This window comes from Chamaea fasciata, unplaced genomic scaffold (genome assembly GCF_029207755.1).
Source record: "Chamaea fasciata isolate MVZ Bird 193981 ecotype frontalis unplaced genomic scaffold, bChaFas1.0.hap1 SCAF_5, whole genome shotgun sequence".
In the NCBI taxonomy this organism is placed as follows: Eukaryota; Metazoa; Chordata; class Aves; order Passeriformes; family Sylviidae; genus Chamaea; species Chamaea fasciata.
Window position 1 is genome coordinate 79525 of NW_027094090.1, and position 121896 is coordinate 201420.

Sequence of the window (121896 nt, forward strand, 5' to 3'; positions counted from 1 at the left end):
GGACTATTGGGATATTGCCGCTTATGGATTGAAAACTACAGTAGTAAAGTTAAATTTTTATATGCCAAGCTCACCGAGTCTAATCGTATAAGCTGGGGAAAGACAGATGAAGAGCAACTCTGGGCATTAAGGAGAGAATTGGCAAATGCACCAGTTTTAAGTTTGCCAGACTTAAATCGACCATTTTATCTATTCGCCAACATAGAGAATGGGACAGCATATGGAGTATTAACCCAAGATTGGGCAGGGAAAAAGAAGCCCATAGGATACTTGTCTAAATTATTAGACCCTGTGAGTAGGGGCTGGCCCACATGTTTACAGGCCATTGTTGGATGTGCCTTAATGACAGAGGAGGCTCGAAAAATAACCTTCAATAGTACCATTAAGGTATTATCCCCCCACAATGTGAGGAGTGTTTTGCAGCAAAAAGCTGAAAAATGGATCTCTGATTCCAGATTATTAAAATATGAGGGAATCTTGCTGGAGGCCCCGAATTTAACATTAGAAACTACATCTTTACAAAACCCTGCTCAGTTTTTATTTGGGGAACCAAAACCATCAGAAGAACTGGCCCACGATTGCCTCCGAACTATTGAGGAACAGACTAAGATTAGGCCCGATTTAGAGGAGGAGGGGCTCTCAGAGGGAGAAGTAATTTTTGTGGATGGCTCATCCCGGATAGTGGATGGAAGACGTAGATCAGGGTATGCACTAGTAGCAGGGAAGGATTATGAGGTATTAGAAGCAGGACCCTTGAGTCCGTCATGGTCAGCCCAAGCATGTGAATTATACGCCATCTTGCGGGCTCTTAAAAAAAAAAAAAATTTCACTGAACTTCCCAAGGTGGGAAGATACAAGTATGTGTTAGTACTAATAGACCACCTCACCCACTTCGTAGAGGCATTTCCAACCGCAAGGGCCACTGCACACACGGTGGCCAAAGTGTTACTAGAACAAATTGTGCCCAGGTATGGAGTAGCTGAAAGTATAGACTCAGACCAAGGGCCACACTTTGTATCAAAAGTTATTAAGGCCTTGTCAGAAGCCCTTGGAATAAGATGGGAAGCACATACCCCGTGGCACCCTCAAAGTTCGGGGTTAGTAGAGAGAGTTAATGGAGAATTAAAGAAACAGCTAACCAAGTTAACTTTAGAAACCAAACTTAATTGGATTAAGTGTCTCCCCTTGGCCTTGTTAAATCTCAGAACTCTGCCCCGATCTGATGTGGGGATATCTCCTTTTGAAATGCTGTATGGGATGCCGTATGATGCAGGTATGCCTCGAGACCATCCCGGAATAATAGATAAGCAAATGAAAGCATTTATAACTGAGATGATGGCCTTTAGGAAGAAGTTATGGGAAAAAGGGCAGATATTGCAGAGACCACCCTTAAATATTACTCTACATCAGGTGCAACCGGGAGACTGGGTCTTAATCCGAACTCGGAAAGAAACTACTCTCCAGCCCCATTGGGATGGTCCATATCTGGTGCTCCTCACAACAAATACAGCAGTACGGACAGCAGAGCGGGGATGGACTCACGCCAGTCGTATAAAAGGACCAGTGCCCGAGCCTAGGTGGAAGGTCATCAGCCCAGCCGGAGACTTAAAGTTGAAACTCACTCGGGGAACTGCAACAGGAAATTAAGAAAGGACATTCTTGATGAATAGAAAATATTGGTATAAAACTTTTAGGATAGAATATCAACTAGAGCTTGAAAGAGATCATAAGGGAAATATATATGCTGATTGTGTTTGTATTAAATGTAATGATTCTTATTGTAATGGGAATTGTTACCCCTTTGTATGTTACCAATGTTTAGTTTGTGAAAACAGGTGGTGGACCCATTGTCACAGAGGCAGGCCCCCGAGAGGTGTTTGCTGCCTCTGTCTAGAAATTCAGCGGGAGCTTACTGATTTGGTATTGGCTCAGAAAGTAGCTCAAGGGGAATTACAAGTAGACTCTAAAGAGTGGTGGGACATATTTGCAGAAGGCATAAATCCCGAACTATATTGTTACCATTCCAATGAACCAGTCCTTTTTGTGGCACAAATAATAGCTGGAGTGTGTCGCCGTCGGGTAAAAGAAGTAAGGTGTGACGCTCCTCAGGTTAAAGACCACAACTGGAACACCTATATCCAGAGATCCTTAAAGAAAGGGCGAAAGTCCCCTCCTGAAGAATATCCCTGCTGCCGAGAAGATGGGTCTCCCCGTGGCTCGCAGCAACCGAGTCGACGGGCGAGGCAGAGGGAGAGAAAACTGTGGAGGAAGTCGCCCTGGGATAGGTGGAACCAGGAGGTCATGGAAAATGAAATGTCCAAGGACTGGGACTAAAATCAGGGAAGAAGAAAATGAGATGGGAACAAGCCACTGTTACAATGAAAAAGCCACCTGTAGACAACTGTTACTGTCACTACTATTATTATCCCTATGGGTAAGGCAGACAGGAGGTCAAACACACCAGCCTTTCAAATGGTCCTTGATTCGTATGAATGACTACAAAATTTTAGACTCCCTTGTGACCAGTCAGACCCCAGCCTTTAAGGCTGGGTTATGCAACATGACAAACATAGAATAGTGCGGGAGAGTTTTGAATTTAACTGGGTTTTATATGTGTCCGGCCTCAAATCCTGGAAAGAGCTACTGTAATTACCCAGGGGAGTATTACTGTGGGTATTGGGGCTGTGAGACTATTGCTTCCGATTGGACTCCAGGGGGAGGTGCAGATCAATTTATTAGAGCAGGATTTGGTCCCACAGGGTGTGCAAAGCATTGGTTAGGACCATCTGGAGAAATTTCTTACTTAGGAACTTGTGAATATGTGTATATAAATCCAGAGAGCCCTGACTGGGTATTAGGAAAATATTGGGGAATTAGACATTGGGAACCTGGGCGTGATAGAGGGAACCTAATAGTGATAAAGAAAGAACCCGCCCCAGCTGATACCTATGGTATGGGACCGAATAGAGTTTTAGAGGAGGATGAAGAGCTAACACCGGTTACAAATTACCCTGAGGCTACAGGCTCCCCACTAACCATATCCAGTCAGCAGAAAGCACCCTTGCATAACTAAGTCAGTACGCTCATTATCAGAAGTAGTTTTACAAAACAGACGGGGCCTGGATTTATTATTTTGGCAACAGGGAGGACTTTGTGTAGCCTTAAAAGAATAGTGTTGCACCTATATAGATCAAACGGGAATAGTCTTTGACACCCTAGGAGAACTAAGAAAACAACTAGAAAAAAAAAGGGAAAGAGAAAGAGAATCCCATCAGAGTTGGTATGAGAGTTGGTTCAATCATTCCCCATGGTTGACTACCTTACTGTCCACCATAGCTGGACCAATATTTTTACTAGTTCTTGTATTAACTTTTGGTCCCTGTATTTTTAACAAACTTATTACAATAGTAAAAGTGCGACTGGAAGCTGCCCACTTGCTGCTGGTACAAGCAAAATATGAGGACTTAGAAAATAGAAAGGGAGAAACGGGAGATGGATTGGAATGGAGCAGACAAGAGCTTAAGTGATTTAATGCACAACATAAATTAACCTAAAGACAAAGGGGGGATATTGTTACTGATATGTTTGTTCATTAAATCCAGGATATGGGTGACAAGTTAAGTGATAAAGGTAGTCTCGCATAATTTGCGGTTGTAAGCAATATTTTCCAGGAAGTCAGCGATTCTGAGTCTTGAAACGCGGCAGGGGAAGAGCAGACCCCAGCAACAGAGACGCACATGCGCAGAGTACTATTCAAGGAAGTCACGCACGCCGGAAACCGGACTGTATAAGAGGAAGAACTAAAACCCTGACTGGCGCGGCAGTGGCGGGACAATGGTCCCCCTGTCGCCCAGCGCTGCATTACCTTATTGTTACGCTTGCTGTAATTAATAAAATCCTTGATTGGGACAAGCAACGGTGTCAGACTATTCCGTGCAAAATTTCCTCTATAACAGTATCATCCATAGCGCCTTGTGAGAACTTACAGCATCCAAAACAAATTCAGAATTGGAAAAAACTATGGAACAGGCTTCTCTACAACGATTTTCAGCTTGTATCCATAGAAATAGAGGTTGGATTGGGAAAACTGCGCTCTGTTATTTTAAATAATCAAAATGTAGTGATTACTGTAAGGTATGTGCTTTGTTTTAAGTGGTCTGACACTCATTTCCATAGAAACAGAGAGAGGATAACAGCCCACTTGTTTGAACTGTCCTGTGGATTCTGTCTGTGTCAGAATGCAGGAATATAAAGCTTTTAAAAATGTGGGAAAGGCCTGGGGTTTTGTTCTTAATTATGGGGGGTTTTTTGGTTGTTTTTTTTTTTTTTTTTTTCTTTTCTTTGTTTTAATTCTCAAAAGCCAAAAAGAACATTAGGGAACTTCTTGTAAATTTTATTCTGGGCGAATAGAATGAAAATGACAAATACCAGCTCTTAAAAAATTACAGGGGAGAAAGCAGGAAGAAAAAGCAGTAGGATGGGGAGAAGTGTACACACACACACAGAGGAATGTGTGTGTGTGTGTGTGTGTAAAAGTATTTCTGAGATATTTTTCTGACAACTCTTGTTATTCTACATTAGATCTAGTGATTTTTTTTCACTAATAGAAGATTTTAGACCATCTAACTGAACTATTTTATTTCAAATTACTATTTTCACATTCACTTTCTTTATTTCACATTGTTTTCTTCTTAACTGACACACTAATTTTATCGGAATTTCCATACACTAAGCAATGATATGAGTTTTGAATTGGCAGTTTGGCTGAAATTCAGGGGAAAATGAATATCAAGGAGAAAAAGAAGTGAAGTGCTCAAATTTTGTCTTTGCTTTTTTAAAGCTTCCATGTAACAACACAATTCCTGCATTTCTGGCACAGTAAAATCATTCCTCCCCAAGTTCAAAAGAGAGAAACTCACTGAAGCAGATGTGATATCTTTCTTGGATTCTAACTTCTAGACTTTCAAGTGATTTTTTTCTTTGGGGAAAAAATGAATCCAATTCCTGTTGCTCGTGAGGGAAGGACAAGGCTGAGATTCTGGAATTCTACATGCTGAACATGTCTGGATTAGTTATATTGTCTTCCAGCAACTGAATATTGCCAGCTTGTAGAAGCAGCTTTCAAGGCTGTAGCAGAGAGGTGCATTCTGCACATCGTGATAAACACTTACTCCCTTCCTGCCTTTGTGTTTTATGCTACTGTCTCCAAGTTTTCTATTCACACACTACCCATCACGGGGGATAGCAGAGATTCGCAAAAATACTTTTTATATTTTAGGGTACTTGGTTTTTAGGTTAATGTTGAATAGCAAAGTAGCCCCCATGCAGCGGGAAAAGAAAAAGAAAGTGTATACATATATCTCAGTGCCATTCTACTGAAAGCATGTCTTCAGTTCCTGTCAGCCACAGTGTCCGTGAGTTTTCCTTCTCCACAGGAAGGCTTCCCTGGAAGATGTGTACAAGCCGGAGCACCCAGCTGCCTCTTGCGCTGTGCTGTCTTTCAGCCCTCCCCGCTTCACCTCCCTGGAGGTTACCTGCATTTCAAACCTCTCCCAGTTCAGTCATTCCACTTGGAAACTGCCTTTGCCTTCGGGTTATACTTGCACACTGCCAAAAGAATGCCAGGCTCATTCCTGCGCTTTGGGATGGTCTTTTGCTTACAGCATCACCAGGCTAGAAAAAGTTACGTTATCTCACTGGGAAGATTCACAAATACTCATCAGGCAACAGCCCTGGCAGACCTTCTGATTCAAAGCCTTTCAAGCACAAGAATGGGATACTTCCCAGTGATTTTGGATGCTGTCTATATTCTTCTGCATTGATTGCGCTTCAATGACCCCCCACAAAATTTGTTTGAATTTTAAAACCCCGCTGTGTTAAGAGAATCTTCCCCCACAAAACCGGGGGACAGACAGTAGAAAAGGTTTGACTGCAGCAATTTGCATTAAGTGTCCTTTGCAGGCTTTGACTATTTCCACCCACCCCTGAAAGAGCCTGGGAGACGGGCATTAACGGCCAATCATTAGGCAATGGCTTTTTGAGATAACAATCAGGCTTGCCTAGTATCAATGAGACCTGTTAAAATTAAGTCTTTGCCTTGCAGAGTCACTTTGTGTTGTCATGTGGGATGCTGAGATGTGACACAGCACGTCCTCTTCCCCTAAACAGGTTTAATCCCATCTTCTCATAATCTCAAAATTCTGTTTGTCCCTGCCATGGCATCCTGGTTATCAAACCAGCTGCCCAAGACTACGGAGGCATAGTCTGATATATGTGATACCCCGTTGTTTTTCTGGGTGTTAAAAGGGACAAGGTGAGGAATAAAAGTGGATTCAGATTCAAACACGAAGACCAAGTTGGTCAAAGTTCAGTGTAACCTCTGAAAAGAGGGGCCAGACTTTGGAAATTCAAATCTGGATGCATTCCAACTTCAGTTGGAACAGGAGGAGAGGAATAGTTTTAACACAATTAGTTTGGTCCTGTTAGAAATCTATATTATAGGGTTGGCTTTCCGCAAAATGTATGTTATATAAGTAATAATGTTGTAGTAAAAATATAAGTTTTTCTTTTATTTCTTCTATTAGTAAAGAAAACTAAGCATATTAATATTCGCTAATATAGTATGCTTAAACTGTCTATTTAGCCAAAATAACATCCAATAAACATATAAAAAAGACTCTGCTATTTGCTTAAACTGTCTGTTTGGTCAAAACAACATCCAGTAAACATACAAAAAAAACCCTCTACTATTAATATACCAACTATCAAACATCTACCATCTAAAAAAAGCACAAACCAAAGCCCAAATTAAAAGTAATAACAAAAACACAAACAAAAACCACATACTCTAAAAAAGCAACCCCCCAAAAAAGCCATACAAAACAATTCCTAAAATATAAAAACTAATTTATAAAAAAATGAATATTCAACAAACTAATGCAATAAAAAAGTATCTAAAGTATAACTTTAATATAGCAAAGTGTAGACTTAGCTGAGTGCCAAGTCACCCAACCAACCCTATTTTGCTTTTTTAATCTCCCTTATAACTTTATTAAATTTATTTTTAAATTTTACATTTTAAAAAAATCTCGTTTTTCACAGTTCCATCATCTTTCATCTACTCACTCATGGGGTTTTGTTGATTTTTTTTTTTTCAGGAGAAAGATCAGTGTGAACATGCATAGCAGGATGTAAACATTTGGATATTCATGTTTACCCACTTTACACCCCAGCACAGCCCCAGGAAGAAAAGATGCTTTCATTCCCCATTTCCAGAGTTGGTTCTAAGCTCTCTTTCCTGAGGACAGCTCTTACAGGAACTGGGAAATGAGTGTCCTGATTTATCCCCTTGAGTCCCTCATACCTTAAAAGAAGCACCAAATGACATTTGAAGGTAGTTTAGCAGGTAGTAATGACAATTTGTTGGAACTTCTCACCGGTTCACTTTTCTGTATCACAAAAGATTACAGGGAACAACTTGAACTCTCTCAAAGTAACTTCAAGATGTTTCCCCACTTTGCAGTGAAGGTTTTAAGCCAAGCCTACACACTTCAAATTCAAGACCCGCTGGAGTCGGAACGCTGCGGGGATGAGGCAAGGAGGTGCCACCGGTGTGAGGAAAGAGAGAAGGTCCTTTTGCAGCCTGGAAGAGTCAGTGCTGTTTGCCCACTGAAATCCCTCACCCAGAGATCCTGCCAGGCGTAGGTCCCAGCTGGGTCCCCTCAGAGACCCGTGAGCCGAGGTGTAAGGGCTGCAGCGGCAGACTTGGCAGGGTCGGGCACGAGGGTCGAGGGCGCCTGGAGCAGGCAAGGCAGGGAAGTTGGGCTGCGGGGGACGGGGAGTGATGGGGAGCACCTCGCACCTGCCTCGGGAAAAACACAAGCGGGGAAACGCGGTCACGAGTCGCGGTGTGTGCAAGTCCGTGACAGTCCTCCAACCATTGCCAGGCGAGAACGATGGGGGAGACGGTGAGATGGAGCCTCTAGAGCAGAGGGAGGCGCGAACTGCTCGGAGAGGGGTGGGGAGAGCCGGGGAGGGCGGGCGAGGTGCAGCCGGCTCTGAGTCAGCCCGGCCGCGCGATGTGCGCGGAGGGCAGCGCCCGGCACGGCGCCGCCGGGAGCCCGCGTCCCTTCCCGTCCCCTCCCCGCCGCCCCCGCGTCCCGAGCGCCCGCGCCCGCCGGACCCGCTCCCGCCGCGGCCGCTGGCAGGGATGCTCCGCCCTCGCCCTCCCTCTGCCCCTTCTCCTCCTCCGCCCGCGGGGCAAGGGCAGCCCCGAGGGCGCCAGTCGGGACCGGCCGCACCATGTGAGGCGGCGGGGCTGCCGCCCGCCCCGAGCCGCCCTCTCCCGCACCATGAGGGACGGGGATGCGGGGCAGCGCACGCCGCGCACAGGCAGAGCCCGAGCCGGTGCCGATGCTGGGGAACTGGGGCAGAGCCCGGGCCAGGGGAGTGGGGCCGGGCTGAATCCTACAGACCATACGTCAGCCCTAGAATTTCTCTGTCACGCTAAAAGTGTTTGAGCTCGAGCCCTGGAGCGTCCCCTTCCCAGGCCCAGTGATTTCAGCTCTTGACCCACAAGCTTTATTTCACGGCCAGCTCGCTTCTTCCAGCTCCACGTGCGCATTCCTCCGACTCTGGCAGCTGAAAACTCTGCACCGTCCACGGGGCAGGGTCTTCATCTTGGCCCCAGCTGAGCAGCCATTGAGCTCTGACCCCACCGTGTCTATGCCCACCCCACAGTCAACATCCCAGCCCCAGCCCTACAGTGGGTATCCCTGACACGGGCAATATCCCAGCAGCACCAGCATTTCAGGAGCAATCTTACAGCAATCCCTTTTCAGCTCTCCACCCTCTCTCCCATTTCTGGGCTGAGTACCCAGCTACAACATCAGTATCACAGGCCTACAGTCATTTCAGCGCACCAATCTCACAGTCAGTTCGTCAGCCCTAAAGTTCCTATGTTACTCTAAAAGTGATTTGAGCTCGAGCCCTGGAGAGTCCCCTTCCCTGCCCCAGTGATTTCAGCTCTTGACCCACAGGCTTTATTTCACTGCCAGCTCTTGTTTCACTTTTGTCTCCATGTCTTCCCAGCACTGGCACATAATAACGTTGCTTTTGGTTCTCAGAGTATGGTTGTTGTTTTAGGTCTAACTCTGTGTTGTTTCAGCACAGCTCTTGTACCCACATTCCAGCCCCAACCTACTAATCCTTACTGCAGCAACAGCTCTACCATCCCTATCCCCCCCTTACAGTGATTTCAGCTCCAGTCACGCAGTTCCCGTCCCGGCTCCATACTCCCTAGACCAGCCCCACAGGGGTTTCACCCCAAACCCTACCATCTTTGTGTCTCCTCCAGCTCTGCTGTCTCAGCTCCAGCTCCTCAGCGTCCCACTGCTTGCCGCTAAAAGCCGCTACTGCTTCTCCCTGCAGCTCAGGACTGTTGATAAGGCCACAAGTCAGTTATTATCATCGCTTCAATGTCCTTAGGAGCTCTACCACCCATCCTCCTGGGTTCCCAGCCCTGGGAACACTTGGCACCTGAAGCCCAACATCTGCCTTCCCCCTCTCGCTGGGTCTCAGCCCAGCACTTGCCCCAAGGCCCCCCTCACCTCCCCCAGGCAGCACCGGGGGCTGGGAAGAGCCACTGGGCCCCTGCTCCCCCATCCCAAAAAGTGCCCTTGTGTTGGTTCTCGGGCCCTGGTGCCCTCCGAACCCCCACACCCTCAGCCTCTGCTTGGTACCACAGGGCAAGGGCTGGCAACCCCCCAGGCATCTCCTGCAGGCCCTGAGCTGCAGCTCCATCCCCTTCTCCCGTGGCATTTATCCACTCCAGCCCCAGCATTCCCATTGCTCCTCATTGTTTTGGGCCGGCCTCTAGTGCCAAGATCCTTATTCCACACCCTGGGGCTTTATGCCTCCACTGGCCTCGCAACCGGTGTTTCAGCCCTAGCCCTACAACCTTTACTGAAGTAACAACAACTATCTAGCAAAAGAAAACAAAAATAAACCAAAATAATGTAATAAAGCGACGAAATTAATGAAACGAAGTAATAAAGAAAAAAATCATAATTATTTCGAATAAAACAAAATAAAACATTAAAACTGAAAAAAATGCAGCTTTATTTTTGATATCTTAAGCGTTACTTTGTATCCAGAAACCACGGAAGCACTTCTCCCCTGGTAGCCCCAGCCGGTCTCCCCGCGCCGCACCAAGCCCCGCACCAGCCTCCGGCCGTCCGAGTCACGCAGGGCGCGGCGGAAAGAACCGGGCACGGCCGGCAGCGCTGCCCCAGGACACCGCCAGTCCCCACACGCTAGCACAGACAGACGCGGGAGTCGCGTGCGGGCTCACCGGCGCTCCCCTGACCGGAAGCCGCAAAGATCCCGTCCTGGCGCAGCCGCGCTCCTCCGGCGGCGCTCCTCCGACCGCCCAGTCCCACCCGTCGCTCTCCGCGCCGCCGCCGAACTAGCGCCGAGACCCCTCAGGGCACGCTATTTATCCCCCAGGGCCGGGCCACCCCAGCCAATCACAACCTGAGGCAGCGGCGGCCGGGCCAGCCCAACCTATCACAGCGCAGTGTCGGCCCGCCAATCCCGGCCCGCCCGTTCCCGCCCCCCTCGGCTCCGCGACCCCCCGCTGTCCCCTCACGCCCCGCTCCCGCCATTCCGCCCGCTCCCCGCCGTCTCCCCGTTTCCCTGGGAGAACTCCCGGCCGGGACCTCAACGGGGAGCTCCCGCCGCCCTTCCCGGGTCCCGGCAGCACCTGCCGAGGCTGCGGCAGCGGAGGCACGGCTCCGCTCGTTCCCAAAGCCGGGGCGGCGGGAAGGACGCCTCAGGCGAACGGGGGACCGGGACCGGGCTGAGGGGCCGGGCCGCGACTGAGCGGGCTGATCTGGGCGGGACCGCGCCCGGATTGAAAGGGCGGCTGTGATTGGACGGGGCGGAGAAAGGCGGGCCGGGATTGGCGGGGCTTGGCAGCTGAGGCTGCAGCCAATGGGAGCGCGAGCGCTCAGGCGGGCGGAGCCAGGGGCGCTCGGGGGTCCGCGGTCGCCCGGGGTCCCGCTCCCGAGACCCCCGTCCCCTTCTCCCACCCTCCCTGTGCCCCGGTCCCGGCTGAAAGGCCCCTGCAGAGCCCCCACCGGAGCGCCCGTCGGCACTCGGGGCAGGGAGGGGCGTAGCCGGCAGCCCGGCCGGGAGCGGTTCCGAGTCGCCAAGGCGGACTCTGCGGTAGCAGCGCGGGCCAGGGAGCGGCGGCGACGTGGTGGGGAGGGGGGTCGGCGGCGGGGAGCGGGGGGGGCGTGCAGAGCCCGCTGCCGGCTGTGGGCGCCTCTTTCCCCGCAGCGGTTCCGCTTCTGCGGGGACTTGGGCCGCCCCGACTGGGTGCTGGCCGAGATCAGCGCTGGGAGGATCAGCACCCTGGCCAAGATACTCAAGTGCCCGCCCCCCGCCTGCTGCGGGCCCGCTGCTCACCGCGGTGGGGGCCAAGCGCTTCAACACTACAATGGCATAATCAGCAACATTATTTAATCTCGTGTTCTTCATGCAAGCCTCAGCGTTAAGAACACTACCGGCCTCTTCTAGTAGTAATAATATGCGTATATTATGCATATGTTATTAGTATTAATATTTAGGTAAGAATTGTTAGTGTTAACACTGATAGTGAGTGTGTTAGCTGGTGTTTACCGTGGTGCTCTGCTCTCCCACAGTATGACAAGATCCCGAAGCTGCCCTTAGATGCAAAGTTAGGTGAGCACTGCTGTCCTTACCACGATCCCCTGATGGAGCCATGCTCCAGGCATGGGCAGCAGTGTGTCTGGGGATGCCTTTCCAAGGTGACAGAGCTCACCCCCCCTCCCGTCTGCAGAGTCGGGGGATTTGAAGGCGACCATTGCTGTCCTCGGCTTCATCCTCTCCAGCGCGGCCAAGCACTGGGTAGATGGTGAGTCTCTGTCAGGTGACCTGCAGCAGCTGGGACTGCCCAAAGGTTCCTCAGGCGTGCTGGGATGTTGCTGACAGTTCCCAGCCTTGCCTTCACATCCAGATGGAGGGCAGGCTGGCTGCTGTGCTGTCCTCTGTCACCTCCCTTCTGTCCATCAGTCCCTGGGGCCTCCCCAGGTGCTTTGGTGGAGTTTGGCAGCTTCAGGTCTGGTGTGAGCAGAGGGGTTCTTCTCTTGTCTCCCCTCAAGAGCAGAGCATGCCAGCGCCTTGTGCCATTCCTTTGAGGAGAAGCAGAGCCCCTTCCAGGACTGGCTCAGTGCCTGCAGCCTGAGGTGTGAGCGGGGTGTTGGGTCTTAACAGGAGTGTGGGGGTCAGTGTAAATCACCATGCTGGAGTGAACCGGGGTGCTGACACCATCCCACTCCCCACCGTACTGACCCAGCTGGGCTCAGTGTGCTGGCACGTGGATTACACCCTCAGCTCCAGCGACTTGCAGGAGGTCAATGAGCCCGTGGTGCACCTGACCTTCAGTGTGCGGGACAGAGTGTGAGAAAATGACAGCTGTCCCTGCAATGCTCTCGGCCAACAAGTTCCAGGTGCTGCTGGCAGGTGAGGCGCCCGGAGGGGTGGCAGCAGGGAGGATTCTGCAGGGGAAGGTGCTGTGGGAGGCACGCTGGGAAGGGGATGCTGGAAGGGATGCTGCAATACCAGCAGCTCCCCCACATCTCCGTCCTCTCTCTGCAGTTCTGAAACAGCCCTGCCATTCCCTCCATCTGCCCCAGACCGCTCACCATTCATTTGCAGGCTTGGTTTGATAACCAGGATGCCATGGCAGGAACAAACAGAACTTTGAGATTACAGAAGATGGGATTAAACCTGTTTATGGGAAGAGGAGAGATTCAATCAACCCCCTACGAAAAAGATGCTGTAAAATGCATGAGCTGTTTGTATGATCTTTTAACCTAATTATTGTAGTAGAAACTATTAACCTTCCTGAAATGGTATACAAGCTTTTGGAAAACCTCAGTGAAACCAAATTCTGATCACTGAATCAGTCTTCCTGTGTCTCCTTCAATCGCCAGTAGCTGAAGGGCCAAGGAAGGGACGTGCTCGTGGGAGGAGGAAAGTGACTGCTGCTCCAGCCTTGCCTGAGGTGCCTCCAAGTGTCAGAAGAAGCTGCTGGACATCTGCTCGCAGGGCCAAAGGTGAGACTGGCAGTCCCTGTGGGGGCTGTGGGGAGCTCTCCCACAGCCCATGGGGCAGAGCCAGATATGCCCTCTGACTCCTCATTTCCCTCTTCCTTCTCCAGGTGCAGCCCCTGCCATGTGAGTGTCACCTGCTGCCACCTCCTGAGGGACATTTAAGGGGCCAAGAGGAGCTCAGGCAGGGCCTGGCCACAGACGGAGCTGCCCTGTACCTGTGCTCACGCTTCTTTGCTACGGTTGCACCCTGCCAGTGTGGGAGGGAGAAGCTGAGCCTGGTGGTGGGGCTTTTTATGGCCGGCCACAGGCATTTCAGGGGAAAAGGGTGAAAACCACATGCTGTGCTGGACTCTGACTCTTTCCTCTCCCTCTTCCCTTTCCGGCTGCTGATCCACTGCTTTTAGTTGACTAATAAAGTATTTTGTGTAGAAATCACCGTGCGTGCCTTTTCATGGGAAGGATAAATCCCTGTGCCCAGTCTCTTCCCCACAGGGGCTGAAGCAGACTTCCCCTCCACCTCATCCCCAAAAAATAAAGGTAAGCTCAGCCTCCCCAGTCCCAGGAGTGAGATACTGCTCAGAGGCAGACACTAAAAGAGCAACTACAACAAAGCCCCTGGGAGGAGGAAGGTCAGTGCAGTTACCTGGAAACAAGTTAAAAAAACAGGCTCCAGCTTGTTTTTACATAATCCTCTTGATTTTTTTGTGTTTCCTCTTCTGCAAGGGTGGTGCAAGGGACAGGCAGAGGGAGAAGGAAGGGAGTAGAGTGTGTTTCTACACTCACTGCTAGGCAAGATGAAGGCTGCAACACAGGAGTCACTGTGGAAGCTGCTGCTCCCCACACCTCTATGGCTGGAGCAGAACTTGTGCACACCAGCCTTTCTGCACCTTTGTCCACACTTAAAGAACTCAGAACTCGCTCAAGACCACCTACCCTGGCTGGGCAGTGGGCAGCTGTCCTCCTTCCCTGAGGAGCAGGGTTGTTCAAGCGCGTCTCTGCAACACTTGGGTGCAGGACATGGGGACACTGCTGTTCCCTGGAACTGCTGCCTTGCACAACGCTCGGGATGGGGAACAGCTCAGTCTGTGATTTGAGCTCACAGTGTTGGCCTGGGTGGTTGCAGGAGGACCAGGAGGTCAGAGAGCACACGAAGGCTGCAAAGGAAAGCCTCAGGCCCTGTGGCTCCAGCAGCAGGTGGCCCCACACAGCCAGATGCTCCAGGAGGTCACAGCTGGGGGACAAAGCACAGGGCTGAAGGGACTGATCTCCATCGCCACATGCCCCAGCCCTTCTGCAGGGACTCACAGCATCGCCTCCGTAACGGGGAGGGAGGCCTGGAGCCGGGCGGTGACTGTGCTGCCATGGGCCTCGTACAGCCAAACCACCAGAGCCTCAGCCCTGTCCTCGGCCTTTGGGGCAGCTCAGACAGACGAGACAGGCATCATCTCTCCAACACCAGTTGCTGTGCTCAGCTGAGCCTGGCCACCACTCGGTGTGGCTGAAAGAGCAAGCCCTGCCCAACAACAGCACCTCAGCCCCCCTGCCCTCCCCTCGTCCACCCCAGCACCTGCCTGACAGTCTCCAGCACGATGGCAGGTGAGCTGACAGAAAAGGCACTCCAGGATGGGCACTGGGCACAGCTGGCTGGACCACATGGAGGGGGCAATTCAAACTGTGGGCTTGCTGAATCACACCAGCCTCCTGAACGGAACCTGCAGCACAAGAACCTCCCTCCAGTCAGCCTCTGTACACTGATGGGCAGCACGACGGAGAGGGATTAAAAAAGAACAGGGACAGCAAACAGGACACAAGGATCCCATGGGAAACAGTGGCACGGGGAGCACCACAAAGCCACAGAGAATAAGCATGAACACGAGGCGTGGAGAAAGATGGAGAAAAAGAGAGAGTGCCAAACACATGGCAAGGACAGAGGGATACAGAGACAAAGAGGGAAACAAGGACCCAGAGAGGAAATGACCACAGCACACCAGTGGGGAAAGACAGGCAAGATGCTTCTCACTCCAGCCACTACACAAGTGCAGCTTCCCTGGAATTTCATGCTCAGCATCTCTTCCAAGCTCAACAGGTGAACAAACAGGTACCGCAAACACCTCCTTTCTTTGGACAAACCCATTGGGAGAACCTGGAATCCAAGGATGGATCTTAACATGGCAGTCCCACTTGCTACTCTCCACCTTTTCTCCAGCTTAGTCCTGGGCTGGAAAACAAAAAACAACAAACACTTAAAAACCAATCTAGAGGTGTCTTGAGGATGGCCAGGCCTGGGAGAAAGAGAGGTCCCACTACGACCCTCTTGGCCTTTTCCTACTCTGAGGACCTGTGGAAATGCCCATACAGTCCCTAGGTGGACAGCCTGGGATGTTTTCTGCACACCAAATGCCACAGCCCTAAGCACCAGAAACCGGAAGATGGTCGGGATTGCAATTCACAGCCTCAGTGAAACCTGTGTGGGACATCAGTGTGCAGAGGAATTAAAAGTCACCATTTTTAATAGTTAAAATATCCATGGAAGTTACTGGCTACTTAAAACAGTGTGCTTCATACAGCCTCCCATGCTTATGGATTTATCAAAAGAAGCAGCTTCAGGTTCCTTCCTTTTGGAGCCCAATTCCAAACAGGAAACTTCTCACATCTGCTCCTGAGAGAGACAAATGGAACTTCAGGAGCTCAGGAAAGCGACTCCCTCCCCTGAGTCACATCTCACCTGTCCGAGCACCCACAGAGCTTTTATACTACCTCTCTCTCAGCTTTCCACGTTCATTTAAATGTAAGAAGCCTGCAAGCTCTGCCCCAGCCGCATCTTCCCTGCGCCCCAGCACTGCCCCACCCGCTCAGGTGCTGCTCCCTTCTGCTGCGCTGCCCCTCGCCACGGGGCCGAGGTGGGAGAAACCGCAGGTTTTGCTTCCCAGGAAAGGCTCCGCCGGGCGGCCCCAGCCGGCCCCGCTGCTCCTCCCCGGCTCCGTGCCCGCGTCGGGACCGCCTTCGCCCCACGCAGCCCCGGCCGCCCGCTCCCGGCCCGGCTCCGCTCGGGGCCGCCCCCCGCGGCTGCCACCGCCGTCCTCGGGGCTTCTCCCGGGACCGGCCGTTCTCCGCTCCGCTTCAACCGCGCTGCGGCAGCTCCCGCCCTCCTCCATTGTCAGCACAGCCCTCACGGCCGCCACTGCCGCAGCCGGGGCCCGCGCCCGGCGCTCCCGAGCCGCTGCCGGCGGCCCCGCGGGGTGTGACCGGTCAGTCTCCCTTTCTTTACCTGAGTCCCAGCCAGGTTTTCCGGGCAGCTTTCAAGAAATGTGGCTGTAACTGCAGATCAAAAATGAAGTAATTGTGATAGCATAACTGGGGTGAGGAATGACTTTCTGGGTGTGAACAGAAAGCAGCCGCTGCTGCTGGTCGGGCCGGCCGCCGCCCGGCTCCAGCAGCGACAGCGAGTGCTCCCGCTCCGGGCACAGCGGCCCCCGACATCGCCTTCGAACCGCCGGCCGAGGAAGCGACAGGGAGGGCGGGCACCGGTCCGGGATCACCCCGAACTGCCCTCGGCTGAGTCCGGCTGCTGGCCGAAAGTCGGCGATTTTCGTCAAGCCTCGGCTACTTTCGGCTGCGCTCGGTTACAATAGGTTGCGAGCAGCGTGCCAGGACTTCCGCCCTTCCTCGCCGCCATACTCGTTGAGGCTGAAGCCACTTCCGGTCGAACCGTCATCTTCAGTGCGGGCACTCGCTGGGGTGCCCCCCCGCTGCTGGCACAGGCGCCTGGCTCAATGGACCGCCGGCAGCGGCGCGGTTGAGCCCCCATCCCGTGTCCGCACACCCGCAAACGCCGCGGAAAATCGCGCCCGGACGGCTCCGGGGTCCGGGTCGCGCGCGCAGGCAGCCGGCTGCCACGCGCCCGGGCTCCTTGCCTTTTTCCCTCCCTTTCGGCCCCGAGCTGCGGGCGAGCGGCAGCGCCGCCCCCGAGCTCACAGTGCGGGGCTGCCACGCGCGTCGGGGACGGGCGGGGGGGACAGCTGCACTACCGCTCTTTGGCCACAGGGTGGCAGCATTGCCGCACGGCTCCGGCGGGACGGGCACGGGGGACAGCTGCACTGCCGCTCTTTGCCCACAGGGTGGCAGCATTGCCGCACAGATCAGGCGGGACGGGCGGGGGGGGGACAGCTGCACTACCGCTCTTTGCCCACAGGGTGGCAGCATTGCCGCACAGATCAGGCGGGACGGGCGGGAGGGACAGCTGCACTACCGCTCTCTGCCCACAGGGTGGCAGCACTGCCGCGCGGCGGCGCGGAGCGGAGCCATAAACGAACGTGCCCAGGAATGCCCTTCCGAACAGCCTCCGGAATAAACGGCCCAAAAGACCCCCGAGCACACCTGCGAGAGCCCTGCCAGCAACCAGACCGAAACAAAAAAGCCTTTCGTTCAGGCTCTATTTCAATATTTTTTATCTTTGTGATTCTGATATTTACATTCATCATTACAATTCATCTTTTATATTATGTACATTATACATCATGTATTATGTTTATTATACTATTATATTTATTATAGATATTAAATATAGAAAGTTATATAAAAATAATTTATTATTTATTATGTAATGTTATAAATAATACATTTCATTTAAATATGATTATGTACATTATAGATGTTTATATTATGTATATTACATATATTTATAAAACGTGTAGTATGTAATAGTATATTGTGTATTTATTATTGATATTATTTTTCATATCCTATACTTTTTGTTATTTTTCTTTTTCATTATTTTTTAAATTCGTTTGTTTATATTTTAAACGGTATTTTACACTAGATGAATTCATGAACCTAACACATCAGAAACACAATTAATTTGAATTAAATGAGCCTGGTTTTCTAAGGGGTAAAGTTTTAATCTTTATTTAAATAACATGGGCATATTTTCTCTATCTGTATGGGGTTTTTTTGGTGGGTTGCGGGGGAGTTTATTTTGGGGGTTTTCTTTTTTTGTTCGCTTTGTTTTGGATTTCTTTGCTAATAAACAAGCAGGGTCGGAGAGTTACAAAATAAAACGTCTACTTTGTTTTTATTGCCCCCTCTGAAATACGCCTCGACAGCCTGGACAGCAGGCTGCTGCTGGTAACACTGTGCACGGGTAGGAGGAGACCTGGTCGGGGCTGGGAAGGAAAAAACGGCACCACGGTGGTCACAGCTTTCTCCCTTCAGGAGTTTTATGGAGCAGAAAATACAGAGCTTTTGCCAACTGCGCTCTCTATGACATCCCGACGTCCAGCGGGCACCGAGGTCATTTCTCATCTTTCTTGCCAACAGCCAAACCCCCAGGCGCCCGGGGGAAGAAAGAGTATGGGGAAAAAAAAAAAGGAACAAAGAAAACATGAAAAAATAAACCAAAACTATAGAAAATAATAAATAAAATTAAAATACCAAAAGAAAAAAATTTCAAAGTAACAAAAAAGTGGGAAAAAAATTTAAACAAAAAATTAAAATAAAAAACGAAAAGTAGTTTTAACAAGTAAATAAATAGCTAAAGAAAAAAAATAAAAATTAAAAAACTGAAGAAAAAGTCTTTGAAAAACCACAAAACGCAACATGAAAAACCACAACAAAAGAGCACAAAAATAACAAAAAATAAAATACAAAATTAAATAAATGCAGCTCTCACCTCCTGCCACTGCCTAAAAAAGCGCCATGGCTTTCCTCAATTATGCAGCAATAAGGGAAACAAACCCAGTGCCCCCCAGAACAGAAGGTTTTCTAGACAATTCCCACTTCTGCTTGGAAACAAATTCTATTGTAGTGGGAAGCTCATTTTGGACGAATATCCAAATGTGCCAAGGTAGGAAAGAACCAGCCCCTTGTGTCCAAGGAACAGCAGCTAGGCCTGGATTCAGGTTTTAATGGCATTTATGTAATTAAAAATGCAGTAAATTGAACTTTACAAAGAGACGAATCGTGGCAAATAAATACTTCAAAGTTTTCTTGGGAATTCACAGAATTTTGTGGAGATGGTGCTGGACAATTGCTGATTTACCAACAGTAATTGGGTAAATTTCCTTGGAAATGTGCTCTACAAGGTACAAAAATTCCAATTAGGATGGAAAATTGGAATAAATAAATATTCCCTTACTAAAATCAGAGAGAAAATCAGAGTTATTCCTTCAATTAAAAGGAAGGAATAACATCTAAATCCAAGCCTGCCTGGAAAACAAGCTCAGGAATTTCTAACATTGAAAACTTTTGCAAGAGTCATGAAGTTGGTGAAAGTTCATGGAATGATGATTAAAAATCTGCTTCCTCTGCTCTAATTTTAAAGGGAAGTGGGAATTCAACAGGTCCAGTTACTCCTATCCAAGAATGATCTGTGTTTTGTGGGAGTACCAATGCAAAGAAACTCCAATCTTACTTGGATTTGACATCTGAAACTCTCAGCAGAGTTGGCAAGTTTCAGTGGAACAAAAGAGCCACAATTCCTGTAATAACCAAAATTCACCTTGGCAAAAACAGGAGGAGGAGGAGGAGGAGGAGGAGAAGGAGGAGGAGGAGGAGGAGGACACCAGGAACACACTCCGGCTGACAGCAAGGATTTCTTGGAAAAGGCAGGAAATCAAACTGACAGTCTCTGTCCAGTTATGGCCAGGCAATTATCCAGGAGTCAGAGAGAAAAGTGGGAACCTTGGACTGGGATAAGGCCTTCCAGTGGCTTCACTTCCTACTGGCTCTCTCCTTTTTTTGCCAGCTACCTGGAAGAGGAAAAGCAACAGGAATAAAGTCTCAAACAGGATGGCCTTGGTCCAGGCAGACTGAAATGCAGCTCCCAGGGAGGGAGGCCAGGCTGTGCCTCGGGGAGCTCCGGGAATCTGGGATTGCCCGTGGGATTCAAGGGCTGGAAAAGCACACCCACCTGCCAGGTTCAGTGCTGGGACAGAGCAAGGCCGGGGCTCGGGGGCAGCAGTTAGAGCTGGGACTGCAGGAGAACACCCCAAACCCGGGTTAAACATCCGGCACGACACGCAGCATGCTCCGGGAGAAACTCGGGTGGGAGAAGCCCCGGGATGCTCCACGTTCCCTGCCCTTGGCAGCTGTGCCAGGGCCTCCCTCAGAATGCTGACCTCACCGTGCAGCTCCTACAAAACAGGAGAACTTATGGAAATCACCCAGCAATCCATGGACTTCCAGTTATTAAGAACCACAGCTGCAGCGAAAGGTGCCCAAACTCTACTGCAAACCAGCAGGGCTGAGGAGACGCAGGGATTTATTCCCGAGGGGACACAAGGATCCCTCAGCCAGCCAGGATTTCTGGGCAGAATTCCTGCAATAACCAAAATTCACCTTGGCAAACAGAGGAGGCGGAGGAGGAGGAGGAGGAGGAGGAGGAGGAGGAGGAGCAGGAGGAGGAGGAGGAGGAGGAGGAGACCAGGAACACACTCCGGCTGACAGCAAGGATTTCTTGGAAAAGGCAGGAAATCAAAGGGACAGTCTGTGTCCAGTTCTGGTCAGGTAATTACCCAGGAGTCAGAGAGAAAAGTGGGAACCTTGGACTGGGATGAGGCCTTCCAGGGGCTTCACTTCCTACTGGCTCTCTCCTCTTTTTGCCAACTACCTGCAAGAGGAAAAACAACAGGAGTCAAGTTCAAACACAGACAGGATGTGCTGGCTTCAGGCAGACTGCAGTGCACCTCGCAGAAATCACTGAAAGGCATGAAAGGAACCAAGGGAAATTAAAGAAGAGCTGCCACCTCCAAGGGCTCTCCAAGGCAGGCTCAGAACCCTTACCAACGATTGGCTTTAATAAAGCAACTCACACAAAGTCACCAACACCACACGGACACAGCACCGTTCTTTTGGAGTGGAGTTCTAGAGAAATGCGGAAGAACGGAAAAGCCTTCCTAAACCCGGAAACTCCTTGAAGAGATAGACAGGGCACAGCTGCTGACAGAGCCTTGGGATTCAGGGGGAAAACCCCAAGTTTTCAGTCTTTAGCATCTTCCACTCTGCCATCGTTGACAGCAAACACGGCTTCAGCCTCAGGGAGACGCGGAGAACTCCGTGATTTTGCAGATCCTGCTCTCACCTCTCGCCCCATATTTTTCCTTTCTTCCAAAACGATGACAACAAGAAAAGTCAACTATTGCAGTTTTGCTTGCTTGATGTGTTTTTTGGTTTTACTTACACGTGACTTTCAGATCCCCATCCACACTCAGAATCATTCAAACCTTTGAGCACAGAGCCTCCAGGCACCGCTTATTTCTTCTGAGATTTGATTCAAGAAGACCATTTTTCAGAACCTGACATGAGATTGGCAACTAAGTTTCATTTTACAGCTCTTCCCCTTTTTAAACTGTGTTTCCTCAAAGCTTCCCAATTGTGCTAAGCTTAGAATTCACCCCAAGGAAGACCTGAAAAATGCCTTGCCATTTCCTTTCCTCCTCCCTCAAGCTCCATCAGGCTGGCAGAAGGCATTAGTACTGTTTCCAGAGCAGTTGGCCTCACTTGTACTGTTGGTCTGTAATGGCTGCAACAAAATACGCCCTCCTGGAAGCAGTTCAGCACTTACTGATCACTTCTTTGTTTTGGCACTTCCCAGCCAGGGCCTGCGGGGCCTCCTGCAGATGCAGGTCTTCGCTGACAAGGCTCCACTTGTGCAGCAGCAGCAGGAGCAGGAGCAGCAGCAGCAGCAGCTCTCTGAAATTTTAGAAAACATTAGAAAAATACAGGCAAAAGCTCACCTCTGTCCTCCACTAAGGACATCCCCAGGACATCATCCCAGTTTTTCCCAGCTAGGAGCTGCAAGGAATTCAGGCAGGGGAAATGACATCAGGGAACAGCTTTGTAAAGTCAAAGGCAGAAAGAGAAGATCCACCAGCAAAGGGCAGGAAAGGGGAAAGGTTTCTGAAAACATTTCTGCAGTCTAATTAATAATTATTTCCGCTTCCCCAGCGAGAAGAACACAGACTCACAGCCATTCAGGCCTGACAGTCCCCTGCAGCCAGAGCTCAGCACACATCCACAGAAGCAAGTCCAGCATCTGAAAGAAAAAAAAAAAAAACCAAAAAACAAACACAACAATCAAACCAGTAGGAAAAGGTGATTTCTTTGGCTTCAAAGTTATTTCAAGTTCTTAAAGCCCAACACAGCTGATAGGAGAAACAGAGCCAGGGCTCCTGGCAGACAGAGGGTGTTTTCCCCCCGAGGGGATTGCAGAGGAATTGTCTGGGACTTGGACTGTCCCTCGGGGTGACACCAGTTGCTGTGACTTCTATCATTCCATATGTTTGACTCCCAAAACTTCCCAGCCCAGGGGCTTGAGCTGACAGGGCAGCACAAAGATTGTTCTCTGTGTGGTGCCCAGATTTGGGGTTCACTGTCACCTTTGCTAGTTTAGATGAATTATACCCACGGCCCCGAATTCCCTGCTCAGTTCCCGCTGCAATAACCTCACAGTGCCTCACGGAGCACGGATATTCCCACGCAGAGCTGCTGCTTGAATGCCAGACGTGTCAGGAACCAGCAGAGCTTCCAAGGAAGCTCAGCAGGATGGGGACAGGATAGGTTTCTATTCCATAGATTTGGTTAATTATAACCCTCACCCCCTGGGGGTCACCTGTCAGATTTCCCTGGAATTCAGCCACCCCCCTGAGCTCGGGCTCCAGGTGATGTTTCAGAGCAGGAGAAGGCACTGGCCGGCCTGTGCTGAGGCAGCCCCTGTGCCCTCGGGAGGACACAGCTCCCTGCAGGAGCTCAGCTCCTTTCCGAGCCCCAGCAGTGGCCTCTGCAAGTGCCTTTCCCTCAGGCAAGGGACGCCCATCCCTGCCTTCAGCACACCTCCAGTGGGACCCACCTGCAAAAGCTTTCCATCGCTTCTGCACTCCGGCCGGCTCCCTGGAAAAGTCCAGACTTCATCCAAACGAAACTCCATCCCACTCAAACCTTTGATTTTGAGGCATCTCCGAGGGCCGTTGCTCTGGATTTAATTTCTGTGAGGGAGGAGCGCCTTGGCTTTAATGCTGCCGACGGGTGATGTCCTCAGGCTGAAAGGGAGGGGATTTGGGGTGGCCAGGACATCCCTGGCAACTGTGTGGGAGCTCCGGGAGGTGGGAATTGCTGTCTGAGCCCCTCTGCAGACAGCCCGAGCCGCCGTTCCCGGGCAATGCCAGCTGTTCCCCGGGGAGCTCTTGGCCTGTGGGTGCCTCTGTCCGGGCTGCAGCATCTCCCCGTGCCCGGCGGGAGCAGCCCCTGGCCGAGGAGCCGCGGCAGCCCCGGGGCCGTGTCCGTGCCAGCCCCGAGCCCGGCCCCGGGCCCTGCGTTTGGCCGCCGCTGCCACGGGCGTGGCCCCGCAGGCACAGCTCCTCCCTGCACATCATCCCAGGGCTGCTGGCCCCGCTGGGGCTGCCGGCCTCCTTCCTCCCTGCGCCTCCGGGCACCCGGGACACCTGCAGGAAACCCCGAGGGACACTGCAGGCGGCACGGGGGGGCACCGAGGCCTCCGGCCAGAAAAGCAGCCCCGGCCTCAGCAGCTGCCATCAGTTTGGCCCGGCAACACTCACCTGCAGGAAACGCCCCTGTGCGGGTGGGACCGGCCCTGCCTCTCTGCAGAGCTTTGGCCGTGGAAGAAGGGAAGCCTCAGGACTTGTCCTGCTCCTTTCCGCCCGGAAAGAGACTTTGTGTGAGTACTTTTACGGCAGCTGCTGGGTAAATCCTGGAAAGGACAGGAAATCAGCGTCACTGGAAGAGCTTTGTGCTGTCGTGAGCTGCCAGCCACTTCTGCCCTCGAGCCATTCCAGGGGCTGGTGTGTGAAGCAGCTTTGGCAGAGAAGGCGGCACTGCACTTACCTTAGTGGGGCCAAGCGTTGCCATCCTATGGAGGTCCATCCCCATAATGCAGAGATTGGTTCAGCTGCTTGGAGCAGAGTCCGGGTAATGCCAAGGTGCTGAGTTCGATTCTCAAACGGTCCGTCCGCTTGAGAGTCAGATTTTAGGATCCCTCTCAGCCTCAGTATATCCTGTGACCTGGAAATAAGAGGAAAATTCTCGGCTGAGTTTTAATAAAACAGCTTTTGCCATTGCAGGGTGTGAGCTGCACTCGGCGATTTTCGGCCGCGACGAGCCCCACGAGCCTTCCGCCCTTCCTTGCCGCCATCTTGGTTGCGTCTGAGGCCACTTCCGGTTCCGCCGGCATCTTTTTTGCGGCACCGCTAAGGCCCCCGGCAGGTGTTTACACAGACGCCTGACTAAGTCCACGAATTTAAAAGCAAGCGCGGCGCGGCTGAGCACACGGCCCGTGTCCCCACACCTGGAGACGCCGCGGAAAATTGCGCCCGGGCGGCGCCGTAGTCGGGGTTTCGTGCAGGCGTCTGGCTAAACGCCTATAGGGTCCTTATTTTTTCCCGCCCTTTTGGCCGCCCTTTTTGGAAGGTCGGGCGCCTCGCGCCTGGGCGCCATTTTGTGAGGGGCGTCGCGTGACTTCCGCTTTTGCTCGCCGCCATCTTGGCTGCGGCTGAGGCCACTTCCGTCCCGGCCGCCATGTTCTTTGCGGCTCGGCATAGGCCTCCGCCAGGTGTTTACACAGACGCCTGACTAAATCCGCGAATCCGAACGCAAGCGCGGCGCGGCTGAGCACACGACCGGTGTCCCTACACCTGGAAACGCCGCGGAAAATTGCGCCCGGGCGGCGCCGTAGTCGGGGTTTTTGTGCAGGCGTCTGGCTAAACGCCTATAGGGTCCTTATTTTTTCCCGCCCTTTTGGCCGCCCTTTTTGGAAGGTCGGGCGCCTCGCGTCTCGCCGCCATCTTGGTAGTGGAACCCACTAAAATGCCCCCTCGGCTCCTCCCACAAGCGCCTGACTGAATGGACTGCAGCCCGCGGCGCCGCTGCGCCCCCATCCCGTGTCCGCACACCCGCAAACGCCGCGGAAAATCGCGCCCGGACGGCTCCGGGGTCCGGGTGGCGCGCGCAGGCAGCCGGCTGCCACGCGCCCGGGCTCCTTGCCTTTTTCCCTCCCTTTCGGCCCCGAGCTGCGGGCGGGCGGGCGGCAGCGCCGCCCCCGAGCTCACAGTGCGGGGCTGCCACGCGCGTCGGGGACGGGCGGGGGGGACAGCTGCACTACCGCTCTCTGCCCACAGGGTGGCAGCATTGCCGCACAGATCAGGCGGGACGGACGGGGGGGGGGGACAGCTGCAGTACCGCTGTATGCCCACAGGGTGGCAGCATTGCCTCACAGATCATGAGGGACGGGCACGGGGGACAGCTGCACTACCGCTGTTTGCCCACGCGGTGGCAGCATTGCCGCACAGATCAGGCGGGACGGGCGGGAGGGACAGCTGCACTACCGCTCTTTGCCCACGCGGTGGCAGCATTGCCTCACAGATCATGAGGGACGGGCACGGGGGACAGCTGCACTACCGCTCTCTGCCCACAGGGTGGCAGCACTGCCGCGCGGCGGCGCGGAGCGGAGCCATAAACGAACGTGCCCAGGAATGCCCTGGCGAACAGCCTCCGGAATAAATGGCCCAAAAGACCCCCGAGCACACCTGCGAGAGCCCTGCCAGCAACCAGACCGAACCAAAAAAGCCTTTCGTTCAGGCTCTATTTCAATATTTTTTATCTTTGTGATTCTGATATTTACATTCATCATTACAATTCATCTTTTATATTATGTACATTATACATCATGTATTATGTTTATTATACTATTATATTTATTATAGATATTAAATATAGAAAGTTATATATAAAATAATTTATTATTTATTATGTAATGTTATAAATAATAATACATTTCATTTAAATATGATTATGTACATTATAGATGTTTATATTATGTATATTAAATATATTTATAAAACGTGTAGTAAGTAATAATATATTGTGTATTTTTTATTGATATTATTTTTCATATCCTATACTTTTTGTTATTTTTCTTTTTCATTATTTTTTTAATTCGTTTGTTTATATTTTAAACGATATTTTACACTAGATGAATTCATTAACCTAACACATCAGAAACACAATTTATTTGAATTAAATGAGCCTGGTTTTCTAAGGGGTAAAGTTTTAATCTTTATTTAGATAATATGGGCATATTTTCTCTATCTGTATGGGGGTTTTTTGGTGGGTTGCGGGGGATTTTATTTTGGGGGTTTTCTTTTTTTGTTCGTTTGTTTTGGAGTTCTTTGCTAATAAACAAGCAGGGTCGGAGAGTTACAAAATAAAACGTCTACTTTGTTTTTATTGCTCCCTCTGAAATGCGCCTCGACAGCCTGGACAGCAGGCTGCTGCTGGTAACACTGTGCACGGGTAGGAGGAGACCTGGTCGGGGCTGGGAAGGAAAAAACGGCACCACGGTGGTCACAGCTTTCTCCCTTCAGGAGTTTTATGGAGCAGAAAATACAGAGCTTTTGCCAACTGCGCTCTCTATGACATCCCGACGTCCAGCGGGCACCGAGGTCATTTCTCATCTTTCTTGCCAACAGCCAAACCCCCAGGCGCCCGGGGGAAGAAAGAGTATGGGGAGAAAAAAAAAGGAACAAAGAAAACATGAAAAAATAAACCAAAACTATAGAAAATAATAAATAAAATTAAAATACCAAAAGAAAAAAATTTCAAAGTAACAAAAAAGTGGAAAAAAAATTTAAACAAAAAATTAAAATAAAAAACGAAAAGTAGTTTTAACAAGTAAATAAATAGCTAAAGAAAAAAAATAAAAATTAAAAAACTGAAGAAAAAGTCTTTGAAAAACCACAAAACGCAACATGAAAAACCACAACAAAAGAGCACAAAAATAACAAAAAATAAAATACAAAATTAAATAAATGCAGCTCTCACCTCCTGCCACTGCCTAAAAAAGCGCCATGGCTTTCCTCAATTATGCAGCAATAAGGGAAACAAACCCAGTGCCCCCCAGAACAGAAGGTTTTCTAGACAATTCCCACTTCTGCTTGGAAACAAATTCTATTGTAGTGGGAAGCTCATTTTGGACGAATATCCAAATGTGCCAAGGTAGGAAAGAACCAGCCCCTTGTGTCCAAGGAACAGCAGCTAGGCCTGGATTCAGGTTTTAATGGCATTTATGTAATTAAAAATGCAGTAAATTGAACTTTACAAAGAGACGAATCGTGGCAAATAAATACTTCAAAGTTTTCTTGGGAATTCACAGAATTTTGTGGAGATGGTGCTGGACAATTGCTGATTTACCAACATTAATTGGGTAAATTTCCTTAGAAATGTGCTCTACAAGGTACAAAAATTCCAGTTAGGATGGAAAATTGGAATAAATAAATATTCCCTTACTAAAATCAGAGAGAAAATCAGAGTTATTCCTTCAATTAAAAGGAAGGAATAACATCCAAATCCAAGCCTGCCTGGAAAACAAGCTCAGGAATTTCTAACATTGAAAACTTTTGCAAGAGTCATGAAGTTGGTGAAAGTTCATGGAATGATGATTTAAAATCTGCTTCCTCTGCACTGATTTAAAGGGAAGTGGGAATTCAACAGGTCCAGTTACTCCCATCCAACCTTGGACTGGGATAAGGCCTTCCAGTGGCTTCACTTCCTACTGGCTCTCTCCTTTTCGCCAACTACCTGCAAGAGGAAAAGCAACAGGAATAAAGTCTCAAACAGGATGGCCTTGGTCCAGGCAGACTGAAATGCAGCTCCCAGGGAGGGAGGCCAGGCTGTGCCTCGGGGAGCTCCGGGAATCTGGGATTGCCCGTGGGATTCAAGGGCTGGAAAAGCACACCCACCTGCCAGGTTCAGTGCTGGGACAGAGCAAGGCCGGGGCTCGGGGGCAGCAGTCAGAGCTGGGACTGCAGGAGAACACCCCAAACCCGGGTTAAACATCCGGCACGACACGCAGCACGCTCCGGGAGAAACTCGGGCGGGAGAAGCCCCGGGATGCTCCACGTTCCTTGCCCTTGGCAGCTGTGCCAGGGCCTCCCTCAGAATGCTGACCTCACCGTGCAGCTCCTACAAAACAGGAGAACTTATGGGAATCGCCCAGAATCCCTGGACTTCCAGTTATTAAGAACCACAGCTGCAGCGAAAGGTGCCCAAACTCTACTGCAAACCAGCAGGTCTGAGGAGACGCAGGGATTTATTCCCGAGGGGACACAAGGATCCCTCAGCCAGCCAGGATTTCTCCCAGGCTCTTCCCACTGCTCTCTAAGGACACAAACAGCAGTTTTTCCCTCGAGTTCCCCTTTCCATCAATGCCAAGACCCGTGTTCTCCTCCAACCCCAGGTTCAGGAAGGAAAGTAGGAATATTAGCACTGCACAGACTGTCCAGGAGGGTGTGACTGAGGCAGCAGCACCAGCTCCCACTCCACTGCTGCTCTGGATTCCTGAGCAGCTCCTTTCCATCCTGCCCTTCCCAGCACCATTCCCTGGGTGCCATGTCCACAGACACCTTCTCCATGCAGCTTAAAACCCACAGACACCAACAGAAAGGAGATCAAAAATCAATTCACATGTTGCTAGTCAGAGAGAATGGGAGAGGCCTAAAAATCTGCATTTATTTTAGAACACTAGAGCAATTTCTTCATGACCCTGACTATCAGTGATGGGCAGATAAACACCTTCTTTAACTTACTACCTGCAAAAACATCAAGTTTCAAGTTTAGTAAAGATAAAATTTTGCTGCAAAAATAAAAGAGGTGGGATGTTGGTGTTAGTGCTTTAACCTTCGGACATTAGCGGCTATTTGTAAAACAAATTCATTATTGAAGCAGCTAACTTGAAAATAAGGGGTTTTTACAATAAAGTTGACCAAAAAAGAGTCTCAAAATTAAGATATAGGCTGCACAAATATTTAAGAAAAAAAAAGTTGTCTTTCGTGCATATAACCTGCCAGCCTCTCATGTTTTCAGTCCTTACCATTTATTTTCACCAAGGTGATGATTAAAACCTTGTCAAAAGCTCAAAAAAAAAAATTCCAGGACAAGGCAGGTGTTTTCCCAAGTACCCTCAGTGTGGAGCTGTGTCAGCCACAAGTGTTTGCTCCCGCAGCCCAGCCCGGAGCAGGCTCCAGCTGCTGCCCAGGGGGGTTACCAAGGGACTCACCTGTTTGAAGCTGTAAACGCAGGTGGCCTGCACTGGAGTGCCAATAAATGTGAAATGTGTGACTCTCACCTTGAATAGCGATCGATCTTCTCAGGGGAGCCCCTCACCCAGGATGGGGGGCTCTGCCACGGATTTCATCTCTCCGCATCTGAAACAAAGTCAGGACAACAGTCAGAGTGCTGCAGGATACCTTGACAGCTCCACACATCTTGTGGCAATCTAGGAATACCCTCTACAGTCTAACCACACCCCACATCACAAATTTCAAGCCCCCAGGACTATTACCCTCGTACCCCTACACCCAGACTGAGCAGCAAGGCAGAGCAGCTCCCGGCCAAACACACACCAACACCCGTGACACAGCACAGGACAAACGAGGGGACGCAACAGGGACAGAAAACTCTGGGCAAGAAGAATGACCCTGAGGGTCCAGAGAACTCGGAATGAGATGACCGAGGTGAGACGGAAGGTGAGCTGGCCAGGCTCAGAGAACCCTGCAGGAACAAGATGCCATCGGGATGACTTATCCCAAGAAACGCAGAGATGGATGCCCGAGAATCCTACGGTCAGAATCCTCCACCTGTCTTTGCATTCTCACAAGACCTAACCCGCCGGAATGGATCAGGGCGGTGCACGGCTGTCAGTACAGCTCAGAACAAGACCTGAAAAGGCATCGGACTGGATGCTTGTGAAGAGAGATGGATTCTGATGAGTGTCCGAGCAGCTGAGACAAAGGCACCTGGCTGAGGAGCACAGAGATCAGAAATGCTAAGACTGATGCCAGGGGTTTGGACAGGCCCCTGAAAGGACTAAAGGAAAAGGCAAGACACCAAACAGACAGAGTGCACAACAGACAAGTGACACAACACACACCAGGACTGCTCTGCCCTGCACACCTCAGCACTGACATGAAAAATGAGACTTTCCCTTCATGTAGCCTAAGGGGTCACATCTTGGTGCCCCCAACTCCAAATCTGACTTAAAAAACCCCTCCCGGTGATCCCTGCCCTGGCATCCTGCTTTCATCCCCTCTGTGAGCCACAGCCCTCCACTTATCTCTCAGGCATCCAGGGAGGCAAATCCCTGCCAGGTCCAAAGAAGGCCGCCTCTGCCTCAGGAAAATTCCTGCTGTCGCCGGGCTGTCGTCTCTTAGTCAGCTACAACAAAAAAAACCAAACATGAATGCGTGATCTTAGCAGCCCATCACCCAAAACCCGACAATTCTGCTACTCACTGTCTCCTAAGCTTGCCCGTGTCCTCGGCCCCGCGCTTCAGCTGCGCTCAGAGGCCAACGCCGGCGTCGCAGGGTCTGCCTGGGTAAAGAGCAGACAAGGTGACGTGGCAGCGCTGGAACTTGAGGGGACCCTCCCTCCTCCTCCTTCTCCTCCCTGACTCACCTCAACTCCTCGGCCGTTATCCAAGCCTACCTGGATGGGGCCTTCCCAAGGAGAAGATCAAGGCTCCATCACAGACTCCTGGAATGCTCCCTGAGGGCTCACGGGTGAGGTGACCCGGGTCTGTCGTCCCGTTGGTGAGAGGGGAGCTCGGCCTCCTGCGAGTGGACTCCCTAAAACACACAAGAACGGAGGCTTAGAGTTGCACCAGCGAGTGAGGCTTGAACAATAGCAACGGCTTCTGTCCACCCGTCACTGCTCACCTCGCCCACGTCAGCTTGACTGCTGAGATCCGGCTTCACCACCTAAAAATAAAGACAAAGAACAGAGCTGTAACACAGCCATCATTTACACCTCCCCTGCAAACAGAAACAGGGACTGACCTTCTCAGGGGAGCCCCCTCACCCAGGATGGGGGGCTCTGCCACAGATTTCATCTCTCTGCATCTGAAACAGAGTTTGGACAAAAGTCAGAGTGCTGCAGGATACCTTGACAGCTCCAGACATCTTGTGGCAATCTAGGAATACCCTCTACAGTCTAACCACACCCCACATCACAAATTTCAAGCCCCCAGGACTATTACCCTCGTACCCCTACACCCAGACTGAGCAGCAAGGCAGAGCAGCTCCGGGCCAAACACACACCAACACCCGTGACACAGCACAGGACAAACGAGGGGACGCAACAGGGACAGAAAACTCTGGCAAGAAGAATGACCCTGAGGGTCCAGAGAACTCGGAATGAGATGACCGAGGTAAGATGGAAGGTGAGCTGGCCAGGCTCAGAGAACCCTGCAGGAACAAGATGCCATCGGGATGACTTATCCCAAGAGACGCAGAGATGGATGCCCGAGAATCCTACGGTCAGAATCCTCCACCTGTCTTTGCATTCTCACAAGACCTAACCCGCCGGAATGGATCAGGGCGGTGCACGGCTGTCAGTACAGCTCAGAACAAGACCTGAAAAGGCATCGGACTGGATGCTTGTGAAGAGAGATGGATTCTGATGAGTGTCCGAGCAGCTGAGACAAAGGCACCTGGCTGAGGAGCACAGAGATCAGAAATGCTAAGACTGATGCCAGGGGTTTGGACAGGCCCCTGAAAGGACTAAAGGAAAAGACAAGACACCAAACAGACAGAGTGCACAACAGACAAGTGACACAACACACACCAGGACTGCTCTGCCCTGCACACCTCAGCACTGACATGAAAAATGAGACTTTTCCTTCACGTAGCCTAAGGGGTCACATCTGGGACATCCCCAGCTCCAAACCCGACTCAAAAAAATCCCTCCCGCTGACCCCTGCCCTGGTACCCCGCTTTCATCCCCTCTGTGGCTCCAAGCCCTCCACTTATCTCTCAAATGTCTGGGGAGGTGAATCCACGCCGGGTGCCAAAGAAGGCCGCCTCTCCCTCAGAAAAATTCCTCCCGTCACTGGGCTGCTGTCTCCTAGTCAGCTACGATAAAGAAAACCAAATATCAAAGCATAATCTTAGCTGCACATCAGCCAAAACCCAGCAGCTCTGCTACTCACCGTCTCTTAAGCAGGACCGGGCCCTCGGGCCCCGTGCGTGCTTCAGCTGAGCTCGGAGGCCGACGCTCGCAGCGCCAAAGCCTTAGAGGCATTACTGGCACCGAGCCCACCCACCGTGGCCTCCATTAGGGCTGTGAGCATCCCCGGTTAGAGCAGGACAGGAACGCAGGGTGGACATCCCCGGTGAACCTCAACCCTGTGGACTCTGCCCCACCACTGTCACTTCCTGCCTGGCCCTAGCTTAGGGCTACTGCCTGCACCTCTCAGGACTTCTGGCCTTGTCTTGCATTAGGATTGCTGCCGGCACCTGCTCTCAGGGAAACGGTGTTGGCAGCAGCGCTGTGAGGGCCGGGATGCCTGTACTCTGACTTGTATCCTAGGCTGTACCCCTGATTTTCACTGTGTGTTCTCTAGTCCTTGAGTCCTTTACCTCAGCCTCTGTGTGTATCACTGTAACCTCCCCCCTTCTGAACCCTGCTTCTTTAGAGCCCTAGACCTTGCAGCCGGGGACGCTCTGCACCGTTAGGGTCCCAAGAGCTGTCCCGCACGCAGGACAGGTACATCCACAGTTGTTCCCTGCCTACCCTAAGAAACGTGGCCCTGAGACAGGGCAGAGGCTGACAGAGCCGAACTCTTTGCGGTGGCAAAAGGCACGAAGCCTTACCAACCGCCGCCTCGAGAGGGAATCAGGAGCACTTCCACCGGCTGCGGAGAGACAGGGAATCCCAGGGTGGGTGGGGCGGGAAACCCCCGTTATCCCCAGCCCTGTTGGATCCTGCTCCCCACTATCGCTTCCTGCCTGGCCCTAGCCTGACTGTGTCTGCACAGGTCAGAGCTTCTGGTGTGTTCCTGCACTAGGGCTGCTGCCTGCACCTGCTCTCAGGGGAAGTGTGCTGGTAGCAGTGCTGTGAGGGCCGCTACACCTGTACTCTGACTTGTATCCTAGCCTGCTCCCCTGAGTTTCACCGTGTGTCCTCTAGTCCTTGAGTCCTTTACCTCAGCCTCTGTGTGTGTGGCTACACCTCCCCCCTTCTAAACCCAACTTCTTTAGAGCCCTGCACCTCGCAGCCAGGCCTTCTGGCATTGTCCTGCATAAGGGCTCCTGCCTGTACCTGCACTCAGGGAAACGGGCATGTCTTTAGGGCTACTCCTTCGGGTCTGGGGTAGGGGTGGGGTCGGGCTGGTACACCTGTACTCTCAATTGGCACATCTTGGACATCCCTATCTCCACACCTGACTCAAAAACCCCTCCTGACAAGTCCTGACCCAGCACTCCACTTTCATCCCCTCTGTGGCTCTGAACCCTCCACTTATCTCTTGGACGTCTGGGGATGAGAATCCACGCCGGGTGCCAAAGAAGGCCGCCTCTCCCTCAGGGAAACTCCTGCTGTCGCCGGGCTGTTGTCTCTTAGTCAGCTACAACAAAGAAAACCAAACATGAATGCGTGATCTTAGCAGCCCATCACCCAAAACCCGACAATTCTGCTACTCACCGTCTCCTAAGCTTGCCTGTGTCCTCGGCCCCGCGCTTCAGCTGCGCTCAGAGGCCAACGCCGGTGTCGCAGGGTCTGCCTGGGTAAAGAGCAGACAAGGTGACGTGGCAGCGCTGGAACTTGAGGGGACCCTCCCTCCTTCTCCTCCCTGACTCACCTCAACTCCTCGGCCGTTATCCAAGCCTACCTGGATGGGGCCTTCACAAGGAGAAGATCAAGGCTCCATCACAGACTCCTGGAATGCTCCCGGAGGGCTCACGGGTGAGGTGACGCGGGTCTGTCGTCCCGTTGGTGAGAGGGGAGCTCGGCCTCCTGCGAGTGGACTCCCTAAAACGCACAATAACGGAGGCTTAGAGTTGCACCAGCGAGTGAGGCTTGAACAATAGCAACGGCTTCTGTCCACCCGTCACTGCTCACCTCGCCCACGTCAGCTTGACTGCTGAGATCCGGCTTCACCACCTAAAAATAAAGACAAAGAACAGAGCTGTAACACAGCCATCATTTACACCTCCCCTGCAAACAGAAACAGGGACTGACCTTCTCAGGGGAGCCCCCTCACCCAGGATGGGGGGCTCTGCCACAGATTTCATCTCTCTGCATCTGAAACAGAGTCAGGACAAAAGTCAGAGTGCTGCAGGATACCTTGACAGCTCCAGACATCTTGTGGCAATCTAGGAATACCCTCTACAGTCTAACCACACCCCACATCACAAATTTCAAGCCCCCAGGACTATTACCCTCGTACCCCTACACCCAGACTGAGCAGCAAGGCAGAGCAGCTCCGGGCCAAACACACACCAACACCCGTGACACAGCACAGGACAAACGAGGGGACGCAACAGGGACAGAAAACTCTGGGCAAGAAGAACGACCCTGAGGGTCCAGAGAACTCGGAATGAGATGACCGAGGTAAGATGGAAGGTGAGCTGGCCAGGCTCAGAGAACCCTGCAGGAACAAGATGCCATCGGGATGACTTATCCCAAGAGACGCAGAGATGGATGCCCGAGAATCCTACGGTCAGAATCCTCCACCTGTCTTTGCATTCTCACAAGACCTAACCCGCCGGAATGGATCAGGGCGGTGCACGGCTGTCAGTACAGCTCAGAACAAGACCTGAAAAGGCATCGGACCGGATGCTTGTGAAGAGAGATGGATTCTGATGAGTGTCCGAGCAGCTGAGACAAAGGCACCTGGCTGAGGAACACAGAGATCAGAAATGCTAAGACTGATGCCAGGGGTTTGGACAGGCCCCTGAAAGGACTAAAGGAAAAGACAAGACACCAAACAGACAGAGTGCACAACAGACAAGTGACACAACACACACCAGGACTGCTCTGCCCTGCACACCTCAGCACTGACATGAAAAATGAGACTTTTCCTTCATGTAGCCTAAGGGGTCACATCTGGGACATCCCCAGCTCTAAACCCGACTCGAAAAATCCCTCCCGCTGACCCCTGCCCTGGTACCCCGCTTTCATCCCCTCTGTGGCTCCAAGCCCTCCACTTATCTCTCAAATGTCTGGGGAGGTGAATCCACGCCGGGTGCCAAAGAAGGCTGCCTCTCCCTCAGAGAAATTCCTCCCGTCACTGGGCTGCTGTCTCCTAGTCAGCTACGATAAAGAAAACCAAATATCAAAGCATAATCTTAGCTGCACATCAGCCAAAACCCAGCAGCTCTGCTACTCACCGTCTCTTAAGCAGCACCGGGTCCTCGGGCCCCGTGCGTGCGTCAGCTGAGCTCGGAGGCCGACGCTCGCAGCCCCAAAGCCTTAGAGGCGTTACTGGCACCGAGCCCACCCACCGTGGCCTCCATTAGGGCTGTGAGCATCCCCGGTTAGAGCAGGACAGGAACGCAGGGTGGACATCCCCGGTGAACCTCAACCCTGTGGACTCTGCCCCACCACTGTCACTTCCTGCCTGGCCCTAGCTTAGGGCTACTGCCTGCACCTCTCAGGACTTCTGGCCTTGTCTTGCATTAGGATTGCTGCCGGCACCTGCTCTCAGGGAAACGGTGTTGGCAGCAGCGCTGTGAGGGCCGGGATGCCTGTACTCTGACTTGTATCCTAGGCTGTACCCCTGATTTTCACTGTGTGTTCTCTAGTCCTTGAGTCCTTTACCTCAGCCTCTGTGTGTATCACTGTAACCTCCCCCCTTCTGAAGCCTGCTTCTTCAGAGCCCTAGACCTTGCAGCCGGGAACGCTCTACACCGTTAGGGTCCCAAGAGCTGTCCCGCACGCAGGACAGGTACATCCACAGTTGTTCCCTGCCTACCCTAAGAAACGTGGCCCTGAGACAGGGCAGAGGCTGACAGAGCCGAACTCTTTGCGGTGGCAAAAGGCACGAAGCCTTACCAACCGCCGCCTCGAGAGGGAATCAGGAGCACTTCCACCGGCTGCGGAGAGACAGGGAATCCCAGGGTGGGTGGGGCGGGAAACCCCCGTTATCCCCAGCCCTGTTGGAGCCTGCTCCCCACTATCGCTTCCTGCCTGGCCCTAGCCTGACTGTGTCTGCACAGGTCAGAGCTTCTGGTGTGTTCCTGCACTAGGGCTGCTGCCTGCACCTGCTCTCAGGGGAAGTGTGCTGGTAGCAGTGCTGTGAGGGCCGCTACACCTGTACTCTGACTTGTATCCTAGCCTGTTCCCCTGAGTTTCACCGTGTGTCCTCTAGTCCTTGAGTCCTTTACCTCAGCCTCTGTGTGTGTGGCTACACCTCCCCCCTTCTAAACCCAACTTCTTTAGAGCCCTACACCTCGCAGCCAGGCCTTCTGGCATTGTCCTGCATAAGGGCTCCTGCCTGTACCTGCACTCAGGGAAACGGGCATGTCTTTAGGGCTACTCCTTCGGGTCTGGGGTAGGGGTGGGGTCGGGCTGGTACACCTGTACTCTCAATTGGCACATCTTGGACATCCCTATCTCCACACCTGACTCAAAAACCCCTCCTGACAAGTCCTGACCCAGCACTCCACTTTCATCCCCTCTGTGGCTCTGAACCCTCCACTTATCTCTTGGACGTCTGGGGATGAGAATCCACGCCGGGTGCCACAGAATGCCGCCTCGCCCTCTGGGAATTTCCTGCTGTCACCGGGCTGCTGTCTCTTATTCGGCTACAAGAAATAAAACAAACATCGATGTATGATCTCAGCAGATCTGTTGGCCAATCGGTCAGGGCGTAAGACAAGTGGACCCCCTAAAACACACAAACAATAACATATGCTGAAGAGTTACATCAGAAACACCACCACACTTAACTGCATAAACATATAAATTTTTAAACAGACAACTCCAAAAAAATTCCAGCAAAAAAAGCCAACTCTTATCACCCCTAGTCAAACTACTAAATATAATAAAAACAACACCATGTCCAAACCCCTTAATAATACTCCAGAACATATACTCAGAGCCCCCCCAAAGTTAAAGACCTCCCTCTAGCCAAATAAAAAGGAAAAAGCCCACGTCTTGCAACCTATATTAATTCATTAACTTAAAACTTTAAAAATAAACATTAAAGTTTAAACCTTTAGACAACACTAGCACACCATAGACGCCAATCCCATCACTACATGCCAAACCAAAACTTATTTCAACCTTTTGTGCTGCTGCTGCTCGGCACAAAGGTTTGTCCCTCAGCACCTCCTGAAGTAATGTTCCATGCCCAAGGCCTCCCCCAGCCCCTGTGAGATGAACTCACCATCCTTCCATGAGCCTCACCTGGGAGCCCAGCATAAACCCCTCTCCTCCCGCAGCTCCGTGCCAAACTGAGCTCGGGCTCCCCTCTTAAAGCAGTGCTGGCAGGACCCGCCCCCTCGTTATCCTTTACAGCTTCCACCTGCCCCCTCATCAGTGTGACAGCTCTCACCTGGGGCTGCTCTGTCCCCTCAATCATCCTGTGACAGCTCTCACCTGCAGCTGCTGCCAGTCCCTGCTGCTCATTTCCTGGACATTGCACTGTGTGCACTGACACGCTGGGGCACCGGGCTTTCCTTGCTGTGAATAAGGATCCCTCTGCTCCTGCACGTGCCCAAGGCTGAAACTGGGATTCCACCTCCTAAATTCCGTTTGTGTGAGGTTCACAATTCCTAAGGAAATTTCCCAGCAATCGTTACCCTTCATTTACATTTTCTCCTTTGGAATCATCACTACCTTGTCTTTCTGTGCAAGGGTTCCAAACGTTCATTGGGAGTTCAGTAGCCGGGTTGGCTTGTTTATAACTTAGCTGACAATCCCAGGCTAAATCCAAACACCCAGAATTACAGGCAAATACGGAGACAGTTTATAAATACTGCCCTCCCCTGGTAGGTAGCTCTTCCTTGCACTTCCCTGGAGCAGATTTACTCCATCCTTTCTTCCCAAAAGCACCTCTCCAGCACAAATCCCACTTTTTGGACACAAACCAAACAGAAATCTACTACAGCGCGGCCTGGGGGGGGGCCGGGGTGGAGCCCAAGGCCACTGTCCAACCAGTGCTGCCTCTGGCTCCTCGTTATTTACACTGAGAGCATATTGTAGGACGCTCTGCAGCCTTTCTTTGCCATTCTGTATTGGAAAGAGGATGAATGACACACACGTCCACAAACAGTCTTTACGGTTCTTCAAAAAGTTAATAATGCCTGTAATAAAAATGGTAAGTAATATTGTGTCTCAGATTGTTTAAGAAAGTGGAAGTTCGAGCTTTAATGTCCTCCTGAGAGACGCTGAATAAAATCTGTCCCCTGAGTTTGCACACAGAAATAAAATACCGATTTTTTTGATCAAACAAGTTAGGTCTGTATGAAAACAGCTGAGGAGGCTTTCATGGCTCAGTGTGATAATGGCAGAGCACAGAACATTAAAGATGGAATGTTAGTTCCCTGAATTAATGCCCTGATGGAGATAAATTCTTTTGCAAAGAGACACAATAGTTTCCTCTCCTTGTTTCTGAGTTTCCGAGCGATCCTGTAATTCCTAACCTGCACGAGTGCAGACCCATCTGACACGGGTAAGTGACATATCCGGCTCCTGGGCTCCAAGCCACGTGTCCCCGATGTCAACGGAAGTCAGGAACACAAAAACAGCTGTGGAAGAAAGTTGAGAGAAAAATCAGAACATATATTCTTCCCTTTCCACACAGTAATACCAAGCCAAGCTGTTCACCTCCAGGATTATGTTTTTAAATGGCTCCCTAACTACTTTTCCTAGATGGAAAATCTGGAGTGGCTTTGCCCATGCAAAACTAATGATCCTACTCACAAGAAGGAACAAACCAGTCTCCTGTTAAACAAAACAGTTTGAAATCTGACCTGTCAGCTGCTATCATTGACCAGCAATAGCAGTCAGCTTTCAGGCCTAAGTGGACATTTTTTTGCAGACTATCTCCCCTCTTGAAATCATTTTGGGTTTTTTTTTTTTACACCTTTTGTTTCATTTTAGTCCTTGTGTCCCAACACAAAATTTTGTGTCCTAACACGATCAACAACAAATACAGAATTAGCTCAATAAAACCGCACTTTTCTGATGGAAATGTCACCTCTAGAAACCGCAAGGTTTTTATAGGAATACTGTCTCAAGAATTCAGTAACTTCAGGTATTCCATACCACATGATCCTGAGATTGCTTGGGCATCCAGAGTTTATAGTATTGGCTGAACTGGTAGAGCTGAGGATACTTAACAACTTTCAGGGACTTGAGATCTTTATCATAGGGCTGGAACATCAAGCAGAGAGCAAGTGGTTCTCTCTGAGAGGGCAGGAGGTCAGTGAAAACAGCAACAAGGTACTCCACGATGCGTGCTCCTAGAAAAGTAAAAATAAATTAAACTATTAACATGAGCACAGACACTGGGGCAACCCTCATTCCTTTGGGCCTCGGCAGCAGCCCACAAAGCATCACTCAGAAAAGTATTGAATAAGATCAAGAAGTGTTTGTAGTGACCTAGACAAATGTTCCTGACCACTGAGATACCTGAAAAATCCTCCACACATCAGTACTTGCTGAAGTAAATAATCCACCCTCACTGTGTTGTGCTAAATATGCCTGTATTTCAACAGCAAAACACCCCTGCCAAGCCCCACCTCAGCGAAGAGCTGATTTGCACCGGGGGCACGCACCCCAGTGAACGTGTGCAAGTTAAATAGAATTTTCTTTCAGAATTGGGACTTCCAGTCCACCCCCGGTGCTACTCGATCGCCAAATACACCCAGAGAACGCAGTGAGGTGCTGTGGAGTTGGCAAGTCCTGCTCCAAGCCCGCCTGATGCCCCTGGGACTCCAGCGCTTTCTTCAAGGAGGTGGCAGAACTTTGCCACCAGAGCTTCATTTCTGAAATAGTTTTCTTTGGAAAATGCATCCATTTCCTATTTAACAGCGCAGTCCTCTCTCCCTGATCTCGGAAGAGCTGCCTACAGCCATGGAAACCACTTTCCTCTCCTGGTCTCCACACTCTGTCCTTTAAAACACTGTGTTACTGAAGCCAACTACCTCCAGACCCAGACTGTCCATGCAGGGGCAGTGTCTCTTCTCTTCAAGGTCAGGGAAAAGTGGCAGAGGCACCTACAGAGCTTCAATGCCTCTCTTGAGCAAGAAACACCGTGGATTTGAATCTCCTTCTGCTTGCAGGGAAGATAATGTCATGTCTTAAGCTAAAAAACGATAAATGGTAAAAAAATTATTAAAAATGGGCAAAAATGATGCCAATTCTCACTCCACTGGTAGAAATGACACATTAAACCAAAAAATCTGTACCTGTTCCAGTTTCAGACTGAAGCAACAGCATATTCCTGGCTTCCAACGCAGCAGAAACAACAGCACTGAAGGGAAATGTTTGGACAATCACATCTTCATTTAAAGAGAGCCCGATTTCTTCATCTAAGCCATCACTGCCCTCGCTCAGGACATCCATCATATAATCAGGACATCTAATAAGTGAAGAAAAAAATCTAAGCAGAGGATCTAGACTAACTGGGAAAACAACAGAGGCAGAACGCAACACTCCAGGAATATAAGGCATTTTTTTTAAATTCAATCCCTCCAAAAAAAAAAAAAAATCAAAGAAAGGATGAAAGCCCCATTTGTCACGCAATACATTGTTAAGTGCAACACAAAAATCACAGCTGAACTTCACTCTGCCTGTCAATGCTGCTGTCCAGCACAGGCTGCCCAGAGAAGCTGTCGCTGCCCCCGGATCCCCGGCAGTGCCCAAAGCCAGGCTGGATGGGGCTTGGAGCACCCTGGGCTACTGAAAGGTCTCCCTGTCCATAGCAGGGGGTGGAACTGACAAGCTTTAAGGGGCCTCCCCATCCAAACCATTCTGGGATTCCACGATTCTATGAACAGCCCCAGGCAGAAGGACTAAATTTCCATTTGAGTTCAAAAATGCTGCTGCAAGAGCATGAATAGAGACTTCAAATACTGTTAAAGTGGCACAACCACATCAGAAATTACTTTTGGGGGTTAAAGTGGTAACTGCAACTCCAACTTCTACTTCTGATACCAAGTTCACATGGAGGGCTGAGTCCTGGAGGTCCTTACTTAACAGGATTTCTATAGTTATCCATCCCCAGTTTGCTTACTGGGGATAGAAAATGTAGCCCCAAGTTGTGAAATTGTGTTTGAGGAGTCACCACATACCAGCAATGTGAGAGACGGGGATGCTGATGTTATCAGAGTCCTGTTTAATTAAACACGGCGACCTGGAGCATGCTGGCTTCCTGAACCAGGTCTGCTGCCTTGTCTGTGCAGGGGCAGGGCTCTGGCACCAGCTTCAGCAGGATCTGTCAGCAAAGGTGGAGAGGAAGGTAAGTGCGCTGGCTGTCAAGCGCAGGGGAAGCATATGCTGCTAAGAAAGACCGTGTGCAAAAAGGTGTTGGAAGATGGGCAGGTTTTAGAAGGACAACTTCCATATCACTTCTGCAGCATTCTGTCTACGGTTCCTGCTCTGCATGGGAGTGGAAAAAAGAAAGGTCCACTGCAATTTGGCATCCAGATTGCTACCACAGACTGAGTCCCTGGGGAGACCGCACTGGAAATGAAGCACTGGGCATTCAACATCCTGAAGAGTAACAGCAAGTGTCAGCTTTCCTTGTAAAAGACCACAATTCACTGAGGTCTGATAATTTTGGCACCTAAAGAGGAGATAAAAGGTACCACACATACGGCTCTCTACACTTATACCAACAATGCTGTAATAAGAACTGATCCTTTTGGATTGCATTTTCCTGCAAATAATTTTCCTGTCCTCCCATTTGAGACAAGAATGATGCCACCTCTGTATAAAGAACCCCAAACAATGCTTTTCTGAGAATCCATTCACTGGTCTTTGACAGGTTTCTCAACAACAGAACAAAATCTCTAGTTCCCACCAACATTATTCTTTGCATTGTTCATCCAGCTGATTTGAACACTGTTACCCTTTCCAAAAACTGAATCACTGCTTCCTTCTGGTCTTCTTTTGCATTATCCAAATGTTCCAGCCAAACTGAAAGTTTCCTTCCATGTGTACTCAAACACGCCACTGTCACGTAAAACCTGTCCAGGAAACAAAGGGGGAGGTGTGTAAATAAACCTCAAAACACCTCAAATACAAAACTCCAAGAGATGCAGATCTTTTTGTACAGTAATTTCATGATCCCTTCTTTTGGGAAAGGAAAGAGGAAGCGCAGGTCGATGAAAAGAAGCACCTGCCACTCTCCTCACCCCCTCAACTCAAGAGGCCTTTTCTTTCCACTCACTAGTGGGACTTGTCAACTGCATAGTGGACAATAAAAACCTTACCTCTATAATTTCTGGAAAGCAGGTTATACTGCTTTCAGAGGGTTGTACATCTTCATGTCATCACAGGCAGAAAAAAAGTGCGCCTTACAAATAGCCTGTAGGACAGTTTAGAAAACTACTGATCTAACAAAGAAAATCATCGCTAAATTAAACCTGAATCCGGTGTCGACCACACAATCATGCAGTAAAGGTATCTGCTGCTTCAAGAACAAATTTTACCATCCTGGCATTTCAGACCTGTGGGATATAGTGAATATCCCGATATTTCAATTCAAATACGTACCCTGAAGATTAATTGTTTGCTGGAAGTTTTCAGATGAGAGTGGGTACTTGTAACAAACATTTTCATCAGTAAATAGAAGACTGATTTTTCACCAGATAGCTTCTCTGTTTCAGAGATGTCCTACAAGAAAAATGTATTAGAATTCCTCTGCTACAGCAACACTGTATAGGACTATGTTGCACTGACAATGATACGCAAGGTAAGCGTGTTACTTTATAGACCTGCCCAAAAGTCCCAAGGCCAGAAACCAGTGGGATCATTCACACTACTTTGCAGTCAATGAGCCAGCATCGTTGCATTCATTTGCAAAATGTTTGCCTGAAAAGCGGAAGAAGACCGTAGTAACAGAAACCCCCAACTATTGAAAGGGCCCGAGACAAAGCAACTTCCCTCATCAATCATACTTCATTCCCTAATCATTCCACGTCTATCCCTGCTACCTCCTCAAAGCCAGGTCCACTCTTTTCTCCTGACGTGACAAGCCAAGTCTTGACAGAGTTCTTATTTGACAAGCCTGCAGTAAAATAGAGCTGGGGCCCTGATGGCTTCCACCTACTATGGAGAGCATTAAAAAATGTTGGAATCCTCCTTGGGAAGGGGTGGGACGGCTCCCATCAGTAGCTCATTTCCCTGGTCTGCAGCTCAGGCTTTCCAGACAAGTGGAATCCAGCACACTCTTTCTTGTGAGGGAACATCTCCAGAGACACAAAGAGCTACAGCAACATCCTCCTCCGTTCATCAGAGAGGCAAAAAATGTTTTCCCTGTAAAAAACCTTCCAGCTCAGAAGGGAGTTTTCACTACTGCTAAGACTGTAATTCCTGCTGCTTTACAAAAGGGTCACCCCTAAAATGTCTGGACTAATTTAAAACAAGGCGATGCCAGAGGAAAACATTTGAGGACAACAGAGCAAGCAAACATAACTTTGCACCAGCCTCTTACCTGTACTCTGAACCAGGCAAACTTGTTGGCAGGAAGTTCCAAAGCCACTTTCAGGATATGGTGCTGCAGAAGAGGAGGGACCTCCTCCCGCAGGCCCTTTCCAGTGACGATACCTGAGGTGCGAACGCAAGAAACAAACTTCACTTCGGTCCATCTGCCTGAGACTTCAGAACATTCCTGTTTTAGGGTTTAGAACACAACTGTGAGACAAGCTGGCAATTCACAGATCTTCATGTCATGGGATCCCCAGACACACTGCAGCGAAGGCTGGCCAACCCAAGGTGGGAATCCAGCCCTCAGAGGGAGATTTCATCACCTAACCCCAGAACAAAGCACTGGTCGTGCATGGAAATATAAAATCTCTTCCATCAGTCTCAGCAACCTTGAAAAGCTGTGACCTACAGGCAGGACAAAGGATGGACAAACTGGAGAGCAAAATACAGAATTTAACTCAACAAATGCTTATACCACGACAATACTTGCTCCAGACAATGGAACTTCACACTCATGTCTCTCCCTGCATCCCTGCTATCACCAGCTCATGAATAACCTCACTTATTCTTGTGACAGGTCAGGGAGCTCTCGCAGTGCAATCAGAACCTGAGCTGCCCCCATCTGACCTGACATCAGCAGCACAAAGCACTGGTGTCTGAGCCTCTCGGAGCCTGGGTAGGATCTTTGTGGCCCTCATCAGAGAAACAACAACACATTTTAAAAAGTCACCACCCAGGCAATCCAACAGTAAGACCAAACAACAAAAACTTAATAAATAATAAAAACAGAACAGAGAAACTAAAATGGGCTACTTTTAGAAAACAGTTCCTTTATCTCCACAGAAAAGCAAACCTTCCCTTCTGCTGTGGACTTTGTAGACAGCCAGAGAAAACACTGGAGGAAATACAAACCCCCATCACATACCTTTTAGCAGCTTGCTAAAATCAAAGTTGCTCTGTGCTACCAAGTGGGGCACAACCTTCTGATAAAGACATGACCTGAAGCAGTGCAGCTTACAGAAGCAGCATCTCAGCATCATCTGAACCTAAACAAAATATTTCCATAATTGGCTTCTCCTTCCTTCACAGCAAGAGTGGAGTGTCCCACCTCCATTACCCAGCACAAGCATTACCAACTTTATTTCCAGCACGCTTGCCTAGGAAATGACCTGCCGTCTTCCCAACAGGAATGAGAAAAACACCCACGGAATCCCCAGTTTCCTTCCCCACACCTTCCTGTATGAATACTTTCAAAACTAAATCCACTTATTCGGTGCTTAGATCGAGAGCTGCCGTTTCTAATTTGACTCACAAGTGCTCACACATATAAAGCACAACCTGAGCATCTGAATACTCCCTGTAAGAACCCCACCAGTCCCACTGCTGTTCAGTGCAGGGCTGAACAAGAGGAAAAAGCGAAGGAAAGGATATGGTCGTGCTGCCGATTTCTGGGCGCGCTACTTTTAGCTAATGTCAGGTAGGTTTGGCTGGGGAAGTGCACGAGACAGTACACTACAGTTTGTGAAAAATTTATTCTTTCAGTTAAAAATTTCTCTCTTTCCCTTTCCCCTTTCAAAATAAGACTTGCCAGCGTAAGCTTTTGGCAAGAGGCAGACAACAAATACCTGTCTGAGAGAAACAGCAGTAGCACTTAATGCAACTGTTCACTTCCTAGGAAAAGCCATCTCAGGTTTCAGTAGTAACAGGAGGAGGCATAAAAGCTACTTGTTATCCAGCCATTAATGAAAGCAAGCAAAGCACATGGACCAAAACAATCAACACCTAACTCTTCCCTGTTAACTTCATCTCCCTCAGGGAGCTAGAAAGAACTGGATGAAAGCCACAAATAAACTTTGTTTGCCTGAGTCTCAGCTCCCATTAGAAAGGAATTCTCTAGAGGCCACTATGCAAATAAAGCTGTTAAAGGTGAACTGGGAGTAAGTGACAGCATGATGACCACAGAATGCTGAGGAACTACAGCTGCAGTCCTACAGAACCTAGCTGCCCCACTGGTTTCCAAGACTTGGACTGTCAGTGCTGACATTTTGCTGCCCCATTAGTGCTCTCTACCTGGTTTGCATTTTAATTAGGTCATGTAAATGACCGTGCCTTAGAAAACAAAAACCCAAATGCAATTATGAAGTACCTTTTAATTCCAGCACCTGTGCCAAGACTGCATTGCCACCAGCAATGAGAAAGGAGAGAGCAAACTGAATACAGGCCATGCGGGCATCTGTTCTCCCCTGGAAACATAAAAATGTAAATATAAAATTAAAAAAAAAGCTGTCAGCACCCAGGCGGTACCCAACTGCAGAATCAATACTGCAACTGCTGATTACCTGTACCAGTGCCACAAATGGGTAAATGAAACAACTTCTGTAAACATGCTGCATGCAGCCACAGAGCCACATTTACATGCAATACATCCACAGTGTATTCAGCTAAAACGCTTCTGGCATGAAGCAGATCACTTTTACCTAAAAAGGAAAATGTGCTAGTTCACGTGCTCTTCAATTCCAGAGATATGAGACCAGGCCACAGATCTAAAGAAAAAGGAAACATGAACAGCAGTTTCATGCCAAACCCTGCGTCACTGAACCTCCTCACTTGTGCCCTGCTTGGTCAGGTCACAAAAATGCCCATTAAAAGGGGCAAGTATAAAACTACCAACTCAGGCACAGTGGAAGCAGCGACACCCTGACCTGTAACAGCACCACAGGATATGAACAACGGATCACGGAATGGTTCGAGTTGGAAAGGATCCTAAGGATCACCTCATTCACCTCCTGCCATGGGCAGAGATGGCTTCCACTATCCCAGGGTGCTCCAAGCCCTGTCCAACCTGACCTTGGACACTTCCAGGGACAGGGCAGTGACAGCTTCTCTGGGCAACCTGTGCTGGACAGCGTCTCACCACCCTCATGGCCAAGAATCTCCCCCCAATATCCTATGTAAATACACCCTCTTTTAAAAAAAACCTCATCCCACATCCTATCACTACACTCCCTGACAGAGTCCCCCCATGGTTTACAATTTTTTATAAACCTGCTGTGCAAAATAATCTGCATGTCAAGATGATTCTGTGTATGCAAAAGATAAGGCAGCAGGGACTCATGAAAAGGCTGAAAGAAGAAATATAGAAACAAACAAAATTTTGCTGGAAGCTTTGGGCCTGGTATTTTTGTGTTAAAAACTCACCTCTGATAACCAGCTGTGACACAATTTCATGGAAAGCTGTACAAGAGTAAGACCTTTTGGATGCTTGTTTCCTTGTACCTTACTGGAGCACTTGAGCAGCTTGTGGTCAAAAGACTACACCCAAGCACTCAAAATTAAGGGTGGAGGTACTCCTGCAGACAACTCCTGCAGTGAGGTCAAAACTCGAGGAATCTGACAGTTCCAGAACTATAAAAGGTGATTCCAGGGAAAAAGGGATGTTTGGTTTTTTGCCTTCCATTTGACTGCTTAATAAAGAAAACGTCTGAATTTTCACCTCACATGGCACAAACCTAACACAAACTTACACATTCACTCTGCAAGTAATCTTTAAAATCTAGAAACAATATGTCAACATTGCAAACAATACTGGATTAATTTTATACTTGCATTTGGAATGACACTTAGATATTCTTGTTCTGGTTTGTGTCAATCCTGACTATTTTTAGCAAACAGGGAGGAAACAAGAGATAGTTTCTTCAGGAAAAAGAAGAGTGACTTCTTCCCCTCACTCACATATTCCTCTTAAGGATTTCCAGTTAGAGATAATTTGGATTATTCTGTTTATGCTTTCAAACACAATTACCCTGTATTAGTACTGAGCAATATCCCCTCTCCAACTTCCATTTATTTCAGTGGGACCAAACCACAAAATGACTGACTAGTTTCCAGGAGTGTACTATCGCTTTCACTCTGTTTTAGACACCAGAAGGACAGTTCACAGAAACTGTACATTTATGTTTCTCCACAGCTCGTTGGCAACACGTAAGGCATTTTCATGTGTCCAGTTAGGCACAGTCAAGGACTTCAGCCTGACACAGGACAGGAAGGGAGAGTTAAGCTCTTGCAGATGAAAATACAACAAACATTGGCAACAGTTTGTTCCCAACAGTTAGCTAAAAATGCTGGTGGAGCCATGGCATAGCATTTCATTGCATGCAGGACCTTAATTTACCTTCTTGCATCTTCTTTCCAACAATCCAGGCAGGTATTTCATTGAAATCGAAATGACTATATAGATCCCTTGCTGAACCCGGGCCCTGAGCCACCATTGCTGACAGCAGTGTAAGGCACCCCTGGCTCATCCTAAAAAGACAAAGCAGAGGGAAAACCTGCAGGTTATTTCCAGGATCATGGTTATACTAATCACCAAACCAACAGATTAAAACTTCAAGAGAAAATAGAAGGGAAGTTAAATAATCAAAGCAATTATTTTAGGTAGTAATAACAGCAGCTGGGAAAGAGGGGTGAGGGAGGAAGGGAGAAGGAAATGCCTTTTCATATTCTTCCCCAAAATTAGGCCATAAGGTGAGGCTGGATGTTCCCTTTATCAAGTAGTTTAAAAGGGTGAAAGTGCCAAAACGAACAACTCTAAGATGACCTGTTCATGGCAGTGGGGCTGGACTACGCAAGCCTTAATTATGATTCTATGAACTCCTAAATTCATAGAGGTCTGCCATTTATTTCAACAGGAATACATAAGAGGACAGCAGACCTCCATCATCTGAACAGCCACTACCATGAACAGATTTGTAACTTGTCCATCGTGCATCTGTCATGGACAATCTGTAAAAAGCAGTGTGGTTCAAGCAGAGATCCCATCTAGACATGCAATAAAGAAAATCCCTCTGCACAGCAAAGAGGTTGCACAGAAAATGCAGAGCATCTCCCACCAGAAATCTGTAGCCCCCTCTGTGCAGGTTCTAGAAGGATTCCTCCAGAACCTGCAATCTTTAAACATTTCATCAGAAGTGCACATCTTGCACAGCCTCAAAATTTGTTTCCAGTTTACACATTTGAGATTCTTTGTCAGGTTAAAAAGCCTGCTGCAATAAGATCAACTGCACAGCTCAGGAAGCACAGCTGTGCCTATGAACTAGGCAAGCAGAGAAAAGGTTTTCCAGTTCTGTTTAAAGACTGAAAGATGAGTCATTTGCCTCGGCCAAGTCAATTTCAGTCTGATTTTTTCTCTGCTTCCCTCTTCCTCCCAGGTCTGTACTGAAATGTCTCTGGCATTTGCAACTTTTTTCCCCATCCACAGGAGCATGAGAAATTGTTTGGTCTGGACTAAATAACAACAGTTATTGAGCAACCTAAAATGTCCTCAGTTTTAGGAGACTGAAAAAATTACAGAAAAAGCCAGTCTGAAAGAGAAAAATCTATTATAAACATGGCAACCTGACTCCAAAAAAAATACAGGAAAACAAAGAACTCAAGAGCAGCTCTTTTTGCTGTCACAGGAAGACTGCCCAGCCCTGTTCCACGCAGTACATTCCACCCCACAAATCAAGCAGCAATAAAGTAAGAGGACTCAAGGTACCACCAGTGTTAGCTCTCACCAGGGCAGGCCCAACCGATGAAAACTACACCTTCAGGAAATTATCCTACAGCACTGGATTGTATGATGCATCAGAGCTTTCACTTTGCAAAGACTTCCACAGGCAATTATTTTATGACAAGTGGAAAAGGATTATTAAATAAAGGTGGATTATTAGCAATAACTCAAGATGAATTTTGAAACGTCCCGTACAGTCCCTCCAGATCAACTGACAGAGATTCTCCAGCAGAGCACCAAGAAGACTTACTTGTGATTTTCAGAATACAAAGCAGCATAGACCAGTCTCATATAGGAATGAATCAACTTTCTGACGATGTTCATTCCCACAAATGTGAGCGGTCGCTGGCTGTCCTCAGTAAAATGGCTTCTAGGGCTTGAAAGACTAACAGCATCTGCCGGATAAAAAAGTATGTTAGTATCTGACAATATCAGGTAAGACTTGAAATTATTAGCTGAGCAAATAGTAATAACCACCATCGATAAAGGGTAACCCCACCCCAAGAGGAAAGCTTCCACACACGAAAGTGACATTAACTTTTAGATTCTCTCCCAAATTAATGCTTCCTCTCGGAAAAGATCACTTTGGAGAGCATGTAGTTTTTCAAGGAATCATTGCTTTAAGAGACGGCTGCTCCTAAGTGGACGACGAAAAACAAAATGTCCCCGAGAAAAACACTGGGGCTGTTTCGGTCTTGCAATTATTTCCCTGCAGAGGAATCCAGAAACCACACAGCACTGGGCTGTGCCCATTACAAACACCAGCCCCGGTGAGCAAAGGGATATTGAGGAAAGGCTGCCACTGAACACGACACAGATAAAAATGATACTGGAAGACAAAGAATAGCAGGCGATGGTTAAAAAGCCACACAATACAGTACTATGTTGTAAGCAGTCAGCAATGCTGCACCAGCATTCAGAGTGAAAAATTATTGAACTCTTTGTTCATTCGTCATATTCTGATGAGGATAAATTGTGTCCAGCTAAAATAAGAAAAATGAGGTCAACTTTACCAGCGGCTTCCTAGAAATACTGATATATCAGGGAGATACCTAAGAACATTTACTTTCACCAGACTACTGTTTTGCTTACTTAACTGCTTTTATTGATCCCCTTATTTCCTAAAAGATCTTTTGATAACATTTAAAGAACCTTAACAGCTTGATTTGGACGGGACGATTGGCTGTGTGTGTCATTAAATCCAGGAACATCTATGAACTGAAAAGAGCATCTCCCACTCGGTAGGTGCTTCTGCCACTGCTACTTCCAGAAAAAAAAGAAAAAAACCAAACCAAAGCCATAATCAATTATCAGAGTTATCTACACCACAAAGCATTTATTCACAGAACCACAGAGTATCTTGAGCTGGACCCACAAGGATCATCCAGTCCAACTCCTGGTCCTGCACAGCCACCCCAACAGTCCCACGCCTGACAGCGCTGCCCAAACCTTCCTGGAGCTCTGGCAGCCTTGGCCACTGTGACCATTTTCTGGCAACCTTTTGTCGCTTCTTCTCCAGGGTGGGATTGTTGGGACTGCAGCCGCCAGTCCCTGAATTACAAGCCCCCTGTCCAACTTACTTCACTTTCAGGCTTCCTTTCTCCATCGAGAAGCTTGAATATCTCAGCACACTCCATGGAAATTTTCACGTATCCCTCCACGACATCGTACACTTGGGCCGATGGCAGCGTCCTGGCGACGGACACGAACGTCTCCAGCCCTGCAAAGGCGCAGCGTCAACCCGGGGCACCGGCGCCCCGTGCAGGGCCCGCTCCGGCCCGGCCGCGACCCTGAGGGGCCGAGCGGTGCCATGTGCGCCAGCCCCGCCAGCAGCAGCACCGGTGCCACCCACCCCCTGCGACGTGCCCCGGGACAGCCGCCTCCGCCCGGGACGGCGCGGCGCGGCCGCCTCCGCCCGGGACGGCGCGGCGCGGCCGCCTCCGCCCGGGACGGCGCGGCGCGGCGCGGCCGCCTCCGCCCGGGACGGCGCGGCCGCCTCCGCCCGGGACGGCGCGGCGCGGCCGCCTCCGCCCGGGACGGCGCGGCGCGGCGCGGCCGCCTCCGCCCGGGACGGCGCGGCGCGGCCGCCTCTGCCCAGCGCAGCCGCCTCCGCCCGGGACGGCGCGGCGCGGCGCGGCCGCCTCCGCCCGGGACGGCGCGGCGCGGCGCGGCCGCCTCCGCCCGGGACGGCGCGGCGCGGCGCGGCCGCCTCCGCCCGGGACGGCGCGGCGCGGCGCGGCCGCCTCCGCCCGGGACGGCGCGGCGCGGCCGCCTCCGCCCGGGACGGCGCGGCGCGGCCGCCTCCGCCCGGGACGGCGCGGCGCGGCGCGGCCGCCTCCGCCCGGGACGGCGCGGCGCGGCCGCCTCTGCCCAGCGCAGCCGCTTTCGCCCGGGACGGCGCGGCGCGGCGCGGCCGCCTCCGCCCAGGACGGCGCGGCGCGGCGCGGCCGCCTCCGCCCGGGACGGGACGGCGCGGCGCGGCCGCCTCCGCCCGGGACGGGACGGCGCGGCGCGGCGCGGCCGCCTCCGCCCGGGACGGCGCGGCGCGGCGCGGCCGCCTCTGCCCAGCGCAGCCGCCTCCGCCCGGGACGGCGCGGCGCGGCCGCCTCCGCCCGGGACGGCGCGGCGCGGCGCCGCCGCCTCCGCCCGGGACGGCGCGGCGCGGCCGCCTCCGCCCGGGACGGCGCGGCGCGGCGCGGCCGCCTCCGCCCGGGACGGCGCGGCCGCCTCTGCCCGGGACGGCGCGGCGCGGCGCGGCCGCCTTTGTCCAGCGCAGCCGCCTCAGCCCGGGACGGCGCGGCCGCCTCAGCCCGGGACGGCGCGGCCGCCTTTGTCCAGCGCGGCCCCCTCCGCCCGGGACGGCGCGGCCGCCTCAGCCCGGGACGGCGCGGCCGCCTCAGCCCCGGGACGGCGCGGCCGCCTTTGTCCAGCGCGGCCGCCTCAGGGCGCGCCTTTCCCGCCACGCAGAGCCCCTCACCTTTGGCGGCGGCCGCGGGGTCCCGCAGCAGCGCCGTGAGGCGGGCGCCATCGAACTCCTCGTCCCGCGGGCCGCAGGCTCCCCGCTCCGCTTCCCGGCCATGCCCGGTTCGGAGCCGGCACGGCGGCACCCCGGAATCGCCGCTGCTCCCGCAGGCAGGGGCGGGCGGAGCGGGAGCGGCAGCGGCCCGAAGATATCGCGGCCCGGGCAGGGTGGTGCTCCCGCGGTCCCGCCCCGGCCGAGTTGTCGGGCCTGCCCAGCGACCGGTGCTCAGGTGAGCAAAAAGAGTTAAAAATAGTTACCATGGAACGGCACAGAGTCCCCCTCCGGTTCACAAATTCAGAGTGTGCAGAGCCCGTTTTTATACAGTTTTTGGGCTTGGGCAACCGATTACGTCATGGGTTCTTTGTGTGTATGATTCTTGATTCATATTCATCTAGGGTCTTTTACGGTTGCAAGTCAGGTGAATAGTTTTTTCCGGGGAGACAGAAGCTTTTGTCCGGGTTTGCTGGAACCGGGTATTGAGATGTATGTCCTTGACGACAGTCGGGATGATGGCTGTGGGGCGCTGAGCACTCGGCTGACGGTGGCTGATGGCGGTGCTCAGCTCCATCAGCCAGGGGTCACACCCTCCTTTCTCTCCGCGATGGGTGATTATCTTCCCTCTCGGCAGAGGAATGTCTTCCAGGAACCCCGCATTCCTTTACGCTTAAGAAAGTGATGTTATCCAGTAAAACACAAACTAACTCTAAAATATCTACTACACAGGCTTATAAAGTATATTATTAAAAAACCCACGAATTAATCTCAAAACATTCACCTCAATCTCGTTCCACCATCCCTTCCCACCCCCTGCCGTGGGCAGGACACCCAGGCGGCTTTACCTCTAGTTCAGTCAGGCCACAGGGATCCGGGGCAGCCACAGCTTCTCTGGGCCCTGTGCCAGGGCCTCGGCACCCTCACAGACGAGAATTCCTTCCCAGTATCCCATCTGCAGCGGTCTCTCTCTTTTGTTTCAGCCTTACAGTTTTCTTGAAACTTAAATTTATGCAGGTATCCAAATACATTGGCAATTCCAGAAATCGGTAAGCACATAATATGGAAAGTAAATAACATCCTCAAGAGGGAGTTGCTCTGTTTTTGAGGGGGTGAAAAGAAAGGCTAGTGCTAGCAGAACTAGGGAAAAAAAAAAATTGATTTAACTCTGTTATAAAAGGCTTAAAGTACCCATACTGAGATCTTCAAGGTAAAAGTCCTAGTTACCAGGCTTACAAGCCTGATAGTTATCATCACACCATATTTCATGGTTCTAGTATTTTAAAAGTACTGCAGAATGCTACTGAAAATTATTTTTATTTCAACTTGAAGTTCAATTATTCTCTCCCCTCACTGCCTGTGGAGCTGTTAGAGGCTTCCAGGAGGCTGGGGAAGCAGACTACGGGTTTCATTTCCAGCCAGGTCACTTCCATGTTCTGCTGGAGTGGACTTTGAAGCCTGTGTCCTTTTCTTTCTCTATTATATCTGACAACTTTCCTCCCCCGAGTCTGCTTTTTGGCAAGACGCATTTACGGAGGGTCAGTCGAAGACCTCAGGCTCAGAAAAAAATCATCTGTTCTGCTGTGCTTACGTGTGCAACAGATGGGAGCAGCAATGAGTCGAGTAGTAACTTCTGAGCTGCCCGGTTTTTCAGTAAATCAAAATATTCTGTGATTCTTGCCAGATGAACTTATCATCATATCCAAGTTACACACACCCCTCTGGCATTTTCAAGGCTAAAAAGCAATTCCTGGTCCCTTGCATGAACCTCAGCTCCCCCCCTTGTTCAAGGAACAGTTCTAGATACAAGACTAACTGAGCCAAGCGACCCTTTCCTGCCTCAGTTACGTCCTCTGAGGCCTTTACTGTCCTGAACAGAAGGTAAACAGCCGAGCCCCAGCCCCGCAGTCCTGCCCAACTTGCCTTTGCTCCCAAACCTGAACCTTTTTCTTTGCTCTGGGATTCCTTACTCGTGCAATCCTGAAGACAAATATCTGATTTGGCAGATGAGACCATTTCTAACACAAAATCTTCACCGAGGTTTCTCTTCTGATTTCAGCCTTAAGCACTCCCGTCCTTCTCAGGCAGCCCCTATCTCCAGCCGTTAGCCATGGATCCTTGCTGTTCTATAGCTGACATTGCCACCCCTCAAGTCTCTTGATACGCATTTACATCACTCCGTAACGGCGTCCTCCTGACCCTTCCCAAACTCAGCCTGATCTCCAGGCCTACAGCCTCTCCCTGCAGATGAGGGACTATGAGAAGGGCTGCAGACAGACCTTTGCATGACCCCAGCTATACAGCCCATGCTAATCCCAGCCCAAACCTGTCCTGCTGTTGGGATACCCCACTTACAGTTACAGTAACCCCTGTGGTGGTTTCACTTCACTTCATATGTGAGTTGCAATCTCCCACCCTTCACTCCTTTGGTAAGAAACGCATTAGTGTCTTAAAATAAATGTTTCTTTTTATGTATAAATTAAGTATAGAAAGCATTCAGAGGGAATACATTTAATCCAAAATCGCACCTTAAAACTGTAGCTCTCAGTGTTCGCTCTCAGTTTACACAACTATTACACAGAAAAGTTTCCTTCAGTTTTTCCCCAAATTTCAAGTGTGATATAGAGCTCTTTGTCAAATCTTCCTGCTTTCCAGCCTTTGGCACCCTGAGGCATGGGATGACAGAAGGAGAGAGGGTGACGCTGCCCAGGGATGGGCTGACAGGACCACCTCCTCGGCACAGCCTCCCAAGAAGGGAATGCTCCCAACACTATCTCTTCTTTGTCATCACATGTCCAAATGCCCTGTGCCCTGCACCTCCATGATCCTTGCTGGGATCAGCCCAGTGCCAGCTCACACACTTGGACACAGTCATTGCAGAGCTTGAATTCCAGGAGTTCGGCATCGAGGAGTCCAGGGTATGTGCAAGGTCCGTGTATGGACCCAGGAGACGAGTGGGCTGGCAAGGCTGAGGTAAAACCACAACTTTTTTTACTCTAGATGCTGTAAAACAAAATCATCTCTCCTCCTCTTCTTCCTCCTCCTCCAATCCCGTAGTTATTTCAGCTGGAGTGCAAGGAGTGCATTTTAAGCCTGACTAATGGCAATTTATCTTCCTCCCACGAGGAATATTAGAGCCTGTCGATATGGGAGGATCTGCCGACCAGGCATTATGAGCATCAGGGGTTTGAGTCAGAGCATGGGGAGACTCTGGAACTGGGCCGCATGCCCAGGTGCTGAAGATGGGTGGAAAGATCAGAAAAAGAGGGAAGAGGACAGAAAAGTGTCAATGAGCAGGCTGTGCATAGCCAGAGGAGGCATTTGCTGAGAGCACCTCTGAGTATCTACTGCGATTCTCGGGTATTTCTGTGTACTGAAATCCTTCCCACCTTATACACATGGAATAATCTTCAAGCATCATCCAGTCTGAGTTTGACAAAGTCACTGAGTCACAGAATTTACCAGGGAGCCCTTACAGTCTTGATGGGAAAAGCAGGCACTTACAAGCACTGCAATATCATTTTAAATTTTTGTTATATGCTTCTAATTTCACCGTGCTCAGGTCGAATTAGCCTGAGGTCTGGATCTCAAAACTATTAACTCTCACTGATTAGATATTGATACGGGCTATTCTTTTCTGAAACACCATCAGTTTTGCATGCCTTTGCATACCTAACTTGAGACATCTGGAAGCCCGATTTTTTCAAGGCTCTTGGAAAAGCCACAGTTTTTTCAGTGTTTTGACATTGATTCTGTGGCTTTGAAAAGCTTCTGTCTTGAATTTCAAGTACGTAGTCATTGGTCATTTTGGAAAATCTTGTCTTAAATACTTACGGAAGGGGAACAGTGTCATGATAACGACCCATCAGAGGCAGGCTCATAAAACCGTAGTAAAGCACTTTGACAAAGAGGGTGATTTCCCTGACCGTGCTCCACCCAGTAACTGTGGCCTAATGTCCTTCCTAACTGAGGGGCAGGACACACAGTCTTTCCCAGTGTGTCTTTGAAACATCATGTCGGGAAGTGACCAGGGACATTCTCTTGTTTGCAGCAGTAAGCTCTCTGAGATGGGACATGCCTCTCACTTCATGTCTATACAAGTGCCAGGTGCACTGCTAGAAAAAACAATCTGCGTACAGGAGAAGTGCCAGCAAGACTGGCAGCATTCAGGGGGGTGGGGAGCGGGGACCTTCTGCTGCCTCTCCTGAGGAAACGGAGTGAGGTTTCATTCCAAATGAAACGTGAGGAGACTGGCTTTGCAAACTTCATGGGTCACATCTTCTGTCTCGTGAAGTGGTGGGGGTCTCTATGGTGTTTTGACTAGTTTGGCCAAGGAGCAGCTCATGATCACCAAACACAGAACTTGCTTAGCTCAGCTCACTCTCTCTGAAGCAAGTCAAAAAATAGCAGAAAACAGCAAATCATTCCCCTCCTTCTAAACCTGCTGGGTGGAGTACTTCACTCAGTATTCATTCCAATTTCTATTTACACACACAAGAATGTTTCCTAACTCTGGCTCACAGAATTGGTCCTCTCCAGTTCAAATTACAGCACACTTGAAGCTCTTGTTAGATCGTATCATCCATAGCGCCTTGTGAGAACTTACAGCATCCAAAACAAATTCAGAATTGGAAAAAACTATGGAACAGGCTTCTCTACAACGATTTTCAGCTTGTATCCATAGAAATAGAGGTTGGATTGGGAAAACTGCGCTCTGTTATTTTAAATAATCAAAATGTAGTGATTACTGTAAGGTATGTGCTTTGTTTTAAGTGGTCTGACACTCATTTCCATAGAAACAGAGAGAGGATAACAGCCCACTTGTTTGAACTGTCCTGTGGATTCTGTCTGTGTCAGAATGCAGGAATATAAAGCTTTTAAAAATGTGGGAAAGGCCTGGGGTTTTGTTCTTAATTATGGGGGGTTTTTTGGTTGTGTGTTTTTTTTTTTTTTTTTTTTTTCTTTGTTTTAATTCTCAAAAGCCAAAAAGAACATTAGGGAACTTCTTGGAAATTTTATTCTGGGCGAATAGAATGAAAATGACAAATACCAGCTCTTAAAAAATTACAGGGGAGAAAGCAGGAAGAAAAAGCAGTAGGATGGGGAGAAGTGTACACACACACACAGAGGAATGTGTGTGTGTGTGTGTGTGTGTGTAAAAGTATTTCTGAGATATTTTTCTGACAACTCTTGTTATTCTACATTAGATCTAGTGATTTTTTTTCACTAATAGAAGATTTTAGACCATCTAACTGAACTATTTTATTTCAAATTACTATTTTCACATTCACTTTCTTTATTTCACATTGTTTTCTTCTTAACTGACACACTAATTTTATCGGAATTTCCATACACTAAGCAATGATATGAGTTTTGAATTGGCAGTTTGGCTGAAATTCAGGGGAAAATGAATATCAAGGAGAAAAAGAAGTGAAGTGCTCAAATTTTGTCTTTGCTTTTTTAAAGCTTCCATGTAACAACACAATTCCTGCATTTCTGGCACAGTAAAATCATTCCTCCCCAAGTTCAAAAGAAAGAAACTCACTGAAGCAGATGTGATATCTTTCTTGGATTCTAACTTCTAGACTTTCAAGTGATTTTTTTCTTTGGGGAAAAAATGAATCCAATTCCTGTTGCTTGTGAGGGAAGGACAAGGCTGAGATTCTGGAATTCTACATGCTGAACATGTCTGGATTAGTTATATTGTCTTCCAGCAACTGAATATTGCCAGCTTGTAGAAGCAGCTTTCAAGGCTGTAGCAGAGAGGTGCATTCTGCACATCGTGATAAACACTTACTCCCTTCCTGCCTTTGTGTTTTATGCTACTGTCTCCAAGTTTTCTATTCACACACTACCCATCACGGGGGATAGCAGAGATTCGCAAAAATACTTTTTATATTTTAGGGTACTTGGTTTTTAGGTTAATGTTGAATAGCAAAGTAGCCCCCATTCAGCGGGAAAAGAAAAAGAAAGTGTATACATATATCTCAGTGCCATTCTACTGAAAGCATGTCTTCAGTTCCTGTCAGCCACAGTGTCCGTGAGTTTTCCTTCTCCACAGGAAGGCTTCCCTGGAAGATGTGTACAAGCCGGAGCACCCAGCTGCCTCTTGCGCTGTGCTGTCTTTCAGCCCTCCCCGCTTCACCTCCCTGGAGGTTACCTGCATTTCAAACCTCTCCCAGTTCAGTCATTCCACTTGGAAACTGCCTTTGCCTTCGGGTTATACTTGCACACTGCCAAAAGAATGCCAGGCTCATTCCTGCGCTTTGGGATGGTCTTTTGCTTACAGCATCACCAGGCTAGAAAAAGTTACGTTATCTCACTGGGAAGATTCACAAATACTCATCAGGCAACAGCCCTGGCAGACCTTCTGATTCAAAGCCTTTCAAGCACAAGAATGGGATACTTCCCAGTGATTTTGGATGCTGTCTATATTCTTCTGCATTGATTGCGCTTCAATGACTCCCCACAAAATTTGTTTGAATTTTAAAACCCCGCTGTGTTAAGAGAATCTTCCCCCACAAAACCGGGGGACAGACAGTAGAAAAGGTTTGACTGCAGCAATTTGCATTAAGTGTCCTTTGCAGGCTTTGACTATTTCCACCCACCCCTGAAAGAGCCTGGGAGACGGGCATTAACGGCCAATCATTAGGCAATGGCTTTTTGAGATAACAATCAGGCTTGCCTAGTATCAATGAGACCTGTTAAAATTAAGTCTTTGCCTTGCAGAGTCACTTTGTGTTGTCATGTGGGATGCTGAGATGTGACACAGCACGTCCTCTTCCCCTAAACAGGTTTAATCCCATCTTCTCATAATCTCAAAATTCTGTTTGTCCCTGCCATGGCATCCTGGTTATCAAACCAGCTGCCCAAGACTACGGAGGCATAGTCTGATATATGTGATACCCCGTTGTTTTTCTGGGTGTTAAAAGGGACAAGGTGAGGAATAAAAGTGGATTCAGATTCAAACACGAAGACCAAGTTGGTCAAAGTTCAGTGTAACCTCTGAAAAGAGGGGCCAGACTTTGGAAATTCAAATCTGGATGCATTCCAACTTCAGTTGGAACAGGAGGAGAGGAATAGTTTTAACACAATTAGTTTGGTCCTGTTAGAAATCTATATTATAGGGTTGGCTTTCCGCGAAATGTATGTTATATAAGTAATAATGTTGTAGTAAAAATATAAGTTTTTCTTTTATTTCTTCTATTAGTAAAGAAAACTAAGCATATTAATATTTGCTAATATAGTATGCTTAAACTGTCTATTTAGCCAAAATAACATCCAATAAACATATAAAAAAGAGTCTGCTATTTGCTTAAACTGTCTGTTTGGTCAAAACAACATCCAGTAAACATACAAAAAAAACCCTCTACTATTAATATACCAACTATCAAACATCTACCATCTAAAAAAAGCACAAACCAAAGCCCAAATTAAAAGTAATAACAAAAACACAAACAAAAACCACATACTCTAAAAAAGCAACCCCCCAAAAAAGCCATACAAAACAATTCCTAAAATATAAAAACTAATTTATAAAAAAATGAATATTCAACAAACTAATGCAATAAAAAAGTATCTAAAGTATAACTTTAATATAGCAAAGTGTAGACTTAGCTGAGTGCCAAGTCACCCAACCAACCCTATTTTGCTTTTTTAATCTCCCTTATAACTTTATTAAATTTATTTTTAAATTTTACATTTTAAAAAAATCTCGTTTTTCACAGTTCCATCATCTTTCATCTACTCACTCATGGGGTTTTGTTGATTTTTTTTTTTTCAGGAGAAAGATCAGTGTGAACATGCATAGCAGGATGTAAACATTTGGATATTCATGTTTACCCACTTTACACCCCAGCACAGCCCCAGGAAGAAAAGATGCTTTCATTCCCCATTTCCAGAGTTGGTTCTAAGCTCTCTTTCCTGAGGACAGCTCTTACAGGAACTGGGAAATGAGTGTCCTGATTTATCCCCTTGAGTCCCTCATACCTTAAAAGAAGCACCAAATGACATTTGAAGGTAGTTTAGCAGGTAGTAATGACAATTTGTTGGAACTTCTCACCGGTTCACTTTTCTGTATCACAAAAGATTACAGGGAACAACTTGAACTCTCTCAAAGTAACTTCAAGATGTTTCCCCACTTTGCAGTGAAGGTTTTAAGCCAAGCCTACACACTTCAAATTCAAGACCCGCTGGAGTCGGAACGCTGCGGGGATGAGGCAAGGAGGTGCCACCGGTGTGAGGAAAGAGAGAAGGTCCTTTTGCAGCCTGGAAGAGTCAGTGCTGTTTGCCCACTGAAATCCCTCACCCAGAGATCCTGCCAGGCGTAGGTCCCAGCTGGGTCCCCTCAGAGACCCGTGAGCCGAGGTGTAAGGGCTGCAGCGGCAGACTTGGCAGGGTCGGGCACGAGGGCCGAGGGCGCCTGGAGCAGGCAAGGCAGGGAAGTTGGGCTGCGGGGGACGGGGAGTGATGGGGAGCACCTCGCACCTGCCTCGGGAAAAACACAAGCGGGGAAACGCGGTCACGAGTCGCGGTGTGTGCAAGTCCGTGACAGTCCTCCAACCATTGCCAGGCGAGAACGATGGGGGAGACGGTGAGATGGAGCCTCTAGAGCAGAGGGAGGCGCGAACTGCTCGGAGAGGGGTGGGGAGAGCCGGGGAGGGCGGGCGAGGTGCAGCCGGCTCTGAGTCAGCCCGGCCGCGCGATGTGCGCGGAGGGCAGCGCCCGGCACGGCGCCGCCGGGAGCCCGCGTCCCTTCCCGTCCCCTCCCCGCCGCCCCCGCGTCCCGAGCGCCCGCGCCCGCCGGACCCGCTCCCGCCGCGGCCGCTGGCAGGGATGCTCCGCCCTCGCCCTCCCTCTGCCCCTTCTCCTCCTCCGCCCGCGGGGCAAGGGCAGCCCCGAGGGCGCCAGCCGGGACCGGCCGCACCGTGTGAGGCGGCGGGGCTGCCCCCCGCCCCGAGCCGCCCTCTCCCGCACCATGAGGGACGGGGATGCGGGGCAGCGCCCACGCCGCGCACAGGCAGAGCCCGGGCCGGTGCCGATGCTGGGGAACTGGGGCAGAGCCCGGGCCAGGGGAGTGGGGCCGGGCTGAATCCTACAGACCATACGTCAGCCCTAGAATTTCTCTGTCACGCTAAAAGTGTTTGAGCTCGAGCCCTGGAGCGTCCCCTTCCCAGGCCCAGTGATTTCAGCTCTTGACCCACAAGCTTTATTTCACGGCCAGCTCGCTTCTTCCAGCTCCACGTGCGCATTCCTCCGACTCTGGCAGCTGAAAACTCTGCACCGTCCACGGGGCAGGGTCTTCATCTTGGCCCCAGCTGAGCAGCCATTGAGCTCTGACCCCACCGTGTCTATGCCCACCCCACAGTCAACATCCCAGCCCCAGCCCTACAGTGGGTATCCCTGACACGGGCAATATCCCAGCAGCACCAGCATTTCAGGAGCAATCTTACAGCAATCCCTTTTCAGCTCTCCACCCTCTCTCCCATTTCTGGGCTGAGTACCCAGCTACAACATCAGTATCACAGGCCTACAGTCATTTCAGCGCACCAATCTCACAGTCAGTTCGTCAGCCCTAAAGTTCCTATGTTACTCTAAAAGTGATTTGAGCTCGAGCCCTGGAGAGTCCCCTTCCCTGCCCCAGTGATTTCAGCTCTTGACCCACAGGCTTTATTTCACTGCCAGCTCTTGTTTCACTTTTGTCTCCATGTCTTCCCAGCACTGGCACATAATAACGTTGCTTTTGGTTCTCAGAGTATGGTTGTTGTTTTAGGTCTAACTCTGTGTTGTTTCAGCACAGCTCTTGTACCCACATTCCAGCCCCAACCTACTAATCCTTACTGCAGCAACAGCTCTACCATCCCTATCCCCCCCTTACAGTGATTTCAGCTCCAGTCACGCAGTTCCCGTCCCGGCTCCATACTCCCTAGACCAGCCCCACAGGGGTTTCACCCCAAACCCTACCATCTTTGTGTCTCCTCCAGCTCTGCTGTCTCAGCTCCAGCTCCTCAGCGTCCCACTGCTTGCCGCTAAAAGCCGCTACTGCTTCTCCCTGCAGCTCAGGACTGTTGATAAGGCCACAAGTCAGTTATTATCATCGCTTCAATGTCCTTAGGAGCTCTACCACCCATCCTCCTGGGTTCCCAGCCCTGGGAACACTTGGCACCTGAAGCCCAACATCTGCCTTCCCCCTCTCGCTGGGTCTCAGCCCAGCACTTGCCCCAAGGCCCCCCTCACCTCCCCCAGGCAGCACCGGGGGCTGGGAAGAGCCACTGGGCCCCTGCTCCCCCATCCCAAAAAGTGCTCTTGTGTTGGTTCTCGGGCCCTGGTGCCCTCCGAACCCCCACACCCTCAGCCTCTGCTTGGTACCACAGGGCAAGGGCTGGCAACCCCCCAGGCATCTCCTGCAGGCCCTGAGCTGCAGCTCCATCCCCTTCTCCCGTGGCATTTATCCACTCCAGCCCCAGCATTCCCATTGCTCCTCATTGTTTTGGGCCGGCCTCTAGTGCCAAGATCCTTATTCCACACCCTGGGGCTTTATGCCTCCACTGGCCTCGCAACCGGTGTTTCAGCCCTAGCCCTACAACCTTTACTGAAGTAACAACAACTATCTAGCAAAAGAAAACAAAAATAAACCAAAATAATGTAATAAAGCGACGAAATTAATGAAACGAAGTAATAAAGAAAAAAATCATAATTATTTCGAATAAAACAAAATAAAACATTAAAACTGAAAAAAATGCAGCTTTATTTTTGATATCTTAAGCGTTACTTTGTATCCAGAAACCACGGAAGCACTTCTCCCCGGTAGCCCCAGCCGGTCTCCCCGCGCCGCACCAAGCCCCGCACCAGCCTCCGGCCGTCCGAGTCACGCAGGGCGCGGCGGAAAGAACCGGGCACGGCCGGCAGCGCTGCCCCAGGACACCGCCAGTCCCCACACGCTAGCACAGACAGACGCGGGAGTCGCGTGCGGGCTCACCGGCGCTCCCCTGACCGGAAGCCGCAAAGATCCCGTCCTGGCGCAGCCGCGCTCCTCCGGCGGCGCTCCTCCGACCGCCCAGTCCCACCCGTCGCTCTCCGCGCCGCCGCCGAACTAGCGCCGAGACCCCTCAGGGCACGCTATTTATCCCCCAGGGCCGGGCCACCCCAGCCAATCACAACCTGAGGCAGCGGCGGCCGGGCCAGCCCAACCTATCACAGCGCAGTGTCGGCCCGCCAATCCCGGCCCGCCCGTTCCCGCCCCCCTCGGCTCCGCGACCCCCCGCTGTCCCCTCACGCCCCGCTCCCGCCATTCCGCCCGCTCCCCGCCGTCTCCCCGTTTCCCTGGGAGAACTCCCGGCCGGGACCTCAACGGGGAGCTCCCGCCGCCCTTCCCGGGTCCCGGCAGCACCTGCCGAGGCTGCGGCAGCGGAGGCACGGCTCCGCTCGTTCCCAAAGCCGGGGCGGCGGGAAGGACGCCTCAGGCGAACGGGGGACCGGGACCGGGCTGAGGGGCCGGGCCGCGACTGAGCGGGCTGATCTGGGCGGGACCGCGCCCGGATTGAAAGGGCGGCTGTGATTGGACGGGGCGGAGAAAGGCGGGCCGGGATTGGCGGGGCTTGGCAGCTGAGGCTGCAGCCAATGGGAGCGCGAGCGCTCAGGCGGGCGGAGCCAGGGGCGCTCGGGGGTCCGCGGTCGCCCGGGGTCCCGCTCCCGAGACCCCCGTCCCCTTCTCCCACCCTCCCTGTGCCCCGGTCCCGGCTGAAAGGCCCCTGCAGAGCCCCCACCGGAGCGCCCGTCGGCACTCGGGGCAGGGAGGGGCGTAGCCGGCAGCCCGGCCGGGAGCGGTTCCGAGTCGCCAAGGCGGACTCTGCGGTAGCAGCGCGGGCCAGGGAGCGGCGGCGACGTGGGGGGGAGGGGGGTCGGCGGCGGGGAGCGGGGGCGCGTGCAGAGCCCGCTGCCGGCTGTGGGCGCCTCTTTCCCCGCAGCGGTTCCGCTTCTGCGGGGACTTGGGCCGCCCCGACTGGGTGCTGGCCGAGATCAGCGCTGGGAGGATCAGCACCCTGGCCAAGATACTCAAGTGCCCGCCCCCCGCCTGCTGCGGGCCCGCTGCTCACCGCGGGGGGGGTCAAGCGCTTCAACACTACAATGGCATAATCAGCAACATTATTTAATCTCGTGTTCTTCATGCAAGCCTCAGCGTTAAGAACACTACCGGCCTCTTCTAGTAGTAATAATATGCGTATATTATGCATATGTTATTAGTATTAATATTTAGGTAAGAATTGTTAGTGTTAACACTGATAGTGAGTGTGTTAGCTGGTGTTTACCGTGGTGCTCTGCTCTCCCACAGTATGACAAGATCCCGAAGCTGCCCTTAGATGCAAAGTTAGGTGAGCACTGCTGTCCTTACCACGATCCCCTGATGGAGCCATGCTCCAGGCATGGGCAGCAGTGTGTCTGGGGATGCCTTTCCAAGGTGACAGAGCTCACCCCCCCTCCCGTCTGCAGAGTCGGGGGATTTGAAGGCGACCATTGCTGTCCTCGGCTTCATCCTCTCCAGCGCGGCCAAGCACTGGGTAGATGGTGAGTCTCTGTCAGGTGACCTGCAGCAGCTGGGGCTGCCCAAAGGTTCCTCAGGCGTGCTGGGATGTTGCTGACAGTTCCCAGCCTTGCCTTCACATCCAGATGGAGGGCAGGCTGGCTGCTGTGCTGTCCTCTGTCACCTCCCTTCTGTCCATCAGTCCCTGGGGCCTCCCCAGGTGCTTTGGTGGAGTTTGGCAGCTTCAGGTCTGGTGTGAGCAGAGGGTCTCCCCTCACAAACAGAGCATGCTAGTGGGTTGTGCTGTTTTACGTGTGAGTGACCCACGAAACTGCAGGAGACTGAGGACTTGTAACAGGTGCAGGACAGGTTCAAAAGAAACTTGGGGAAAAACCTCTGTCTTCCTCAGTCCGAAGGGACAGCAGAGTTCACATCTGCTCACAATAATCCTCTGGAGAGTGGAGCAGTGTTTGTGTGGAAAGATGACTGGGGTAAAATCAGAGGAAACTGAGGAGTTATATTTATATCCTAACAGGAGTTATAACAGGACAGAAATTTTAGGGTAAAATACGGGTGCTGTTCCCAGAATGGAACTTGGTTGCCATGCTCCATGATGATTCCCCATACAACCATAAGTACCTGCAAAGAGGGGTGGAGCAGAGTGGAGTCACCACAACCAGACTCTGCTGAAATCCTTGCAGGAGCAGCAACTTGATGGTCCTTTGAAGCTGATCAATTGCATAGTAGCTGTGAGAGAGAAGGTATCTTGCTGCCAAGCCAGCAGCTGTGGCAAACTTGCTTTCCTCAGATGAATGTGGTTCATTATAGCCTGATTGAAATATTAAAGCACACCTCCATCCCAAAGTTACCTGCCTCCAAGGTATGACTGTCTCTCACTGGGCAGGAGCTCCATACTTTTTTTTTTGATGGTATGTTTAAAAGTGAAGTGAAAGAATTTTACACCAACCGGTAGCAAATTTATGCATGACTAGAGTCACTCAAGCTTCACCAAAATGTAAAGAAATAGTATAAAAGTAAGCCAAGAATGGAGAATACGTTAGGGAAGGCTCTATCATAACTGCTGGGATCAGTCAATGGGCTGAACCTGTCTTCTCCCCCACAGGAATACCTGTTGGGTTAGAAATGCACTCTGCCTGCTTAATATTTTTACTGGGGACTACAGCTTATTGTATATTGCTTTGAATGAGTTTTTGCAGTCAAATACTATCACTGACAGATACCATCATCAACAATCCCTGAACCTTAACCATCACAATTTTATATGTAAAAGAGAATAATTCCATAAACTATTAGTGTGATTCCCTCACAGATGCTAGCAATTGCCAGCAGCAGGTAACACACTCAAATAGGAAGTCCCTCTGAGGGGTCATAAAGTGGGAAGACCTGCTGAGGGGTCTCCCTTATGCCGTTGGCCTATTCCCCTGAATATCAGTCAAATTTCCCTCCAATCGAGCAAGACTGCTCAACTGCTCAGGTCGCTGTAACAATCTGCTGACAGACTGGTCAGGCACAAGACTCTCAGCTTTCCTGGAGCACTGACAGACAAATTAAATACTAAGGGTCAAGGAAGTCTTCCCTTTTCACGTGACAGTTCTTCAACCACCAGCTTGTGATCCCTTGCAGAAGCTCTGAGACTGCAGACATGCACACACCAGTAGAGTCTGGAGCATGAGCCTGCCTAGAGGACTGTTGGTGGCTACTCTAAACATGATCACTCACTCACATTCCAATGACAGCACTTACTAAATCTCCCTTACTAAATCTTCCCTTCAGTGAAAGCCCAGACACTTTGTTCAGAATACTGCTGTGGTGGGTGGACCCTGGCTGGATGGCAGGTGCTCACCAAAGCCTCTCTATCAATCACTTCCCTCCTCAGCCGGGTAAAATACAAAAAAGCTCATGAGCTGAGATAAGCACAGGGAGACATCACTCACCGGTTACCATCACAGGGAAAAAAAGAGAGAAATTAATTGAATTTATTACCAGTCAAAATCAGAGTAGGATAATGAGAAGTAAACCAAATCTTTAAAACACCTTTCACCTGTCCCTTTCTCCTTCCCAGAATTAACTTTATTCCTGATTCTCTCCCTCCTCCCCACCAGCAGTGCAAGAAGATGAGAACCGAGGTTACGGTCAGTTCATGCCGCTGCTTCCCCCTCAGGAAGAGGAGTCCTTATCTTGCTGCAGCATGAGATCCCTCCTACAGGAGACAGTTCTCCACTATAAAATATTAATTTCTCCAGTATCGGTCCTTCTCATGGGCTGTGGTTCTTCACAAGCTGCTCCAGTGCGAGCTGCCATCCCCGGGGTCAGCCTTTCAGGAACTACTCCAGTGTGGGTCCTTCCCTGGGGTCAGTCCTTCAGGAACTGCTCTAAAATGGGTCTTCTGTGGGGTCACAAGTCCTACCAGGAAACCTGCTCTTCTCTCCACAGGCTCACAGGTCCTTCCAGGACCTGCTCCAACATGGGGCTCTTCCACAGGCTGCAGGTGGATTTCTGCTTCCCTTCTGCAGACCTCCGTGTGCTCCAGGACAACCTGCTTCACTATGGGTTGCATCATGGCCTGCAGAAAAATCTCAGTTCCAGTACCTGAAACATCTCCTGCCCCTCCTTAGCTGACTTTGGTGTCTGCAGAGCTCTTCCTCCCACATATTCTCAGTCCTCACTTCTTTGGCTGCAATCGCTTCTGCCCCATAACTTTTTCTTCTTAAATATGTTATCCCAGACATTTACTACCACAGCTGAAGGTCTCAGGCTTTGGCCAGTGGCATGGTGGGGCCAGCTGGCATTGTCTCTGCCAGACATGGGGGAATGTAGCCCTGGTTCCATGCTTGAGGTGTTTTGGTTTTCTAAAATTCTTTTCCCAGAGAATCTTCTGTAAACAGGAAAAATATTTTTGTAACTGTACTCATGATATTCATTCCTTTTCCTAGAATGGACTTCTTCTTGATGTCCCTCTGGTCTGACCAATGTGATTGAAGAAGTTTGCCTTTGTTTCACCAATCAAATTGGTCTGTGTAAAGTAGTATAAAAGGGAGACACATCCCAAAAATAAAAGAGTCATTTTCAGCCTTCTGAATCTCGGAGTCTGTGTTGTTGTCGTGTAAAACAGCATCAGGGGAAGCTTCCACAAGCTTCTCAAAGAAGCCACTCCTGTAGCCTCCCTGCTAGCAAAACCTTGCCGTGCAAACCATGAACATCACAGAAGCCTAAAAGTAAGCAAAAATAAGTCTAGTCTAAAGTTTTGTTACAGGTCTGCAAGTTTTTCCTCCTGCACAGGAAAAGCATGCCAATTATGGCATAGGCACTCCATTGAACATTTCCTGCATTTTTCTTTCCTTCTGGTTCTCTTCCCAGATTAAAAGAAGCTTTTAATCAGGACCTTATCTAATGAACAGTGAACAAGACACAGTTTGATGGGCTTCTATCGATGCTGCATCACTCTTCCCATCATGTACAAAATCAGTCATTTATGGCGGCACTGATCTAGAGTATCAGCCTCACCCCAGCATTCACATGAACAGCACAATTCACAAGTCACCTTGGCGAGTTGTTTCTTTCTATTAGATTGTCTCCTCAAGAACAAGAAGAAAGACCAATAAAGATGTGTGTGGCAATATTAGGATCATCTTCAAATACTTCATTTATCCTAGCGTCACAGAACGGTTTGGGTAGGAAGGGACCTCAAAAATCATCTTCCTTCAGCCCCATGCCATGGGGTTAGATCAGGTTACTCCAAGCTTTGTTCAGTGTGGCCTTGAACATTCCCAGCGACTCAGTTGTATGAGAGGAGAGTAAGTAGGACCATGAGTATATAAAAGATTTGATCTCTCAAGTAATTATTCTACTTTGGGAAACTGAGTAGCATATTTTCTGTGGTTACAGAAGCTACTCCAAACTGTTGACTTCTTTGCTAGAGTTCTTTGATCACAGAAAGTTCAAACAGCTGCAGCTGAGGACAGATTTGTTACTATCAGATTGTTTTTCTTTCAGTTCTTGTGATCTTATGACTAAAGCTGATTCTGTAGGGGCTACCAAATCCAAGCACATCTGGGATGGACAGCCATGCTGGTGTTTATGAACCAATACCATGAAAAGAACTGTGCAAGTTCTTTTGATAGTTCTCTACACTAATAACAGTTTGAAACTCTTCTTTTGTCTGTCTGAATATTTTCTCTGCACTCCAACACCCAGTTCTGCTAGTGCTCTTCACAAACTTGGCGTCACTTTTAGTCCATTTCAAAATGATAATGTGGGACACAGAATAAAAAATGGAAATTTGTGCCCTGAAATTTGGCCTTTACATTTTAGAAAGATGAGTTAAATACTGCCACCCAGATTCAGTTTTTCTGAATCTGCCCTGCATTTATGTGGCTAAGCTTCAGTACTTGTACAGAAATGTGCACTCAGATACACAAATATAGCAGTGTCTTTCTGTTCCTACTTCCATATTCATCTTTATGGAAATTTTGTTTCGAAAAATGTTGTCTCTCCTTCCTTGTATTTCTACACACTTCTGTTATTGGCACAGCATTTTCTCCCAGCTTGATTTATACACTATGCCGACGGTTGTTTATCATGGCCACAATGTGTGACAGGTCCAAACTTTTCATCATAACCTCCATGAACTCCTCATCTTTCCTTGCTCCCTCCACAAATTCATCCAGAGAAAGTTCACCTGTGTCAGACACAAATAAAAGGCATCAGAATCCATGTCTGGCAGGAAAAGGAGTACAGTAATCTAACTTTACAGACCACATACTATGTAGAGGCACTATATATAGAGAGGCACTGTTCTAAGGCACTCCTCTAAAGACCTCAGAGTGCTCTTAAGCTTTTACGAAATATCCCCAGTATCCAGACAAGACCTGCTTCCTCCTTTTTCCCCGTACAAGGGAAGAGGTACATAAGAAAGAACAATAGAAGTCAAGGAGTAGCTAAGGAGTGGGATCATAGCATCCTTTATGGCTCAACCTGTACAGTACTAACCTGCCCTATACTTGCTGGTTTTCAAGGATAAAGGAACTAACAGAAGGGGGCTGTGACAGGCAGAAACAAATTTTTCTGTTCTAGGCCAAAAAGCCCTTGTGCAGGGAAGCAGCTCAGCAGAGTTATTCTGGAATAACAAAAGAACCTGTCAGAAAGTAGTGAGCACCTGAAGTAGCAAGGAAAGAGATATCTCTTGGGGACATACAGGGACCACAGAGACACTTGACCAACTTTTGACTGAGCACTTCATGTTCTTGCTCTACTGCCTGCAGTAGACCCAGTGAAGAAACTCTGAACTTCTACATTGAATTCCAGTTCTTTCTTTCCATGCTAAAGTACTTAGGAGCAGCTGGGGATATTTGTTAGTATTTCCCACTTCTAACTGGCATAAGCTGCACAGCAACATACAAAAAGGAAAACAAAACAACACTCCAAAACCCCACTACTAAATTCATGTGTAAGTGGACAGAACAAAGCTGAGACTCAGCAGAGGGAACAAATCCTGTCACACTGATGATGTATAGTGCCAGCAGAAAAATCCTTTCTGGTCCATGGAGAGCACATTACTGGCTGAGAATGCAAATAGAAAGAAAGTATGAAGTGAAGAGACCTAAAGTTCAACCAAGAAAGGAAAAAGTGGATGTTACTCTGTAGAAAAGAGACTGTCTGAGCTGGATGACAAAGGCAGGAATCTTACCGTCGCCATTCACATCAATCCTGTTGAAGACTCGGTTGGTGAACTCTTCTGCACTAGTTTCATGGTCACCACCATTAATAGCTCGAATAGCCTAAAATAAAAGAGCAATAGTAAGAAGCTTCTGACAACTTCCAGACTGATTTCACACGTCAGCATAGATTCATAATAAGACAGTCATGCCTGGTGCCTTCCCCATACAAATGAACCAGTGTCAGAGGAAAACAAAACACAAATCATCAGGCCTTATGGATGGCACTGACGGGTGCAAAGGGAGTGTAGCTCTGGAGCAAGGAATGAGTAGCAAAACCTAGAGGATTTGCCTAATTCCACTTAGGTACAGTTTAGGTGCTGCAGAAATGGAAGAATCAGAACCCACCTAATTGATCCATTTTGGTCCACTTTGTGACCTTATGGTACACCAAGCCTCAGAAACACTGTCAAACACCCTCCTCACTTGACATTATGAAATTCCTTTGTTGTATACAGTGGTAATTTATTTCTATTCTTACTTTCACAATTTCCATTTATATACTGCTTCTTGTGTGTCTGGCTTCTCTCTAAAGATCACTGGAAATTCATTTTCATCTTGAGAAACTTTAAGCCTTATCCACTTCTGTTTGCTACAGTTCTTCTTATTCATAACTACATAGTGCAGGGTTGTCCTTTCAATACTTATTATTTCCTTTGTTTAAGGATGTCCATGAAATATGTGATTTCACAGCCTTTATACTGATTCTAAGACTATTCATTTTCTAGTTGTTACCCTCTGATATTTGGTCATTTTCTTCATTCTTTTTCAAATGCTATTTACTGAAACTAGTATCATCTCCGCAATTTCCTAAGTTTATGAAAAAAGACACTGAACTACACCCACAAAATACAAAGGGCTATACATTTCTTGCCACCAGTTGTTGCCCACAGGACTTGTTTCACTGTAATGTCTGAGTATTTCTATTTCAAGCTACTAGTAGGAGGCTGTACGTTACTACAGGTACTGATTTTGGTCAGGTCTCTTTGATACCCAGCTCTAAAATTCTTGTCCAGATGAGAATGCATTATTAACATCTTATTAGTGCTTTATCAAATCAGTTTTATGACATTTCATATTCAGAAATGTAATTTATTTAGGGTCATTGAATCTTTCCTGCAGCTTGGTAATTTTCCATTATCTGCAAAATAATCTCAATTTGCAGCAAAATTAATTTTGAGATATTTATGCCTGTAATTCCAATCCCATCCACAATAGCTATTTGCATACAATTCTTTCCATTCTCAGTCATTCTTCAGGCTATTCGCCAGAGCCAGAAATGTTTGATTATGTTGATACTTAGGAGCTGATTCTAGAAAGCAAACTGGAAGTAGCTCTCCAACTTCTCATGGGGAAAAGGACATATGAAGGATACACTGTAGAGATAGCAACTGACAGTCATAGGGTCTGAAACCTTGGAAAGTACAATTTAGGTCACAAGCAGTTAAAGCAATTTTATGGTTAGCTGTGCTGTAATGTAACCTGTGATAGTCTGCCAAGTCTGCTTATTTCATTATCCAGTAGTGGGGAATTCTGCTCAGAGAAGGAAGGATGTTAAAGGTCTCATCCGTATGGGAAACAGCAAAGGTCTTACTTGTGTGATTTGTCTTTAAGGAAGGAGGCAGGAACACAGACCCCTGGAGATTCACCTTAATGATGTTGAGCAGTTCATGCCGATCAATGCAGCCATTGCCATCTACATCATAGAGCTTGAAATACCACCGCAATTTCTGCTCCATCTTCCCTCGGAGAACAAGGCTGAGGGCAGCCACGTATTCCATGAAATCAATATACCCATCCTGTCAGAAAAAAAACCCGAAATTGTGACAAGAATAAACTGAGGCACTTACTACTCTGGAGTTGTTTCACCTTATTGCTCTCTAGATTCACAGCTGACAGAGAAAGGTCAACAAATGGCACAGACACTTGGACTTAGGAAAAATCTTTAGTGCACAGACACGTTATTTCTGCAGCCACTAAATACCCGGGTTCCTAAAGTTATGATCTGTTACATAGAGGCTCCTCTCTGCTCCCCACCTGCAGTGAAGGAACCTCCCACCGCTCGTCAGCATGAACAAAGGCCCCTCTGTGCACCAAAGATGACTGCCTTTGGCCTGCTGGGAGAGAATATTGAGCCCAGCCCATGGGCTGCAAGTTTTCTGTATTACTCTGCTCTGCCTTTTTGGGAAACTATGCTACTCCATTAAGCCATAGATCTCCATTCTCTGGGAAATAAAGTGGCAGGGGATATTTTGTAAAACACACAGATAATTTGTAAAATACATGTGATTTGACCATTGGAAAAGTGTTCCGTATTTAGGTTTTTGATATTTCTTGACTCTACAAAGAAACTCAAAAAGCTCTTGCTTCTTTTGCATGAAAAATGCCAGTTAGTAAAGGTTCATCAGATTTAAAGCTGCCTAAAATTTGAAGTGGTTAAAAACAAACAAATAAAACACATATCTAGGTAAAAGATTCCTAATAACCACTTCAACAAATTACCGAGCAAAAAAGTGAAACTTTCAGTTATTAAGGTATTTAAACAAAGTCAGATACCTTTATGAAATGGACATAAACATAAGTAAAAGGCTAATGTGTGTGAACTGGCAGAGAACTGCTGTTTTACAGTAAGGATCACCACATTTAAAATGTTCATTCAGGGTGGGAAGAAGGGCATGACAGGCTGAGTTATGGCTGGTCAGCCTGGAGAACAGAAGGTTCCAGGAGACTTTGGTGCCCCTTCCAGTACTTAAGGGGGCTTAGAAAAAGGTTGGAGGGGTACTTAGGACAAGGGCATGTAGTGATAGGACACAAGAAAAATGGCCTTAAGCGGAAGGTGGGCAGATTTAGATGAGGTGTTAGGAAGGAATTTCTGACTGTGAGGGTGGGCAGGCCCTGGCACAGGGTGCCCAGAGCAGCTGTGGCTGCCCCTGGATCCCTGGCAGTGGCCAAGGCCAGGCTGGACACTGGGGCTGGGAGCAACCTGGAATAGTGGAATGTCCCTGCCCGTGAGAGGGATGTCCCCAGAGCACGGGCAGGCGCCCAGGTCACAGCACCACGTGCCACTTCCCTCTCCGCCTTGGGAAGCAGAAGGCCGGGAGAGGTTGGAGCCCGTGGCTCCGCTCCTGTCACCCCTCTCTCCACCAGGCGCCTCCTCAAGGGCATGTCCGCCTGGGAGGTGGTGATGGGGGCCGCAGATCTGAGCCAGCCGGGCCCCGAGGCCGCGGTGAGACACATCCAGAGGCTCCTGGTGCACCAGCACTACGTGCCCGCCACGGCGAGGAACGACATCGCCCTGCTGGAGCTGGACCAGCCCGTGGAGTGCAGCGACTACATCCAGCTGGGCTGCGTGCCCGACGCCTCGCTCAGGGTCTCGGAGCTGAAATCCTGCTACATCGCCGGCTGGAACTTTGCCAAAGGTGAGCTCCCCAACAGGACGTGCGCTCCGAGGGCGAGCTGCGCACCCCGGGGACGCGGAGCGGCCGCAGGCAGAGTCCGCCCGCGGGACGGCAGCGGGGCCGGGGCTCGGAGCAGCCCGGGCTGCGGGAAGGAGTCCCCGGCGAGACGGGGCGGGGAACGGGCTGAGCTGGGAGGTCCCTTCCCAGCCGAACGATTCCTGCTGGGCCTGAGAAGCCTCTGCAGAGATGGGCCCGGCTCCTCCTCCAGGCCAACAGCAGGGACACAGCGGGACAATATCGCTCCGTGGGCAAGGGGCAGAGCCGGGCCCGGGGAAGGGGAGGGGATGAGCACCGCGGCGATGGGGGCTCATTCCCACGGTTCTGGGATCAGGCATGGTGCTGCAGGAGGCCAAGGTCCAGCTCATGGACACGGAGCTCTGCAACAGCAGCCCGTGGTACGCGGGGTCCGTCCATGCTGACAACCTCTGTGCTGGCTACCCACACGGTGGCATCGACACCTGCCAGGTAGGAGCCCCCACACACAGCCCGGCCTGTCCCCTGTCCTCCCCTCCCTTCCCACCTGCAGGTCACTGCCCTGTGACCCCTTGTCCCCAAGGAAGGCCTGGTCCTGCCCATCCAGTGCCCCCAGCAGACTCAAAGTGTGGATGTGACCCCGGAACATCTGTCCTCTGCACATCTGGGACCCGTGTGCAGAGATGGGAGAGCTCCCGACCTGCTCCCAGCCGAGGGCCTGGAGGCTCCAGCCCCTGAGCAGAGCGTTCCTGAGCTGGGAATGCGGAGCTGGGCCTGGGAGAGAGGAGCCAGAGCCGGGCTGGGAGAGAGGAGCCAGAGCCGGGCTGGGAGAGGGGAGCCAGAGCCGGGCCGGGAGAGAGGAGCCAGAGCCGGGCTGGGAGAGAGGAGCCAGAGGTGGGCTGGGAGAGAGGAGCCAGAGCCGGGCTGGGAGAGAGGAGCCAGAGGTGGGCTGGGAGAGAGGAGCCAGAGCCGGGCTGGGAGAGAGGAGCCGGAGCCGGGCTGGGAGAGAGGAGCCGGAGCCGGGCTGGGAGAGAGGAGCCAGAGCCGGGCTGGGAGATGGGAGCCAGAGCCGGGCTGGGAGAGAGGAGCCAGAGCCGGGTTGGGAGAGAGGAGCCGGAGCTGGGCTGGGAGAGAGGAGCCAGAGCCAGGCTGGGAGAGGGGAGCCAGAGCCGGGCTGGGAGAGGGGAGCCAGCCCTGGGGTTGGCAGCAGCCCCCCACATTCCCTGAGCCCTCTCTCCTGGCACAGGGGGACAGCGGGGGTCCCCTCGTCTGCAAGGACAATGGAGCCGACTACTACTGGCTGGTGGGAATGAACAGCTGGGGAAGAGGCTGTGACAGAGCCAGGCACCCCGGGATCTACACCTCCACTCAGCACTTCTACAACTGGATCCTGCTCCAGACGGGCCTGAGCCCAGCAGAAAGAGCTGGTCCAGCCCCAGAGCCAGTCGTCACCTCGGCCTCTGAGCAGCATGTGAAACCAGAGGAACCAGAGGAAGAAGAGGAACCAGAGGAACAAATCAACTTGACCCCTCAGTACAGCCAGAGACCAGAGGTGACATCCTCGGGCACATCACTGCCCATGCCATTCCCACACCAGATCCTGGTGCAATTCTGGAATCTGCTGCAGGACTTCCTGCAGTTTATGAAGGACAAAAAAGCTTGAGCAGCAGCAGGATGAGCAGCATCCAGGGCTACAGTGGACCATGGGGCAAAGGTAGCCTTGGGGCCAGAGGCTTCTCTGTCCTGCCCCTGCTGCGGCCACACCGATGCTGATGTGACTGAGGTGCTGAAGTAAAGTTTCTGTGTTCACTATTAATTGTGTTTGCAGCCCTGCTCAGTGCACCCGCAGGCTCGGAGAGTCCCTGCTCTGTCTGTCCATCTGCTGTGCTGTTCACATTCATTCTTCAGCCTGGAGAGCGCTCCAGGGAAACCTCGGTGCCCCTTCCAGTGCCTGAAGCAGGTTATAATAATGGGGGAGAGCAGCTTTTTGCATTGACAGGTTGTGATAGGACACGGAGGAATGGTTTAAATCTAGAGGAGGGGAGATTTGGATGATGTTTTGGGAAAGAGTGGGGGTGGTGAGGCCCTGGCCCTTGAAGCGTCCTAGGCCAGGTTGGACAGGGCTTGGAGCAACCTGGGATAATGGAAGATGTCCCAGCCCGTGGGAGGTGGTGGAATGCGATGATCCTTAAGGTCCCTTCCAACCCAAACCATTCTATAATTCTATGATTGCAATTTATAAAAGAAGAATATTGAAAATTTATCCTCCTTGTCATCATCAAAGTTCTCAAAATCTGAAGGTCCAGAGGGCAGACGATTCCATCCATCGTGTCTGTATTGCAACAGGGTGGATTTTCATCTGTGTGCTCTTGTTCCTTGCCCTTGTTCATAAAGGGATCTTAGATTAAGTGACTATTAACGGACTAAGATTAACTGATGTAGGTCCATCGCACTAGTTGCCACACTCTTACTTCATTGCTCCTCAGATCACTACCACTTTCTTTAGATGATAGCTTTTAATCTCTTCTGACCAAATTTGAATTTGAGAATCTTCTTCTAACATTGTTTACTGCATAACACAGGGCTCACAGGAAAACTCTGGAATGCACGACATCCTTGAATATATTTTAAAGTCCTTAAACATCCCAAGAAGGGAGAGAGGTGAAGTGAAAGAAAGACTTGTGCAAAAGCTGTAAAGGTTTTGCTTTAGCTTAGGAAACTGCTTCTCATCACTGTTATCATCCTGGGCACAGAGGACTTTGGGATGAGAAAAGATGTTCTTTGAGGTCTGCAGTAATTTCCAGTCATTACATCCACCACAGGGCCTCAGCTACCCTAATGGAGCCTGTCTGCTCCTCTCTTTAAGAGTTTTGTAATATTCCTAAGCATTCCTTAACTCCTTATGCTGTCTCACATGTCCAAAATAACATTCTTTGTTGGTCCCTAAGCTTTCCTTCTTCAAGACTAACTCTGTGATTTCCCACCTGGTTCTCATGCCTCTGTGACTGAATCCTCCTTGACTCCATTTCAGAACCTTGAGGCAGAGTGTAAAGGTGAGTTTTCCCAGGACGCTGTAAACCCAGATTTCTTTGTCATTAAGAATACAGGCCTGCAAGCACAGGCTGAAATACATATGGATAAAAAGCAGGCAAATTGAGAGCCATTGCATGCTTAAGGAATTATGGGGGTTAGTGTTTTCTACCAGCAGTCACAGTGAGGAACACTACCCACCCCCTCCCCCCGGCTTCATGCTGCACCTCCCAGCACCAAGGAGAGCCACAGACGTTGTCTGCAGTGTTAATTTCAGCTGCCAAATACCTGGAAATAACTCCTCTGTGAATGCTATAATGATTTCTATTGTGTCTGATTCCTGTGGTCTCCACTGTCTCATACAGCTATATTTTTGAATAATAAGAACATGTAAGAAGAATAATGAAATTAACATTTTGCTAGTTAAACAAGGCCAAGTCAAATAATAGGCAATAAGGAATTTTCAAAATTCAAAGATGAACTTGCACGAGGTAGTTAGATCATCAGGTGTACCTATGTTTATGTCATCTGTGTTATTACCTGTACACATTCATTTGCTCCTTACATTTAGCTACTTTACATTAGCATCCCTTGGCAGATTTCCACACCAGTGTTTGCAAGAGAATATTTATGTTCTTTATATTTGCAAGAGAAAGACAAAGACTCTGAAAGTTTAGGAGTTGGATCACTTCAAAGCAGCACGAGACAGTCAATTCCTTGCCAGAGAACTCACCTTGTTCATATCAAACGTGCGGAACATCTGCTCAATGTACTTGTTGGCCTCTGGATCCAGCCCTCGAAGCCCAAAGAACTGCTTAAATTCATGCTCCGTCAACTGTCCAGAAGGACACTCTGTCATGAATTTCTTGTACCAGTGGTGGATCTCGACAGCCTGTAGATCATCCACTGTGGAGCTGCTGTTGTTTCCCATATGTATCTGTGGTCAGAAGGATGATGCTACAGGAATGATCCTCTTCCTCCCGTGGCTCTCACAGCACTGCCCGTTTGATCCTGTCTATGCTCAACACTAATGTCAGTTACGTGAGGGATCTAACTTTCCACAAGCCAATTATAAATGTTAATCTTCTTAGAGGCTGATCCACAAACCAGAAAGTTTCAATGATACAAACAGTCTTCTTAGAATGGAAAGGAGATGCAAGATAATCTAGCAAATCACTGCTATTTTAGGATCTAAAGCAGAAAGGGTGAGAAGGTTAATCAGACACTGGCATTGGGAGCTATACTGGTTTGGTAGACTACCCTATTTTTAACCTTGATATAATTATACATGAAGGTAAGAGGAAATGGCCACAAGATGTGGGCTGTGAGGTTAAGTGAAGATCTGCTCCTCTAAGTGGATTTGAGAGTCTGTTTTCTCAAATAGACACATTGAATAATGGAGTGTGTAGGACCAGAAACTGTTACAGAAGAGTGAGGTTATGTGGGGAAAAAGCTCACCTCCATGCACACAAAGGAGCACAGAAGAGCAATGGAGGGGGTGGGGGCACCCAAATAATCCCCAGCTTTGGCAAATCCAAGAAACACCACAGAAGTGCAGTCAACCCATGAAAGGCTCAACTGCACAAAAGGGAAGGAGCAAAGAGAGACAACCACAGGCTGAGAAACACAAATTACCCAATAAGAGAAAGAAAGGCCCTGTCCCAGCTCCTTCTCATTCTGCCCCAGGGGAGCCATCAGTCCCATGGGCCTAAAGGTGGCACCCAAAATGATGAGTCAGTGGGAGAGGTTGTAGAGTACCCTACAACCTGAGTACTGCCTAGGGGCATGGAAAACACTGTGGGGTCCAGGGTGAGAGCATTTGGGAACAAGACTCTCAACAGGATGTTTAGGGGAGGAACAGAAGGTGAGGAAAGGGATGGGTCTAGGTGGTTTGGGAACAAACAAGCATGAGAAAATGGAGGCAAGGACAATAGAAGGGGCTGGTTGCATGTAGAATGGTGCTAATCAGTATGAATGTCTACCCATGCCTTGTGCCTGGTCATCACAGTTTTTCCTGTCTTCTAATATTTCTACCTTTTTCTTTTCTGGCTGCACAGCGCTGTGCTCTGGGCATGTGTATGCAGGGGGATTTAAGTCCCCACACCTGGATTGAGTGAGACCATGTCAGTCTATGATCCCTAGTAAATACCAAGCCAGACTAGCCAGAAAATAGGCCAAGTGGTTTGTGAAACAGGTGTATGTATGTCTCTGTTAGGGGGACCACTGGAGTAGTTGACTGTTGGACAGAAGGTGTAGGGTTGAGGGTGACCCACCTGTCTGTGTTTCTCTGTGCAGGAGACAGCTGCATTCTGAGCACTTCATCACATGTACTGGAGGGGCACACAGTGTCCGTGTCTGTATGTTGTTGTGTGCAATGGAATCTGTACCAGTGACTGTGGCAGGGCTGTGCACCTTGGAGGGTCTGGCATGTCCAGGTGCCAGTAGCTGGGGAGACGAGGCATCGAGAGGCAGCTGCTGGGTAGGATGGATGTCTGAGCTCACACACTCTGTGTGCTTCCCACTGATGGACCTTCACAGAATCACAGGATGGTTTTGGTTGCAAGAGTCCTTAAAGATCATCTAATTTCACCCCTCGCCGTGGGTACAAACGCCTTCCCCTAAAGCAGCTAACCTTGCTGGCTGTGCTCCTTTTGACGGAACCCAGGCTACAATCGGCTGGCCCATTTTTAGTTTTCATTCCCCGAGACCCCCAAGTCCTTCTCCACAGGACTGCTCCCGATTCACTTGTCACCAGCCTGTACCCATGTTGGGGATTGCACTTGCCTTTGTTGAACTTCATGAGGTTGGCATGGGCTCTTTCCTGTAGCCTGATCCTTCTGGATGCCCTATCCCTTCCACATAAAGTATCAGTCACACCACTTTATGTACACATTTAAAGCCACAACTTATTTTTAGTATAATAATAATAATAATAATAATAATAATAATAATAATAATTTTAACAGTCTGATTTGAGAGTCATAATAAAACTACATCTAACTACAGAAAAGCAAAGAAAAATAATGTAGGTCATGTACTTATATGTAAGAAAAAAGCGGCATTAGTAGCAATAATCCAATTAAAATTGCAACACACACAGAGTTTGTTTCTGTGCTTTCTCTGTTGTTACACTGACCTACCTACAGCTCCTCTGGATATTAAGATCTGTGGTACACTCATGTTTGCAGAGGAGGAGGGGAGAGTCATGGGAAGTTGTCAGCATCTGGGTCCTTCACTGGGAGGAATGTAATGTTCTTGTGAATGGTTTCCTCATCCTCTCTTTTTTTCTTTTTGACCCCTTTCTTCTCTTTCCTTTCACTTAGACTCATATGGGAATGTGCTAATAACTGCTTGCTATTACTACCAATTTAAGCCCATGGCTGTACCACACAAAGATAGATAAGTAAAATAAATTAGATACTGGAGAAATTGCGCCCACAGCTAAAGTAAACAAAGTGAAGTGAACAAAGCTGCAAACAGGGCATGAAAAATTCAGAGCACACCTGGCAAGTCTTGGTCCTGAGGCCCTGTGAACTGGGGACAGAGCCCGTGGCCATACCAGGACAGCTCTACTGGTGCCATCAGAAATAGGAATACAGTGCACCTGAGTGCGAAATGAGGGTGGCCAGGAGGCAAGGAAACTGCGCTGCTCAGGCTTCCTGAAATCTTGCCCTGCATCTGGCTGGGGGCAACCTCCTGTACCTGTACAGACCAGGAAGTGAATGGATCAGGAATTCTGAGAAGGAAAATAAAAAACTGGACAGGGGCTGGCAGTGTGCACATCCCCAGCACCAGGGGCACCAGGTGAGGGGGAGAATTCTGTCCCTGTGCCCCGCTCAGGTGAAACCCCACTTGCAGAGCTTTCTCCAGTCCTGTAACCCTCAGAACAAGACAGATTTGGCGCTGCCGAAGCAGGTCCAGAGAAGGCCACAGAGCTGCTCCAAGGGCTGGAGCCCCTCTGCTCTGGAGACAGGCTGAGAGAGCTGAGGGTGTTCAACCTGGAGAAGGCCCCGGAAAGACTTATTGCAGCCTGTCAGCATGGGGACGGAGAGGAAAAAGACAGAAGAATATTTTTATGCTAAGAGCTGTAGTGCCAGAGCAAGGAACAACAGCTCCCGCGAGCGAGCGCAGGCTTGGACTGGACATCTCCGTAAGCTCTCAAGGCCGGGCTGAACGGGGCTTGGAGCAACCCGGCCTAGTGGAAGGTGCCTGAGGCAGAGGGGTGGGAGTGGATCATCCTTACAGGGACGTTCCCCCCAAATCACGGGGCACCACTTCGGCCGCTGCCCGGCGGTGAATAAGCGGGAGCCGCCCCGCCGCCCCGCCGCCCCGCCGCCCCGCCCCTGTCGCCCACCTCCCAGTCCGAGCCTCCATCTCACCAACACGGCCGGCCCGGCCCGAAACGCCGCAACTGATTGGTCGCTGCCTTGTTATTGGGCGGAAACCCAGGGCGTCCTCGGGATTGGTCACTTTGTGCCATGTTGCAGGACAACCGTGGCGCAGAGGCAGCTGCTCCGTCACGATTGTCTGGCCGTCACGTCTATCTTTCAGTTACCGCAGCTGATTGGTCCTCCTGCGCCCGGGGGGCGGGGCCCCGCCGGGGACGGAAGTGGCGGCCGTGCGTTCCGGTGCTGAGGTGGCGCGGTGGGAGCGGTTCGGTGGCAGCGGGGTTGGCAGCGGCTCCTCGGCCGGTTAAAGCCGCTCCTCGGTGCTGACCGCCCCGCCGTGCTGCAGGTCAGTGCCTTCCCGCGCCCTTGGTGCTGTCTGCCCCCCTGTGCGGACCGCGGACTCTGCCGTCCGGCTCTCGGCGGCGGTCGCCGGCCGGGCTCCTGTCGTGGCCGTGCGGGGCCGGGACGGGTTCGCAGCTCCCGGGGCCCGGGTCGTAAGGGGCAATGGGCCGGGGCGGGTCTCTCCTCTCGCTCCGGGCTTTGCGGCCCGGCCCGGTCCCCCCACGCCGGTAGGACGCTGCCGGCGGTGCCCGCAGGTACCGGGAGCGCAGCCCGGCCGGGGGAGGTTCGCACTCGACGGGGCCCGCCGGAGGCGTGCGGTCCGGTAAATGTGCGGGGCTGCTGGGGCCCGTCGGCGCTGCCCGCCACCCCCGTGGCCGCAGGAGCCGCCGCTCCTGGAGCCCAACACGGCGCTCCGGTGCTCCCCGTCCCTCTTGGTTTCTCTTGGAATCCCTCTGCACAGCGTGAGAAGTTTGGCCCAGGGCTTGTGTACAGCAGCAGTGCTTGTAATGCATGTTTGATTTTAAACGAGGGAATATGCAAGGAATTAACTTCATTTATGTATAATAAGTTTACAATAGAATAAATTAGGGGAAAACATTGTCAAGTCGTTCTTTGCTATGGCTGATACCTAGGGATAGAGATACCCTGCTTACTGCAGACTGGGCAGACTAGCAGTGGGCCAGGGATGTGTATTTCAGAAGAAAGGAGCCTCCTCCAGATCACTGCTGGTAGTTCCAGTGTTCAGAGTAAAGTCTCCCCAGCAAAAGTTCGTTAATCACAGAAATGCTGCACAGAAGTAGAGGATGTAGAGGATCCTGGCTCATGTCCTGAGCACGGCAAGGGTCCTCATGTTCTACTGTTCATTACAGAGGTGGGAATCCATATGCCAGTGTGAGCCTGGGAGAGCACCAGTCTCGTCTCTGAGAGCACTGTTTGCTTTATTGGGGTGAGGCAGTGGAACACAGAATAACCTCTGTCCTTTTGTATTTGTGGGGAAACTGGCTGACATTATATAACACCAGGATATTCCTGCCACAAGCCCTTGAGGCTGGTGCGCAGGACAGCCACCACCCTCTGTGCAAGCTGTTGGCTTTGGGACAGAATTTAAAGCCATGTTATGCTTGTTTCTGGATTTGTTCTCAGGAAGGATTCAAAGAAAGCTGAGCCAGGCTCTTTACAGTGGTGTCTGGTGGAAGGATGAGAGGTTGTGAGCATGAACTGAGGCACAGGCGATTACCCGGATCATCAGGAAATACTTCCTCACTCTGTGTCTTACTGAGCACTGGCGCAGGTTGTCCAGGGAGGCTGTGAAGCCTCTATCCTTGGAGATAGTCAGAAGCTGACTGCACAGCTTCTGTTTGAGCAAGAAGCTTAGACCAGATGACTTCCTAACTTCAGCCAGTCTGTGGTTCTTCGATAAGATTCTCCTTGAGCCTTTTATTTGTTGTCCTTCACTGAATCTTCTCCAACGAGTTCCCACCTCTTGTTCTGGGAAGCCCAGAACTGAACACGTTACTCCAGACATGGCCTCACCAGTGGCCAGGATCACCTTCCTCCTGACAATGTTCCTAATGCAGCCCAGGATGCTGCTGCTGGCCTTTATCATGAGGAGGGTGCATTGCTGACTTAGGTCAGTTGTCCACTGCAATCCCCAGCCTCTCTCTGCGGTGCTGCTTTCCAGGGATGTGTTCTGAGGGATGCTGTCCAGAGCAGTGGCCCACCTAGGCCCGTGTTTTCTCTGTTTCCTCTACACAGACACCAAACCTGTTGCTGTTCACAGAATTGTAGCATCACTTTTTGTTCCCCATTCACTTCGCTTGCCATATTTGGCTGACCTGAGAATATAAATTAAAAATGAATTCAAAAGATACGGATCTCAAGGACTTGAGCTCAGGTTATTAAAGTCCGCATCTGTACAAATAGCTGCAGATGGTTCCTCTGTTTGCGTTTTTAAGGCGGCCGACTGTGAGCCAAACCCAGCAGGGCTCATTAGCTTGAGTGCAGTATCAGGTTAATGTGGCCAGCCTGGGCAAAGGCCAAGGAATATTTTCCCAGTTCAGGTATGCATGCTTGAAATAGTAATGCCTGTAGCATGCAGGTATGTGCTGAGGCCCGTGCAGATGCCTAGATTCTGTTTCTTTATCGTATTTCTAATACTGCTTCTAGTAATTCATCTGTTGGTTCTCTTGGTCCCAGCCACGTATTTTACCTTTGTGACTTTAAGAAGCTGTGGCCTGATGCTCATTTGGAAGATCCGATCCATACTCTTCAAGTATTGGAAGCAGTTAGAAAGAGGCATTCTTGCATTTGGATGGCTGTTCTCTAAAATGGGCCTCTGCCAAGACAGCAGGTTCTGTTCCTCATTGAGGCATCATGGGAGGGATGGTTTACAAAACTATAAATACTTTATTATTCTTATAATGGATTCCAGACATTCCAGGTCTCTAAATGAGTATCTCATATTACACCTTGGTGAGCAGTTGATGTTGTCAGAAGAAGTCTCCCTAGCAGGAACTGTAAAGCTGTACTGTTCTGGAATTCCATGCCTCAGGGCCAGCTGAGGAGTGGCAAGCGCCAGGACTTGTTTCACTGACTGTTTGTTGTGTTGTTGCAGCACGTGAACAATCCTGGCATTCTGACTCTGCTTCTGGAGGAGTTCCATCCCCTGGAGCTCTTCCTAGGAGCCTCTCTGAGACCTGCCCTCTTGCTGCATGTCTTTTTGCTACACTAACTTCTGCTTGAGCATTTTATTTCATTGCCTGAAGAGACTAAGCTCATGCTAGGCAGTGTGAGAAACCAGGGCGTGTCTACAAATCCATGTTCCCAAACACAGCAGACTTGTCCCTTTTCGTGCTTATTGCAAGTGACTGACTAACAGTCCTGGAGTGTACTGTGTACAATGAGGAATGGGCTTATTCTTTATTATTGGACAATTTATTTTCTTCTCCTCTTTTTTGTTCTTTTTCGCTTCTCTTTCCATCAAAAATCTTGGTTCACGCTACCTGTCAGTACTCAAGAGATAAAAAGGAATGTCAAGAAAGACCTGTGTGTGGCTGCTCTACCTTGGAAACCTTACTACTGAATGAGCAGACCCATGAGCTCCTTAGAGCACACAGCAGGTTAGTATTCAGATGCTCTTTTCTGCTATTGATGCTCTAATGGCCAGTGTAATTTTTTCTACTTCTGCAAAATCAGGTGACTGCTACAGAAAAGTAATGCATTGGTCCACTCCAGTGTCAATATTTTCACACATTTAAGTGGAATCTGAGACCAAAGATTTGCTTGGTAAGACGAGGTCAGGAATGAGTGGATCTGTGTGGCCAGCCTCAGAAGCCTGCTTCTAGTGAGGCAGAGGTACCTCATCACACTAAAAGATTCCATTTGATGGAGATAATTTTAATAACGTAAGCTTGGTCTAATAGCTAATGTGAGTTTGCCTGGTTTCAGCTTGCACTACTGGAGCTTCTGTAATTGTACAAATTATTTTGCCACTTACAGGCATGGACAGTTTTGTGGCCTTTCTGTTCAGAGATGTCAAATGTCACACGTGACCTCTTTTTATAGAACACTAGAATGATGATTATGTGATTCTTAAGGGACTTTGGGAATTCAGTTGGTCAAATCCTTTGCTCTTAGCATGTCTAACATCAAAATTTGAGTCAGATTGCTATGAGCCTAATACAGTATTTTAACATCTTTCCTGTGCCTTTTTTGATCGGATCAAAATTGCTTATGCTGCGACTTGTGTCCTGTGTCTCATGTCCTTCTGAGGTGAGCCTTGTAAGAGCTGCATGACTGTCTTTAGCTACCTTATGGGTGGTTGTAGGGAGGACAGCAATTGCATCCCACTCCTCACCTGCTGTTCTCAGGGCTGAGCAAGCCCAGCATTCATATACTCTCCATGTGCCGTGTAACACAAACCCCAGTCATCCTGGGGACTCTCTGTTGTACTTGATTCACTATTTTGAAAGTGGGCACTCTACCTCAAATGTAGTCTTATAGGTGTGAATGGGGAGGAATAGTTGCTTTCCTCAGCCTGCTCCCTGCAGTCCTACCTGTACAGGTCAGTGTACACCTGACCTTCGCTGTGAGTGCATTTGTGGTTTGTGCCAACCAGCACTTCAAGCTTGTCTTCTGCAAGACGGTTGTGCAGCCAGTTGCTCCTCAGCCTGTACCACTCATGCTTTTCCCATTCCAGGCATAGGCTTCTTCTACCTTTCCTGAATTTCGCAATGTTTCTGTCCATCTGTTACTCCAGCCTGTTGTTATCCTGTATTGGTTGGCAACTCTGTACTTCAGCTTATCCAAAGGCTCATCCGAATCTGGTGAATTTGGTGAGGTGGAGTGCATCCCATCATCTCAGTTAATAATGGAGAATTTAATTTACTGCTCTCCCCAAAACCACAAGTTATGTGTTGCTGGCTGGTACTACTGCATGTTTTTTGGTTCTTCGCTTCCACTTGCTGGATTAGTTTGGCTCCTGAATTTCAAGGAAAGGAAAGAAGGTATGCTACGCAGCAGCCAGGGAGCGTGTGTCCTCTCCAGACTATTCCCCGATGTTGAGGTCCTGTCCTGTGTGTGACATGCAGAGGTCTCATCATTTCCATAATGTGACACACTTGTATCTGTTTAGCAAACATCAAGGCTCAGTCCATTATTTCCACCACTTATTAGAAAGCTGATTTCATGTTACAGGCCGTATTTGGCCCATAGAGAAATGACTTCCTTTAGTAATCACCCTTCTTTTCAGTAAACTGAACAGGTCGTGGTGCTGTAATGTCATTGTTAAGCATGATCAAGAATGAACTATGAGGATGACTTGGTATCTGGTATAAAAATGTATTTTTCAATCATACATGTAGAGCAATGAAGGAATCTTCATGTGTCTTGACACCAGCACATCCTCTGCTTTAATTTTCAGAGGGTCCAGCTGCTCGTGTTAATGTGACCATTTCTTTTTTTTCCTGAGGTTTTACTTTGGCTTTTCTCTCTTGGCAAAGGAGACAAATTCCCTACAAGCCTGGTGACCAGCTCCTCTAGCATTAGAGATCAGCATCAGGGAGCTTATTCTTCATAGCAGTTTTGACTCTGGAACTGTATTCTGACTTTGGTTTTGTTTTAGACTGAGGATGCTGAGCCGTTTGTCAGGTTTAGCAAGTACTGTTCTACAAGAGCTGTCTGGGGAGGATGGAGATGCAGTTACTGAACCATCTGTTGCTGTAAGTACAGTGTTATCTAAAGACTTTCAGATCTTATTGACAATTAGTTTGGGAAGCATGGTTCATTAGACTACAGTGAGAACTGTCTCCTGCTTCTTCCTTGCTAAGCACTAGACTGAGCTGTCATTCCACTCTGCTTTTCTTCTACTCCTCACCTCTTAAGTCAGCATTTCTGTTGGGCAGACCATAATCTCCTCAGTTTCCACATTTCAAGGAACCCTAACCCTAGGAAGCAAACTAGAATCAGGGTGAAGAAAGACTTTCAAGAGTACTAGGGGTTGTGTGTAGCAGAAGGGGGGAAGCTCTTCATGGTTGGGTGACAATGGGAGACTTCATCTCTGCTGCCCTTTGGTACTGAGACAGTGGATAGTGTGTGAGGGTGTCTCGTTTCAAATTTGTTCATGTGGTGTTCAGCAAGGTACTCTCTGTGTGTTGGCTTACAAGTTCTTTGAGCTTTCCTCCTGGTTTCATCTAACTGTATAGTTCTGCAGGCTCCATGAAATGCAGGCAGGGAGTGGAGTGCGGTATTGAGGACTGGAGCTGAAGATGTCATGTGGCTGTAGGCTGTTTACAGTGTTTCTTCCTTCAGAACACTCATTTTGTTGTTACAGGTAGAAACTTTGCAGTCAGAAGCAGAAAGCATGGAGGAGGCACCTGAGGAGCTGTCGGAGCGCCTAGCCCAAACAGAAGAGCTCGTTGTTCAGCTGAAGGATTTGATTCGAGAAAAGGATGCCCTGCTCCAGGAAAAAGAAACTGTACTCAAGGTACCATTTCTTTCTCTGGGGACTGAGAGTAAAATGCTGCTTCATTTTTCTGTGCAAGCCAGTCTCTGGTTTCTTTTGAACATGAGATGCCTGCATGACGAATGGCGTCAGTTCCAGAGAATTATTGGAATTTGAAGAATGGACCCTAACCCAAGAGATGTAGGATGTCTTCTGTTAGTTTGATTGAGTTAATTTAGTCTAGAGTAGATAAGTTACATCCAGGTTACACAGCATTTTGTCTCAGTGCTCTTTGAGGCCCATGCAGATTCCCAGTGGCTCTGATAAATACTAATACCTTGTGTGAGGTTGCTCTTTCCCCGCTTCAGAGTGTTTGACACAGAGTAGCCTGTGCTGCGCTCATCCACTAGTCCAGTGGTTTTACGATGTATTCCCAAAGGTACGTGTTGCCTACCCTGAGGTATGGTGGGAGTAGAGTTACTTGAGATAGTTCTGAGGGACTGCATATAGCAGAGGAAGTCAAACCAAGTTTGTATTCTTTGCTGGGTGAAGTCCCTGAGTGCTCTGTCCCTTGAAAGGAAGTGCTGGGGTGGAAGCTACAATTTTGGTATGTGTAGTGTTTCACAACAAATTTAGTTTGCAGATGTGTTTTAAATAGTGCTGTTACTGAGGAGGCAGGGTGAAACAGAATATGGCAGACTGACAAGCTGTGTAGCTTTTTCAAGGTGGTGCTTCGTGTGTAACAGCACTGGGGTCTAAGGTGCAGTCGGTTTGTGTCCTTCTCTTACAGAAAGAGCGAGAGGCTGCGGATGCGAAGCTGATGAAACTTAAACTTCAAGCCAAAGCCAAACTGGCCTCTCTGAACAAACGCATCGAGGAGCTGACAGAGAAAGGATCACCACTGCCTACACAGGCCTTAGCAGAAGAGCTGGAGTATCCCAAGGTTGGGGCAACAGGGCTGCATAAAAGATGTAGTTTCTATTGATAACTGGTACTGCCTGATGTTCCAGGTCACAGGGAGCCAGCGGGGCCTATTTGTCTTATTAACAGGATATTCATAGTTCCAGCAAGGATGTCTATCCCTGTGCTGTAGGAAGCCTATCTGTCCAGCTTCCTTGTACTGCAGATGCCCTTGGAATGCTCAGCTTGATCAAGGGTATGGGCTAGTTTCCCTTTACATAAGTTCTATAATCCATTGTCGCCAAACTCTTTCCTGCAGAAACTGTGTGTCTGTCTGAGCTAGGAGTTTCAAAATGTTCCCTGTCATGTCAGTGCAGCAAAGGCTGGTGGAGTACAAGAGCAAAGAGATAAGGTCATTGAAACTGGAAGGCAGTAACCTCAATATAAGAAAAAATAAGTATGTATTTTTTTCCAGTCAGGTGGCTTCATGAGCTGTCATAAAATTTATGGTTGACAAACCATAATTGTGTAATGCTAGGTAGAAACTGAGGGGGAAGTGTCCTCTACGAAGACATTAAAGAGGCTGTTAGCTACTAACTAGGAGTTCCCATTGGAGCTGGTAATTTTTGAAAACTTGACTATGTGATGAGCAGAACAATGTTTTCTTTAAAAAGTTGGTAATATCATGGAAGAGAAAATGGTTTCCAGACATCATATGATGTTCATTAAACCAGAGAACATAAAGGTTATTTCAGGCATTGAAAAAAAAAAAATTAAGATATTACAGGAAACTTTAAAAGGTGCATGTGAGAGTTGTCAGATGAGAGGTGACTACTATTGAAGTGAAGATCAGTTCTATGACTTGTACTGATTATTTTTGATTGAGAGCATCATGAAATCATAGGAATGTGCTTCTGTAATTCCCAATACCAACTTGAGAATCTTTCTCAGTGCAAAGCACCATCTAGTTTCATACATAAAGAATTAGATGAGCTCAAGGACTGACACAATAGAAAAATAAAGCAAAATTTAGCCAGTGTACGATCAAGCATTTCTAGTGTCATGACACTGTATGCTGCAAGGCCATGAACAACATTTCCTGGCTACAGAGGCTGTTCAGCTGTGTCACTTGACATTGCTGTCCTGGTGTTGAGGCTCTTTTTTAGCTTGTCTATATGCAGCATGTGTGTGTAACATCCGAGTGCTGTTACATTACTTCATGTAAACTTGGTGTTGAGGTCTGGTGAGTGTTCTGGCTTCAAAATTCGAATTTATCAGTTGAAGAAGGCAAAATGAGAGAAAGCTGATCATCAGTTAATTGGTGCAATACAGGTTTTAAAAAGAGGCCTTATCTTTCTTACATACCCTTCTAGCTATTCTACTGAGACTGACAAGGCCTTGTGTGGAGTGTTGTCATGTTCTGCTCACTTGGAATCAGGGAAGATAAATTCTGAGAGCAGCAAGAGGCTTTCTGTTCTCCCATCATGTTAATAGCTGCCCTTGGGAGGCACTCAAACAGCTTGGTTATTTAGTCAGCCAAAGTCAGAGAGGAAACGTCGTTTCTTTCTACAGTTGTATGAGGAAGGTGAGCATCAAGAAAGTGGGAAAACTGTTAAGGGATAATGTGGGTGAATGTATGAATGTAAGTTAGCCATTAAGAAAAATTGATACATATATGGATATATTCAACAGACACATATACATATATAAATATTCTGTGGCTAAATATGCATGTATTCATATATAGGCATATATGTATGTATGCATAGGCATGTGTATGCAGATGGGTTAATACATGTGTGTTTAATAAGGACAAGTACAGGTATTCTCAAACTGGGGATGCAGCAAGTGTTGTGGAAGGCAGGAAGATGTGCAGGAAGCTTTTTAATTTTATTTTTGTAGGGGAGGAAAAGGAGGTGAAGGGGTTGATGGTATGATTTACTACTATACATAACTGGACTGAAGTTTGGGTCAGACTGGGAGTGAGATTCTGTTGAAATATGCATTTATATTGCAGAGGGAGAAGAGGTAGAAAGCTATTCAAGTCTCTGACATAGAGGAAGGAGAATTTACAGTGCTGGAGAAATGTGAGCCTTCTAATTAGAGGGATGGGAGCTTGAGACAGTCTCCAGTGGACATGGTATGGACCACAGCCTTACTTGGTTTGGGTTAGAACATAGTTTGAGTGAAATTATGTTAGAGCAGTTACCTGCAATATTATGTATTTGACCCGGAAAGCACTAGCTTCTTTCTTGCAAGGTTAGACCTCCTGAGAGGATACAGAGTCCTCTATTTACAGTTATTTTTCCAAGAAGATGCTGTCTTGAGTTATGGGGGTATTTCCTTGAAAGTTACCCTGTCATTTGAAGGTGAAAATTCTAGGTTAGAGTTGCTAAAATATTGAATACTAGCAAAGGGCTGTTTTTTTTCCTCTCTGTTATGTGGTCCCTGTGGGTAGGCTGTATTTTAAATATCTAATTAGTCCTCTTACTTCCTGGGCTTTTAGCAGGGTGCCTTATTTTGAGAAGAATGGAAGTATCAGCTTATGTCTTTCTATCAGATAGTTTTTGTGTACAGAACAATTGAGACTCCTCTCAAACTTTTGAAGTGGGTAAATTAAAAATTATGGTCAGGTATAAGAGTTTATACATTTTGGAAAAACATAATATTTAAAAGCTTGAGCTCTGGGAACTTTGTGGCTGTGCTACTGTCCTTAATTGTGGCACTCCGTGTAACGGTCAGTGTAAGAGGCTTTTCCAAATCCGACTGTGAATATCAATCCTGAAAGCGAATTACAAATAGGCAAACTAATCCACCCATCATCCCCTCTAGCAACTCTTCTGCCCCAGCCTTATAAGTTATGTATATCCTTGGCTTCTTAGCGCTTCCTGCATTTCTGTTCTTTATTTTAATGTCCTGTTCTATTTCTAAATTCAAGTGCAGTTGAAGCTTCTTTGTCTGTCTGCTCTGCCTCCTGCCAGTGACCTTCTCTGTAGGTGAAACATCTTTTGAGGAACAGTAGTCTCTTATTTCTATTACACTGATGTATAAGTATTTTAAAATGCCTTCATAATAGTTTCAGAATGGGTTTAAAGACATAAATACGCTGTAGAATTCCTGTGTTATTGATGGTATTTGACCCAATACCTGCCAGAAATAAAATGGAAGAGATGCATTTTATATATATTCAGAACAACATACCCAGCACTGAGTGCTCACAGTAGCTGGAAGTGCTGCGATGAGAATGGTTTGTCTGCTCAGGGACAGGTGGTGAGGGACCACCCTCACCCAGGTGTGAAGCACAGCTGTGGGTTCAGGGGCCTGCCCTCACCCAGGTGTGGAGAGAGAGTGAAGAGTGCAGGTGTAGTGTGCTGGGTTGTCTGAGTAGACACAGCCTAAGCACGTTTTATGTAAAATGTTGTTTACATTTCTTGGTCACAAACAGAGGGTTTAAGTGCCTCAGAGTGGAGTAGAACTGATAAATTTTTGCCCGTTCCCTTTGCTTGTATCTAATAAGTTCATTGCTATTAATCCTGTAGTCTAAAGAGATTTCCATGGGTGTTTTCTAGGCTGCCTACCCCTTTGTCACACCGGGAATATTCTTCTATAGCTAATTTTAAAGTGTTTTTATTTCTGGTATTAGAGAAATTTGTGATGTTAAAAAGCCTCACAAATCAGGGTAGTCATATAATAAATAATGTATTTAATAATCTAGTTTGCCTTAGTTTATATAGTGAGCAGTCATGGACTGTTAGCCCTTCCAAGTGTTTTGCCACTTCCCAATTAAGGGCATCTCATGCATATCTACACAGAAATAGGGAAAAGAGTTACTTAATGTAGGACAACTTCATTTAAAGAAACAAAAGAAATGTAAAGTTAAGAAATGAAGCAATGTAGTAAAAATAGCAGTAAATAGTAGCAAAAATAAGCATCTGATAACGAGTTAAGAGTGAAGTAGCATTTTAGTGTGGTTTTAAAAATTAATTAATTTATTTAATTTATTAACCAGTAATAGTGATAAGTTTACTTTTTTCTGTATCTCTTCTTCTCCCCTTTTTTCTCTTGCAACGTCAGAAAAATGAAAATACAAGTGAGGGGCATAGAGAGGAAGTGGAAGTACTGTCAGAGCAGCTCAGGGAGCGAGAGGAGGCTGTTCAGGATCTGAAGAAACAGCTGGCTGTAGCCAAAGGAAATCTGAAAGATGCTGAAATCAAGTATGCAACACAGGTACAGAATTTTTTTTCTGTTCATCAGTCTGTGTTTCCCACATCACCAGTTAGACTAGTATGATAGAATACAACAATGGTTACACAGCTGGTCTTCAATTCCCTTACCCCAATTTTTTCAGTTTTGTTCCTCCTCAAATCACCTAGGTCCATCAGTTTTACTGCCTTTGGCTCCTCCTCTAAACATTATATTAAGTCTTTCACGATCCCCAAATGATCTTCTCCTGCCCCCCATCCTGTATCCCCAGGCCAGAACCACCCCTGGTGCAAAAGGTGCTCTGCAGGTAAGAGATGGGTTTCACCCTTGGACAATGGGGCTGATGACTCACTGAGGAGGGAGGAAACAGTCCCTGGAAGGGCCTGGATAGGGTGTCCCTTCCTCTGAGTCAGAATTTGGGTTCTTCCCTGTCTACCCTTGCTGTTCTGTGATGGGCTTTGCAGTAGCTGGGTCTGGAGTGTTCTTCCAGCTGCCAGGCCTGCCGTGCTGTCTGTGTTTTGCTGTGGGTGTGCAGGGCAGCTGCTTAACACAGAGTGTAACAGCTTTAAGTTTACGTTGTAGTTATTTGTGGAAAGATTTTTTTTTAATACTCTAAATTGCAGGTTTTGCTTTTGAACTGTGATTTGGGCTGCATCCTATACAATTAAAAGCCCAGAAGTTTTATGAGCTGTTAATGATCCAGTATTCATATATTTTGTTATTCTGCATATCTGTTCATTAAGTTCTATGCTTTTTGCTTTCTGGGATTTGAAGTCTTATCAGTTGTTAAACACATATTAGTAGGATTAAGACACCAGGTAAAAATACCATTTGACCAAGATGATGTATAGGATTGTAAAGCTGACAACTCCACCACACATGCAGTATGCTGGTGCATGTTGAAAGCAAGCCTGTGTGTCTGTCAGGTTCGTAACCTTGTTGGTTTGTTTTTATTTTGTGGCTTATGTTTTCAGCTGAGTTCCCTTCAGGAAGTGATTCAGGAGAAGGAAGCTCTCCTGGAAGAACACGTGCACCAGCATCAAGCTGAATTGCTCAAGACGGTGGTCCAGTCGGATGTGGAAGTAGAGATGCAACAGGTATATTTGATATAATAATCGTATCAGGGAGGGAGGAAGGAAAAGGACTTCTACCAGAAGACACCCTGAAAGAACAGCTCTTGTTAAAGTAACTCAAAAGGGATAAGAAGGAAGATGCTTTGGTTGTTTGGAGCTTTTTGGAATGCTAGTTGGGAGTTTGAGTCCTAGCTTCAATCTGCTGGTTTGCTCTCAGTCAAAGAGAGAGAACAGTTGAAAAAGGTGTTATATTACTGTGCTCCAGTTCCATATTCATGAAGCAAAGTAAGTTTCTCCTACTGCGCCAGGGCTCCAGACTAGGTGTCAAAAATGAATTCATTCAGGCGATCAAAGTAACTGTGTTACAGAAATGATGTGTATCAAAGAAACATGGGAATCTAAACTTACATTGGTCTCCCCAATGCTGGATAAACTTGTCTCTCTCACAGAACCTGCGCACACTCCAGAGAAAGGTCGAGGAGCAGGAAGCAGCTCTGTTAGGACGAACTCAGGTGGTAGAACTGCTGCAGCAGGAGTTGCATACTGCTGAAAAACAAAATCAGGTACTTGGACGTGCTTTTTATTGCTTTATTCTGTGTGTGTGTGTGTGGTAGATGGGGCCTTTGTCAGTCGCTCAGAAGTTACCAGATGAGGTTTTGTTGGCACCAGGGTTCCATCGTGAAATCAGCTGGGGCCACCCTCCCTGGGTCAGGCGTTAGAGCTGCAGGTCTAAGCTGTAAGCCCAGCTTACAGCAGGTACTGCCAGACAATGGGGTTCTGCAGCTGCCAGCTCTAGTGATCCAGGCTCTGGGCAGGTGGACAGGGTCTGCATCTATCCATTCCCACACTGCTGACTGTACTTTCAAAGCCAAATGCACAAACCTCTGCCAAATGCAGACGTGCCTGACACACAGTGCTGCTGAAGTGTCAGTGTTTCTGGACTGCAGTGTCCTGGCCGGATCAGAGAAGAAACAGCTGTTCTTTGGGATGTCTTGCTGAGAACTTGCTTATATGGTGAAACAAGTTGTGGAGTGGGATTGGTTCTTACTTCCTCACTTTGGAGTGTAAAGAGGATGAGATCAAGTCTTTGCCTATATGACTACATAGACATGTGCTCCTTGAGACAGGATTAAGAACACAACCTCTTAAAAGGTTGGTTTGCAGATTGAGGATGAGTGTATTTTCAGTTTTTCCACTATCTGAACTTCTGAAAATTCTCCATCCCTTTAGAAGAGACTTACACTGAATCAGTCTCATATTCATAAACTGCATGATCTTCAGCTAGTCTGATGCCAAACCTCACTTTGATGATTTTTACACACTTGTGCCCCACATATTTTCTTTGGTTCTGTGTCCCAGCCAGGCACAATGGTGGGTCCTCTTACTACTGTAAAGAACCTCAGTGAGCTGACTTGTACTCACTACTGACTGCATTGCTCAGCAGGGTGTATCGTGAGGTGGTGGCATAGATATCTTCATGGCATGATTGTTGGGCTCCCTTGGCTTCTCCTTGGTGTCTTTGACTTCCCTCATACATTCTGTGGTCTGAAGGAGACCTGGTGTAGGTACAAACTTGAGGCCGTGTGGCTGAAGCCTACCCATAAAGTAAAAGGAGCTCCTCGTCAGATTCCTCCTGAAATTAGTTATGCTGACCATCCACAGCTCCAGGAGGAGGAAGTTTGGCAACAGGAGTTTGGGCAAGTGTAAGGGCTGTTTCTGTCTCTTGGTCACCTTAAATCTCTGGTAGACCAGAGCCTTCTGAGATCTTTCTTAAAGAAGTGGGTACTGTGTGGAGCCATCTGTTACCTCCAGATTCATATTTCAGCATTCCCCTTTCACATACACACTTTTGTTCTGTTTTTTTTTGTTTTGTTTTGTTTTGGTGGGGTTTGTTTGTTTGTTTGTTTGTTTTTAATTTTACTCTGTAATTGTTGAGTTCTCCCTCATTTGTTGTAGCCCTTCCTCCCCTTTTTGGGAAGTTTGCTTTCTTCTAAAAGAGAACTCCTGGCCACTGTTCTGTTGAGTCTTTCCTCTAAATTCCCCTCCTCTAAATCAAGATTTACCTTTTCTTTACCACAACTACAAGGAGTTGTTTCTCCTAGCATTGCTTTCTTGCAATTTCTAAATAGCGGGGCAGTTTCTTTCTAACAAATTGAAATTTCTGATGTGTTTTTTTCCTCCCTTCTGCTGCTCAGGTATTTTGAAAGGATTAATGAAAACCTTAAAATATAATTCATGTGCTTCGCTTTGTCGCGGTATTTAACTGGTTGAGAGAGAAATTATTTTCTGTATCACTTTACAGACACTCCTAGATCAGTGCCAGAAGATGGAAGTGGAACTAAACTCCATGAGGGATATGCTGGATGCGGAGAGACGAGCGTCTCAGGATCTCAGGGAGAAGATGGAGCTGGAACTAGCTGAGAGGAAGCTGTCTTCCCATCGCTTGCAGGAGGAGGTGCAGCATCTCTCAGAACAGCTGGAGGAGGCAAGAAGAGCACAAGCTGAACTAGAGGTGAAGTATAAAGACCTGGAACAGGAGCATGGGCTGGAGGTGGAAGAGAAGAACCGGCTGCTCAGTTGTCTTGCAGTGGCCGAGCAAGAGCTGCGGTGTGGCCGTGCTGTCCTTGGAGCCGAGAAGGACCAGCTGGGACAGGACGTTGGCCAGCTCTTGGTGCCATCTGTGGAACATGGAGCTACAGCACACGGACCACTGGGTGAGCAAGCATGGCGCTTAGGTGGGGCAGGTTCTCAGGAGCCTGAGTATCACTGGGTTGCCTTCTCTTTGGCTTTGTTTTTATAACAGCTCGTAAGAATGGCTTGATGGAAGAATTCCTAGTTGCACAGGGGCATAGGAGTGGTGGTGCTGTCCCAAGCTAAGGGGTGCTGGTTAGTTTCCACTGTTCTATCTTTGGCAGCTGCAAGGGGAGCAGAAGTGTGGGGCAGCATAAATGGTGCTTTGCTTGTGTACTGTCCCAGCCTCGTCTTTTGGGGCTTATGGTTTTCTTGAGCTGGATGTATTTTTTAGTTGATTTTACTGATTTGTTGGATTTTTTTCTGTCAGGTTGTGTAAGTCCTTTTTAGATGTACCATATTTTTCACAGTCTGAATTTCTGCTGAAATCATAAGTAAAACAACCAAGAAAAGCAGACTGTACCATTTTTCCCATAGACCTGTGTTAGAAATAATGACATTGTTCTTGTCTCAAGCTTTTATTTCAAATTGGTTTTCTTCCAGCTTTTTTGTGGCCCAAAGCTGAGACAGAGACTAAGAGATAAGGGATTTCCTAAACTATTGTGCGTGTGTGTAAAATGGACGTAGTTTGGCAAAAAAGACAAGAACAGACTTTAACTCCCCTTTTTCCCCTCTGTCAGATGAAGTTCTGCAGAAGTCTGAAGAACTTGTCTGCTGTCAGGGTGAGCTGAAATCCCAGCCACAAGTGCAGCTCTCTGAACTGGAGCAACAGGTTTGATGTTTTCAAATTATTCTCATTAGTTTTTCTGGTATATTTAGGAACTGAAGCCAAATTAAATGTTTAGAATTCCATTTTTTTATGATGCATTGCTTGAGACAGGCCTTCATTAGTTCTCTCAGCTGATGGGCAGGCATGTTATGACTACAGAAGCCTGGAAAGAAGGAGAAGTCAATTTGAGTAGTTTAAACGTTGCCAATTGATTTTTTTTTTTTTAATTAACTGAATTATCAAAGACTAATATGTGTTTATAAATGGTATTAAAATTTATCTTTCTCCCCTCCATCCTGTTTAAACAGGATGAATCAACTTCACTGGAAAACACAACAGATCAGGAAGACCGGAATGAGACTTCATTCCTACCCACAGAAAACTTGGAAAGACGGAAGACAGAAGGTCGTATGATTACCTTACCTATTTTAATATTCTTAATATCCTTAAGAATCTTTCTAAAATTAGTTTCTGCAAAGTAAGATGTAGCTGAAGTGGTAGATTTCCCCAGTACAAAATGCTGACAATCAATCTGCAGGTTACACTTCTGGAGGAGGTATTTTTGATAGCTTTTGCTGAGACCCATATAAATGCCACATATAAAAAACCCCAGACAATTACATTGGTTTTCAGTGTCTGGTCATTTAGGCTGGTAGCAGCAATATCACAGCTGTATCCGAATTACACTATAAAACAATTACACTATAAAACACGATTACTTTAGGGTCTGGTGTACTATGACAGTAACCTATCTTGATTTTTGTGAGATAGATTTGTTTTGCTTCCTGTCATTTAAAGATAGAACCTCTTCATAAGAATCTTGGGGTGTAATCACCGAAAAAACAGATTCCTACAGTCCTAGAACATCACCCTTCTCTTTTTTTGTTCCAAGATCTCAGAGATGCAGGTCTTTAATTAACTTCAAGACATTGTTTAGAATCACAGCGTGGTTTGGGTTGGAAGGAACTCATAAAGATGACCTGGTCCATCCTCCCCTGCCCTGAGCAGGGGGTGATCCTTCACCAGGTCAGGTCAGGTTGCTCAGAGCTCCATCCAACTTGACCTTGAACATGTGCAGTGGTGGGGCAGCTGACAGCTTTTCTGGGCAATCCAGAGAGAAGCAGCCCTCTTGAAAGGTTGCAATAAGGCCTCTCTGAAGCCTTGACGACCACAAGTCTCTCAGCCTTTGTTCATGGGAGGTATATTCCAGCCTTCTAATCATTTTTGTGGTTTCTTCTGGACTAACTCCAGCAGATCCACATCTGTCTTGTACAGGGGATCGCCCGAACTGGACACAGTGCTCTGAGTGGGGTCTCACAAAAGCAGAGAAGAGAGTGAAATTGACTCCCTCAGCCTGCTGCCCACACCTCTTTTGGTGCAGCCCGGGGTATGATTGGCTTTCTGGGCTGCAGGCACACGTTTCCAAACTCCTGTCCAATTTTGAGTTTACCAGAATCCCAAAGTCTTCCCCTGTGGCCTGTTTTCAGTCCATTCACCCCACAGTCTGTGCTGTACTGGGGATTGCCCCAGCCCAGGGGCAGGGCGTTGCACTTGGCCTCACTAAACCTTGCTCTGCACAAGGGATGCATGGCTGCATTCCTCAAGCTTGTCCAGGTCCCTTTGGATGGCATTACATCCCTCCAGCAAAATCAGCTGCTCAGCCAGGTGGCGGCTGCAGGTGTGCCGTGGGTGCACTCCCCCCAGATGACTGTCAGCAGTTAGGACACTAAATAATCCCGGTGCCAGTATGGACTTCTTCAGGACCTGGTTCCCACTTGGATGTTGAGCCATTGACTTTGCACACAGCCATGCAGCCAGTTCCTTGCCCCACCTAGCAGCCCACCTGTCAAACCCATATCTCAGCAATTTAGTAGCAAGGGTGTTGGAGAGACCGTATCAAAGGCCTTACAGAAATCCAGCTTTCAATCTGATATCATGCCCCAAGCTACAACTGTGTGCATCCAAAATGCACTTGGATAACTTTAGTCAGGTTTCTAAAAAAGCAGCTCCTCCCTCTACTGAAGGGAATTCCACCTGAAAAAATGCAGTGACTCAGAGCTTCACTGTCATGTTACTTAAAACATCCTTCCCAATGCATGTTTAGCTGCATGTTTGCTTCAAAACAAACTTTTGCTGCTGTTGCTGTTGTAATTCTGTTCCCAGTGGGTGTGTTGAACACTTGATTACTGACTTTTTTTGATCTTAAACAGTAGGAGATGTAATTTCTTTTTAAAAACTACCAAAATATTAAATTAAACATAAAAAATCATCATCTTTCAAGTCTGCTATATAGGTTCTAAATACTTTGTTACTCCTTTTTGTGACATGAATTTGTCAGTCTTGATTAAAGTAGGATACCTAAAACTGCCCACTGTAATCCGGTACTAACTTGGATAGAATGAAATAAGGATTTATAGATAGTTATCTTATATTTTGCAATTTCTGGTGCTTTCAAGCAGACCTCAACTTGGTCCTGAGTTTTATTTTGCAAATATATTAACATATTTTTCATACCATCATTGCTAGTTAACATGATCCCAAAAATGGGGTCTGCTTTTTTAATTCTTCTAAGTTGGTGTTTCTGGGGAAGACACAGTATTCGTTGCTTTGCTGCCTCCTATACTAAAAAGCTGAGGCCTCACCTAATACATTAATTAGAACTGAGATGAATTACAGAATGTATTTTTCTGTACATTTACAACAATTTCTCATATTATTTTTTCCAAATGAAATTTGAAACATCTTGCTCCAATAGTTCTTTCTTTGCTCTCCTTCATAAAAATGTTTCTTAGAACTCGAATCTCTATTACCTGTCTTTCAGTATGTCTGTATGATAACAATCATTCTTTTCTAGAAACTGCTTAAAACAGCTTGTTGGTTGTGTGGTTGCCTCTAAAAAAAAAAACTAAACCCATATTATCCCATGACCGTGTTACGTATCTCCACTACATAAGTGTTATTAACAGCCACGTGTCCTTTCTCGAAAGTTCCTGGAAGAATATCCTGTTGCTGTCTAAAGCAAAGACTTAAGTTTCAAAGAAATTTATTGTGTTTGAACGTTTCAGAAATATCACATTTGCAACTTGTTCTCTGGGAGTCTCAGCAAGAAGCTGTGATGGTTGCAGAAGATGCAGAACAGGTAATGATTAAGCAGCTGAAATAAGCTAAAACTAAAATAGGTCAAGGACTGGCCTTCAAACGGCTAAGCTGTCATGGTCTTTTTTATCAATCCTCTTTGGAAGGTTATTATTAACTGGATTAATGGTGAAAGACAGAAATAGCTTCCAAATACAGCTTGCACTGTGTTCATAATAGACGGTGTTTCCCTTTGCCAGCTGTGTGGATTTCTTGTGTTCTTCATCCACCCAATCCACATTTGTGCTATTTTCTACCTGTTGTGAGTTAGTTTTTCAGCAGAAGGTCTCTGGAAATAAAATTCCGAAGGCTCAGCTGTCATTATCCAAGATGCCTTTCAAACCAGCCCTTGTGCACTCCCACTGCCCTGATGGGCGCCTGGCTGGGGGGAGCTGTGTGCTCCTTGGGTGGGTCACTGTCCTTGAGCTGCTGCAGCGTGTCCAGCTGCAGGTGCAAGTGCAGTCAGGCTGTTGGGAAGAATGCAGGATTAGGAACCTGCTGCTTGGCCTTATGCTTAGCATGGGGAGGGAGATGACAGCCTCTGTGCATCTGTACTGAGGATTTGCTGTGGAACCCGTTGTTGGCTTAGGTCACAAGGTCTGACTCTTTCCAGCCTGCTCTGCTGGCCCATCCTGTCCACAGGGGGAGGGTTAATGCTGTGTTTTATCTAATATATTCCTCTCTGTCAGAGGGTTTGTATGTTACTGTGAAGTATTAAGGTAAAAGTTGATATTTGGAACTGGAAAAACATTTTGAGTCATTCATCCTGCTTGACTCACACCCTTGTCTTCCTGCTGCCTGCTGGGAGATCAGTGGGAATATGCACACACCCACACATATAGTCTTTTCAAGGGCAGATATAAGCATTTGAACTATCTTCTACTGCCCCTTTATAAACAGTGGAGAAAACAGGTTCTTTAGCATGTGACTCACCCAGAACAAGGTGAATGTTGAAAATGGGTCAGTGTAAACAACCCTGGAATTGTCCATTTCAATGTCCTTATTATAAAAGGAGTACAGCTAAATAGCTTGCATCTAAGTTTTTACACTTGGACAGCTATTTGTACCATTTGTGCACCTGACCCATGGCTTTAGGCCAAGTAATGCAGTTACCCAAACCCAGGTTAAGGCATCTAGCAGTTAAAAGGTTCTTGTGGGGTTATTGGTTTGTGTGTGTGGTAGAGCCCAGTGTAACTTTGTTGGGAAGACTCCAGGTTCTTTATCTGCTGGAACTGTGAGGTACAGACTGACAGACATGGGACTTCTCACCTTCTCTGCTTGGGTGGTCAGTGCAAGGTTGTGATACTGTAGCCAGTCCCTTTGAAGTAGTGAAGATGGAAGAGAAATCATCTCAAGGTGGGAAGGAAGTTATTTTAATCATTGCACCCTTGTATACCTCAATCTGCTGAGATATGTCTTAGTCTATTGCTTAACATCAAAACCAATCTTTTTCTTTCTTTATTTATTTGTTTTCATTAGGCTTCATAGTTGTGTCCAAACTTGGGACTGATAGGTTTTACTTAGAGCTTGGCAGAGCAGTAGACAGCTAAGAGAGCTGTCTTTTTGTATCAGGATCCTGGCTCAAAGCTCAGTGTTTTTTCTTCAACCCACAGAATAAGAATATTGGTGCTGAGGCAAAATTGCAAGACTTGTGGACTGTGGAAGCTCCAGCCTCTTATGTAGACTGCTCTTCTTCTACAGGTGGGGACACAGAATAAGGCACGTGGCCAGAAAATTGTGGAAATTTGAGAAGTTTCAGGGGCAAATCTTAAAATGATTTAGAAAAAGGAGCTCTGAGGTCAGCATCTAAAGATGATAATCTACAGAGGGTAAAAAATATTTACATGAGGTAGAAGAGAACATTCTGATGTGGGATGGGTAGGGTATACCAGAAGAGAAGAAAAAAGTGATTGCTAAGGTTAGAAAGAGAGAATGGATTGAAGGAGCATGTTTGTAGATGCAAAGACTGATGTGTAAGGCACAGAAGAGAATTAAGATAAAATGAAGAACTATGTGTTTCTCTGCAAGCCAGTAAATTTCTATTGTGTCTGGAATTAGTTCCCCCCTGCATCCCACATGAAAAAAACAAAACAGTCAAACCAGTCTATTACCTGGTTCTCTTGTCTCTGCTCTTCATCCTTCTGCAGGGGTCAGAAGTGCTGTGTGCAGGTGATGCCAGCATGCAGCTAACACAGGGAGTTGCACAGGGCTGTATGGCAGCTGCAGGGTCTGTATTGGTGGCTGGGGTTAACCTACAACAGGATGTCTGTGCACTGCATAGACTCAAACTCTGGCTTGTTTTCTTGTGTGCTTGGTTTGCTGCCTTTTTTGTTGTTGTTGTTTTTTGTCTTTTCTCACCTTGTATAGAAGCTCCGGTCCCATTTATTGTTCCTTCACTTACCCACTGATTTCACCTGCAAGTCGTTACACTGATGGTGACAAGTGTACCTTTTCTCACTAGGTGCGTCAGGAGAGCTGGTGAACTCTGAAATGCAAAAGCCTTTTGGTGACGCTTTCGTGCTCTCTGAGGTACAAATGCAGTCCAAAACCCCTTTGGTCTCAGAATTGTATGCACTTGCAGATATGAAAACTTTAATTTAGTTTAGAAGCCTCAAAGAGTTGGCTTATTTTTAACCTCCTGTGACTTAAAGTGATTGTTTCATTACAACAGCAGACTTTTCAAGAGCAGCTCTCTTTTAATGGTTCCCCATAAATTGTTTCCACCTGCCAAACTGATGAGCAGCCTTTACAGTGCAGCGTGTTGACTTATTGGTGGCTGTTGATCCAAGCTTTCTGGGGAGGATTTGTGACTGCTTTTCTTTTGTAATCTGTTTTGGGGGATGGGAAGAAACCTTAAGATAGTTATTTGGAAAAAGCCAAGCGCTTTGTTCGAGATGCTTTATCTAATGCTTTCACTTTGGACATGGACGCAGGTTGGGATGTGGGCTTCTATCCTGCTTCTTTGCCCTGTTAAATAGGCAGATAGAATAGGGGACAAAACCTCCTTATTCAAAGGCTATGAATAGGATGCCACAAAAATGTGGCTGATTAAGTACACTAGAGGGCTTGCGAGAATCACGGGGGGACTTAAACTGTTCAGAGTCATACTATCTTGTAATCAAGAGAGAAAGGGAAAAAAGGGAATAGGAAGTTGCCCTTATGGTCTGATCCTGGAGCCAGAATCTTTCATGCTGCAACTTCAGAAACAAATTAGCAGAAGTGACCTGGGAAGTCACAAAATCACAGAATAGTTGGGGTTGGAAGGGACCTCTGGAGGTCACCTAGTCTACCCCCCCTGCCAAGACAGATTCCCCCTATTATTAGCAAGGCTTCTATTTATTGCGGAAGCCAGCTTCAGAAAGCTGCAAAAGCTACAAAATGTGCAATGCAGATACTTTGAAAAGTGTCCCTTTCACAAGATTCAAAGGAAAAATGATACCTGCTATTTTCTTTCAGGCAAGAACAGATGGCTTTACCAATGAAAGCAAGCAGTTTACTGAGGAAAGTTATCCGTCTGGAATTCTAGAATATATTGCTGCAGAGAAGCAGAAAGAGCTGTCAGTTTTGCTGGTGGAACTGAAAGAAGCCCAAGAAGAAATAACTTTTCTGAAAAGCCAACTCAGGGGCCCCAGTGGCCAAACTTCTACAGGCAGCCAAACAGAAGCTAACCAGCTGGAAGAGAATTCACAGATACAGTGTCTGGAGAAGGGAGAGCAAGTGGCTTCTGATACACAGAGTGTCTCATTACTGAGAGAAACAGAAGTGCAGCAAATTGGCTTTCTTCAGGAAGACAGAATCAGTTTCCAGGAACAGCCTCAGGGAAGCCCTGGCACCGCTCAATCTCAAGAGCTGATAAAGTTACAAAACCAAATTACAGAACTGCAAACAATTCTGCAGAAATCAGAAGAATCCTTTAGGAAAGAACTAGAAGAAAAGTGTGCAGAAATAAGTAGGCTAAACCAGTTGGCTGAGGAATACAGAAAAAAAAGAGAGGATCCCAATAGTACATTTTGTGTTTTGACTGAAGAACAAGATCAGCTCTTGAGTCAGGCAAAAGAACTTTCTACCATAACAGAACTGAAGGAGCAAGTGAAGCAACTGGAGGAAGAACTGGCTCTTTCAGAAAAGCGGAGACTGTCAGACAGTCAGAGCAGTCTTCTAAGAGAGCAAATCCAGAGCCTTAAAAATGAATTTAAATCCAAGGATATAAAAATTGAAGCTTTGCAAAAGGACTTGGATGAAGCACAACTTCAGCTTTCTGACCAGGACATGCAACTAAAGGATCTGAGAAGCCAGATTGAGACAAAGGAATGTGAAGTACTTGATCTAAGACAACTTTTGAGGAAGAATACAGCAGAGATGGAAGAGCTTTCCCACGAGTTAGCCGTAAAGGGACACGAGGCAGCAAGCCTAGAACAGCTTGTTGCTGAGCACACCAGGTCTATAGAGAGCCTGCAACAGGCCTTGCTGGAAAAGGACCAACAGATGACAGAGATCAGTGTCAGCATGTCTGAGAAAATGGTCCTCCTGAATGAAGAGAAATTTTCTCTAGGAAGTGAGCTGAAGAGTCTAAAGGAGCAGACAAGTTTGTTACTAAAAGCCCAGGAAGAAAAAGAACAGAACATAGGAGCAAAAGATACATGTCTGAAATGTGGGGCATCTGAGCAGCAGAATGAGACAGAAGCAGTGAGTAAAGAAAATGAGGAATTAGTAAATCAAGTTGAACTTCTGAGAAAAGAAAATGAGCAAGTAAAGCGGAAGCTGCAAGCAGCACTTGTGAACAGGAAGGAGCTTCAGAAGAAAGTAACCAAACTGGAGAATGAATTAGAACAACTGAGTAGAGAACAAAAATCAGAAACCTCAGTGGCTCAGGCAGCTGCAGCAGAAGAAAACATGAGAAGCACGATCAGCAAAGAAATGGGTCTTGAAAACCAGCCCAGTGAGGACTATCTAATTCAGTTGCTTTCTGAAAAGGAATCTGAGTTGCAGAGCATCCGGAAGGATAAAGAAACTACTGAAGCACGACTGCAGGCAGTGATTGAGGAAATGAGACAAAGCTTGCAAGGTAAGGCAAACACTGTTTCAATTAAAGATGAAATCATGGAGCATCAGACAATTCCTGACAAAGTAACTGAAACCAATGAAAGCCCAGAAGATGATGAAGAAAATGAAAAACACAGTTCAGCAAGTACAAATCTGGAAGAAAAACAAAAGTCTGCTCTTAAAGAAAGGATTTCAGTTCTTGAACAAGAAAAAGAGCAACTTCAAAAAAAACTTCAAGAAGCTCTGGTGTCTCGCAAAGACACTATAAAAAAGGCTCAGGAAAAAGACAGGCATCACAGAGAACAACTGAAACAGCAGAAAGATGATTACAACATCCTGCAAGAACAATTTGATCAGCAAAGCAAAGAGAAGGACAGCATCCAGGCTCAGCTCAGACAACTTCAAGAACAGAAAGGATCGGCAGAGAGTATTTTTGGGAGTCAAGACAGGTTGGATTCTTCATGCATGGAAGCAGAAGATAAAACAAATAACAGGCTTGTACAGGTTGCAGATGTTTCTGAGGAAGAGTTGAAAAAACACCTTGATAAATTGCAGACAGAGAAAGAGAAACTGGAATGTAATGCCAGCCATATGCAAAGGGAACTTGCTCACAAATCAGAATTAATCTTTGATTTGCAACAGCACATAGCACAGTTGTTTGTAGAGATAGAAGGGCTAAAGAGGACCTCTGACCAAGCTGGAGCTAAGGGAGCAAGTCTTCAGACCGAATTGGAGGAGAGTCAAGGAAAATTTTCTGGAGTGGCCAGTCTGGAAGACCTGAAAATCCTTGTGCATCAAAAGGATGAAGAAATGGAATTTCTTAACCAGCAGTTAAAGGAGAAAAGCGAAGCTCTCAATAACGTGCAGGCACAATTGCTGGAAAAAGAGGACTCAGTCAAAAGACTCTGTAGTCAGTTGGAAGCTCAGGCTCAGGTGCACGAGGAGCAAAGCAAGCGACTACAAACAGAGATGCTTGAAATTCAGGAAAAGCAAGAGGACAGTGCAGAAGCAGCTAAACAAAAGAATCAAATGCAGAGAAAGTTGCAAGCTGCACTTATCTCTAGAAAAGAGGCACTAAAGGAGAACAAATCTCTAAAAGAAGAGCTGGCTAATGCTAAAACTACTATTGACAGTCTTTCTGTCAAGCTGACAAATATGGAAAGCCAAATATGTGGCCATGTTGAAGAAACAGATACCTTAACAGACAAGTTAGCATGCCTCACTGGAGAGCGAGAAAAACTTAATGCAGAAATGGATAAACTACTTGGAGAAAATCAGAATCTTGATGGATGCTGTAAAAATCTTACACTTACTCTGGACAGAGTTGTTCTAGAGAAAGAGAAGCTGGAGAAGGAGGTGGAATCACTGAAGAGCCTTCAAGCCACTGAGAGTTCTGAGTGGCAAGAGAAATACAAGGAGCTTCAGGGAGAGTATGAAACTCTGCTGCAGTCGTATGAGAATGTGAGTAATGAGGCTGAGAGAATTCAGCGTGTGTTGGAAACTGTTAGGCAGGAAAAGCAGGAAATTTGCCTTCAGCTAAAAAGGGCTGAAGCAAAAAAAGAGGAAACAGATAAGCAGCTACAGGAAGCTGGACAGGAAATGGATGAAATGAAGGAGAAAATGAGGAAATTTGCAAAATCAAAGCAGCAAAAAATCCTGGAACTAGAAGAGGAGAATGAGAAGCTGAGAGCAGAAATGCATTTTACAGATGGAGAGCTACACAGGACCGGAGAGAGCTTTACAAACGGTAGCCTGAAAGAAGATCTGGAGTGCTCTAGGAGGGAGTGCCAGTCTCTTTCTACTCAGCTTGAGACAGTAATGGCTGAAAAGGAGTCTCTTAATCAGGAGATCATGGACTTGAAGTGCCTTTTGCAGTTAACAGAATCTAAACTGAAGGAAAGCAGAGAACTTGTAGGCAGGTATGTTGCTCAGCAGACAATGGGGGAAAAAACTAATGAGGCAGTTGCCACACCATCACCAATGGAAGGGTCTGAAAATCAAATGGAAGAAACTTTTAGACCAGAGCCTCCTGCTGCAGAGCTGGAACAAGAGGCATTTGAAAGTGGTAGACCTTACGAGGATCCTGGTATCTACAGACAGCAAATAGCTGACCTCACCAAGCGAATTACAGAGCTGGAAGATAATAGAAAGGCTTCAGAGCAACAGCTGGGTGACATCCGCAGGTGTGTCGAGACTTTAGCAGGTGAGAAAAGGGCTTTAGAGCACCAAATGGAAGAGAAAGTCCATGAAGTGAATGATCTGCAGGCTACAGTAGCAAAGATGGAGCAAACGGTCCAAAAAGCCAAAGACGACCTGGTGAGAATGACAGCACTGAAGGATGCTCTGGAGGCTGAAAAGGATGACTTGGAAGAAAGGCTCATGAATCAACTGGCAGAACTTAATGGAAGTATTGGAAACTATCAGCAAGATGCAACAGACTTCCAAATCAAAAATGATCAACTGAAACATGAACTTCAGAGTTTGCAGAGGATAATGCACAAACTGGAGGAGGAGAAAAGTCAGATGGCAAAGGAGAAAAGCAAAGCAAGTTCTGAAAAGCAAAAGGAATTTATAGAAAAGCTAAAATACAATTGGAGGGGAGAAAGCAGCACACATATAAAGGAGCTTCAAGAACTGCTGAAACAGAAACAGCAGGAGATTAAGCAGCTGCAGAAAGACTGTATTAAAAGCCAGGAAAAAACCAGTAGTTTAGAAAGAACTGTTAAAGCTCTGGAATTTCTGCAGAGAGAGACTCAGAAAGAGGTAGAAGCAGCCAAAGAAACTTCAGCTAAAGCAGCTGAAGATACCAAGAAAGCCCAGGCAGAGCTTGCTCTCTGCAGAGTAGTGCTGGATGACACTCAGAGTGAGGCAGCAAGGGTTCTAGCTGAGAGTATCAAAGTGAAAGAAGAATTGCAAGCAAACAAAGAGAAAATTAAAACTCAAATGAAGAAAAAGGATGAGGACTTTGAGAGAAGACTGGAGCAGGAAAAAGACAAGCACTCAAAGGAGATCAAAAACATGGAAGAGAAGCTGGTAACATTACAGAGGGAGAAAGACCATATGGAAACAACTGTTGGTAATCTGCAAGACTCCTTGAAGACAAAGGATCAAGAAGCCAAGCAACTGGAAGGTAGTCTAAACAAAACGCTAGCCCAGCTTGCAGCCTTCACCAGGAGCATGTCTTCCCTTCAGGATGATAGGGATAGAGTGATAGATGAATCAAAAACATGGGAGAAGAAATTCAGTGAAACTATTCAAAAGAAGGAAGAAGAAATACGTTCAAAAGAGGAAGCTTGTGTTATGCTAAAGAACCAGATGAAAGACATGACCATGCGTGTGGAAGAACTCCAGACTCATATATCCGGGTAAATAAGCTGTGGTAGGGGAAGTTTATCAGGAAAGTGTTACTTTGTATTTGTTGTCTGCACAAGGACCCCGGGTGATCTCTCTGGAATAGTTCTTCTTCATGTCATTAGGATAAATGTGTTAAATCTGTTCTCTGTGACAAGCACTCACCATCCGATTACTATCCAGAGTCTTTCAAGTTTCAGATTAATTAAAGAGTTTCTTTTGCATGGGGTTTTTGCACTGAGAGGTCAAGAGGGCATTGGGATACGTAATTCCAGTTTAATCCCAAAATAAATTTTAAGGGGAAGATGGAGCTATGGAAACCTATCAAAATGTGTATACATCTGTGTATTTCCAAAATTCAAAACCAAAGCATTCTTATACGAGTAAATTGTTTTATAAAGTTTGTATGCTGTGTCTTTGCACGCTGAAGCACGGAATGGACATCAAAGGTATCAGATCAGCAATTTCCTCCTGAGGTGGTGTGAGGTTGTTTTTGTTGTTAGTTGCAATGGATGAGAAGTAATGTAATGACAAGGAGGTGATGACATTCAGTATTTAAGTGCCTCCATTTTTTTCAGTATTGACATGAACAACTTTAAAATAATATATTCCCCTAGCACCACCCCTTTCAGGCAGTAGTGCAGTCAGAACTTTAAAAGATATCTGGAATTTTAAATTGAGAGATATTTCCAGCTTGCTTTCTTTAAGTAAAAGCAATTCTGTGGCTTTTCTAAATTTGTATAAGAACAGTGTTAGTGTGGGTTTACATACTGAGATACTGTCTGGATTTTTGACAAACTTTATCTTTTCTGTTTTCAGGCTGGAAAGCAACAAGAAAGACTGGGAAGCTGACTGCAGGAAGGAGATTCAGCATCATCAAAAAACATGTGAAATGTTGCAGGAGGAAAAAAAGGAGCTTTTGACTCAGCTTGAGGGGTCTCAGAAATTGTACAGCAAGTCTCAGAATGAACAGCAGGAACTGGAGTCAGAAATCAGCAGCCTGAGAGACCAGCTTGCTGACTTACAGATTTCCTTCACCAAATGTGAGCTGGCCAGGGAAGAGCTGGGGGCTGTGGTCAAGCAACAAGAGACCAGTATCCAGAATTTTAAACTCAACTGTGAACAGCTTGAAGCTGATCTGCAGGCTTCCAAGGACCTAACAAATAAGCTGCATGAAGAAACCAGTGCCAAAGATCAAAAGATCATGAGTTTGCTGTCTGCCAAAGAAGAAGCAGTTATGGCTGCTCTAGCTGAATTACAGCAGCAACATTCTGAAGAGCTGAAAGAGTTGGAGTCTAGGCTAAGTAAGGAGGAAGAAGATCGAAAAGCCTTGGAAACTGAGAAGAACAAATTTCATGACAAACTTGATCATCTCACTGAAAAGATGAAGATAAGCAGAGAAGAAAGTAAGCAGCAGAAGGCACAACTGGACTCCTTCACTAAGTCCATGTCATCTCTGCAGGACGACCGAGACCGCATACTGAGGGACTACAAGCAGCTTGAAGAACACCATCTTGTTATGATCTTGGAAAAAGACCAGCTGATTCAAGAGGCTGCTGCTGAAAACAACAAGCTCAAGGAAGAAATGAGAAGTTTCCATAGCCAGATGGATGACCTCAACTCTGAAAACGCCAAGCTGAACGCAGAGTTGGTGCGGTACAGAGAAGACCTTAACCAAGTGATTTCAATAAAGGACTCCCAACAGAAGCAACTTCTCAAAATACAGCTTCAGCGGATCCAAACCCTGGAAAATGAGAAGGCCAGCATAGAAACACAGCTGAAAGAGTCAGAGCGTACTCAGGATGATCTCAGGAAGCACGTGGAAGCTTTAAGAGAGGATAAAGTCAGTATGTCTCAAGAGATTGAAACTCTTGTGTCCTCTCTGTCCCGGGTGCAGAGTGAGATGGCAGCGTTACATGAGGGGAGTCCCATTGTGGAGTGTCAAGCAGAACTGAAGGCTCGAGAGAAAGAGGTACAAGAACTGAGTCATGAGCTTTCCCTCTCCCAGAAAAGAGTAACAGAACTTGAGGGGGAGCTAGAATGTGTTCAAAGGGATGCAGCCAAGAGAGTGGGAGAGGCAGAGGACAGGCTTCGGAAGGAATTGAAGCACCTGCATCATGATGCAGGGATAATGAGGAACGAAACCGAGACAGCAGAAGAGAGAGTAGCAGAGTTGGCACGGGACTTGATGGAAATGGAACAGAAATTGCTTGCAGTCACAGATGAAAACAAAGATCTCAGAGCTCAAATTCAGTCTTTTGGGAGGTCCATGAGCTCTCTTCAGGATAGCCGAGACCAGGCCAATGAAGAGCTTCATGTTTTGAAACAGAAACACTCTGCAGACTTAGAGGAACAAAAGAGTCTAGTGCAGAATCTTCAGAAACAGATGGCTCAGCTACAAGAGGAGCAACGTTCCACTGCCAGGGACCGAGATATGCTGAGGTCTGAGCTGACAGAACTGCAGGAGGCTAGTGATGAAAGAGGTCTCTTGGCCCAGATTGAGAAACTTAATCAGCAGCTCAGAGCTAAAGATGATGAGCTTCTCCGCTTGTCTTTGGAATTGGAAGGCTCTTCCAACCAAGTCAAATCTTTCTCCAAGGCTATGGCAAGCCTGCAGAATGACCGAGACCGTCTGCTGAATGAACTGGACAAAAAACGTAAGATTGAAGAAGTGAAACAACAAGCAGAAGGGAGCACTTCCACCACTTCTTCAGAAGTGCAGAGTCTGAAGAAGGCACTGGCCTCCTTGCAGAGTGACAGAGACAGAGTAGTAAGTCCGTGTTCTCTTTTCCTGCTCTTACTTAAAGGACCACAGGGAGGTCTGGATCTTTAAGTCTTAAAATCCAGCTCGCTTAGATCTGATAATTGCAATTCTCTTCACAAAATCACAGAATAGTTGAGATTCAAAGGGTCTTCTGGAGATCTTCTAGTCCAACCCCCCTGCACAAACAAGGTTGGCTGGAATAGGTTGCTCTGTACAATGTCCTGTTGGATTTTGAATATCTCCATTGATAGATATTCCGCAGCTCCTCTGGCCAACCTGTTTTTTCATGTATCTGGAAACGGTTTCCGGAATTGTTGCTCCCTCACTTTCCCAGGGATGGAGATGAGGCTGACCAGGCTGTAGGTTCACAGTTCTTTCCTGCCCTTCTTGTAGGTAGGGATGACATTGGCATTATTCCAGTCTCCAGGAGCCTCTTGGGTCACCATGACCTTTCAAAGGTAATGGAGTTGCCTCCCAATGACCGTGGCATTTGTGGGCATGCTCCATCAGACGCCATGGATCTGGTATGGGCCATCTATATTACTTTCTCTGGCATGGAGGCTGTGATTTCCTTGTTAACTTCTCAGATGGATTCTCTGTTGGCTTGGTTTAAGATATGAAATCATGGAAATAAGGTCCTTGTTAACTTGCTTAGTTCACATCTGTGTCAACTCATTTGATTTGCCTTAGATTTCTAAAAAAGACTAGAACAAAGACTTGAGTTTCCTCTTCCTCTTGGCAGCTGATTTTCAAGGCAGGTACAAGACATTGCAGATTCCTTTTGACATCCTTGCCTGCACACTGGATGTGTCTGTGTTTGTATAGTCTCTGGCACAGTGCAGCCCAGCAAGTTCCAGAGTTGTTCTTACTGGTCAGAGGACAGAGTTTGTTATGTCCCACTGCCACTCACTAAGCACTGTCCCATCTCTGGAGTCAGCCATGTCTTCTTGTCTTCAAAAACAATTGCAGTGGTGCATGTGTAACAACAGCTTATTTCTAATTACAGCCTGACTGGAATTGGAGAGCCAAAAGGATTTTACTTATCAGTTTCCTGGTTTACAGTAAATACCAGATTCAGGAGTTACGCTTAACCAGCTCCTTCTGTGTCACTTAGTTTTCCTCTGAATAAGATAAGTAATATTGTAGCCTGGAGTCTTTTTGTTAATGTATATCACGTCTTCATGGGAGGGCTCAAAACTCACTGCCCTCATTAACAATAGAATTGTCTGAGGGGTTTTTTGCTGAGCAGTTTTTAGTGCACTGCTGTGTTTGATTATTTAGTTTCTAGTTCCTCTGTCATCTGAATGTCATCTTTTTTCCCTCCAGACACCACAGTGAGAAATGCTCTTGAAGAGTTCTAAGTAATGAACCTGATGCTTGCTCAGCTGTCACACACTGATGTTTCTCTTTAACTGCAGGTAAGAGAGCTGGAGAATCTGCAGCAGCAGTACATCCTGGTCGGGGTGGAAGCCGCTGAGAATTCTCGCTTAAAGGCACAACTGCAGCAGTGGGAGCAAGAGGCAGACAAACAGCTCCGTCTGCAGGAACAACTGAAGCAAGAAGGAGCTGTGTACCAGCAGGAGCTCCAGCAACTCAGGTGAACTGTCTATCTTGCTCCCTGCCTCGGCGAGGTTGCAGATGTGTTTATTTCTCTCAAAGAGCGGTTGTGGGCAGAGGTGGAGGGAATGCTGAGAACCTCAGCCTGGACTGTGCCAGGTGACACCAAGGCACTCTGCCCTGGCCAGGAGAGAACACGTCTTTCTCTCATTCAGCTGCTGCCTCAGAATTACAGCCCAGCAGCTTGGAGGTCAGTTCCTGTGTGAAATAGATCAATGACCTTTTAGTTTTTATTTCCTTCATCCAGTGGTCAGTATCATCTGTTGGAGAGGAAACTGAGGCTGTTTCTTGTACTGGAGCTTATGTATATGATCACAGTACTCTCCATTCCAGGCTGCTGCTGAAGACCCTTTATTATCCCACTGGTATCATAGTTTAGAACATACTAATTTTGTATGGCTGTCTAATCCTTTATTTCACCTGCTCTATGTCTTCTATGTTTGTTTTTTTAATTCTCTCTGTAATTCAAGTCTAGTAAAATTGTCTTCTCCAACTGGACTAAAACTAGTCAGACAAATATGCTCTGTTCTGAAAACAGGGTGAAATGCTTTCAGATAGTTCAGAGATCCATTTAAGAATGCCTGAGGCTGGAATGAAAAGAGTGGGATTTTCTTTGTAGAAAGTTCTATGGCTTATCTTTGTCCAGAGTGATATAAGAACTTGTAGTTCTCTCCCTTCCCCCTGCCCCCAATATGACCCTCGAATTAACACTTCAGATCTTGTAAAGTTTGTAGCATATTACAAATTTTATTTATCTTGACAGAAAGCAGGAGGTTTATTTCCTGTGTAGCTTTTACACTGTACATGAAGTGATGGCTTCAGGTTGGTGCGGTGGGATCAGTACTGCGTCTGGTGCACATATGACCATGCAGAGAAATTATTATGGGGACAAGTGGCATTGCCAGTGACTTCCTTGACAAAACTCTGTACAGCGAGATGAAAACAATGTCCAGGAACACAAAAAGTGTGAAAAAAATCACTCTAGGACAGCATGGAACAATCCAAAGGGTTCAACCCAATACAGAAAACTTCCTTAAACCAACTTTAAGGTTCCTGTGCTTAAGTGGGTTGTCGTAGCTTGGCTTGGTTATAAAACTTCATGTCTAGCATGAGGTGAGGATTGAATCACCCTTGGCTCATTCTTAGCTGGATACGTGGACATCGTAAGTGGTACTGGTAACTTCCTTGTAATTTCCCTTGTTTTGTGCTGGGCAGACAGGAGAAGACCACCTGGGAAAAGCAGAGCAGCAGCATGAAGGAGCAGTACCTGATGGCCATAGCAGAGAAGGACAAGCAGCTGAGCCATTTACAAAGGATCGCACAGGAAATGAGGCTGCCCTTCAGCAAGTCTCAAACCACAGAGGAACAGCACCAAAGTAAGGTGGGTGGAAAGGAAAGATACAGATTCTTTATGTGAAGCTTGAAAGTCAGCCAGAAGAGCATGTGTTGCCTGCATCCAGCTCCTACAGACTGCAGTATTGGATGTGGTTGCGAGGCCTCTGAAGCTAATGCCAACGGTCTAAGTGGCATCACTGAAAGTTGTAGAAAATACGGCATACTCTTAAGTGCTCTTCCTTAAGTTCCTGGTTTCCAATGTTTCAAGAAAGGGTAAAAGAGACAGGGCTTCCTAGGCACCTTGTGTCCTCTGGGGCAGCATGGAACTTCTCAGGTGTGTATTCTGGCTGTTTTAGAGTAGCCCTCTTGCACTGTCTTTGAATCTAAGATTTTCTGTCCTAGTTCTCATTTCAATGTCACATCTTAATTTTTAAGTTTTCTATTACAGTTTTCTTGCTGTTTTTTACTGTAAGAGGGATCTACAATGCTGGTTCAAGCCCAGAGAGGCTGAGGCTTGAACACTGCACCTTCTCATTATTCCTCTTTTATACAGTCCTAAAAGTGGAGTGGAATATGCTTGGTATTCTGCTTGTCTGGGGAAGGCTGCATGCACAGTGCAGTGCATCAGAGCCAAGAGAGAACTCTCCCACCCGTGTCTGCAATGTTCCAGTGGTTTATGTCAGTGGAGGGGGTAGCAAATCTCCCTTGTCCCTTTGATACACCCATCCATATATGCAAAGAAAAAGCTTGAACAGTGTTCATGGGATGCTTTCCAGGAGGATTCTTCAGTGCTGGCCTTCTGGGTTTTGTAGATTAGAGCGGTGTGGACATTGCTTTAGGTTTTTGTTTGTTTCTTCTTTTCTCATTCATGTGCCTTTTTTTTTTTCCTTCCTGTATTGTAAACAGCTTTAAAACAACTGTTGAGCAGAATCCATCATTTGTGCAAGTTTGGTGATCTTTCCTAACTGTTTGTATTTTAAGATGGCTTTTAGGATATTTCTGTTTATTCCCCATTTGCTCTTTTGCCTGAGCAGATTGAGTTCCAGGTCTAGGAATAACGCTTGGTTTGACCTTGGAATACTGAAAAGAGAGGACTTAACACAAGAGAGAGTTGTTACATTTGCAGTATACTTTTCATTGTTCTTTCCTTGGCAGATTTCTCCAGAAGTCCTGAAAGGAGACTTTTCAAGTCTAGAAACAGAGATGAAACACCTCCAGGCCCAGCTAAGTGACAGTCTGAAAGAACTGCACCAGAAAGAGCTCAGAATTCAGCAGTTAAACAGCAAGGTACTGATCCATGCCTTATATTTGCTTGCAGTCAGGGATGAGGAATTTGGGGAGGGTTAGGCTGGAATAGGGCTCAGGAAGCAGGAATGAACCTGTCCTTGCAGGCATTCAGTGAAGTAGCACAAAATCAGAAATACATCTCTGAAAAGCGGTGTTAGAATCACACCGACGGATTCACTGTTGCCGAACAGGACTCACACAACACCAGAGCCCATCCTCCGTGTCCCACACTGCTCTCCCGCAGTGAGCAGCTGGGGTCAGCCAGAGCACTGGGGAGAGAAGCCATGAGTGGGACAGCTGTTCTGTGTGGACCAAAGGATATCCCGGCCCCATGCAGGTCCCATCCAGCAGGCTCAGTGACAGGGTCTGAATCAGCAGCTTTTCTGCCACTGCAATTTAGTGCCCTTTCTCCCAGGAAGACCAAAGGGAGAAAGGAGCAGGGAAGAGGGCAGTGGAGGAAAAAAACAGGTGAGAGAAGGGAAGAGGGGGGAAGAGAGGATAGATGGAGGGGACAGTGAGGGAAAGAAGTTGGATGGGGAGAGATGAAGACCAGAGAGTGAGACCATATGAAGAAAGTTGTTTACAGGTTCCGTGTCTTCTGTTGGGAGCACTTTCTACCCTCCTGCTTTCTGTGCTGCTGAAGGAAGTCCCTCCTTGGGAAGGCAGGCTTGTCATCTGCACTTCCACCTGCCAGCTTGAAACACTTCCTGCATTTCAGTGCAGAATCACAATCAGTCAATTCCCACACTGAAATAGAAGACCCAGAATTTATCCATCTTGAGAAAAAGAGTTGTGTTCAAGGAGAAAGTGAGACTACAAAATCATAATTTACTGATGGTATTTCTGAGAGGTTTAGGTCAATATCAGCACTTTATAAATCTTGTTCTGGATATTTAGTACTCTGTCCATCTCCTTGATGTTTTGAGACTGCTGTTCCAGAAACCTTTGCCACAAGCTACTCTTGGAGATTCACTGGTCTTTGGATGTTAGTGATGGGCAGCGTGGCAGTTATATGTTCTCAAGGGAATTCTTAACCTCAGTTAGAGAACAATTTTGCTTTCACAAAATCAGTTTCTTTGCTTGCCAGCTGTGTTCTCTTCTCAGCTATCACAGGTCTTTGAGGAGAAAAATGCCCTCTCCCTCCAGCTCCATGGGAGCAGTCGGAGCATCTGTGAGAGCCATCAGCACTACAGCGAGGTCCTGAACCGCTGCTTAGTGCTCGAGAGGCAGCTCCAGGAGCTGCAGGCTGCAGACAAGAGCATGGTAAGGGAGTTGGGCTTGCTGCACAGCAGGAAAAAGCTCATTTCAATTGGCTCTGCCAACTGTCCAGCATTGTAGTGGCTGTGTGTCCTCTGCATTCAGTGCAGTCTGCAGGACATTCCTGTGTTCTTTCAGGAGCTGTTTGCGACAGACGCCGCTCCAGGAGCCCCCCAAGAAAAGAATGAGCCACAGAGAGGCACTTACACACCTGAACTGCAGGAGCTGCAGCTGAGGTAAAGAAAGTCTGAGAAAACAGGGGTCCTGATGGAGGCCTTGAGGCTAGTGATGAGCCTGTTGCTTTTACTCTGTACCAGTGTGTTGGGAAAACTCAATCCCACACTAGGATCTTGTGGACTTGGAGGAGCTGTCGTATGCACTTGGTAGCTGTCATTAGCTCTTTGGATTAGACATTCAAAAAAAAACCCACAAGGACAGCATGCAGCAGCAATGCCAGCCAAACCAGCATCTTGGATCTGGTGGGCTGCATCCTCAGTAGCTGCTGAAGTATATCAATGGCCCTGGTCTCAAGGCTGTAGCCTGAGAGTGTGTCTGGAATTGAGATGTAGTGCAGACTTCCTTGTAGCCTTCTGAAACTATGATCTAGAATGTGATTCATCAAACCCTTTCAAAATAACTTTCAGAAGGTGGATCTGTGTTGACAGAGCCAAGGAACTCCTTTCTGATGTGAAACAGAAGTTTCAAGAGATTTATCTTCTCTCATGTTTTCCAAACAGTTTAAATACAGTAAAGATGACTAAGTCTCCTGTGTGAGCTGGGAGGTAATTTGAGTCTGTTCACACAGTGCATCAGTGAATACAATAGAATCACAGTAGTCCGTGGATTAAGCCTTTTTTGGCATATGCTTTATTTTCTGACAGGTTGTCTGAAACAGAACACTTACATAGCAGCACAAAGCAGGATATGAAGTATTTAGAGGAGCAGCTGGAGGAAGAACGAGACCGTCGTCTTGCTGCAGAGGAGGCACTTTTTGCAGCACAGGATCAGATCAGGAGGTGAGGCAGCCTGAGCAAACACTATCACCACAGAAGTGTGTTTTTGACACGTAGAAGTGTGTTTTCACTATCCCTGTTTTTCATTTGCGCTTCATCACATCCTTCTGTCAGGTGGCACTGGGGGCACAGAGACAACTTCCATGTCTGTCACAGAATTACAGAAAGGCTGAGGTTGGATGGGGCCTCCAAAGACCATCTGGCCCAACCCCCTGCTCAGCCTGGACCCAGTTGCCCAGGACCATGTCCAGATGTCTGTTGAGTATCTCCAAAGGAGACTTCACAACTTCCCTGGGCAACTGGCCTGGTGCTCAGTCACTCTTACTGTAAAAAAGTGTTTTCCAGAGTTGAGCAAATTCAGTTCATTCAGTTGTAGGCAGATGGAATAAGACAAATGATGAGATGTTAGGACAAGTTCTGTCTAGAAATTAGATGCCAGCTTTCTCAATTAGTTAAATTAACTGCTGGAAAATAGAATTTGGAGACTGAGAATTGGGTGCAGACCAAAGAGGAGTTCTCATGCTTCCAGGGGATTTGTTTCCTCAGTAAGCACTTGTCTGTCATGCATGAAACAGTTTTGACCTGAAGAATGTCACTCATTTATAATGCATTACCAATTAACATAAAATTTTCATTAATTCAGTTACTGAGAAACAATTAAACACTTAGGAGAAAGGACTTTTGTCCTCCTTTCCCAGGGTTAGCTTTTGCCTAGACCCCTCTCCTGCCCTGTGGGTCGGCACTGGGGTCTGCAGTGCAGAGGACTCTGCAAATCTCAGGGCACTGCACAGAAGCCCTGAGAGTCAGCAGAACAAAGGCAGCTGACCTGGACCGGGTGTTGGAATTAAGATGCAGTGAGCAGCAGGATCAAAATGCTTGATTCTCCTCGTTGACTATGGAGGGGGTTTTAGCAAATGACCTGATTGTAAGCACTCGTGCTGTGCATTTCCTGGTTGTTCAAGTAACTGGAGTTAGGGACTTAGTGGGTCTTTTACGTGAAAACAATGCCTTTCTTCAGCCACACTCGCTGATTCAGCCAAAAAACAATGGTCTGTGTGGAACAATTCTGGATGAAGTTCTGTGGTAATTGCTACACAGTTTGGACAACTGTAGCTCCTTCTGGCATTAAAGTCTATAAAAGCCTCCTGCAGCTGATCTCACTAATGAATGGTGGCCCCAGGATGTGACTGCTGCCTCTGTCACTAGAAAATAGGAAGAACCGGCACGATTGCAGCCAGAGCTGGCTTCCAAAATAATTTCACAGAAGTTAAAACACACAGGTGTATTATCCCTCTTGGCTTCTTTCAAGTCACACTATAGAATTTCACTTGAAAGGAGGAAGGACTCTTGCTAATTGTGTCACCCTGTTCCTTTGCTCAGTGTGAGCTCAGGAGACCTGACACCTGTACAAATGGAACCAGCTCTTGGCAAGTGAAGCCAGGGCTTGCTTGCAGGGGTTAATTTCTTTTTTTGAGAAATACCTTCTTTCCTAAGCTTGATTACAGTGTTTATTTGGGGCATCATAATAAGAAACTGAATTTAATTTCATGTTTGCTGTGGCAGGTTGCAGTCAAGTGAGTGGGCATCTTCCTTAAGTGCCAGCATTGATATGACTCCAGGTCATGAGCAGTCCTTGCTGATCGACTCCATGGATAATAATTCCAGCAGGGTAAGAATTTAACATTCACAGCTGTCAGTTGTGTGAGCCCCAGCTGATTCAAGAAACTGTGAACTTACAGCAGTTAAATTGCTCTGTAGACACACGTAAATTGGTTGGGGACTGTAGTTTTTCTGCTCTCGCCATGCTGTGGAAAGAATGGGATGGGGCTGGTTCATGGACAACCTGCAGAGAGCAGGGGAAGGGGAATATTTCATGAGGATTGCCCTAGTGTTAGGCCTGACAGTGGAATGATTTGGGGATGTTTTATGCTCATTAGCTTAAACAAACATACCTCGATGATCTGCGGAGTTCTGGATGACGGCAGCTGGGGACACAGCCATTCCTTGTAGTGACTGGAACCTCTCTTTACTCTTCCAGGCTCGGAGCACTCTGGGACTACGACGCCTGTTACGTTCTCTCTTCCGCTCCCGGACCCACTTGCCCCTGCTCGTGGCCATGTATCTGCTTGCTCTCCACGTCCTGCTCTTCCTGTGCTTTACAGGCCACCTGTGAACAGGAGTGACAGCCTTTCCTCGAGCCTCAGCCCTGTGTGTGCCGAGGGCCTGCACACCCTCGTAGAAGGGCGGCACTTGTCCTGGCTGCAGCCTTTCCCAAACCAGCCCTGAAGCAGCAGCTGCACCCAGCACCTGAGTGCTGCTGTCAGAGTCAGTGCTGGGGCTGGGGAACTGCTCCCAGGAGATCTGCCCTTCCCTTGGTGTTTCTACACGAGTGGTTCGTTTTCTGAGCCAGGGTTGTGCTGCAAGCCTCAAGGACAGCATCTGTTCCTGTGCCTGGAAGTAGTACCACTCATTTTAGATAGTATTGTGCTGCAGTAGGAATAAGAAAAATACTCTTGAGTTGCTGCAGTACTTCAGTACTTCTAAAACTGCGCAATCTTCCCCCTCTTAGGCTGAATCTATGAGTGGGGTTGGGGGAGCACTGTAGCTGGATGTAAAAGAATTGTCTTCCCTTTCTTCCACCTCTTAGATTTGCTCCATGGCTCAAAGCTATCTGAAATGCATATCCTAAGGAAGGTATGGGCACTTTAAGCAATGTGAATCTTAAAATCATGTTTCCTGCTCAGTTGCATCTCCTGTTGAAGAAGGGCCAAAATTAGTATATCCGGCCCTGGTGAGCATTCCATTTAAAATCAGTCATATGTCTGCCCTGACAAGCCTGTAAAATAATGCCAATAATTTAGTTATTTAAAAGGAATAGGAAACATGAAACTGTTTAGCTCTTAAGTTAAAAACTCTCCTATTTATAGCATTTGTGCACCTCTCATGATGGAAGGTGCTGCCTTACCTCTAGAAATTAGAGCAGCCCTGCTCCTGCCTTCTCATCCACTCATCACAAGACTGAACCTGCACATGCTGTGTTGGAGGGGTCCATAATGTGCTGTGTGGGCCCAAAGCAAAGGCAGAAACTCCAGGAATAAACACTCTCTCCTGTGCTGAGGAAGGAGCCAGAGTTCTGAAACCTGGTATCTGGTGTACAAAGCTGGTGCTGGTGTTTGGGCGTGTTTGGGCATATTTGGACCCAAATCAAATGATGCAAATGGACTGGATCGTTTAGGATATATGGAAATATGGATATATTTCCATATGTTTCCTAAAAGGTTCCTGAGTTTGAGACTGCCCTCTTCCAGAAGGAGAATGTTGAATGCAAAGGAAGTTCCAGTTGCGTTCGCTGTCAGATCCCGAGTGGTCGCTCCATTCAGAGTCCTGGCCAGGAGAATCGTACCTGCCTCTTAGCAGAGCATTAACAGTCGCATTTTTCCCATGGGAAAGAGGTAGTTCTTTTGATACTGCTGATAAACTGAGCTGCTCTAGCCAGTGCAGAAAGCCTGTTTGAGGATGGATTGATTCCACCGGTAGCTCAACCAGCTGGATCTCTGGCAGGTCCAGAGCACTGGCGCTCCATCTCCCTTCGTGGACTGTCCATGATTATCAGTGTGAACTTTAACTATGTCAAACTCAGTGACCAAATATTTTGTCTATAGCTTCCTGGGGTATGAGCTCCTGTATGTATAATAAAGTTTATTTTTCAGATGGAATTTGTGTAACATTGTCATGTACCTGTCCAAGTGGAGGGTGTAGTGCTGCTGTATCACCACACCTTATGTGGGTCACAGTGGGACTGCAGGTCTCTTGTGTGTGCGCTGCCTTGTGTGATGGTTGCAGAAGCTCTGTTCCTTTATACAATGTGGTGACCTTTTTTTCTCTATCTCACCTCTTGCTCAGCCTTTTTCAGCTGACAAAATAAGG

At 47.9% G+C, this 121896-nt stretch overlaps 3 protein-coding genes and 5 long non-coding RNA genes across 17 annotated transcripts in view; 4 read left to right on the forward strand and 4 right to left on the reverse strand.

Annotated features, from left to right (window-relative positions):
- LOC136289087 (uncharacterized) overlaps positions 1–2336 on the forward strand; it is a 5085-nt gene extending 2749 nt beyond the window's left edge. Inside the window, exon 2 of the long non-coding RNA XR_010720711.1 lies at positions 1411–2336. This is a non-coding gene — a long non-coding RNA (uncharacterized lncRNA). The remainder of the gene's footprint in view (positions 1–1410) is intronic.
- A 10137-nt stretch (positions 2337–12473) lies between these two features.
- Positions 12474–13651, forward strand: LOC136289088 (uncharacterized). 3 transcript variants are annotated; one of them, XR_010720715.1, is made up of 3 exons: positions 12474–12546; positions 12742–13142; positions 13247–13651. It is a non-coding gene; the product is annotated as an uncharacterized lncRNA (long non-coding RNA). The 3 variants fall into 3 exon arrangements; XR_010720714.1 differs by lacking the exon at positions 12474–12546 and having other exon boundaries at positions 12796–12880; positions 13020–13142; XR_010720713.1 differs by lacking the exon at positions 12474–12546 and having other exon boundaries at positions 12798–12884; positions 13020–13142.
- Positions 12727–16716, reverse strand: LOC136289089 (uncharacterized). The gene is made up of 3 exons (XR_010720716.1): positions 16408–16716; positions 14711–15357; positions 12727–12813 (listed from the first exon to the last, which is right to left on the reverse strand). It is a non-coding gene; the product is annotated as an uncharacterized lncRNA (long non-coding RNA).
- Positions 16717–26342: 9626 nt separating this feature from the next.
- Positions 26343–29356, reverse strand: LOC136290085 (uncharacterized). The gene is made up of 4 exons (XR_010720943.1): positions 29269–29356; positions 27884–28106; positions 27657–27722; positions 26343–26599 (listed from the first exon to the last, which is right to left on the reverse strand). It is a non-coding gene; the product is annotated as an uncharacterized lncRNA (long non-coding RNA).
- A 768-nt stretch (positions 29357–30124) lies between these two features.
- LOC136290086 (uncharacterized) lies at positions 30125–30673 on the reverse strand. Its single transcript, XR_010720944.1, has 3 exons — positions 30597–30673; positions 30434–30512; positions 30125–30356 (listed from the first exon to the last, which is right to left on the reverse strand). It is a non-coding gene; the product is annotated as an uncharacterized lncRNA (long non-coding RNA).
- A 36025-nt stretch (positions 30674–66698) lies between these two features.
- Positions 66699–81340, reverse strand: LOC136289101 (guanylyl cyclase-activating protein 1-like). 3 transcript variants are annotated; one of them, XM_066182567.1, is made up of 6 exons: positions 81273–81340; position 80740; positions 77594–77797; positions 72049–72198; positions 70372–70462; positions 66699–69363 (listed from the first exon to the last, which is right to left on the reverse strand). In XM_066182567.1, exons 1-6 carry the CDS (start codon positions 81338–81340, stop codon positions 69236–69238), a joined length of 642 nt encoding a protein of 213 aa, XP_066038664.1. In that variant the 3' UTR covers positions 66699–69235. The 3 variants fall into 3 exon arrangements, with proteins under 3 accessions (XP_066038664.1, XP_066038663.1, XP_066038661.1); XM_066182566.1 differs by lacking the exons at position 80740; positions 81273–81340 and adding exons at positions 79134–79390; positions 81215–81247; XM_066182564.1 differs by lacking the exons at position 80740; positions 81273–81340 and adding an exon at positions 81215–81250 and having other exon boundaries at positions 77594–78051.
- Positions 73429–75634, forward strand: LOC136289098 (acrosin-like). The gene is made up of 3 exons (XM_066182560.1): positions 73429–73818; positions 74189–74322; positions 75077–75634. The coding sequence occupies exons 1-3, from the start codon at positions 73563–73565 to the stop codon at positions 75491–75493; spliced, it is 807 nt and encodes a 268-aa protein (XP_066038657.1). The 5' UTR covers positions 73429–73562; the 3' UTR covers positions 75494–75634.
- Positions 81341–81496: 156 nt separating the features above from the next.
- GOLGB1 (golgin B1) lies at positions 81497–121685 on the forward strand. 6 transcript variants are annotated; one of them, XM_066182542.1, is made up of 24 exons: positions 81526–81594; positions 84600–84709; positions 86713–86809; positions 87421–87573; positions 88322–88474; positions 92506–92658; positions 93609–93731; positions 94157–94270; positions 96010–96421; positions 97079–97170; positions 97476–97572; positions 100233–100306; positions 101916–102003; positions 102764–102831; positions 103759–108710; positions 109516–111466; positions 112879–113057; positions 114293–114458; positions 115568–115699; positions 116804–116962; positions 117095–117192; positions 117838–117972; positions 119533–119638; positions 120008–121685. In XM_066182542.1, the coding sequence occupies exons 3-24, from the start codon at positions 86720–86722 to the stop codon at positions 120140–120142; spliced, it is 9630 nt and encodes a 3209-aa protein (XP_066038639.1). In that variant the 5' UTR covers positions 81526–81594; positions 84600–84709; positions 86713–86719; the 3' UTR covers positions 120143–121685. The 6 variants fall into 6 exon arrangements, with proteins under 6 accessions (XP_066038641.1, XP_066038639.1, XP_066038640.1 ...); XM_066182543.1 differs by lacking the exon at positions 84600–84709 and having other exon boundaries at positions 81528–81594; XM_066182544.1 differs by lacking the exons at positions 84600–84709; positions 86713–86809 and having other exon boundaries at positions 81497–81594.
- Positions 121686–121896: the final 211 nt, after the last annotated feature.

Coding starts and splice junctions, on each gene's coding strand:
- GOLGB1 (XM_066182542.1), top strand. CDS start 86,720: ATGCTGAGCCGTTTGTCAGGTTTAGCAAGTACTGTTCTACAAGAGCTG. Junction 92,659..93,608: donor AAATCAAGTATGCAACACAG/GTACAGAATTTT, acceptor TTATGTTTTCAG/CTGAGTTCCCTTCAGGAAGT. Junction 100,307..101,915: donor TTGCAGAAGATGCAGAACAG/GTAATGATTAAG, acceptor TTCAACCCACAG/AATAAGAATATTGGTGCTGA.
- LOC136289101 (XM_066182567.1), bottom strand. CDS start 81,340: ATGGCACAAAGTGACCAATCCCGAGGACGCCCTGGGTTTCCGCCCAAT. Junction 72,199..77,593: donor GCACGTTTGATATGAACAAG/GTGAGTTCTCTG, acceptor TTTTTCTGACAG/GATGGGTATATTGATTTCAT. Junction 70,463..72,048: donor AACTGCTCAACATCATTAAG/GTGAATCTCCAG, acceptor CTTTTATTTTAG/GCTATTCGAGCTATTAATGG.
- LOC136289098 (XM_066182560.1), top strand. CDS start 73,563: ATGTCCGCCTGGGAGGTGGTGATGGGGGCCGCAGATCTGAGCCAGCCG. Junction 73,819..74,188: donor CGGCTGGAACTTTGCCAAAG/GTGAGCTCCCCA, acceptor TTCTGGGATCAG/GCATGGTGCTGCAGGAGGCC. Junction 74,323..75,076: donor GTGGCATCGACACCTGCCAG/GTAGGAGCCCCC, acceptor CTCCTGGCACAG/GGGGACAGCGGGGGTCCCCT.